The sequence below is a fragment of the Musa acuminata genome, chromosome BXJ3-2 (assembly GCF_036884655.1).
Source record: "Musa acuminata AAA Group cultivar baxijiao chromosome BXJ3-2, Cavendish_Baxijiao_AAA, whole genome shotgun sequence".
NCBI classification, from domain to species: domain Eukaryota; kingdom Viridiplantae; phylum Streptophyta; class Magnoliopsida; order Zingiberales; family Musaceae; genus Musa; species Musa acuminata.
The window spans coordinates 9303438-9447616 of record NC_088350.1 but is presented as its reverse complement, the minus strand read 5'-3'; the positions used below and the strand labels follow the sequence as shown (position 1 = coordinate 9447616).

Sequence of the window (144179 nt, the reverse complement as noted above, 5' to 3'; positions counted from 1 at the left end):
GATAAAATCTCATAGTCCTTAAGGAACTAGGTAAACTCTGTACTTAAGTACTCACCTCCTCGATCTAATCGAAGAGTCTTGACACTCTTTCCAATCTAGTTCTCCACTTTATTCTTATACTATCTGAATTTCTCAAAGGCCTCGAACTTGTACTTCATTAAGTACACATATCCATACCTTGAGAAATCATCAATAAAGGTAATGAAGTAGGAGTAACCACCAATGGCATGAGTTGACATGGGTCCACATACATCACTATGTATGAGTTTCAATAGCTCAGTCGCTCTCTCTCCAATTCCACTAAATGGAGAGTTTATTAGTTTTCCACGAAGGTAATGCTCGCAAGTTGCATATGACTCATAGTCGAATGGATCTAGATATCCATCGTTTAGCAACTTTTGAATCCTTCCCTCAAGGATGTGACCTAGCCTACAATGCCATAGATATGCATTGTTCACCTTATCTTGTTTCCTCTTAAACACACTTACATTCATGATATGTGGAGTAGTGTCTAGCATAAACAAATCATTATGCAATGTTCCTTTTGTGATGATCTCATCATATAATAATATCGAATAACTATTGTTCTCAAAAACTAATTTATATTCACTAACTATCAAATATGAAATAGAGATAATATTTTTGATAATAGAAGGAACAAAATAACATGTATCTAATGCAATAATCGCTCCACCAAGCAAATATAGGGCAATCTTGCCAATAGCTACTACAATAACTTTTGCTCCATTGCCTATCTTGAGGTTCATCTCACCTCTCTCCAATATCCTAGGCCTTGCTAGAACCTATAACGAATTGCATATATGATAAACACTACTAGTATCTAATACCCATATGTTATCATAAGAGTCTGACAAAAGGACACTGCTCATGAATATACCTGAAGCTTCTCCAAGCTTTTATTTCGCTCTCTCTGCAAGGTACTCTTTGTAGTTCCTCTTCTAGTGCCCATCTTTGTCCTTTGTCGAGTATTTCTTAGCAACCATTGCTTTACCTGGTCTGCCCTTACCCTTACCCTTCTTAAGGGACTTTTCTACTTTCCTTTTCTTTCTAGTCTCACTAGTGTAGAGAATTGGCTTCTCTTTCTTGATAGTGCTCTCTACCTCCCTCAATATATTGAGGAGCTCCGGGAGAGTCACCTCAAGCTTGTTCATATTAAAATTCATTATCAATTGTGAAAAGGAATCTGGTAGGGATTGAAGCACAATGTCCACACACAAGTTATCCTCTAGGATCATTCTTAGACCTGTGAGTTTCTCTATCCACTCAATCATCTTTAGGACATGGTTCTGAACTAGTGTCCACTCAATCATCCTAGCTCGAAAGAGACTCTTGAATATCTCATATCGCTGAGTCCTTTGTTCCTCAAACAGTTTGTGGATATGTAGGAGAATTGATCTGGCATCCATCTTTTCATATTGTCTCTGTAACTCAGGAGTCATAGAGCCCAACATGTAACACTGAACAAGAGTGAAGTAATCAATATACTTCACGTAGCGAGTGATCTCATCCTCGCTTGCCCCTTCCTTGGGTGTAGGCATCACTGTATCAAGGACATACGTAATTTTCTCTACCGTGAGAATAATTCTCAAGTTACGGAGCCAATCCGTATAATTTAGACCAGTGAGACAGTTGATATCAAGTATACCACATAAGGGATTTAAAAGCAACATTTTATGAAAATAAATATGCAGCGGGAATAAATAACATGCAAATTTTATAAAAAATAAATAATCAAGATATGGACTTCTATCTTAATATGCTCCCACTATTTTACTGGCGAGTCATGTGACACTCTCAGCATATGAAACGGAAGTCTCCGGTAGACTTCTAGTGGGGATCAGGATCAAATCAACGTCTTAGTGTAACCTTGAGGGACTCGACCAATCACACTGAGCCCAAAAGGTAGGCAACTCTTGCCAATCACAACTCCTTGTGATTCCTGTCCTGTTCGACCTCTGAATCGCCATGGTCTAGAGGGACTCGACCAACCATGATGCTCGGTTAAGTCAATACCATCGTTACAAGATGAGTCTGATTCGATGATATACCCTCGAGAGACTCGACCAAGCATGTCATGTCCTCAGGTCACCGGTGACATCTCTATATCGTAGGCAAGATAGCGAATCGTAATATAGGTGAGCCTCGAGGGACTCGACCAACTCAATCTACACTAGGAATCGGTCCCTACCTATAACGATGGAAGGCCACATGGGTCAATTTAATTATCTCATGTTTACCGACTTAATATTATCGAGAGAGGGGTTTCTATGATTTAGTCTCATAATATGACATGTTACACATATACATATTTAATATATATCTACATCACATTCAAATATATATATACATATCTAGTATGTATATAAGCAATCACACATCACATGAGCAATCACACTAGATGATCATGGACCACAGCCTAATGTGATTAGGCCTGAGCCAGTGTGCCTAATCACTCACATCAAGATCTATGTGTGCAGCGGTGTATCTCTATACCATATGATTGTCCATCTCGTCCTCGTCGGTTTCATTGGCATCTCCATGCATCACGATCGTTCATCTTATGGGACCCGCTATCGCTTCTATGCTCCCGTCATACTTCCTCATGTGATTACAACTTAATCGTAGGCACGCAGGCCCAACAATAAATAAGAAATATAATGGAGGCTCGTAGGCCCCAATAATAATAATCACAAGTACACACATCACACGGTCCATGATCATCCGTCCACACATCATACATCACATGTATAAATTATCATCATATTGGACTACTAGATAATAATAAAAATAAAAATCAATTAAACCTTTTAATTAATTAATATTTTTGAAATAAGGGATATATATGAAATTTTATGAATTCTAGGGGGTATTTTCATAATTTGGACAAAAGAATAAAACTGGAATTTCTCAAATTCTGAGGGGCAAAACTATCTTTTTCCTAGAAAACCCTAAGCCCATTTCTCCCTTTTCCTACGGCCGCCACCCTGCCGGTGGAGGGCGGGGGCGTTGCCCTCGCTTACGGGCGGCACGCCCACTAGCGGCGCTGCCCCTACAGGTGGGTGCCCCTACGGGCGCCGTCGCCTCCGCGGGTGGTTCTACCCATGGGGCAACGCCCATCAATCATGCTGCCCTACCAGGCGGCCGCCCCTACCGGGGGGTTTTGCCCGCGGGAGCAGCAGACGCAGGCGCCGTTGTCCTGCGGCACCTCACCCTACGAGACAAGCGGCCGCAGGCGCCGTTGCCCTACGGCGCAGCGGCCGTAGGCGCCTCTGCCCGTGGGCTGCCAACCCCACCGGCCGAAAGCTTGCTGCAAGTTGGCCGTCGGCCGGCTGTTGCAGGCACAGTGCTTGCGCATGCGCCAGCGCTGTGCTGCCTGGTTGCAGCTACCACTATAGGTGGCTACAGATAGGTAAATCGAGGGCAACAACTATTGCTGCCCTTCTTGGTTTTGCGTCAACGATTTTGACGTCAAAAGTTTCTCCAAAACATAACACACGTAGTTCAAAACCAATCTATCGCATGAACAACCTGACTCTAATACCATTATTGGAAAATCTTGGGGACGATATCACATGCGCAATGGAAGAACAAAAAATAAAATCCCCAATTTTCTAAAAAGATATTCGTCATCGAAGATTGGTACATAAAAATCCACGAAACAAATTGCGTATAGAATATATTGTATTACCAATGGAGATCGTATATTCTTGAATCCTTGTAGATCTCTAGGAGAGGATGAAGGAGGTCAAGCGCCCTCCTGTCTAGGGGTGATCCATACGGTAGGGCTGTGACAATGCACCTCAAAACTCCAGGCTGCTCTGAGGTGGAGAGGGGGAGGAGAATAGGAGAGGCAAGCAAAGGCTCTAACTTATGAACCATTGAATCTCTCCTATTTATAGAGGTCCCCTATCAAACCCTAATGGATCCTCCCCTATTGGGTATTGGATCTGCATCCAACTACCCAAACCTCTTATATTAGTGGATCTCTATCCAATAATCTCTCATGGGCTCTTATTGGATCTCATCCATAGGATCCAATAATTCAGGGGTTTATTGGATATCCAATAAGACAAGGGCTCCGGCGGATATCTCATATCCGTACCTCTGCTCATCGCAGTGCTCACCATATGTGTGTGACCCTCTAGGTGCAATATCGAGCTGGCCGTGAGTCATACCTGTCAGAACTCATTCTAGCTTAGTGAATTATTATCTCCATAATAATTCACTCGACTCATCGATTGTAGACGTACTTGGCCACTACGTCGCAGTCTCCAGACAATATAGGAGAATCTAATCCATTGGACTTGTCTTTCCTTAGTTACTATGTACCTATAGTCCCTCAACTATCTAATATCCCAGAGACCGTATACCGAGTATGGTGCTGTCAAACCCATACGGTTTTTACTCGAGTATTGCTCCTCTAATCGGATTCTCTCGGAGAACTTTTTCTCTCTCAATCCGAATGACCCTGGCCAGGGATTTGTTTGAGCAAGAACACATGGGATATTACTCTCATGACACCAAAAGTGGATGATCCTCTATCGACACTCAATAGCCCTCGTAAGGTTGACTACCACTCCCAATGATCGGTTGTATAAGATCTAGGACATCCAAACCTATAAGTCCGATATCAAAGAATAGATCACTCATACATGACATCTTTGGTGTTTCAAGTCTAAGGATCAGATATACCACTAAGACTACGGAATCGCTGTCTAACAATAAAGAATAATCAACCATCCAGCATTTCGTAAGTAGATCAATCAGTGAACTTTATCCGATATCAAAGAATAGATCACTCAAAATAAGCACTTGTACTTTATCCCTAGTGTCCCCACACGAGCAACTATGAGACCAGCTGCATCCATCATATGGACGGGTATACAACACACCAGTCTGTCCAGTTATCTCGATATCCTTCTCAAGTAACCTATGACCAGAATTATTTAGGATATGTGTTTAAAGGTGAATCGGTTTTATTATCATGATCTCATCACGATCCGATTTCTATTGCACGGATTCAAGCACATCACAATATATACATACATATATGCAATAGTCAATATAAAGTGATAAATGATAAAATATAATAAGAAAAAAGATTCAATGTCAAGTCACCCTCGGAAACCACGGAAACCCAAGGGAATTCAAAATTTAGAGCCCAAATTTGAATCCTCTTGGGGCCTATAAATACCTCTCAATTCTCAGCAGAGAATACAACTTTAGTGAAAGCAATAGATTGAGATAAAAGTCTTAGAAAAGTCTTTAGCAAGTCTTGTTTTCAATTGCTTGAGTGTTCACCTCCTTCTTTCTCTTCAAAAATTTGTAAGAGTATGAACCACTTGTAAAAGGTTGTAAGAGGGGTATTTGTTCTTCCCCTTCAAAGAGATTTGCTAGTGGAAGTTAGGAGCCTCATTGAAGAAGGCTTCACAAGTGGATGTAGGTCATTTGACCGAACCACTTTAAATTGGCATGTTCATTGAATGTGTGAGTACTTACCTTTCTGTAATCGTTATCTACACAGCAGCAAGTTTTTATTTCTCACTTTACTCAAGCTACTATCAAAACGAAATCTCCTTGCATTTTACGGAATCATTTTCGAACTTACAAGTTTTAATCCGCTGCACTAATTCACTCTCCCCCTCTTAATGTCGCTCCGATCCCAACAATTGGTATCAAAGCGATGCTCACTTTCATATTTGGTTTAATACCCAAGAGAGATGACTTGCTCTAGCATGCATGAGGATCATTCTATTACATGTCCACCTATGTTTAATGGGTCAGATTACACGTATTGGAAAACTCGTATGAGGATCTTCCTCATTTCCATGGATTTTGGGCTTTGGTATATTGTCGAAAATAGATTTCAAAAATTTTCTCTTCCGATAAGCGAATGGGATGAATCAGAGATGAAGGTTTTTACTTTAAACGCAAAGGCTATGAATGCTCTATTTTGTGCATTAGACAAAAATGAATTCAATTGCGTTTCAATTTGTGATTCGGCTTTTGATATTTGGAGGACTCTTGAGGTCACTCATAAAGGCACTAGCCGAGTGAAAGAATCCAAAATCAATATTCTTATATACTCTTACGAACTTTTCCGAATGAAACCAAGTGAGTCCATCGGAGATATATACACTCGTTTCACGGATGTCATCAATGGACTCAAAGCTCATGGTAAAGATTTTTCTAACTTTGAACTTATAACTAAAATCTTAAGATCCCTTCCTAAAGTTGGGATCTAAAAGTTACGGTCATTCAAGAGGCCAAGAACCTTAAAACATTTCCTCTTGAAGAACTTATTGGGTCTCTAATGACCTACGAAATGACATGTCATGCTCATGAAGAGCTCGAGAATTCCCTTCCAAAGAACAGGCAGGATATGACACTCACATCACAAGAAGACCACTTGAAAGGAACATCAAGTGATGAGGACAGTGATAATGACATTGCACTTTAAACTCAAAATTTTAAAAATTTTATAAGAAAAAACAAATTTAAAAATAACACCAAAAACAGACTTGAACCTAAAAAGGACGAAGTGATATACTACGAATGTAAGAAGTCGGGGCACTTCAAAAATGAATGCCCCCAAGCCAAGAAGAAGCAACCGAAGAAGAAGAAGAAATCTTTAAATGCGACTTGGGATAATTCAAGTGCTTCCGAAAGTGAAGAAGCTAGCAACAAAGAGGAGGCAAACTTTGTGCTAATGGCTTTAGGAGAAGAGGTATGTGATTTAATTAATGAAGATTTATCTTTTGATAAACTTTCTATCGCTTTTCATGAATTATTTGATGAGTGTAGAACTATTAGTAAGAAGTTTAATCTTTTAAAGAAAGAACATGTCTTACTACAAAATAAGCTTGATAGTCTTCAAACTCCTCCATGCTCTAAGTGCGAACACTTAGAAGCAATCAAAAGTGAAAATTTGCTACTTAAAGAGACCTTAAACAAGTTTAAGGTCGGTAGCAAGGGACTGGACATGATCCTTGCAAATAAGGGTCACGTCGCAAATAGAAGTGGAATTGGTTTTGTGAGAGGATCTTATCAAAATCCTACCACTTTCATTAAAGGACCCACATTACACGTTTCACCTTGTTTGAAATGCAACTTTTGTTGTAAATCCGGACATGTTTCTTACAAATGTCCATTTAGGAAGATTACTCCACATAAGTTGATATAGGTTCATAAAAGTACTATAAATACTTCAATAATGAATAACAAAATTGGTAGATCAATTTTTGAGGCACCCAAAATCAAATGGGTACCTAAAAGCCATCCTCTTTTGTAGACAAACCCACAAGCTAGAGCAAAAGATGGTATCTTGATAGTAGATTCTCAAGACACATGACTGAAGATCTATCTCATTTCTCTATGCTCACTAGCAAAGAAGAAGGGTACGTCACCTTCAAAGACAACAACAAAGGCAAAATCATTGGCAAGGGAACCATAAGTAACAAATCATGTTTTTCAATTGATCATGTATTACTAGTTGATGGATTAAAATATAATCTCTTAAGCATTAGTCAATTATGCGATAAAGGTTACATCGTTAGATTTGAATCTAATGCGTGCATCATTGAAAAACCAAACAATAATTTGTCAATGATTGCTTTAAAACAAAATAATGTCTACACCATCAACCTTAATGAACTAAGTAATGAAATGTGCTTCTCCGATTTGAATGATGATGCTTGGCTTTGGCATAGGAGATTAGGCCATGCAAGTATGAAACTAATATCTAAGATCTCATTTAAAGAATTAGTACGAGGGATTCCCAATATGAAGTTTGTTAAGGACAAAGTATATGATGTATGTCAACTAGGTAAACAAATAAAAACTAGTTTCAAACTAAAAAATCAAATTAGCACCACTAGACCATTACAATTGATCCATTTGGACTTATTTGGACCAATTGACACGACAAATCTAGGAGGAAGCAAAGATGCATTTGTAATTGTAGATGACTATACTAGATATACTTAGACCTATTTCTTGGCTCACAAAAGTGATTGTTTCAAATGTTTCTCTAAATTTTGTAAACTCACTCAAAATGAAAAAGGCTTCATGATTTCATCAATTCGGAGTGATCACGGTGGCGAATTTCAAAACCATGACTTCCAAAGTTTTTGTGAAGTTAATGGATATAACCACAACTTCTCCACTCCAAGAAATCCTCAACAAAATGGAGTAGTTAAAAAAAAAAATAGAAACCTACAAGAAATGGAAAGAATTATGTTGAATGAACATAGCTTACCCAAGTATTTTTGGGCCAAAGCCGTGAATACGACTTGCTACATCATGAATAAGGTTCTAATAAGACCGTCTCTATCAAAAACTCCCTATGAATTATGGAATAACAAAAAACCAAATGTTTCTTATTTTAAAGTTTTCAGTTACAAATGCTTTATTTTGAATGAAAAGGATGCCTTGGGAAAATTTGATGCTAAATCCGATGAAGGCATCTTTCTTAGTTACTCTTCCGTTTCTAAGGCTTTTCGTGTTTTTAACAAAAGAACCTTAGTTATAGAAGAGTCTATTCATGTAGTTTTCAATGAAATTTCTGAGTTAAAGAAAAATGATTTCGATGATGATCTTGGTTTTGATAATCTGAATTTAAATGAACCCCCTCCTCAAAATAGCAACTTAAATGCATCTTCTTCCGAAATTTCATTACCTAAGGAATTGAAGTATGTAGATGCTCATCCAAAGGAGCTAATTAAAGGAGATACATCAAAAGGGGTTCAAACTCGTTCTTCCTTTAAGAATTTTTTTGCTAACACCGCCTTCCTTTCTCAAATCGAACCTAAATGCATTGATGAAGCCTTGAAAGATGATTCTTGGGTCATTGCAATGCAAGAGGAATTGAACCAATTTGAGAGGAATGAGGTATGGAAGCTTGTTCCTAGACCTAGTGACCATTTAGTCATTGGTACTAAATGGGTCTTCAGAAATAAGCAAAACAAATGTGGTATCGTGGTTAGAAATAAGGCTAGATTAGTGGCCAAAGGTTTCAACCAAGAAGAAGGTATCGACTACGAAGAAACCTTCGCTCCTGTGGCAAGATTAGAAGCCATTAGGATGCTCCTTGCCTATGCTAGTAGTAATAATTTTAAACTATTTCAAATGGATATCAAAAGTGCCTTCTTGAATGGTTTTATTTCCGAAGAAGTATATGTCGAACAACCTCCTGGATTTCAAAATTCTCTTATTCCTAATCATGTATTCAAATTGACTAAGGCTCTCTATGGCTTGAAACAAGCTCCTAGTGCTTGGTATGAAAGGCTTAGTTCCTTTCTTATTTTAAATAATTTTACCAAAGGCAAGGTTGATATTATATTGTTTATCAAACACTTTGAAAATAATTTTCTTATTGTGCAAATTTATATTGACGATATTATTTTTAGTTCTTCGGATGAATCACTATGTGAATCATTTGCCAAGTGTATGAGTCATGAATTTGAAATGAGTCTAATGGCTGAATTAACCTTCTTTTTAGGATTGCAAATTAAACAACTCAGTGATGATATATTTCTTAATCAATCTAAATATATATTAGAATTGTTAAAATGATTTAACATGGATGGTTCAAAAGCGATAAACACTCCTATGAGTACTTTGACGAAGTTAGATAAGGATGAAAATGATGAGAATTTCAATCAAAAAACGTATAGGGTGTTGGGAAATCTTGGGGGCAACATCAGATGCGCAGCAGAAGAATAAGAAAACAAAATCCCCGATTCCCAAAGAGATGTTCGTCGTCATGCGAAGATTGGTGTGCAAAATCCGCGAAACTGAAAAACTACGTATAGAGTAGATTGTGTTACCTAGGGAGATTGTATATCCCCGTTTCCTTGCAGATCTTTAGGAGAGGGTGAAGGAGGTCAAGTATCCTCCTCTTTAGTGGTGATCCACACAACAGGGCTGCGACGATGCTCCTTAAAATTTCAAGCCTGCTCTGAGGTGGAGAAGGGAAGGAGAATAGGAGAGGCAAGGAAAGGCTCTAGCCTATGAGGCTTTGAATCCCTCCTATTTATAGGGGTCCCCTGTCAAACCCTAATGGATCCTCGCCTAGTGGGTATTGGATCTACATCCAATAACCCAAGCCTTTTAGATTAGTGGATCTCTATCCAATAATCTCTCATGGACTCTTATTGGATCTCGTCCATGGGATCCAATAATTCAGGGGCATATTGGATATCCAATAAGACAAGAGCTCCGTCGAATATCTCATATCCGAACCTCCACTCATCGCAATGCCTACCATATGTGTGTGACCCTCTAGGCCCAATATCGAGCTAGCCATGAGTCATACCTGTCAGAACTCCTTCTAAGTTAGTGAATTATTATCTCTGTAATAATTCACTTGACTCATTGACTATGGACGTACTAGGCCACTACGCCATAGTCCCCAAACGATATAGGGGAATCTAATCCATTGGACATGTCTATCCTCGTAGAAAACGATATCCCATGTCTTACCGGTATAAGACCTCTCTTGGAATTTTCCATGCCAAACCTTTTGACAATGGTAACTATGTACCTGGACTGGGACAAGCCAAGTATTCTCTTGGATCTATCTCTATAGATTCTAATCCCTAAGATATAGGATGCTACCCCTAAGTCCTTCATTGAGAAGTGTCTAGATAACCAAGCCTTTACTGTGGATAGCATTCCTATGTCATTCCCAATGATCAGGATGTCATCCACATATAACACCAAAAAAGTGATAGCGCTCCCACTTACCTTCTTGTACACACAAGGCACATCTTCGTTCTTAACAAAGTCATAAGATCTGATTGCCTCATCAAATCTTATGTTTCAACTTCGGGGAGCTTGCTTCAGTCCATAAATAGATCTAAGCAACCTACACACCTTATCTGGGTAATTCTTAGACACGAATCCCTTAGGTTGCTTCGTATAGACCTCCTCCTCGAGGTTCCCATTGAGGAATGTGGTTTTCACATCCATCTGTCAGATCTCATAATCATAGTGTGCTGCAATAGCCAATAAAATTCTGATGAATTTTTGCATTGCTACGGATAAGAAGGTTTCGTCGTAGTCAACACCTTGCCTTTGACGATACCCCTTAGCCACTAGCCTTGCTTTATAGGTCTCTACCTTTCCATCTACTCCGATCTTTTTCTTAAAGATCCATTTGCAACCGATGGGTATAATACCTTTGGGCGCATCAACTAGGTTCCAAATCTTGTTGGAGTACATAGAATCCATCTCAGAATTCATGTCTTCTTGCCACTTCCCAGAGTCTATACTCATAATAGCCTCCTCGTAGGTCTGAGGATCAATATCCTCAACATCCTCTCCTCTAATATGTCCCACATATCTCTCAGGAGGATGGGATACTCTATCAGACCTACCTAAAGTTGAAACTTGTGTATTAGGTAGATGAACAGACTCGGGTTGTAGAGTAGTGCTTGAACTTAGTTCTCCAACCTCGCTCAACTCTATCATTCTCCCACTATCTCTGCCAAGAATGTGTTCCTTCTCAAGGAACACTGCTCTCTTAGCTACAAAGACCTTTTGGTCCTTAGGATGATAGAAATAGTACCCACAAGTTTCCTTGGGGTATCCCATAAATTTACATCGCTCTGTCCTTAATTCTAACTTATCGGGGTTGTGTCTTTTAACGTGGGCATGGCAGCCCCAAATCTTAACAACCTTAAGATTAGGCTTCTTTCCTTTCCATATCTCATATGGTGTAGACACTACCGACTTAGTTGGAACTTTGTTCAAAAGGTAAGTTACGATTTCTAGAGCATATCTCCAGAATGAGATGGGTAGGTTAGCGAAACTCATCATGGACCGTACAATGTCTAATAGCGTACGATTTCTCCTTTCAGAGACACCATTGAGCTGAGGTGTATAAGGAGGTGTCCATTGGGATAATATCTCATGGTTCTTGAGGAACTGAGTAAACTATGTACTTAAGTACTCACCTCCTCGATCTGATCGAAGAGTTTTGATACTCTTTCCAGTCTGGGTCTCTACCTCATTCTTATACTCTCTGAATTTCTCAAAGGCCTCGGACTTGTACTTCATTAAGTACACATATCCATACCTTGAGAAATCATAAATAAAAGTAATTAAGTAGGAGTAACCACCAATGGCATGAGTTGACATGGGTCTACATACATCACTATGTACGAGTTTCAACAGCTCAGTGGCTCTCTCTCTAGTTCCACTAAATGGAGAGTTGGCCAGTTTTCCACGAAGGCAAGGCTCGCAAGTTGCATATGACACATAGTCGAATGGATCTAGATATCCATTATTTAATAACTTTTGAATCATTCTTTCATGGATGTGACCCAGCCTACAATGCCATAGGTATGCATTGTTCATCTCATCTTGTTTACTCTGGGACACACATACATTCATGATATGTGGAGTAGTGTCTAACATAAATAAACCATTATGCAATGTTCCTTTCGTGATAATCTTATCATCTAATAATATCAAACAACCATTATTATCAAAAACTAATTTATATTCACTAACTATCAAACATGAAATTGAGATAATATTTTTTTATAATAGAAGGAACAAAATAACATGCATCTAATGCAAGAAAAGCTCCACCAGGCAGATGTAGGGCGACCTCGCCAACAGCTACTATAGTAACTTTTGCTCCATTACCCATCTTTAGGTCCATCTCGCCTCTCTCTAGTCTCTTAGGCCTTGCCAGAACCTACAATAAATTGCATATATGATAAGCACTACCGGTATTCAATACCCATGTGTTATCATAAGAGTCTGACAAATGGAGACTGATCATGAATGTACCTAAAGCTTCATCAAGCTTTTGTTTCACCCTTTCTGCAAGGTACTCTTTATAGTTCCTCTTCTAGTGCCCATCTTTACCACAGTGGAAGCACTGGCCATTGTCCTTTGTTAGGTCTTTCTTAGCAATCTTTGCTTTACCAGGTCTGCCCTTACCCTTTCCCTTCTTAAGGGACCTTTCTACTTTCCTTTTCTTTCTGGTCTCACCAATGTAAAGAACTAGCTTCTCTTTCTTAATAGTACTCTCTACCTCCCTCAACATATTGAGGAGCTTTGGGAGAGTCACCTCAAGCTTGTTCATATTAAAATTCATTATGAACTGTGAAAAGGAATCTGGTAGGGACTGAAGCACAATGTCCACACACAAGTTATCCTCTAGGACCATTCCTAGACCTCTGAGTTTCTCTATCCACTCAATCATCTTTAGGACATGGTTCTGAACCGGTGTCCCCTCAGTCATTCTAGCGTGGAAGAGGCTCTTGGATATCTCATATCGCTGAGTCCTTCCCTATTCCTCAAACAATTTGCGGACATATAGGAGAATGGATCTGGCATCCATCTTTTCATGTTGTCTCTATAACTCAAGAGTCCTAGAGCCCAACATATAGCACTGAGCAAGAGTGGAGTCATCAATGTACTTCACGTAGCGAGCGATCTCATCCTCGCTTGCCCCTTCTTCAAGCGTAGGCAATCACTGTATCAAAGACGTACATGATTTTCTCTACTGTGAGAACAATTCTCGAGTTACGGAGATAATCCATATAATTTGGACCAGTGAGGCGGTTGATATCAAGTATGCCACGTAAGGGATTTGAAAGTGACATTTTCTGAAAATAAAGATGTAGCAGAAATGAATAATATGCAGATTTTACAAGAAATAAACTATTAAGATATAGACTTCTATCTTAATATGCTCCCACTATTTTACTAACAAGTCACGCAACACCCTCAGCACGTGAAACGGAAGTCTTCGGCAGACTTCTAGTGGGGATCAGGATCCAATTAGCGTCTTAGTGTAACCTCGAGGGACTCGACCAATCGCACTAAGCCTAAAAGGTAGGCAACTCTTGCCGATTACAACTCCTTGTGATTCCCGTCCTGTTCGACCTCCGAATCACTATGGTCACAAGGGACTCGACCAACCATGATGCTCGGTTAAGTCAATACCTTCGTTACAAGATGAGTCTGATTTGATGATATACCCTTGAGGGACTTGACCAAGCATACCATGTCCTCAAGTCACCGGTGACATCTCTATGTCGTAAGCAAGATAGCTAATCGCGATATAGGTGAGTCTCGAGGGACTCGACCAACTCAACTTACACCGGGAATCGGTTCCTACTTATAACGATGGAAGGCCACGTGGGTCAATCTAATTGCCTCACGTTTACCGACTTAATATTATCGAGAGAGATGTTTCTATGATTTGGTCTCCTAATATGACATGTCACACATATACATATTTACTATATATCTACATCGCATACAAGTATATATACATATCTAGTATGTGTATAAGCAATCACACCAGATGATCATGGACCACAACCTAATGTGATTAGGCCCTAGCTAGTAGGCCTAATCACTCACATCAAGATCTATGTGTGCAATGGTGCATCTCCATGCCCTGTGATCGTCCATCTCGTCCTCGTCGGTTCCGTCGACATCTCGATGCATCTTCATGCATCGCAATCGTATATCTCGTGGGTCCCACTATCGCATCCACGCTCACGCTACGCCTCCTCATGTGATTACAACTTAATCATAGGCACGCAGGCCCGACAATAAATGAGAAATATAATAAAGGCTCGCAGACCCCAATAATAATAATCACAAGTACACACATCACACGGTCCATGATCATCCGTCCACACATCATACATCACATATATAAATAATCATCATCATATAGGACTACTAGATAATGATAAAAAATAATAATCAACTAAACTTTTTAATTAATTAGTATTTTATGAAATCAAGGACATATAGGGAATTTTTGAATTCATAAGGGTATTTTCATAATTTGGACAAAAGACAGAAATTGAAATTTCTCAAATTCACAAGGGCAAAACTATCTTTTTGCCTAAAACCCTAAGCCCTTCTCCCTCTACGCTACTGCTGCTACCACTGCCACCCTGCCGACGGCGGCAAGTGCAACGGGGCCGGGGCGCCGCCCCTGCAGGTGGGCACCCCCGTGGGTAGCGCTGCCCCCTCGGGCGGGTGCCCCTGTGGGCGCCGCCCCTTCCGCGGGCGGTTCTGCCTGCAAGTGAGCACCCGTAGGTGGTGCTACCTCGCCAGGGTTTTGCCTATAGGAGCAGCGGCCACAAGCGCCGCTACCCTGCGGCGCGTCACCCCGCGTGAGCAGCGGTCGCAAGCGCCGCTGCCCTACGGTACATCTGCCCGCTGGCTGCCAGCCCCGCCGACCGCAAGTCTGCTGCAGGCACAGCACTTGCGCATGCGCTGGCGCTGTGCTGCCTGGCTGCGGTTGCCGCTACAGGTGGCTGGAGGCACATAGATAGAGGGCAGCAACTATTGCTGTCCTTCCTTGTTTTTGCGTCAACGATTTTTGACGTCAAAATTCTTAGTTGCTACCATTCCTTGTTTATGCGTCAATGATTTTTGACGTCAAAATTCTTAGTTGCTACCATTCCTTGTTTATGCGTCAACGATTTTTGACGTCAAAATTCTTCCTAAACACAACACACGCAGTTCAAAACCAATGATTCGCACGAATAACCTGGCTCTTATACCATTGTTGGGAAATCTTGGGGGCGACATCAGATGCGCAGTGGAAGAACAATAAAACAAAATCCCCGATTCCCAAAGAGATGTTTGTCATCGTGCGAAGATTGGTGTGCAAAATTCGCGAAACTGAAAAACTACGTATAGAGTAAATTGTCTTACATAGGGAGATCGTATATCCCTGTTTCCTTGCAGATCTTTAGGAGAGGGTGAAGGAGGTCAAGCGTCCTCCTCTCTAGCAGTGATCCACACAATAGGGTTGCGACGACACTCCTCAAAACTCCAAGCCTGCTTTGAGGTGGAGAAGGGAAGGAGAATAGGATAGGCAAACAAAGGCTCTAGCCTATGAGGCTTTGAATCCCACCTATTTGTAGAGGTCCCCTGTCAAAACCTAATGGATCCTCCCCTAGTGGGTATTGGATCTGTATCCAATAATCCAAGCCTTTTAGATTAGTGGATCTCTATCCAATAATCTCTCATGGGCTCTTATTCGATCTCGTCTATGGGATCCAATAATTCAGGGGCTTATTGGATATACAATAAGACAAGGGCTCTATCGGATATCTCATATCCGAACCTCTACTCATCGCAATGCCTACCATATGTGTGTGACCCTCTAGGCCCAATATCGAGCTGGCCGTAAGTCAAACCTGTCAGAACTCCTTCTAACTCATTGAATTATTATCTCTGTAATAATTCACTCGACTCATCGACTACGGACGTACTAGGTGTTGGGAAATCATAAGGGGGGCGACATCATATGCGCAGCGGAAGAACAAGAAAACAAAATCCCCGATTCCCAAAAAGATATTCGTCGTCGTGCGAAGATTGGTGCGCAAAATCCGCAAAACACAAAACTGCGTATAGAGATTGTGTTACCTAGGGAGATCGTATATCCCTGTTTCCTTGCAGATCCTTAGGAGAGGGTGAAGGAGGTGGAGAGGGAGAGGAGAGGAGAATAGGAGAGGAGAATAGGAAGGGCAAGCAAAGACTCTAGCCTATGAGGCTGTGAATCCCTCCTATTTATAGAGATCCCGTGTCAAAACCCTAATGGGTCCTTTCCCTAGTGGGTATTGGATCTGCATCCAATAAGACAAGGGCTCCGTCGGATATCTCATATCCGAACCTCTACTCATCGCAATGCCTACCATATGTGTGTGACCCTCTAGGCCCAATATCGAGCTGGCCGTGAGTCATACCTGTCAGAACCCTTTCTAACTAAGTGAATTATTATCTCTGTAATAATTCACTCGACTCATCGACTACGAAAGTACTAGGCCACTACGCCGTAGTCCCCAGACGATACAGGGGAATCCAATCCATTGGACCTGTCTGTCCTCAGTTACCATGTACCTATAGTCCCTCATCCATCTAATATCCCAGAGACCGTATATCGAGCATGGTGCTGTCAGACCCATACGGTTTCTACTCGAGTCTCGCTCTAATCGGATTCTCCCGGAGAACTCTTTCTCTCTCAACCCGAATGACCCTGGCTAGGGATTTGTCTGAGCAAGAACACATGGGATATTCCTCTCATGATACCGAGAGTGGATGATCCTCTATCGACACTCAATAGCCCTCGTAAGGTCGACTACCACTCCCAATGACCAGCTGTACTAGATCTGGGAACAGCCAAACCTATAAGTCTGGTATCAAAGAGTGGAGCACTCATACAGGACATCCTTGGTGTCTCAAGTCTAAGAACCAGATACACCACTAGGACTACGGAATCGTTGTCTGACAATAAGGCATCATCAACCATCCAGCATTCCGTAAGCGGATCAATCAGTGAACTCATTCTCCAATGAGCACCTGTACTGTATCCCTAGTGTCCCTACACGAGCAGCTATGAGACCAGCTGCATCCATCATATGGACGGGTATACAGCACACCAGTCTATCCGGTTATCACGATGTCCCTCTCGAGTAACCTATGACCGGGATTATTTAGGATATGTGTTTAAAGGTGAATCGATCTCATTATCGTGATCTCATCACGATCCGATTCCCATTGCACAAATCCAAGGACATCACAATATATATGCATTTATGCAATAGTTATAAAGTGATATATGCCAAAATATAATAAGCAAAAAGATTCTGTATCAAGTCACACGTGCCATCACTCACGTGATTGGCTTGCTGGGCACTTATGACTAGCAATCTCCCACTTGACCTAAAGCCAATCACCTATGTGTCTGATCCCCATCAGACCCCTGTGACGCTCAAAGACAATCTGAGACAATGGCTTTGTTAGTGGATCTGCAATGTTATCTTCGGATGGAACTCTTTCCATTGCTACATCTCCTCGGGTCACGATCTCTCTGATAAGGTGGAACCTCCTCAGAACATGCTTAGATTTCTGATGAGACCTAGGTTCCTTCGCTTGAGCAATTGCCCCGTTGTTGTCGCAATATAGGGAAATCGGCTCCTCACTATCCGGCACGACTCCCAAATCTGTGATGAACTTCTTCAACCAGACTCCCTCCTTTGCTGCATCTGATGCAGCAATGTACTCCGCCTCTGTGGTCGAGTCAGCAGTGGTATCTTGCTTGGAACTCTTCCAGCACACTGCTCCTCCATTCAAGGTGTACACATACCCTGAATTCGACTTGCTATCATCGACATCAGACTGAAAACTTGAGTCAGTGTAGCCTTCAACCTTAAGGCTATTACCTCCATATACTAGTAAAAGATCCTTAGTCCTTCTCAAGTACTTAAGGATACACTTTACTGCTTTCCAGTGCTCCAAGCCTGGATCCGCCTGATACCTGCTCGTGACACTCAGAGCATGCGCTATATCAGGCCTAGTACATAGCATGGCATACATGATAGACCCTATTGCTGAGGCATAAGGTATCATATCCATGTTCGCCCTTTCTTCTGGAGTCTTTGGGGACATACTCGTAGAAAGCGATATCCCATGTCTCATCGGTATGAGACCTCTTTTGGAATTTTCCATGCCAAACCTTTTGACAATAGTTTCTATGTACCTGGACTGGGACAAGCCAAGCATCCTTTTGGATCTATCTCTATAGATTCTAATCCCCAAGATATAAGATGCTTCTCCTAAGTCCTTCATGGAGAAGTGTCTAGATAACCAAGCCTTTATTGTGGATAGCATTCCTATGTCATTCCTAATGATGAGGATGTCATCCACATATAACACCAAAAAGCTAATAGCGCTCCCACTTACCTTTCTGTATACACAAGGCTCATCTTCGTTCTTAACGAAGTCATAAGATCTGATTGCCTCATCAAATCTTATGTTCCAACTTCGGGAAGCTTGCTTTAGTCCATAAATGGATCTAAGCAACCTACACACCTTATCTGGGCAGTTCTTGGACACGAATCCCTCAGGTTGCATCATATACACCTCCTCCTCCAGGTTCCCGTTGAGGAATGCGGTTTTCACATCCATCTGCCAGATCTCATAATCATAGTGTGCTGCAATAGCCAATAGAATTCTGATGGATTTTAGCATTGCTACGGGTGAGAAAGTTTCGTCGTAGTCAACACCTTGCCTTTGACGATACCCCTTAGCCACTAGCCTTGCTTTATAGGTCTCTATCTTTCCATCTACTCCGATCTTTTTCTTAAAGATCCACTTGCAACCGATGGGTACAATACCTTCGGGTGCATCAACTAGGTTCCAAACCTTATTGGAGTACATAGAATCCATCTCAGAATTCATGGCTTCTTTCCACTTCCCGGAGTCTATACTCATAATAGCCTCCTCGTAGGTCTGAGGATCAATATCCTCTACATCCTCTGCTCTAATATGTCCCACATATCTCTTAGGAGGATGGGATACTCTATCAGACCTGCGTAAAGTTGAAACTTGTGTATTAGATACCTGAACAGACTCGGGCTGTAGAGTGGTGCTTGAGCTTGGTTCTCCAACCTCGCTCAATTCTATCATTCTCCCACTGTCTCCGTCAAGAATGTGTTCCTTCTCAAGGAACACTGCTCTCTTAGCTACAAAGACCTTTTGGTCCTCGAGATGATAGAAGTAATACCCACAAGTTTCCTTGGGGTATCCCACAAATTTACATCGCCCTGTCCTTGATTCTAACTTATCGGGGTTGTGTCTTTTAACATGGGCAGAGCAGCCCCAAATCTTAACTACTTTAAGATCAGGCTTCTTCCCTTTCCATATCTCATATGGTGTAGACACCACCGACTTAGTTGGAACTCTGTTCAGAAGGTAAGCTGCGGTTTCTAGGGCATATCCCCAGAATGAGATGGGTAGGTCAGCGAAACTCATCATGGACCGTACCATATCTAATAATGTACGATTTCTCCTTTCAGAGACACCATTGAGCTGAGGTGTATAAGGAGGTGTCCATTGGGATAATATCCCATGGTCCTTGAGGAAGTGAGTAAACTCTGTACTTAAGTACTCACCTCCTCGATCTGATCGAAGAGTTTTGATACTCTTTCCAGTCTGGTTCTCCACCTCATTCTTATACTCTCTGAATTTCTCAAAGGCCTCAGACTTGTACTTCATTAAGTACACATATCCATACCTTGAGAAATCATCAGTAAATGTAATGAAGTAGGAGTAACCTCCAATGGCATGAGTTGACATGGGTCCACATACATCACTATGTATGAGTTCCAACAACTCATTGGCTCTCTCTCCAGTTCTACTAAATGGAGATTTGGTCAGTTTTCCACGAATGCAATGCTCACAAGTTGCATATGACACATAGTCGAATGGATCTAGATATCCATCATTTAGCAACTTTTGAATCCTTCTTTCATGGATGTGACCTAGCCTACAATGCCACAGGTATGCACTGTTCAACTCATCTCGTTTCCTTTTGGACACATTTATATTCATGATATGTGGAGTGGTGTCTAACATAAATAAACCATTATGCAATGTTCCTTTCGTGATGATCTTATCATCTAATAATATCGAACAACCATTGTTCTCAAAAACAAATTTATATCCACTAACTGTTAAACATGAAATGGAGATAATGTTTTTGATAATAGAAGGAACAAAATAACATGCATCTAATGCAATAAAAGCTCCACTAGGCAGATGTAGGGCGACCTCGCCAACAGCTAATACAGCAACTTTTGCTCCATTACCCATCTTGAGGTCCATCTCGCCTCTCTCTAGTCTCCTAGGCCTTGCCAGAACCTGCAACGAATTACATATATGATAAGCACTACCGGTATCTAACACCCATGTGTTATCATAAGAGTCTGACAAATGGAGACTGATCATGAATGTACCTGAAGCTTCATCAAGCTTTTGTTTCGCCCTTTCTGCAAGGTACTCTTTGCAGTTTCTCTTCCAGTGCCCATCTTTACCACAGTGGAAGCACTGGCCTTTGTCCTTTGTTGGGTCTTTCTTAGCAACCTTTGCTTTACCTTGTTTGCCCTTGCCCTTTCCCTTCTTAAGGGACCTTTCTGCTTTCCTTTTCTTTCTGGTCTCACCAGTGTAGAGAACTGGCTTCTCTTTCTTAATAGTACTCTCTGCCTCCCTCAACATATTGAGGAGCTCTGGGAGAGTCACCTCAAGCTTGTTCATATTAAAGTTCATTATGAACTGTGAAAAGGAATCTGGTAGGGACTGAAGCACAATGTCCACACACAAGTTATCCTCTAGGACCATTCCTAGACCTGTGAGTTTCTCTATCCACTCAATCATCTTTAGGACATGGTTCTGAACCGGTGTCCCCTCAGTCATCCTAGCGCGGAAAAGGCTCTTGGATATCTCATATCGTTGAGTCCTTCCCTGTTCCTCAAACAATTTACGGACATGTAGGAGAATGGATCTGGCATCCATCTTTTCATGTTGTCTCTGTAACTCTGGAGTCATAGAGCCCAACATATAGCACTGAGCAAGAGTGGAGTCATCAATGTACTTCACGTAGCGAGCGATCTCATCCTCGCTTGCCCCTTCTTCGGGCGTAGGCATCACTGTATCAAGGACGTACACGATTTTCTCCGCTGTGAGAACAATTCTCAAGTTACGGAGCCAATCCGTATAATTTGGACCAGTGAGGCGGTTGACATCAAGTATGCCACGTAAGGGATTTGAAAGCGACATTTTCTGAAAATAAAGATGTAGCAAAAATGAATAACATGCAGATTTTGCAAGAAATAAACTATCAAGATATGGACTTCTATCTTAATATGCTCCCACTATTTTACTAACGAGTCACGCGACACCCTCAGCACGTGAAACGGAAGTCTCCGGCAGACTTCTAGTGGGGATCAGGATCCAATCAGCGTCTTAGTGTAACCTCGAGGGACTCGACCAATCACACTAAGCCTAAAAGGTAGACAACTCTTGCCGATCACAACTCCTTGTGATTCCCGTCCTGTTCGGCCTCCGAATCATCATGGCCTCGAGGGACTCGACCAACCATGGTGCTCGGTTAAGTCAACACCTTCGTTACAAGATGAGTCTGATTTGATGATATACCCTCGAGGGACTCGACCAAGCATATCATGCCCTCAGGTCACCGGTGACATCTCTATGTCGTAAGCAAGATAGCGAATCGCGATATAGGTGAGTCTCGAGGGACTCGACCAACTCAACCTACACCGGGATTCGGTTCCTACTCATAACGATGGAAGGCCACGTGGGTCAATCTAATTTCCTCACGTTTACCGACTTAATATTATCGAGAGATGTTTCTATGATTTGGTCTCCTAATATGACATGTCACACATATACATATTTAATATATATCTACATCGCATGCAAATATATATACATATCTAGTATGTGTATAAGCAATCACACCAGATGATCATGGACCACAACCTAATATGATTAGGCCTGAGCCAGTAGGCCTAATCACTCACATCAAGATCTATGTGTGCAATGGTGCATCTCCATGCCTTGTGATCGTCCATCTCGTCCTCGTCGGTTCCGTTGATATCTTTGATGCATCTCCATGCATCACGATCGTCCGTCTCGTGGGTCCCGCTATGGCTTCCACGCTCCCGCTGCGCCTCCTCATGTGATTACAACTTAATCATAGGCACGCAGGCCCGACAATAAACGAGAAATATAATGGAGGTTCGCAGACCTCAATAATAATAATCACAAGTACACACATCACACGGTCCATGATCATCCGTCCACTCATCATACATCACATGTATAAATAATCATCATAATGTAGGACTACTAGATAATAATAAAAATAATAATCAACTAAACCTTTTAATTAATTAATATTTTCTGAAATCAGGGACATGTAGGGAATTTCTCAATTCCTAAGGGTATTTTCGTAATTTGGACAAAAGACAGAAACAGGAATTTATCAAATTCATAGGGGCAAAACTGTCTTTTTGCCCAAAACCCTAATTCCCCCTCTGCTGCTGCCGCCGCCGCCACCCTGCCGGCGGCGCCTGTGCGGCGGGGCGAGGGCACTGCCCTCGCCTGCAGGCGGCACGCCCGCTGGCGGCGACGCCGCTGCGGGTGGGCGCCCCCTTCGGGCGCCGCTGCCTCCGCAGGCGGTGCTGTCCCGCCAGGCGGCCGCCCCTGTGAGGGGGGTTTCGCCCGCGGGAGTAGCGGCGGCAGGCGTCGCGCGTCGCTGCCCTGCGGCGGCAGGCGCCGCTTCCATTCGGTGGCAGGCGCCGCTGCCCTGCGGCGCCTCTGCCCGTGGGTTGCCAGCCCCGCCGGCAGCAAACCTGCTGCAAGCAGACCGCTGGCCGGCTGCTGCAGGCTCTGCGCCGGCGCTGTGCTGCCTGGCTGCAGCTGTAGGTGGCTGCAGGCATGCAGATCGAGGGCAGCAACTGTTGCTGCCCTTCCTCGCTTTTGCGTCAACGATTTTGACGTCAATATTCTTCCTAAACACAACACACGCAGTTCAAAACCAATCATTCGCACGAACAACCTGGCTCTGATACCACTGTTGGGAAATCATAAGGGGGGCGACATCATATGCGCAGCGGAAGAACAAGAAAACAAAATCCCCGATTCCCAAAAAGATGTTCGTCGTCGTGCGAAGATTGGTGCGCAAAATCCGCAAAACACAAAACTGCGTATAGAGATTGTGTTACCTAGGGAGATCGTATATCCCTGTTTCCTTGCAGATCCTTAGGAGAGGGTGAAGGAGGTCAAGCGTCCTCCTCTCTAGCGGTGATCCACACAGCAGGGTTGCGACGACGCTCCTCAAAACTCCAGGCCTACTCTAAGGTGGAGAGGGAGAGGAGAATAGGAAGGGCAAGCAAAGACTCTAGCCTATGAGGCTGTGAATCCCTCCTATTTATAGAGATCCCGTGTCAAAACCCTAATGGGTCCTTTCCCTAGTGGGTATTGGATCTGCATCCAATAAGACAAGGGCTCCGTCGGATATCTCATATCCGAACCTCTACTCATCGCAATGCCTACCATATGTGTGTGACCCTCTAGGCCCAATATCGAGCTGGCCGTGAGTCATACCTGTCAGAACCCTTTCTAACTAAGTGAATTATTATCTCTGTAATAATTCACTCGACTCATCGACTACGAAAGTACTAGGCCACTACGCCGTAGTCCCCAAACGATACAGGGGAATCCAATCCATTGGACCTGTCTGTCCTCAGTTACCATGTACCTATAGTCCCTCATCCATCTAATATCCCAGAGACCATATATCGAGCATGGTGCTGTCAGACCCATACGGTTTCTACTCGAGTCTCGCTCTAATCGGATTCTCCCGGAGAACTCTTTCTCTCTCAACCCGAATGACCCTGGCCAGGGATTTGTCTGAGCAAGAACACATGGGATATTCCTCTCATGATACCGAGAGTGGATGATCCTCTATCGACACTCAATAGCCCTCGTAAGGTCGACTACCACTCCCAATGACCAGCTGTACTAGATCTGGGAACAGCCAAACCTATAAGTCTGGTATCAAAGAGTGGAGCACTCATACAGGACATCCTTGGTGTCTCAAGTCTAAGAACCAGATACACCACTAGGACTACGGAATCGTTGTCTGACAATAAGGCATCATCAACCATCCAGCATTCCGTAAGCGGATCAATCAGTGAACTCATTCTCCAATGAGCACCTGTACTGTATCCCTAGTGTCCCTACACGAGCAGCTATGAGACCAGCTGCATCCATCATATGGACGGGTATACAGCACACCAGTCTATCCGGTTATCACGATGTCCCTCTCGAGTAACCTATGACCGGGATTATTTAGGATATGTGTTTAAAGGTGAATCGATCTCATTATCGTGATCTCATCACGATCCGATTCCCATTGCACAAATCCAAGGACATCACAATATATATGCATTTATGCAATAGTTATAAAGTGATATATGCCAAAATATAATAAGCAAAAAGATTCTGTATCAAGTCACACGTGCCATCACTCACGTGATTGGCTTGCTGGGCACTTATGACTAGCACTAGGCCACTACGCCGTAGTCTCTAGACGATACAGGGGAATCCAATCCATTGGACCTGTCTGTCCTCAGTTACCGTGTACCTATAGTCTCTCATCCATCTAATATCCAAGAGACCATATATCGAGCATGGTGATGTCAAACCCATACGGTTTCTACTCGAGTCTCACTATAATCGGATTCTCTCGGAGAACTCTTTCTCTCTCAACCCGAATGACCCTGGCCAGGGATTTGTCTGAGCAACAACACATGAAATATTCCTCTCATGACGCCGAGAGTAGATGATCCTCTATCGACACTCAATAGCCCTCGTAAGGTCGACTACCACTCCCAATGACCAGCTGTACTAGATCTAGGACAACCAAACCTATAAGTCTGGTATCAAAGAGTGGAGCACTCGTACAGGACATCCATAGTGTCTCAAGTCAAAAGACCAGATATACCACTATGACTCACGTGCCATCACTCACGTGATTGGCTTGCTGGGCACCTATGACTAGCATAGGGGAATGATAGGTAGTCTACTTTATCTCACTATGACTAGACCGGATATCATGTTTAGTGTAGAACTTTGTGCTAGGTTTTAATCTAATCCTAAATTATCTTATCTTAAGAGTGTTAAAAGAATATTTAGATATCTTAAAGGAACTCCCAATTTAGGATTTTGGTATCCGAAATCCGATAAATTCGATTTAATAGCTTATGCAGATGTTGATTTTGGCGGATGTAGGATAGATAGAAAAAGTACATCCGGAACATGCCAATTTTTAGGACATGCACTTGTTTCTTGGACTTCCAAGAAACAAAACTCAGTTGCACTATCTACGACGGAAGCCGAATACATTACTGCAAGTGCATGTTGTGCCCAAGTTGTTTGGATGAAAAATACATTAGAAGACTATGGAATTCACTTGAAAAACATTCCCATAAAATGTGATAATACAAGTGCCATATGTCTTACCAAAAATCCAATTCAACACTCTAGAACTAAGCATATCGACATTAGGCATCATTTTATACGCGATCATGTTCTTAACAATAATGTCGTTCTAGAGTTTATTGACACAAAGCATCAATTAGCAGACATCTTTACAAAAGCATTAAATGAAGACCAATTTGAATTCATTAGAAGGGAACTAGGCATGTTAAATTATCCCTGAGAATAAGCTTTTTTGAATGTATATTCCAAAATTTTTTTTTTATGCTCTTTCCGTTCTTTCGTGGATTTGATTTCCTCATTCTCTTTCGATTCCAAATGACATATTAAAGTACAACCAAGATCCTATCTTATCTTAAGTCAAACACCATTAAAAAACAAAAAGGGGAGGAAAGAAATTTTTTTTTCTCTTCCGCGGCATGCTAGTGGTGGCACCGCTAGAACCGACGGTAGCACCACCTGAGCCCTTGGGCGCCAGGCGATGGCACCACTCGGATTGGCGATGGCACCGCCCGAGATCCCCTTTATAAAAAGAGGGGTTAGGACCGACGGTGGAACTGTTAGGATCGAGAGCACTAAGAGGGGGGGGGTGAATTAGTGCAGCGGAAATCTTACAGCGATTAAAAACCAAAAGCTGCGTTCGTTCAATAAAAACTATTATGATGCAAAAGCTAATTCTCAGTTTGTATCTAAGTGCAGTTTGCGTCTAAGCGCAGATTGCGTCTAAGCGCAGTTTGTGTCTAAACACAGTTTGCGTCTAAGCGCAGTTTGCGTCTAAACACAGTTTGCGTCTAAGCGCAGTTTTGCGTCTAAGCGCAGTTTACGTCTAAACTCAGATTTATGTCTAAATGCAGTTTTACGTCTAAACGCAGATTTACGTCTAAACGCAGTTTTACGTCTAAACGCAGATTTACGTCTAAACTCAGATTTACGTCTAAACGCTGTTTTACGTCTAGACGCAGATTTACGTCTAAACTTTGAAACTCGTTTGTATACTCGCAGAAGGCAGTATGCAGTTGAAATCAAGACGTAAACGTGAACTGAGAACTGATGATTGTGAGAGGAAAGCCGATTTACGTCTAAATGTTGAAACTCGTTCGTAAAATTGTAGAGGACAGTTTGCAGTTATCAATAGGATCAAAATGTAAGTGTAAACTGCAAAGAAACTCTTTCGTAAAAGCACGGAAGACAGTTCTGCAGAATCAAACGTAAACGTAAACTGTAATGTATGAAAATACGAATTTACGTCTGAATGCAGATTCGGAAGAACAGCACTTAGAACTTGTTCGTGAAAGCACAGAGAGCAGTAGTAATGGAGGAGGTTTGCAGTAATGATAAAGTGCTCAAAAATAAACGCAAACCAGAGATTTAGAGTGGTTCGGTCAGCCTTGACCTACTCCACTTTTGGCTTCCTCCACCGACGAGGTTGCCGACGTCAACTAGGGGCCTTCCTTCAATGGGCGAAGGCCAAACTGCCCTTTTACAGTTTCTCTCCTTTTGACAGGCTCAGGAGACAACCTTTACAGACCTTTCTCTCCTCACTTTACAACTGAAAACTTGAAGAACAGAAGGAGAAGACTTAAAGGCTTTACAACACTTTTGAGCTCTTAGAATCACAGAAAAGATCAAGATTTCGGTGTAGGTCTGTATCTTTTCAGTGCTGAATGGGTGGGGTATTTATAGGCCCCAACCCAATTCAAATTTCGAGCTCAAAACGATCAAATCCCGGAATTCCGGGATCAGGCGGTTGCACCTCTCAACTGGAGAGGTGGCACCGCCTGGCAGAGCTCGAAGTCTGAGCTCAGGCGGTTGCACCTCTCGACTGGAGAGGTGGCACCGCCTGGCAGAGCTCGAAGACTGAGCTCGGACGGTTCCACCTTCTCTGTCAGGGGTGGTTGCACCTTCCTGCCAGAGCTCGAAGACCGAGCTCAGGCGGTGCATCTCCTGACCAGAGAAGTTTCTCTTCTCTGTCAGAGGTGATCACCCCTTTCTACCAGAGGTGGTTGCACCTCTCTGCCAGAGGTGGTTGCACCTCTCTGCCAGAGCTCGAAGACTGAGCTTAGGCTGTGCATCTCCTGGCCAGAGAGGTCGTACTTCTCTTCCAGAGCTCGAAGACTGAGCTCGGTGATTGCATCACCAGGCAGAGCTCGAAACTTGAGCTCAGGCGGTGCTACCGCTTGACAGAGGAGGTTGCACCGCCCAGTCTTGCTTGGAGACTGAGCCCTGGGCGGTTGCACCGCCTAGCTGGAGCGGTTGCACCTCCCAGTCTCGCTGGGAGACTTAGCCTGGGCGGTTGCACCGCCTGGCTGGAGCGGTTGCACCGCCCAGTCTCGCTGGGAGACTTAGCCTGGGCGGTGGCACCTCCCTGCCTGGGCGGTTGCACCTCCCACAGCTTCTTGGGTTCGAATGGGTTGAACCATTCGACCCAACTTGAGTTCTTCAGGGGCCCAATTGCCCCAGGATTAAGCTAATGGGATCACCTCCCATTTCTAACTTAATCACCGTGCTAACTACGATTAAATCTAAGACAATTTCTGCAGCTTTGCTTCGGTACGTCAATCGCTTCTTCCGGCGAGTTTCCGGCGAACTTCCGTCGATCATCCGATGAACCCTCGGTGATGCTTCTGCGGACTTCCGGCAAACTCCTGGACTTTGCGACGATCCACTTGGCGAGTTCCGACGAGCTTCGCTTGGCAAGCTTCTGGACTTCTCGGATCTGTTCTCGCAGAACCTCCGACGACCGTCCGTACTTCCGTCGAACTCTCGAACTCCCAACGTGATCATGAACTTGACTCCGGCGCAACTCCTGCTGCTTGTCTATCTTTCATCGTAGTTAATCCTGCACACTTATCTCAACACATAGATTAGACAACAAATGACAATTGACTTCATCATCAAAATCCGAGATTCAACAATCTCCCCCTTTTTGATGATGACAATCAATTGATAATGGAGTTATCCTTAACTCCCCCTGTCTATATGCCATAGTTGAGATAAGTCAACCTTGAATTCAAGACCTAAGAATTCAAGTGACGTATTGATAAGTTAGATCAGTTAAACTTATCAATACTCCCATCATGATACCTATCATGATGTATCTCTTCAAGGATGATGTCAAAGCTTGACATTCATCATCAAGTTTGTATGATAGTGTTTGTGACTATTCATCATGTAATTGAACATTATCATTTAAAGCTCAAAGGACTATTACATGATGCACACATATTATCATTCTAGCAAGTTTGCATTTACTTCACAAAATAGGATATCAACTCAAGACATAATGCAAACTATAGCACATGTTTCATATATCTCTTGGTGATGCAAGGATGGCATTGTGCAAACATTATTTATAGCATCACTCAAGGTATTTCTAATCACAGTGTTTATCAATTCATATATTTCTCCCCCTTTGTCATCAACAAAAAGCATTGTTATACAAGGAAGACCAATTTAGACGAAAGCTTATAGAGGGATTTTACATAGATTGCTTTGAAAACTTCTTCCCCCTTTTGTTATAATTCATTTTACCCGTAAAGATATTACAGAATGACATACTCATTTTTCGAACAACTAAGATGCATTTGGACAAGATTTTGTTACAGATATAATCATAGAAAATGGCATTCATGTGATCTGATCATTCAATATAGTCCGAAAAATAATTCTAACAAGTTTATTTATTCGGACACATGAGCATTCCTAACTCTCTTCTAATGAAATCAAATTGTTCTTCACTTAGAGGTTTTGTAAAAATGTCAGCTAGTTGATGTTTAGTATCAATGAATTCTATGGTTACGTCATGATTGGTGACATGATCTCGTATAAAGTGATGTCTAATATCAATATGTTTTGTTCTTGAGTGTTGTATAGGATTTTTCGTTAAGCATATTGCACTTGTGTTATCACATTTAATTGGAATATTTTTGAGATGAACTTTATAATCTTCTAAGGTATTTTTCATCCATACAACTTGTGCACAGCATGCACTTGCTGCAATATATTCAGCTTCGGTTGTTGATAGTGCAACTGAGTTTTGTTTCTTTGATGACCAGGAAACAAGGGCATGTCCTAAAAATTGACATGATCCTGATGTGCTTTTTCTATCTAATCTACACCCAGCAAAGTCAGCATCAGCATAAGCAATTAACTCAAAATTTTCTGATTTTGGGTACCATAATCCTAGATTTGTGGTACCATTAAGATATCTAAATATTCTTTTAACTGCTTTGAGATGAGACATCTTAGGGTCTGATTGAAATCTAGCACAAAGTCCTACACTGAACATGATGTCTGGTCTGGTTGCAGTGAGGTAAAGTAAACTTCCTATCATACCCCTATAAGTTTTTTGATCAAAGCTTTCTCCACTTTCATCAATTTCTAATTTAGTGGAGGTGCTCATAGGAGTGTTACTGGCCTTTGAGTTGTTCATGTTAAACCTTTTTAATAAATTCATGGCATATTTAGTTTGACTAATAAAGATGCCATTGCTTAGTTGTTTGATTTGTAAACTTAAGAAGAATGTTAATTCTCCCATTAAGCTCATTTCGAATTCAAGACTCATTGTTTTACCAAACGATTCACAAAGAGATTCATTTGTAGAGCCAAAGATGATATCATCAACATAAATCTGAACAATGAGAAAATTATTTTCAAAATTCTTGATAAACAATGTAGTATCAACCTTGCCTTTTATGAAATTATTTTCAATGAAAAAAGAACTAAGTCTCTCATACCAAGCCCTTGGGGCTTGTTTTAAACCATAGAGAGCTTTAGTTAGTCTAAACACATGATTAGGGTAGCTATTATTTTCAAATCCAGGGGGTTGTTCAACATAAACTTCTTCGGAAATGAAACCATTTAGAAAAGCGCTTTTAACATCCATTTGAAATAACTTAAAATTATTGCAACTGGCGTAGGCAAGGAGCATCCTTATGGCTTCCAATCGAGCCACAGGTGCGAAGGTTTCTTCGTAATCGATACCTTCTTCTTGGTTGAAACCTTTGGCCACTAATCTAGCCTTGTTTCTAACCACGATACCATTTTCATCTTGCTTGTTTCTAAAGACCCATTTAGTACCAATAACTAAATGGTCATTTGGCCTAGGAACAAGCGTCCACACCTCATTTCTCTCAAATTGATTTAATTCATCTTGCATTGCGATAATCCATGAATCATCTTTCATGGCTTCATCAACACATTTGGGTTCAATTTGGGAGAGAAAGGCGGCGTTGGCACAAAAGTTTTTAAAAGAAGATCGTGTTTGAACCCCCTTTGATGTGTCTCCTAGGATTAGCTCCTTAGGATGAGCATCTATATACTTCCAATCCTTGAGTAAGGATGTTTCGGAAGTGGATGCATCCAAGTTGCTAGTTGGAGACGGGGTTTCGTTTAAATTCAAGGAATCAAAATCATCATCAAGATCATTTTTCTTAATTTCTGAAATCTCATTGAAAACAACATGGATGGATTCTTCAATAATTAAGGTTCTTTTATTGAAGATGCGAAAAGCTTTAGAAACCGAAGAATAACCAAGAAAGATTCCTTCATCAGATTTAGCATCGAATTTTCCTAAGTTATCCTTTTCATTCAAGATAAAACACTTACACCCAAAGACTTTGAAATATGAGACATTGGGTTTTTTGTTATTCCATAACTCATAAGGAGTTTTGGTGAGTAAGGGTCTTACTAGGACTCTATTTAAAATATAGCATGCAGTGTTTACAGCTTCGGCCCAAAAATATTTGGGTAGGCTATGTTCATTCAACATTGTTCTTGCCATTTCTTGTAAATTTCGATTTTTTCTTTCTACTACCCCATTTTGTTGAGGATTTCTTGGAGTAGAGAAATTATGGTTATATCCGTTGAGTTCACAGAATTCTTGGAAGTCATGGTTTTGAAATTCTCCACCATGATCACTTCTAATTGACGAAATCATAGATCCCTTTTCATTTTGAACAAGTTTACAAAACTTGGTAAAATATCTAAAGCATTCATTTTTCTGTTTTAAGAAGTAGGTCCATGTATATCTGCTATAGTCATCAATAATGACAAAGGCGTATTTGCTACCTCCTAGACTCGATGTAGAGATTGGTCCAAACAAGTCCATATGGATCAATTGTAAGGGCCTAGAGGTGCTTATTTGATTCTTAGCTTTGAAGCTACCCTTAATTTGCTTACCTAATTGGCAAGCATCACATACATTATCTTTGATGAACTTGATATGAGGAATTCCTCTTACAAGTTCTCTAGATGATACTTGAGTGATTAGTTTCATGCTAGCATGACCTAATCTTCTATGCCATAGCCAAGCATCCTCATTCATAACGGCAAGGCACATTTCATCACATAAGTCATTGATGTCAATAGTGTATACGTTGTTTTGTTTTAATGCAATCATAGATATATTTTTGTGTGGTTTTTCAATGATGCAAGCATTAGATTCAAATCTTATAATATATCCTTTATCACATAATTGACTAATGCTCAAGAGGTTATGTTTTAAACCATCAACTAGTAAAACATCTTCAATAGAGAGGTTGGATTTGTTACCTATGGTTCCTTTGCCAATGATTTTACCCTTGTTGTTGTCTCCGAAGGTGACATATCCTTCGTCTATGCTAGTGAGCTTAGAGAATTGAGATGGATCTCCGGTCATATGCCTTGAGCATCCACTATCAAGGTACCATTTCTTGCTCCTAGCTTGCGATTGTTTAGTTTTCTACAAGAAAGGATGATGTTTAGGTACCCATTTGCTTTTGGGTGCCTCATAAATAGATCTACATTTTCTATCATGTTGCATAGAGTTTATCATGGTTCCTTTAGGAACCCAAATTAATTTGTTTGGACTTATTTTCTTGAATGGACAACAATGTGTCTTGTGTCCAGATTTGCAACAAAAGTTGCACTTGGTTTGGTGTTGAACATGTAAGATGGAGCCTTTTAAGAAGGTGGTTGGATTTTGGTGAGGATTTCTCACAAATCCAATCCCGCTCCTTTTTGGAATGTGACCCTTGTTTGCAAGGATCATGTTTAATGACTTGCTACCAACCTCGAATTTCTTCAAGGTGTCCTTGAGTAGCAGGTTTTCTTTTTGCATAGTTTCTAAATCATGACATTTGATACATGAATTTAAACTATCATGATGTTCGACTTTTAACTTATCAAACTCACAAGTAAGACTATCATGCATCTTTTTCAGCAATTTATATTTTCTACTTATACTCTTGCATTCGTCAAATAAGTCATTGAAAGCATTTAATAATTCATCGAAAGATAAATCAGCATCTATTGAATTTGTTACCTCGTCTTCGATGGCCATTAAGGCGTAATGAGCAACTTGCTCGGTGTTGGACTCCTCTTCCTCAGATGCGCTCGAATCATCCCATGTTGCTTGGAGCGCCTTCTTCTTTGTTGTTCTTTTCTTGACTTGGGGACAATCACTTTTGTAGTGTCCCGGCTTTTTGCATTCATAGCAGATCACTTGGTCCTTTTTGGGTTCAAGTTTATTTTTTGCATCATTCTTAAACTTGTTTCTTTTAAAGAACTTTTTAAACTTTCTTGTTAGAAGTGCCAAGTCATCATCACAGTCCTCATCACTTGAGTTTTCTCTCAAGTGGCATTCTGACGTTTTGAGTGCCATATCCTTCCTGTTCTTTGGAAGGATGTCTTCTTGCTCTTCATGAGCTTTACAAGTCATTTCATAGGTCATTAGTGACCCGATTAGTTCTTCAAGAGGGAAATTTCGCAGATCTTTTGCCTCTTGAATAGCGGTGACTTTAGGATCCCAACTCTTAGGAAGGGATCTTAGTATCTTATTAACAAGCTCAAAATCCGAAAAGCTCTTTCCGAGTCCTTTTAGACCGTTGACGACATCCGTGAAACGGGTAAACATGTCGCCAATGGTTTCACTCGGTTTCATCCGAAAGAGTTCGAAAGAGTGTAACAGCAAATTGATTTTTGACTCTTTTACTCTACTTGTGCCCTCATGGGTCACTTCGAGTGTGTGCCAAATATCAAATGCAGTTTCACAAGTTGAAATACGGTTAAACTCGTTTTTATCGAGTGCACAAAATAAGGCATTCATAGCCTTTGCATTTAGAGCGAAAGCCTTCTTCTCCAAATCATTCCAATCGATCATTGGAAGAGAAGACTTTGAAAAACCATTCTCGACAAGATTCCATAATTCAAAATCCATAGAAATAAGAAAGATCCTCATTCGGGTTTTCCAGTAGGTGTAGTCCGTCCCATTAAACATGGGTGGACGTGTAATAGAATGGCCCTCTTGGTTTCCGGCGTAAGCCATCTCTCTTGGGTTTTAATCCTTTTGAGAGTTAACCGGGCTCTGATACCAATTGTTAGGATCGAGAGCACTAAGAGGGGGGGGGTGAATTAGTGCAGCGGAAATCTTACGGCGATTAAAAACCAAAAGCTGCGTTCGTTCAATAAAAACTATTATGATGCAAAAGCTAATTCTCAGTTTGTATCTAAGTGCAGTTTGCGTCTAAGCGCAGATTGCGTCTAAGCGCAGTTTGCGTCTAAACACAGTTTGCGTCTAAGCGCAGTTTGCGTCTAAACACAGTTTGCGTCTAAGCGCAGTTTTGCGTCTAAGCGCAGTTTACGTCTAAACTCAGATTTACGTCTAAATGCAGTTTTACGTCTAAACGCAGATTTACGTCTAAACGCAGTTTTACGTCTAAACGCAGATTTACGTCTAAACTCAGATTTACGTCTAAACGCTGTTTTATGTCTAGACGTAGATTTACGTCTAAACTTTGAAACTCGTTTGTATACTCGCAGAAGGCAGTATGCAGTTGAAATCAAGACGTAAACGTGAACTGAGAACTGATGATTGTGAGAGGAAAGCCGATTTACGTCTAAATGTTGAAACTCGTTCGTAAAATTGTAGAGGACAGTTTGCAGTTATCAATAGGATCAAAATGTAAGTGTAAACTGCAAAGAAACTCTTTCGTAAAAGCACGGAAGACAGTTCTGCAGAATCAAACGTAAACGTAAATTGTAATGTATGAAAATACGAATTTACGTCTGAATGCAGATTCGGAAGAACAGCACTTAGAACTTGTTCGTGAAAGCGCAGAGAGCAGTAGTAATGGAGGAGGTTTGCAGTAATGATAAAGTGCTCAAAAATAAACGCAAACCAGAGATTTAGAGTGGTTCGGTCAGCCTTGACCTACTCCACTTTTGGCTTCCTCCACCGACGAGGTTGCCGACGTCAACTAGGGGCCTTCCTTCAATGGGCGAAGGCCAAACTGCCCTTTTACAGTTTCTCTCCTTTTGACAGGCTCAGGAGACAACCTTTACAGACCTTTCTCTCCTCACTTTACAACTGAAAACTTGAAGAACAGAAGGAGGAGACTTAAAGGCTTTACAACACTTTTGAGCTCTTAGAATCACAGAAAAGATCAAGATTTCGGTGTAGGTCTGTATCTTTTCAGTGCTGAATGGGTGGGGTATTTATAGGCCCCAACCCAATTCAAATTTCGAGCTCAAAACGATCAAATCCCGGAATTCCGGGATCAGGCGGTTGCACCTCTCAACTGGAGAGGTGGCACCGCCTGGCAGAGCTCGAAGTCTGAGCTCAAGCGGTTGCACCTCTCGACTGGAGAGGTGGCACCGCCTGGCAGAGCTCGAAGACTGAGCTCGGACGGTTCCACCTTCTCTGTCAGGGGTGGTTGCACCTTCCTGCCAGAGCTCGAAGACCGAGCTCAGGCGGTGCATCTCCTGACCAGAGAAGTTTCTCTTCTCTGTCAGAGGTGATCACCCCTTTCTGCCAGAGGTGGTTGCACCTCTCTGCCAGAGGTGGTTGCACCTCTCTGCCAGAGCTTGAAGACTGAGCTTAGGCTGTGCATCTCTTGGCCAGAGAGGTCGTACTTCTCTTCCAGAGCTCGAAGACTGAGCTCGGTGATTGCATCACCAGGCAGAGCTCGAAACTTGAGCTCAGGCAGTGCTACCGCTTGACAGAGGAGGTTGCACCGCCCAGTCTTGCTTGGAGACTGAGCCCTGGGCGGTTGCACCGCCTAGCTGGAGCGGTTGCACCTCCCAGTCTCGCTGGGAGACTTAGCCTGGGCGGTTGCACCGCCTGGCTGGAGCGGTTGCACCGCCCAGTCTCGCTGGGAGACTTAGCCTAGGCGGTGGCACCTCCCTGCCTGGGCGGTTGCACCTCCCACAGCTTCTTGGGTTCGAATGGGTTGAACCATTCGACCCAACTTGAGTTCTTCAGGGGCCCAATTGCCCCAGGATTAAGCTAATGGGATCACCTCCCATTTCTAACTTAATCACCGTGCTAACTACGATTAAATCTAAGACAATTTCTGCAGCTTTGCTTCGGTACGTCAATCGCTTCTTCCGGCGAGTTTCCGGCGAACTTCCGTCGATCATTCGATGAACCCTCGGTGATGCTTCTGCGGACTTCCGGCAAACTCCTGGACTTTGCGACGATCCACTTGGCGAGTTCCGACGAGCTTCGCTTGGCAAGCTTCTGGACTTCTCGGATCTGTTCTCGCAGAACCTCCGACGACCGTCCGTACTTCCGTCGAACTCTCGAACTCCCAACGTGATCATGAACTTGACTCCGGCGCAACTCCTGCTGCTTGTCTATCTTTCATCGTAGTTAATCCTGCACACTTATCTCAACACATAGATTAGACAACAAATGACAATTGACTTCATCATCAAAATCCGAGATTCAACAGGAACCACGCCCAACCCGTGAGAAACTAGATCAAGCTCTCCCACATCTCCTCCAAAACTTCTCTAACCCTCATTCTAACCTTTAGAAGCCTAGGAGAAGGATTCTTGTTGGCTCAAGCTCTCCATCTTTCAAGAAATTCTCCATAAGGTAAAATCTGAAATCTTTCCTTCCTCTTCTCATTATTTTATCCACTCTTCATAGTTTCATATACTTGATTCATCATCTTGTCTAGATAATAGCTCCCAAGAGATCAACAAGAACAAAAGGGAAAAGGGTTGAAGGAGATTCATATGACCAAAATTTTTTAGATCCAAAGAAGTAGCACTTAGGTTTCCAAATTTCGAAACAAGATCTATACATAAGGGTAAACACATTGATCTAAATGAACTAGGAAACCTATAACCCATTAGGTGGTTTGCACATTTAGATACCTTACCTCTCCTACAATTTAATGAACCAATTTATTGTAGGTTAGTGAGGTTATTTTATGCAAACTTATGTGTGGACAACGATAGTTTAAGTACCTACCTTTTATGAACACCAATTAAAATCTTTGATAGCACTATTTGTGAACTAATAGGAATTATCGAAAAAGATAGGGGCTGTTATTTTAGAGGAAAATGGGATGTCAATGTAATCGGAGCAACTTACTCTGAAGCCTTAGAAACTATTTTTACAAATCCAAACCTAAGCATGATACCTAAAAGTTGCGAGCACTTACTGCCCTTTAATTCTAAAATTCTTCATCACAACATAATAAGCATTCTACTCCCTAAGCAATTTCATCTTGATGAAATGAGTCAAATAAAGATGAGCACCATGTATTGGATTATGATCGGTCAACATAACTATTTTGGATATACAATCTGACAACACATGCAGGATATTATAGCTAAAGATGCTATGTTACCATATGGGGGGTTAATCATTCGATTATACTTACCTATGACATTTGTGTCTCACCCGATGAAGAAATAATTCAAAGTGATCGATATTACACCATCAATAGAAACCTACTGAAAAGACTTAGATACATATTTAGCAATGGTATATGGGTTAAACAACCTAAAAGGTCTGATCTAATTCCCCCACCAGTAGAACACCCTGAAACACCAATCTTTATGGGAAATGAATCCCCTCCTCCAAGTCCCTTTAGAGCAGCACCTTCAGCTCCTACTTCATCTTCTGAAGAATTTATTATAGCATAATTGCATCAGATCAAATCACAGCAAGACAAATGAATCAAAAAATAGATGTCATGTATAAGAACTATGGATTTCCTCCTAAGGATTAGTCGATATACCTTCTTATTATGTTACTTTGACATGTGATCCTTGTTTAATTACTCTTAATGCCAAGTTAGAATTTTGTCATCTTCTTTCCTTTGAATGAAAGCTGAACCTTTTTTTGTGATGTATTTTGAATAAAAGATGAATTTTAAATTATGTATGAATGCTGATTTTTTTATGAATTTCGGATGAATGCTGAATTTTGTATGATCAATCTTAATGTTGAATTCCTTTGGGTTTATGATCACAAATTATACGCTTAAAGTCTTTCTCCTTTTTGTTGATGATAAAGGGGGAGAAGAATGAGCAAAACATGACTTGTGATGACTTGTACCACATCGATAGCATAACTTATATGAATTGCAAAAGCTTGTGTAATGCAAATGTCTTATATGCCTTGCAAAAATCTTTGAGAATATTACAAGATCTTCGATAGCATGACTTAATATGCATCGATAGCATGACTTATATGAATTGCAAAAGTTTGTGTAATGCAAATGTCTTATATGCCTTGCAAAAATCTTTGAGAATATCGCAAGATCTTAGATTGGTTGATCATATGAAATCATGCCTCACATTTAATTCATGTTGAAAATTTTTATCTCTAATCGAAGGGATAATTATCTTTTATCATTCGACTTGAAAATGATTTTCATAACTTGAATTGATGAGAAATACGAAGTTTCGTATTTACTCATGCTTAAAGAGAATAACGATAAGATCAACGGATAGAACTTATCGGTTTAGGTTTGAATTCAAGAGACTGAATTCAAGTATTTTTATCTTCTCATAATATGGCATATAGATAGGGGGAGTTATGTTTAAACTCTGTCATCGATTGATTGTCATCATCAAAAGAGGGAGATTGTTGAATCTCGAATTTTGATGATGAAATCAATTGATGGGTTAATTGATCTAATCCATATTATTGAGTTAAGTGTGTAGGATTAACTATGATAGCCTGAAAACATAAAGCAAGGAAACCAAAGTCAAGTTCGATGGGTGTTTGAGAGTCCAAAGATTCATCGGAGATGTTGCTGGAGCCAACTAAGAAGAAATCGGGGACGTGTCAGAGTTTTCGGAAGTCCGCCAAAGAGATCGTCAAAGGTTCACGGAGATCACCGAGAAGGCTTCGCTACTCACTGAACTCGCCACAAGATCGGGAGCCTACTAGGAGTCTGCCGGAAGAAATCCGAAGGTACATCGGAAGTCCACCAGAAGATCACCGGAATGCTCGTCGGAACGAGACTCGATGTTTGTCGTTTTCAGTTGCGTAGTTTGCATATAATTAGGGTTAGGATTAAGGGATAATCCTATATCCTGGTTAGGGGCCAACTGGGCCCGAATGTGACTTGGTTTAGGCCATACTTGAAGCCAACTAGTGACCCGTAAGGTTGGGCGGTGGAACCGCCGGACTGGGCGGTGGCACCGCCCAGAACCCGAAGGGTCGAGCGGTGGTACCGCCAGATTGGGCGGTGGCACCGCTAAAACTCTGTCAATGTTGAAATTGAAGGGCGGTATCACCGCCACCGACAATCGGTGGCACCGCCAGTCACCGGTCAATATGAAAGTGACAAGCGGTGGCACCGCCAACCTCGAAAACCCAAGGGAATTCAAAATTTGGAGCCCAAATTTGAATCCTCTTTGGGCCTATAAATACCCCTCAATTCTCAGCATAGAATAAAACTTTAGTGAATGCAATAGATTGAGATAAAAGTCTTAGAAAAGCCTTTAGCAAGTCTTATTTTCAATTGCTTGAGTGTTCACCTCCTTCTTTCTCTTCAAAAATTTATAAGAGTGTGAACCACTTGTAAAAGGTTGTAAGAGGGGTATTTGTTCTTCCCCTTCAAAGAGATTTGCTAGTAGAAGTTGGGACCCTCGTTGAAGAAGGCTTTGCAAGTGGATGTATGTCATTTGACCGAACTACTTTAAATTGGCGTGTTCATTGAATGTGTGAGTACTTACCTTTCTGCAATCGTTATCTACACAGCAGCAAGTTTTTGTTTTTCACTTTACTCAAGCTACTATCAAAATGAAATCTCATTGCATTTTACGGAATCATTTTCGAACTTACAAGTTTTAATCCGTTACACTAATTCACCCCCCCCCCCCCCCCCCCCTTAGTGCCGCTTCGATCCTAACAATTGTAATTAAGAATGATACTTTCTCTTTGTCATGATTTAGAAATTGATGTAAAGGGAAAAGAATTACAAAATTGTATTCTTCCCTTCTTTTTTACAATGATAAAGGGGGAGAAAAGTTGATAGTTTGTTCATCATAAAGAGAAGCAAAAAGCTTGCTAATCACAAAAGATGTAAAACTTTATCAATTTTCATATGTGTAAAATTGCTAGCTTCCATGTTGTAAAACAATGTAAAATTTTGTTAGCTTGCATTTTGCAAAGGAAGCAAAATATTGCACTTCTCAAAAGAGAAGAAGATGCTATCTTAAACATCACCAAAAATTACTAGCTTGCCTATCTTAAGAAGCAAAAATGTAAACTTACAAAATTTACAATCTTGCACATCTTTAAAATTAATGATGATTTGGTGATTATACATGTTGTAAAGTATTGTAAAAAAAAAAAAAAAAATTTTCTAGCTTGTATATCGTAAAACTTGCATATCATAAAAATTGCTAGCTTGTAATCTAAAGAGAAGCAAGAAGTTGCTATCCCAAGAAAAGCAAACATGCTAAACTCGCACATCTCTAAAAATTCCAAGCTTGCATGATGATAAAACTTGAAATTATGTTTATTATGTAATGATTTGAACTTATTTGTCTAGACACTTGATAGTTAAACTTCTCTTTTTTGTTGATGACAAAGGAGGAGAAGTATGATGTTATGCATGATTTTATTATGACATGTTGCTTGGATTTTTTAATCTAAAAGTTCTATCAATATGTCATATTGATACGGGATGTTAAGGTTAACTCCGTCATCAATTGGTTGTCATCATCAAAAAGGGAGAGATTGTTGAATCTTGGATTTTGATGATGAAACCAATTGAGAGTATTTATGATTTAATCTATGTTTTGAGTGGCGTAGGAAGCTTCGATCAAGGAGAGATAATTAAAACAGGAAGAATCATGTTGAGCCGGAGAGAAACATGTCAAAAGATTGGACGTCGAGCCGGAGGATCGGTCGACGTATCGATAGAAGGCTTCGGGCCATGAGTTCAGGCATCGGGTCAAGAAGAGCAGAAATTACACCAAGGAAATCAAAGTTGCAGAGGTCAACTAGCCGATTGGGCAATAGGCTGTAAGAGAGGACGATGCACCAGAGAATCGGATGAAGTGTCGATGAACCAATGACATGCCGGACAACATGATTCAAGCTTTGTAATAATTGTCTAGATCAAAGTAGGTTTTATTTGTGCAGGGTTAACTATGATAGTGATCAAGGCATAAAACAAAATGAAGTCCCGGAGTCTTGAACGAGACTTCGTTGGGAATTCGAGAGTTCATCGGAAGTCTGGACATTCGTCGGAAGTTATGTCGGAATTGATCGAAAAGTCCAGGAGCTTGTCGAAGAAGCTCGTCAGAACTCGCCATGAGGATTGTCGTGAAGTCTAAGAGCTTACCGAGAGTCCGCTAGAACATTTTCGAGAGATTATTGAAAGTTCGTCAGAAGATCGTCGGAAGCTTATCGGAAGAAACCTAGGCTAACCGGACCGGATTTGCTTAGTGTATGCCTTAAAATTCATAGTTAGTACATAATTAAGAATGGAATTGGGTCAATCTAATTAGGGGCCAGTTGGGCCATTGTATGGACTATGTTGGGCCAAGTGAAAGGCCCAAATAGTGACCCAACAGGTGGCACCGCCATGGCACAATCTCCGAGATTGTGTTAGGTGATGGTACCGTCAAACTGGGTGGTGGTACCGCCCTGTCAGTGTCAGACGGTGGTACTACCAGTCTGGGTGATGGTACCACCTAAACACAGTCTCCTAGGCAGTGGTACTGCCCAGTGTCAGTGCTACAAGCGATGGTATCGCCTAGTGTCAGTGCTACAGGCGGTGGTACTGCTAGGACCTGAGAAACCCAAGATGAGACACTTTTAGGTTCTAAGTTTGAATCCACTTGAAGTCTATAAATACCCCTCTCATCCCTGATTAACATCATAAGATTTGAGAGCTAAAAAAGTTGAAAAACATTATTGTAATCTTATAAGGACTCCTCTCAAAACTCTAAGTGTTAGTGTAGTTTGAGAGAGGAGTGAGGGGGGTTGTAAATATTCTCTCCTGAACTTGTCAAAAGGAGAATCGAGTTGTAAGGGTGGTTGATCTACACCTAGATAGCGAATCATGTCATAGGCAAGATAGCAAATCATGATGTCGTAGGCAAGATAGTGAATCATGATGTAGGTGAGCCTCGGAGGACTCGACCAACTCAACCTACATCGAGAGTCGGTCCCTACTTATAATGTTGGAAGGCTACGTGGGTCAATCTAATTGCCTCATGTTTACATACTTAATATTATCAAGAGGGAGGATTTTGATTTGGTCTCCTAATATGATATGTCATGCACATACATATTTAATATCTATCTACATCGCATGCAAATATATATACATATCTAGTAAGTGTATAAGCAATCACACATCACATGAGCAATCACACCAGATGATCATGGACCACAACCTAATGTGATCAAGCCCAAGCCATTAGGCCTAATCACTCACATTATGATCTATGTGTGTAGCAGTGCATCTCCATGCCTTGTGATTGTTCATCTCATCCTCGTTGGTTCCGTCGGCATCTCAACGCATCTCCATGCATCGCGATCGTCCATCTTGGCATCGTGTGTCTCGCTATCGCTTCCACGCTCCTGCTACGCCTCCTCATGTGATTACAACTTAATCATAGGTACACAGGCCTGACAATAAACGAGAAATAAAATGGAGGTTCATAAGCTCCAATTATAATGATCACAAGTACACACATCATCACACGGTCCATGATCATCTATCCACACATCATACATCACATGTAAATATTATTATGTAGGACTTCTAGATAATAATAATCAATTAAACTTTTTAATTAATTAATATTTTTTGAAATCAAGGACATGTAGGGAATTTTATAAATTATGAGGGGGTATTTTCATAATTTGGACAAAGGATAGAAATTAAAATTTCTAAAATTTCGAGGGGCAAAACTTTCGATGCCCCCGAGGACGCTATGCCTACCGGTGCAGTGCCCACAGGCGCCATGCTTATAGACAATGCCCCCTCTTACGGGCGTTGTGCCGCCCTTGCGGGCATGCAACCCACACGTAGCTCGCCCCTATGGGCTAACCGCCCACAGGCATCGCGGCCCTTACGGGCGCTATGCCCGCAAGCTACGCCTGTAGCCGTAGGTGTCACCCTTGCGCACGGGCGCAGTGCCCATGCGTAGGCGGCCACCGTGCCTGCGGCCTTGCTTGCGAGCGCCACTACAGGCAGCCATACCTGTGCGCACATTGCTCGCGTATAGGTGGCTACTACTGTAGCAGCCCACCGGCCGCTGGCGAGGAGCTTGCACGCAGATGGCAGCACTGCCATCTACAAGGGTAGCAAGAGCGGCAACAGTTGCTGCCCTTTCTTGCTTTTGCGTTAATGATTTTGACGTCAAAAGCTTCTCCAAAACACAACACACATAGTTCAAAATCAATCTTTAGCACAAGCAACCTAGCTCTGATACCGTTATCAGAAAATCTTGAGGGCAACATCACATGTGCAGTGGAAGAATATAAAAACAAAATCCCCAATTTCCCAAAGATGTGTTCGTCGTCGTGCGAAGATTGGTGTGCAAAATCCACGAAACTTAAAACTCACGTGTGAGATTGATTGTGTTACCTAGGGAGATCGTATATCTCTGAATCCTTGCAGATCTCTAGGAGAGGGTGAAGAAGGTCAAGCACCCTCCTCTCTAACGGTGATCCACACAGCAAGGTTGCTATGATGCTCCTTGAATCTCTAGGTCTGTCATCTGAGGAGGAGAAGGGGAGAGGAGAATAGGAGATGGCAACCCAAAAAGGCTCTAGCCTATGAACCATTGGTTCCCTCGTATTTATAGAGGTCCCTTGTCAACTTAACCCTAATGAATCCTATCCTATTGGGTATTGGATCTCCATCCAACTATCCAAGCCTCTTAGATCAGTGGATCTCTATCCAATAATCTCTTATTGGCTCTTATTAGATCTCATCCATAGAATCCAATAATTCAGGGGTTTATTAGATATCCAATAAGATAGGGGCTCTAGCGGATATCTTATATCCGAACCTCTACTCATTGCAATGCCTACCATATGTCTGTGACCCTCTAGGCCCAATATCAAGTTGGTCGTGAGTCATACCTGTCAGAACTCCTTCTAGCTCATTGAATTATTATCTTCATAATAATTCACTCGATTCATCGACTGTAGACGTACTAGGCCACTACGTCGCAATCCCCAGACAATATAGGGGAATCCAATCCATTGGACTTATTTGTCCTCATTTACCATGTACATATAGTTGTTAGGATCAAGAGCGGTACTAAGATGGGGGGGGAGGTGAATTAGTGCAACGAAAAAATCGTTGATTTCAAAAAATATTCGTTTCGATTAAATCCGTTTCGAAAAGATATTAAATTTGAAGGCGTTCGTAAGAGTGTAAAGAGAAAGTTAAAGAAGATTATAGTAATGTAAATAGCTCAAATAGAAATGCAAACCAGAATTTAGAGTGGTTCGATCGTTGTGACCTACATCCACTTCTGATTCCTCCTCCGTCGAGGTCATCGGCTTCCACTAATGGTCTTCCTTTAATAGGCGAAGACCAATCACCTTTTATAGTTCTTTCTCCTTTTACCAAGTTTAGGAGATAACCCTTACAAGCCTCACTCCTCTTTCTTGGATGGTTACAAAGCTAAGAGATGGAAGGGAGAACTCTTCTCACTTTTACAACACTTTAACACCTCAAGAATTCAATATTATGTTAATACTTTCATGCCCTTTTATACAAAAAATGATGGGGTATTTATAGGCCCCAATGGCTTCAGAATTGGAGCCAAAAAATATCACATCCTCGGATTTCGAGGTACTGGCGGTAACACCGCCATTACTAGGCGATACTACCGCATGCAGTCTAACACTAGGCGATACCACCGCCTAGTCTGGGCGGTACCACCGCTTAACAAAGCTTGGAGACCGAGCTCTAGTGGTACCACCACCTAATAGGGGCGGTACCACCATTGTCAACATTAATTGTCGGTGGTACCACCACCTAGTTTGGGTGATACCACCACCTAAACCACCTAGGAGACTGGGTCAGCAAGCGGTGCCACCGCCAGCCGTGATTTCAGGTGCTGAATGGGCTATTCAATCCGGCCCAATTCAGCCCTGTTAAGGGCCCAGTTGGCCCCTAACTGAGTTAGGGATCACCTCCCAATCTTAACTCAACTTAAGGTCTACAATAATTAAGACATTTAATAAAGCATTCTTATTCCAGTACGTCAATTTGTTCTTCCGGCGAGCTTTCGGTGATCTCTCGACAATGTTCCGATGAGCTTCTTTAGCAAGCTCCCGGACTTCTCGGTTAATTCTAATGGAACTTTCGACGAACGTCCGGACTTCCGACGAACTTTTGAACTCCTAACGAAGACTCGATCTTGACTCCAGCTCATCATCTGCTTAATGTCTTACTGCTATCATAGTTAATCCTGCACATTTTTCTCAACATATAGATTAGATCACACAATTTACCAATTGATTTCATCATCAAAATTCGAGATTCAACAATAGTCCCTCATCCATCTAATATCCCAAAGATTGTATACTGGGCATGGTGCTATTAGACCCATACGGTTTCTACTCGAGTCTCGCTCTAATCGAATTCTCTCAGAGAACTCTTTCTCTCTCAATTCGAATAACCTTGGCTAGGGATTTGTTTGAGCAAGAACACATGGGATAGTCCTCTTATAACACTGAGAGTGAATGATCCTCTATCGACACTCAATAGTCCTCGTAAGGTTAGCTACCACTCCTAATGATCGGCTGTGCTAGATTTGGAGCCGCTAGACCTATAAGTCTGGTATCAAAGAATGGAGTACTCATATAGGATATCCTTGGTGTCTCAAGTCTAAGGACCATATACACCACTAGGACTACAGAATCACTATTTGATATTAAGGTATCATCAACCATCCAGCATTCTGTAAGTGGATCAATTAGTGAACTCATTCTCCAATGAGAACTTGTACTGTATCCTTAGTGTCCCCACACAAGCAATTATAAGACTAACTGCATCCATCATATGGATAGGTATACAGCACACCAGTCTGTCTGGTTATTTCGATGTCCCTCTCGAGTAACCTATGACCAGGATTATTTAGGTTCTATGTTTAAAGGTGAATCGGTCTCATTATCATGATATCATCATGATCCGATTCCCATTGCACAGATCTAAGAACATCACAATATATACATGTGTATATGCAACAATCAATATAAAGTGATAAAATATCAAAATATAATAAGCAAAAAGACTATATGTCAAGTCACATGTGTCATTGCCATCACTCACGTGATTGGCTTCCAGTGCACCTTTGACTAGTACTTATAACAATTGGATGTTAACAATGCTTTCTTATAGGAGACTCTAACTGAAGATGTCTTTATGCAGCAACCTCCTGACTTCATTCATCCTTAATATCCAAGACATATTTGTAAACCATAAAAAGCTATTTATGGACTTCGTTAAGCTCTAAGAGCCTAGTACACCGAACTTGGTTAATTTTTAACATCAACTGGCTTCATCAACTCTCAGTCTGATACTTCGTTATTTCTATGATAACAAAATAGAAGTACAATATATCTATTGGTGTATGTGGATGATATTATTATCATAGGCAATAATACTATGGAGATCATGGAATTCCTCAAGCAATTGGTAGATCGATTCTCCAACAAAGATCTAGGAACCTTAAGATACTTTTTAGGAGTGGAAGCAACATGCATATCTTCATAACTCTTTTTATCTCAAAGAAAGTATATTCAAGATCTATTATTAAAGATAAACATATAGAATGCAAAGATGTTGTCATTCCACTCTCTACTACTAAATCACTTAAATTATATGATGGTAGCCCTACTACGGATTCTATACAATACCGATAAGTACTTAGCTCCTTATAAGTACTTGGCTCCTTATAGTACTTATCTCTCACATATCTAGACATCTCATTTGTAGTTAATAAATTATCACAATTCATACATTACATCCGCTATGTAATGATGTGCAGTAAAATGAGTTTTGCGATATCTGAAAGGAACCCTCAATCATGGACTTTTTCTCCATAAATACTCATTACTTCATCTTCATTCCTTTGTCTATATTGATTGGGTAGGGAACATTGATGATAAAACATCTACGTTATGGTATATTATCTTCCTTGGAGCAAATCTAATCAATTCGAGTTCAAAGAAACAAAAGATAAAATACCAAGTCATCGCCACTATTGGTGCAGAATTGAATTGGGTCACGAATTTGCTGAAGAAACTTTAAATCAACTCCACCCTCACTCCTACAATATATCGTGATAATGTCGGAGCCACCTATTTATGCACTAATTCAATGTTCCACTTTATTCGATATCAAATTCTCAAACATCAAGTATATGTTTCTCACGTACATATGGTTGATCAACTAGAAGACTCTCTCACAAAGCCTCTCACAAATCTCTTTTAACTAACTGATAAAGAAATCTCTTTTCACAACTAACAGGGGTATAATAGAAAAAATCTTTTTCTCTCTGTATAAATATAATTCACGTCAGTAAAAATTAATCAGTCTCTCTCATCACGGGTTAATCTATCAGGTGCCAAGTGTTGCAACCATACATCAAAAATTGTAGTCAAATGAATTACACCTTAGAGCAAAATGGTCATAAAAAGCTATTCGTTTATGTCAGAGTTAGAAATTGGTTGAAAACAAAAAACAAAAAGCCAGAGCGGGATTGATTGTGCTCGTTTGTTTGTTTGTTTGCTTTTTCTTATGACATTTTTATTATTCCTTCTTTACTTGACCTATTCTCGAATTTGTTGTAATTTGTTGTTCCTAGCAATTTATTGTGGTAAGGCCTTTTATTTTGTTAATACGTGTACCATTTCCATAAAAAGACACTGCTTGAAGACTATTTTATATTTTCAATTTGGGCATTAGTGATGTTTACTTTGGCAAAACGTTCAAACTATAAGATTTAAAATAGCTGCTTAAACCAAAGAAATGCAAGAGATCCAATTATAACCTTTTACACAAGTTTAATGTGCAATAACTATTAATCTGCTAATCTGATTTCTTTGGTCTATCACTACTAAATTCTAATATTAATATTGCTTTTAATCCTTATTAAACTTTCAGTACATGCTGAAGCAGCAAAAAGCCAACAAGGAACAAAATGATAGCAGATAAGATATATTTCCCTCCTAATCGGAAATCCTCCCTCCTAATCTGTATAAATAGTAGAAGGACATGTTAATGCATTTAAGCTAAAGTTTTTTCAATAAAGTTTCTTCAATAAAACGTACTTCCAAACATCTCGAAGTAGTCGTTACCTCGTGGACCGCTACTCCATCTCAAAGTAGTGGAGCGTTTTCCATGGACGTCCTCTAGGATCGTTGCGTTGGCCTCCTTCGAAGCTGAACAAGGGCCACCACGTCGCGCCCTCTTCTCCTCCCTGTGCTGGCGACATTCTTTATTGTCGCCCTTCCTCTGCCTCTTCCTGCAGAAGCAAAGCCGACGTAGCCTCGCAACTACTCTCCGGCCAGCGATCTCTCCTCCTCGTTCCCGCATCTCGCTCGAGCGAGAAGTGTCGTTGTTGTCGTCCTTGCCACAGTAGCCCTCTCTACCACAGCAGCGATCTGCTCTTGCCCTACTCATGAAGCCTCTGGCTCGTAAACTGTTTGCTTTCTATCGATCCAAGATTGGTACCCTTGACAGGAGCACCATCTTGCGGGGGCATGATAGCAGATAAGATTTTTTCAACTACATAAGGAAATCTATTTATTCTGTTGAGGGAAATTCTCTCTCCTAATCTGTATAAATAGGAGAGGGACATGTTAATGCATCAAGCTAAAGTTTCTTCAATAAAGCTTTATTCAATAATTCTTCTTATCTTCTATTCTCTTATCTTCTATTCTTTCTATCACAAAAGACACATTGAAAATTTTGCTTTCTGCAAGTAGATGGTCGATTTATCAACCGAGTTCATTATAATGCTAACATCTTTCCCACAATCATTGGTATAATTTAGAACAGTTGACCGTAAACATGTATGTCTCATGATATGGGTCAATTGTTCAACTTGATACATCAGTTAAATACATATGCAAACTTTATTTCGTACATATATAGTTATATATGATCTCCTTTCCTCGTCCACCTTATGTCATTGGCAGCTTGTTTGATGATTCTGAAACAATGAAATGGATATTATAGCCCATTGTTCAAACTGATCATTGCTAAATATACATCGTGCTATATCTTTCATGTATAAGACAAACATGGATAGATGACTAGATGAGCGTAGTAAGAGAGAGGATTAATTACTCACTTGAGCACATGCTTCCATAGGGGCCGGATATCTTGCAGCAAGATGCAACATAGCAGAACTTAGACGTGTTAATTAAGGTTTTGACGTATTTGGAGTGTAGAAACGAGGAAACACATAACCCGTTTGCATTTTTCATCGCTAAGCAGCAGCCCTTTGATGGTCTACACCGAGGTCCTTCTTTGACCACGTATTTGGAGCACTCCAAAGCAATACCTACAAAGTGCTTACAGCATGTAGAAGCTTGGGTTGGCATGCCAAGGAGCAGTAGAGCGCCGAAGATCAATAGCAAGAAGCTCAACACCATGCGTCGAGAACTCAGAACAGCCATCTTTTTCTTACCTTGGCACTCAATTTAGAGAGCATATCCTCTATATGAGATTTATAAACAATAAGACTGGCAGGCATCGAATTATGTTCGCCTACTATGTTCATGAGTTTTGTGTGATTGGTTCGCATGTTCCACAAGAGATGTGTGACGACTCTTCTTTCGTCACTTGTTGTCTATTCTTTCAAAGGAGAGGTTTAAAGACGAGCCAAAAATGATGGCAAGAATTACCGTAAGGTGGAACAAGAATCAGTTATTGTATAGTTTCATGATATCATGAAGAATTAAGAGAGAGAGAGAGAGAGGGGGGTGGCACCGACTATGATATTTTTCCTTCTGTCCCATAATCAACTATTCTGTTATTAAAGGCTATTCCCAACCATCTTCTCTTGAAACTCTTCTTCTATATCAGAAAAACTCTTAAACAGAATCAAATCCACATCTAAGGACCGTCTTGAACTCTAGATACTATTTAAATTACTAATAACAGTAACAAATATTACATCAGTATTGCCAAGAATGTTTATTTTGGAGGCACGGATTAGTGTGTTTTTTTTTTTTTTTTTGCTTCCGTCAAACGATTCATTTAAAGTCACTTCAATGAAGATTAATGTTTTTGGACAATTGTTGTTGATCAAGCAACCTTACTCCAACTCCTGAGCCAACTAGGAATAGGCATAGTAGATCAGCAAATTCATGTCCATCCTTGATCGAGAACTTGAACACAAGTCAAAAAGGGCATTCATTCATACGAGAGCTTCTTCATTTTTGGAATTTGATTAGGCCCTTGGTGTAGATTGCACCTTTTCTCTTAAGTTCCATCATGCGTTGTGCATATTCCATTTGTTGATTTTGCATAGAGTTAGTTGGGTGGTGAATGTTGACATCAGAACATCCTTGCCAACTATTGTTTTTAAATTTAACAGTGATGGAGTACAAGACTGGTGGTGCGCACTCCTTTACCCGTATAAATTTTACTAACAATATCAACTTGGTATCTTGAGGCCAATACTCGGGCCCAGAAGAGAGGTCAAAATAGTTAGTTCCCAACATATTCCACAAGTATAAATAATGATGCACACTCTCTCACCTCCGGAGGCATTAGTTCTAAACTTGAAATCACCCATGAAGGTGTTTCTGCTCCATTTGACTATTTTATACTTCTCCTTTTGAGCAATAAACAGTGTTTACTTGAAATAAAAACAGTAATTGAGTAACCCATATATATATATATATATATATATATATATATATATATATATATAACTTCAACAATGCATTAAACAAACATATTGACCTATAGCACAATCATAACGAATGGACAACTTCGGAGATGAGTCATCATCGTTCATTACAACACCGGGTTATTGCTATGGATGCTTTTCTATATCTTAAACCTCCTATAGCAATTAGAATGGTCAGAAAAAGGTTGTTGCTGCACCATGCAGCACCGGGTCACTAATATAAAGCCACTGTACACTCATAGTTTGGATTACACTAATGCTTTACAAGAATAGCCCTTTCTTTCTTGTGTTTGCTTCGTGTTCTCTACCTTCTAATCTTCTTATTTTGAACAACTTCGCTGGCATCATGTTCATAAAAAACTTTCACAGGAGGATGAAATGTTAGTTACTAATCAAGTTTCAGGTTATCACAGAGATGACCAAGTTCAGGCCTCGCCTCCATCCAAGCTGAAAAGCTTGTTTCAGTTGGAGAAGAGCAATAAAGATAAGACCTGAAGGTGACAAGGAAGAAGTATCGCCTGCAAACGTTCAAAAATTTAGTCACGCAGAGGAATGCCCAAGAATATTGAAGTCATGCGCATGCCAAATTATGGCATCCATAGTTTGTACCATTTAGGCACTAACTTAAACAGGTTTAGTGCATCACATACCTCAATTATCCATGCACCTAATGCAATCTTAATATTTCAAAGTTTGGATTATTTAATGTTTAACAGCAAAAGTGAAAAGATTCTAGATTCCAGCCAGTGGTTACAGGGAACAAACCTTCAGATGGTATATTAGTTGCTTTAGATTCTGGTTTCAAACAGATACGAGATTATGCAATCTTAATATTTCAAAGTTTGGATTATTTAATGTTTAATAGCAAAGTGAAGATTCTAGATTCCAGTGGTTACAGGGAACAAACCTTCAGATGGTATATTACTTGCTTTAGAGTCTGGTTTAAAACAGATACGAGATTCCTATCATCAGCTATACTGTCATTATTATGATATATGCTAAAATTTGAGTTCTTGAAGTTTGCATACAGTGGGCTCATGGCATACGAAGATACATAAAATGCCCCAAACGAAAGAAACAAAAACAAGAAAACATATACTATATAGGACAGGTATTTTTCATTATACTTGAAGCTTTCTTATGTATTCCTATATCATACTTCCTAGAAAGCACACCTTCCCATCCCATCCATTTTTTTTATTGCCCAAATTTACTGCTGCCTAACCCTATTTCCCATCTAAATTCTTTCTGTTTATTAAATAGTGAAGATCCTTTATTGCTGAGACAATTAGAAAGCAAATTAAACACAATCCACCTATTCTAGCTTCACTTTTAACTAGTCAACACTGTGGATGGAATAGTGTGTTACTTTGAGCCTTATTTTAGACACTATACACAAAGTTATATTACTCAAAATATAACCTAATCCATGGCTACAAAAGCAGTGGTAATAGTACTGTTACAATGGTAACTAAAATATTAGGATGCCAGGGTAGCATGCAAAGTTGCTTGTTCCTAGACAATAATGTGCCACTGCCAACACAGCATGTTCCACCTGACAGAATCAACAAGGAATCTGCATAGGTTGAATGTAAATAATATTTAAAATTAATTTACTTAAAAATTAAATTAATATACATTTTTTAATTAGCTTCTTGAAGTTGTAAATTGATTTTTTATTATTTTGTGCTCATTATATTTTTCTTGAGGTTTTCTAGAGATTTTTTATTCGTTAATTTTAAGAAACTTATTCGCAAATCCATATTGCACATTATGGCCAATCCACATTATGGTCAATCCCAGATTTGATCTTTGAGAGCTTGTTCTCAATGAGATTTTGGAACTTTAAGAAACAAGTGGCTGAAAAGCTATCATCCAAAGGCATATAACAAATCTAAATACTTAAGGATAATCGATATGAATTTCAACCAACCATTAAGCTAAGCCACAATCCTAATGGCTTGCAAATCTACAAGTAGAGGACCACATAATTCAGCTGAAGTTACAGGTTACAGTCCTATGGCTGTTTATTACATACACTTGTAGAAAGTGCTATTGATATCTGTATGTTAACTTAAGAATATACAACTGCTGATAGATGACTTAGTTTTCCGTAATGTAGATATTCCCTTCTTTCAGAGATTGGATAAACTTTGAAATGAAAGAAAGCACTTTGATGTAAGACAGATTTAATAAGGTCCTGGTAAGTCTAGTTTGAACTCAAGTTATTACAGTTTTCTTTTTTATTGTGCATTATCAAGGTTATTTCTAATGGTATTCTCAGATAAGTGTTTCAAATGTTTTAAACATCATCTTGTTAAATAAATAGTTTGTTAGTAGATACAATTTCATACGAGTTTAAATTAGAGACATCACATAGAATGCTGAGTCCTAACTCTACCATAAATAGTGCCATACCAAGTCAATAAAAAGCTGGTGTAACCGTCAACGTCCCCTCTCTGGAGACATTTTCTCCTCTACAATAGAAAAGAGTCTTTTTCTTTCTTTCTTTTTTCATTTAACAAATACCAATTACCTGATGTTTGTCCTTCAAGTAGAAGACCATAACAATTTCAATTAGAACTGTTGACTGTTCAGATAGCAGTCTGTCATAACTAATCTGTGCACCATCCATTTCACTTGTTCTATGGTTTCATGAAATATATACTTGATTTCATCTTGATTGATATATGCAACTCTATTCAACAATGCAAAAATATTGACACCAGAAAATGAATAAAGATCAAAATATATACTAACCTTAAAGCTTTAATGCCCATATCCATGAGGTATGACCTACTCTCATCATCATCACTAGGACACTTGTCAAATTCTTTCTTATAGTGCAAAATGTCATCTCGTAAATGCCCAGCACCAGCACACCTTTCAAAAAGCCAGATAAGAATGAGCCAAGCAAAAACACCACCATAAATACAATGAAAGATGCGTGATAGAACACAATACAAGAAACAAAGAAAAAATTGAATGGACTCAAAACTGAAAATCATGAACTAATAACTAGCCAATAGGACAAGATTACTAGCAGATTTCAGGATTAGAGAAGATATAGTACTAGGCTATTGAAGCAAACGTATATGTATAATAATTAAATATATAAATAGACGTGAAGAAAAAAGATGCAGACCTTCAGTTAGCAAATATAAACAATGATGCATAATGTGTAGGCTATGTTTCAATTATGAATAACCGACTGCATGTTCTCTTGATGTACTCTTGTTTAACTCCCAGAAAGTTCAGCTGAAACTGCAGCAGCATTCTTTCACTATGGAAAAACTTTGTTGCAACATGAAAGTATATAAAGGATAAAACATGCAGATAAGTTAAACATGTCATGTTCACTAAGCAGTATAATATATTTAAAATAATAATTATTTGCACAATCTGTAATTTACTAAATCTTGAGCTTGACAAGAACTTGCTGTCAAATAATATTGAATATCAAACATCAGGAAATGACCTGAAGTAAAGCAATGCGAAGACCCAAGTATGCCATGATAGCACGCGTGGTGACATGCCTAAAGCAAATTTAAATTAGGCTGGAAGTCTAGTGCAGAGCACATGTTACAAGCAAGGAACACCACATAAGACTAAAGAACTTGAAGAGTTCTCGAGATGTTTTAACCTTGATTCTTTGTTGCAAAATAGGAAAATAACAAAAATTTGCAAATTTGGACAACAGTAAACAAGTTGAATTTTGGAGAACAGTAAACTTGAGTAATTATTTGTTCATGACATGCATATGTGAAACTAAAAACACATGGAAACAGATTCTGTCAGTCGATAACAGCATACCTTTCAATTATCATGTCAACCTCATCTTTGCTCTTTGGACCATAAACCAGCACTCTAGTGAGGCTTAGAATGTCACGGTAGTCACCCTGTTTTAAAGCATCTTCTCCAGATGACTGAAAAGGCAAGGTTTGAAAGGGTGAAGTTGACACAAAGTGTGTCTCGACTGTCTGCTCCGATGCGAATTTCATGTCAGCACTGAGGCCAAGGCATGTAATAGCCATTGCATACGCAACCCCACCAAAGCCAGTGTGTGAAATGAAAAGGGAATACCTAGCAAATCTGCAGAGATGAACTCCCGTTAGTCTGCACTGAATCAAAAGCAGTAAAGCAACTATACCTATTCACTTAATACACACTCATCCTTGCAATATTGTATTGCATCAACGTCCACAGCTAATGCTTCCCTTTCTCTTGTAAGAGGTATCCTTTTATATTCAATTCTATAGCCATCAGCTTTCAATGCTGCAAATACTTCGGCAGGAGTCTTCACATTATCTAATGAAATCTCTTCCCAGTAACCAATCACACTTATCTGATTTGAAACTGGATTATACTCTTCACGATGCAGAAGCATTTGGCCACCAGATTGAGTTACCTCAGCAAATATATCCTCCTTCAACCTTGCTTCCATATGTTCAACCTGGACAAATAGCAAAATGGAGTTTGAAAACATTGATGTCAGTTGAAGTATAAAGAGTTTTAACATTGAACTTACCAGTGGACCAGAAATCCCAACATGTTTGAGTGTATCAACAGGCCTATCTAATTCTCTAAGAACAAAGGGTGAACCATTAATGTAAACAACAGCTTCCTCTCTCAGATCTGTAATGATAACTTTTTGACCATGATTCATGCTAGCTGGATCATCAGCACCTAGATAGGATAAAACTTCTCTTGCACCATCAATTGTTGGAGTTGCCATACTATACACTGGATAAGCATCCACCTAAACACCACGGTTATGCAGCAATAGAAAAGTCAATATCCAATTCAAAACACCCTATTGCAACAAATTGTGTTTGATAATGTACATGCTAGCTCTCTGAGTACTCAGACGTCCATGAGGAAATACAAGTTAAAAAATGACTGATCAAAATACAATTAAATATTCATAGAATGAAATTTTCGAGAAACACTATCAGAATCATGATAGCCAATGACAGTCTGGATTTCTATACCTAGAGATGCATTTTTCAGGCTAGTTACCGTTCCTGCATAGGTTTAAACATCTGCTGAATTGTCACAGACAAATCTATACACAAGGTGTTCGATGTAATGTTTGCGTATGTTCATGTCTTTCGACCTTGTTCATTCTTTGCATAGCATATAGAGGGCTTATAGTAGACTTGGTAGTCCCATTTTGGATGGATTTTATGGCTATTTTAGTCTTGAAAACACAAGTTGTGTATAATCATCACGCAAAGGCAAAACTGCCCAAAATCAGGTCATCCAAACAGCCATTTTGGGGATTTTCTAGCTCCGTAGACTGGTGCGGAGTGTCAATCAATATAGTAACCTGGAGCTACTCGAGTGCCACATGGCTGGATAGGCCTTTGGGATATTGTTTAGAGCTAGTTCACTACCTTATTCCACAATAGTGTCATATAGGCACTTGTGGGGACTTTTAGTTGCAACAGACCATCTTGGACCCTTTGTCATATGATTGTTTAAAGCTTGCAAAGTCAACGTTTGAAATTTGCATTGTCGATCAAGTGTTTGCTGAAATGTCTGCTTGTGTGGGATCTCGATTTAAACACTTCATCTAATCCATCTTCTCTTTTGTAGGTCCCTAAGGGACTATAAGAGGTTTCGGGAAGACTGACCCTTTGCGAACAGACACGCAAGGGTACTACACGACTTAGGCAAACCCAACTAAGTCCGTGACATATGGTATCAGAGCGAGATAAACACACTTTGAAACACGTAGTATGCAAATATGAGGGAACTAACAAGGCTGTGTTGAGGGCAGTCAGCACGTGTGATTGTTTGAGGGAAACAGGTGTAGAGATGTAGGGAAAAAAGTCGCTTAGATTGACACGGGAGTGTCTAATTTGCTACAATCTGCTTATATGAACCTTATTGATGTTATGGTATATTTTTCAGCCCACAATATTGCTTCATAGTTTTCAACTCAGTACACTCAATTATGATAGCTCATGAGCATATTCCCTACACAAAGTTACAACTATTTCAAAGTGCTTTTCTTCATGACCAAAGAATGTATTAAAGAAGTTGGTTACCAGTTGTAAAACACTTAATTTCGAAATTCCCTATGCATGTAGGGTCGTTTCATGCACTAGTACTTATTTTGGAGTTTAGGAGTTAGAAAAAACTTTAGAAAACTGATGATATTGGCATAAGCTCTCTTGGAGTGCTCTCTTCAACTCTGTCTCTCTTGGATGCATCCTTGAGTGGTGAGCCTTTTGCTTTCAGTTCTATATCCATATTTATTATCCTTAGGATGGTGATCTTTCTGTATCCCTTTGTGATTTTAAAATTGGTGGTGAGCTATTTTTTATTTTTATCAAAGTTTCTTCGTGAGTTCGCTCCTTTTCTGTCTGGAAAACTCATTCCAGCAAATACAATTGTACTGTCGACTTTTCTTCGTGAGTTCATTCGTTTTCTTTCCAAAAAAACATTATACCAGCAAGTACAACTGTGCTACCGACTTTTCTTTCAAAATTAATTCTACATCACCCCTGGTATCAGTTTGGTATCAGAGCTAAAGGCTAGAGATCATGGTAAGACGGAATGGAAAAGATATAGTTGGTGAAGGTAGCGACCATGAAGATGATTCTGAGTCGTTGAGGTTGCAGCTACAAAGATTGCTGCGTAGTCTACAAAAAAAAAATGAAATAATTGAAGAACTTTGAAGTAGAAACAACCAGCATGAAAAAGATGTCCAAGAATTTACTTCTAATGATGATACACCTCATCCAAGGGAGTCGAGAAGATTTCGGGCAAGACATGTAGTTCAAGACGAGTGGCAGAACAAATACAACCCAAGATTGGATATTCCAGAGTTTGAAAGTAAAATTAATGTTGATGACTTTATTGATTGGCTTAATATGTGGAAAGAATTTTCGATTTTCATGAACCACCAAAACAAAAGAAGGTAAAACTTGTAGCACTTAAACTTAGACGAAATGCATCTTTTTTGTGGGAAAATCTAAAGAAACAAAGAGAACGTGAGGGGAAGAGTAAGATCGTGACATGAAAAAATGAAAAGGGAGCTGAAGAGAAAATATTTACCTCACATTTATAGGCAAGAGAACTTTCTCAAAATCTATGATTTCAAGCAAAAAGATCTTAGTGTGGAAAAGTACATAACGGAATTCAATAATTTAATGTTAAAAGGAGAGCTTGTGGAACCAGAATAGCAAACCATTGCAAGATTTTTAAGAGGTCTGAAGTATGAGATTACTAAAGTTGTTCAACTGCAGCCATATTGGTTTTTAAATGATGTGAGCAAGTTGGCTTTAAAAGTTGAAAAGCAACAGAAGTTTGAAAAGAGTTCTCGGTATGGGTCAAAAGAAGACTATATGAAAGGAGGAAATTCCAAGTCTACTGTCCAGAGCAAGGTACCAAAAGTGCAAGACAAGGGTGAAGGATCTGCTAACAGCAAACAAACACCTAATTCTTCTACCCCAAGTGGTTGAAAATGTTTCAAATGTCATGGTTTTGGGCATATTGCTTCAGATTGTCCAAATAGAAGAATTGTTACGTTGGTTGCAGATCATAGTGATGAAAGAGAAGATGAAGCCGACGACGAACCAAAATACGATGATGATGAGGAAGAGGTTACTTATGCTGATCATGGTTTGTCTATTGTATTGCAATGTAGCTTACAAGTGTCCTATGTGGCCAAGGATAAAAGTTGGGTGAGAAAGAACGTGTTTCTCACTAAATGCACTTCTCATGGCAAGGTGTTCTTAGTGATTGTCGATAGTGGCAGCTTTGAGAATGTGGTATCTTTGGAGATAGTGCAGAAGCTAAAGTTGGACACAATCCCTCATCCACATCCTTACCAGTTATGTTGGCTCCAAAAAGGAAATGACATCAAGGTAACTAAAAGATGTTTAATTTCGTTTTCTATTGGTAAGTATTATAAAGATGAAGTATGGTGTGACGTTGCTCCTATGGATGCTTGTCATTTGTTGTTGGGAAGACCTTGGCATTATGATAGAAGGGTGTTGTCTGATGGCTACAAACATACTTATTCTTTTAAGGTGAATGAAAAGAAGATTATTTTAGCTCCATTACAACATTCTAAAATCAGTGCACCAAAGAAGGAAATTAGCGCTTTTATATCCTATGGTAAATGCAAGGGTGAATTAGATAGCGGTGGTCATGTTTTGGCTCTAGTAGTAGTAGAGGAGGATGAACAACACAAGGAGACACCAGTAATCATGAAACCGATCCCCGAGGAGTTTCAAGATGTTGTACCTTAAGAGATTCCACATGGTCTTCCACCTTTGAGAGACATCTAGCATCATGTTGATCTTATTCCGGGGGTTGTTCTACCTAATAAGGCAGCATACAGAATGAGTCCCAAGGAGCATGAAGAACTTCAAAGGCAAACGGATGAATTGGTAAAAATGAGGTTAATTCGGGAGAGTATGAGTCCTTGTGCGGTTCCAACTTTGTTGGTGCCTAAGAAGAATGGTTCTTGGAGAATGTGCGTGGACAGCCGCACCATCAACAAAATCATAATGGACTATCGTTTTCCTATTACAAGGTTAGATGATTTACTTGATCAATTATGTGGTGCTTTTATTTTCTCTAAAATTAATTTGAGAAGTGGCTATATATCACCAAATAAGAATGATGCTTGGAGATGAGTGGAAAATAGCCTTTAAAACTATAGAAGGCTTATATGAATGGTTGATTATGTCATTTGGACTATCTAATGCTCCTAGCACTTTCATGAGATTTATGAATCATATACTTAAACCATGCATTGGAACTTTTGTTGTGGTTTACTTTGATGACATATTGGTATACATCAAGAGTGAAGAGGAGCATATAAATCATCTTAAAGAGATTTTTTTTATTTTGAGGCTGCAAAAGCTTTATGCTAATTTAAAGAAGTGTGATTTCTTTACTCCTAGTCTTGTGTTTTTGGGGTATGTTGTTTCAAAAGATGGAATAATGATGGATCAAAGTAAAGTAGAGGCTATTCTTAATTGGCCAGCACCTGCTTCATTTCTTGAGGTAAGGAGTTTCCATGGCTTAACTTCCTTTTATAGAAGATTTATCAAGGGGTTCAACTCTATTGTTGCTCCAATAACCGAATGCCTAAAATGTGATAAATTCAAACGAACTAGTGAAGCTAATGATGCTTTTGAACTATTAAAAAGAAATGTGACCGAAGCTCCTATCTTAGTACCACATAATTTTGACAAGATATTTGAAGTTGAATGTGATGCATCTAATGTAGGAATTGGTGCTGTTTTAAGTCAAGACGGAAAGCCTATTGCCTTTTTTAATGAGAACTTAAATGATACGAGAAGGAAATATTTTACCTATGACAAGGAGTTTTATGCCATTTATCGAGCTTTATCTCATTGGAGTCAGTATTTTCTTGTAAAGTCATTTATCCTATATTCTAATCATGAAGCTTTAAAATTCATTAATCAGCAGCACAAGCTAAACAAAAGGTATGCAGCTTGGGTGGAGTTCTTACAATCTTATAACTTTATAATCAAGCACAAATCAGGTATTCAAAATGTAGTTGCTGACGCACTAAGTAGAAAGCATTCTTTATTATCAGCAATGGAAGTCAAAGTGGTTAGATTTGAAACGTTCAAAGATCTATATGAGAATGATGTAGATTTCGGCTCAATATGACAGAATTGTAAATCAGGTTCCTTTCAATAATTTTCGATCTTTAATGGTTTTCTTTTTCAAGATAATGCCTTGTGTGTTCCATCTTGTTCTTTGAGACAAGTAATTCTAGCTGAAGCTCATTGTGGTGTTTTGGGAGGACATTTCGGTAGGGACAAGACTCTAGCTCTTTGTTCAATCAAATTTCTATTAGCCTAAGATATTTAGAGATGTGGAGAGGCATGTGAAGCAATGTCGAGTGTGTCATTTGGCAAAAACAAGAAGTCAAAATTCTAGTTTGTACACTCCATTGCCAGTGCCAAATGCTCCATGGGAGGAAGTGAGTCTTGATTTCGTTTTGGGACTGCCAAGAACTCTAAGGAATAAGGATTCTATCATGGTTGTTGTTGATAGATTTTCAAAAATGTCTCACTTTGTTCCCTACAATAAATCGAATGATGCATCTCATATTGCTGATTTATATTTTAAGGAGATTCTTAAATTGCATGGTATTCTAATAACTATGATGTCTGATCGAGATTTAAAATTTATTAGTCATTTTTGGAGAACCCTTTGGACGAAGTTGGGTACTTCTTTGAATTTTTGTAGCTCTCATCATCCACAAACCGATGGGCAAACTGAGGTAACGAACAGAAGCTTGGGAAACTTACTTAAAAACTATGTTGGCAAGAACATTAACCAATGGGATCTCATTCTTCCACAAATTGAGTTTGCCTACAATCGTTCCATGCATTATAGCATTGGTAAGAGTCATTTTGAGATTGGTTATGGTGCTAATCCTACTGGTCCTTTGGACTTAATCCATCATTCTACAACAAAGCAATTTAGTAGAGATGTTGATGAAAGAGCTAAGCAGATAAAGAAGCTGCATGAGGGTGTTAAAGCAACCATTAAGAAGCAAAATGGGAGGTACATGCAAGCTGCCAACAAGCACAGAAAACACGTGGAGTTTAATACAGGTGATTTGGTCTGGATTCACCTATGGAAAGAGAGGTTTTCACCGAGCAAATTTAAAAAATTAAAAACGAAGGCTGATGGTCCATTTAAGGTGCTTAAGAAAATTGACAAAAATGCTTATGAGATAGAGCTACCTGAAGATTACGAAGTGTCCCCAACATTTAATGTGGCTAATTTAAGTCCTTTTCATAATCATGTTGACGAAACAAACAAGGACTTGAGGACAAATCTTTTTCAACCTGGGGAGATTGACACAGGAATGTCTAATTTGCTATAATCTGCTCATATGGACTTTACTGATGCTATGGTATATTTTTTAGCCCACAATGTTGCCTCATAGTTTTCAACTCAGCACACTCAATTATGACAACACATGAGCATATTATAGCAAATTTACAGTCGTTTCAAGGTGCTTTTCTTTATGACTAAGGAATGCATTAAAGAAGTTGGTTACCAGTTGTAAAACACTTAATTTCGAAATTCCCAATGCATGAAGGGTTGTTTCATGTACTAGTACTTATTTTGGTGTTTAGGGGTTAGAAACAACTTTAGAAAACTGATGATATTGGCAAAAGCTCTCTTGGGGTGCTCTCTTCAACTCTATATCTCTTGGATACGTCCTTGAGTAGTGAGTTTTTTGCTTTCAGTTCTGTATCCTTGTTTATTATCCTTAGGGTGGTGATCTTTATGTATCCCTTTGTGATTTTAAACTTGGTGGTAAGCTATTTTTTCGTTTTTATCAAAGTTGTTTCGTGAGTTCGCTCCTTTTCTGTCTGGAAAACTCATTCTAACAAATACGAGTGTACTGTTGACTTTTCTTCGTGAGTTCATTCGTTTTCTTTCAAAAGAAACAAATGAACTCACGAAGAAAAGTACAATTGTGCTACCGACTTTTCTTTCAAAATTCATTCTATATCACCCCTAGTACCAGGAGTAGGCATCTAAGATTGGCATTCAAAGGAATGGCTAATGCTACCGCGAGAGGCACCACGAGAACAAGCGAGTTGGAAAGAACACATTACACATAAAAGTTCGAATGGCTGAGTTCGAGCTATGGCTCGATGTTGGCAACAAAACTTCACGATGCTCAAGGCAAGCAGGGGCACTTGGCAAAGGATGAGACCGTGGAAGGAGAGATGGGTTGCTCGTGACTGAAAGAGTTATGCAAAGCTCATAGAGGTGAGAAGAATTCCTAACTCGAAGAATTCGGTACTTATGCAAAAGCTTATATGCGAACGATAGACTGTCCATGGCCATCCCAAGGTGATCAAAACTTAACGTCATAGAGTATGAAACTTTTTCTTCGGCATGGAAAGGATACATCTGTAGGAGATTGAAGTGTGTAGTAGGTTCAATATGTTGCTGGGCCTTGAGAGGCACAATAGGGGCTATATTGGTGAGGAATCACAATCTAGCCAGTGTAGTAGCAGTGGCGGAACAGTGCACAATTTGTTTCAACAAGGTGAAGTAATCCAAGGGGATGGTGGTCTCCGAAACTTCTACGGGGAAGAATGCAAAGAGAAAAGTTGTTCCAACGAGACAGAAATTCAAGAGGGATAAGTCATAATTATCTAGAGATAGACTCATGTGCAATGGACCGCACATGTGAAGGGCATACCTCAAGATGATGGCTCCATAAAGCTTAATGGACCGAGCGAACGGTGAGGAGTCAACACATAATGTCGCACGAGATAATGTGTTGGTAGACGCATTGTGAGATTAAGTGGAGCAGCAACCCAAGGCAACACCAAATTAAGGCACAATTAGAGTCGATGTGGAGATCGAACTTAACGAAGGGCTGACCCATGGAATAGTGGGCGCGAGGACCACTATCAACTAAATACAAACCGAGGGATGAAACAACTTATGTGGAACTTGGTGAAGTGCCCAAGCTACATGAAGGGCGTCGACATAGAAAGCAAAACATAAAGCGAAGGTACGAAGCTTTCCTTGGATAGAGGCCAAGAACATGAACTCTTGTAGAGGCAAAAGTGAGATCATGTCATTCTATAGGTCCTTCGTTCTGATGGAGTGAACTTATCTTGAATGATGCCAAAGTCGAAAGGAGCTTCGAGCCACATGCACCTTACCTCGACGAAGCAATTGATGAAGGGACTAAAGCGACTCAACATGCGAAGGCAAAGTTAGGGTGAAAAGGCATTGGCACGGGACAAGAGGACACAGAGGTGGGTACTCCTGAAGAATATGTCGTAGTATTGCCATTCGTGTTACCACAAAGGAAGCTATGTATAGCAGAGATTGTGCTGGGGACAAGGGCCCAGGATCTAAACAATGACACCTAAATTTCAACAAAGTTGGACTTCGAGAGTTGCTAGGTGATGGACTGTCCTAGAGCTGCGTTTCATCCGTGTATGACCCGAGAATGGGTAGATGAAGGTTGATACCAAAGGAGTGAACATAATCGAAGGTAGCGGGGACCCTGCAAGAAGCCTTGCGTGGGACTTGATCATATAAAGGTATGATCAAGAGCTACTGCGAGTTCCACTTCGGTGAGCAACACGTCAGCAAAAAGGGCTATAGATTCAAGGGGTGAATGTCATGGTACCACAGAAGTAGGTCTTCCATAGGTGCACCGAATTTTGCATCGGATAAAAGCCTTGGTCATCAATATATAAGAGCTATGTATCATTGAAGGAGATTCCAAGTGCAAGTACCAATCAATCCCATGGGAGGACTTGATCATACAAAGGTATAAACGGAGTGATTGGAGAGTTGGATTGCTTTAGAGCTCATATTCGATCGAGGGAGCTCAACAAGTCGAAGGACAAGGCTAAGCAAGCGAATGTTACTACCAAGGATACAAAGGAGAACAAAATCGACGTGGGCCCTGCAACATAATAACGGAGGCCATGCATGAGAGTTACGGTTTGTCTTTTCATCGACCAAGGGGAACTATTTGGAGAACATAAAGATGTTAATGCAAGTGGTCGAAAGGGATGAGGAAGCAACAATAAGTCCAGAGAGACTTAGCTACCCAAAACATGCATCGGTTAGGATAGAGGTAGACTTAGAGGAGTGCACAGTATCGTAGAGGCGAATCTACCGATTGCAAAGAAAGGGAGTAGACGCAAGGTGACGAATAATAGGGTCGTGAGCATGGCAACGCCATAATACTAGAGAGGCAAGACTTCCGTAGAGTCATCGATCCCTTGCTCTCATGGAGGGAGAGCATATGATCGTAGAAGGGGCCGAGGAGGTAGAGAATACAAAGGTAAACTCCAAGTACCAAGACAATGCAAAAGTGTAGAAGACAAGGAACTTCGTAAGACTAGTGTTGATAGGCTTCCCGCCAAGATAGACAAAAATAAGGGACTTCGAGTTGATACAAGGGTGCTCGACCAAGAAACAAAGTAGGAAATACGTGGTATTGTACCATTTCTTCTTAAAGGAGTAAGCGACACAAATGATGAAGAAGCCGATACAATCCTAGAAGCAATCAAAACTAATAGAGACTTGCTTTAGTCGAGGCAAAATTTTGCTCTTTTCAAGCACTTCTTGCATTCTTGAAGTTTGATGGCAATGAGAGGGCAAATTACAGTAGCTAACTCAGCGCAAGAAGTGCATATACTTCGGGTGCTTTAGAAGTGTGAGGAAAGAGCAAGTGAAGGCTAGTAACAAGCTTGATGCATAACGTACAACCCTCGAGGAGACAAGTAAAGTCAAGTAATATTTGCCTTCTCAACTTATAAGAGAATGGACGAAACTGAGTATCTCAATTCTCTTATTTATCTGGCAAAGGAACTCTGCACATTTTCAAATACCATTCAAAGAGACTTAGCGATAGACAATAGTTGTCAAATCATCACCAATGGTGATCGATTCTACCAAGAGTAGATTGTTCGTTTCATTTCCCAACAGAATATCAATTGAAAGTAGAAGTAATGCGAACCTACTTAAAGGCAACAACTAAGTAGAAGAGGAATCGATGGACAAATTTTGATGAAGGAAATGCCTAGAAACTTTAAAGTCTATGAGGCAATAGTCATTAAAGTTCCAATAAGCATCCATGCAATTTAGTCGGCATAGATGCTAGAGGGACTGGTGTAGGATAGGGAAGATCTTTTCCTTCATCTAGGGGATCCATAGGAAACCACGAAGATCAACACAACTTAATCGACCCTACACTAGAGTCAAGAGTCATTGACAAGTTAAAACAATAATACAGGAGTGCCTAATTTGCTACAATTAACTCGTGTGGATCTTACTGAACCTATAGTATTCTCTATAGCCCACAATGTTGTCTCATAGCCTTTAACCCAGCCCACTCAAATATGACAGCTCATGAGCATATTCCTTAGACGAAGTTAAAGCTATTTCAAGGTGTTTTTCTTCTTGACCAAAGAATACATTAAAAGGGTTAGTTACCAGTTATAAAACACTTAATTTCGTAATTCCCTATGCATGAAGGGTTATTTCATGCACTAGTATTTATTTTGGTATTTTAGGGTTAGAAAGGAGTTTACAAACTAATGATATTGGCAAAAACTCTCTTGGAGTTCTCTCTTAAACTTTGTATCTCTTGGATGCTTCCTTAAGTGATGAGTCTTTTATTTTCAGTTCTGTATCCTTGTTTATTTTCCTTGGGGTGGTGAACTTTCTGTATCCCTTTGTGATTTTAAACTCGGTGGTGAGCTATTTTTCAATTTTATTAAAGTATTATCGTGAGTTCATTTATTTTCAATTCGAAGAACTTATTCCAGCAATTATAACTGTACTATCGGCTTTCTTTCAAAATCCATTCCGTAATACCCCGGTATCAGTTTGGTATCAGTGCTAAACGTTAGAGATCATAGCAAGACAGAATAGAAAAGATGTAATTGGTGAAGGTAGCGGCCGTGAAGATGATGTTGAGTCCTTGAGGCTACAGCTACGAAGATTGCTACATAGTCTACAAGAAAAAAATGAAATCATTGAAGAACTTCGAAGTAGAAACAACCAGCATGACAATGATGCCCAAAAGTATGTTTCTGATGATGATACACCTCCTCACTCAAGGGAGTTGGAAAGATTTCGGGCAAGGCATGGAGTCCATGACGAGTGGCAAAACAAATACAACCCAAGATTGGATATTCCGGAGTTTAAAGGTAAAATCAATGTTGATGACTTTATTGATTGGCTTAATACAATGGAAAGAATATTTGATTTTCATGAACCACTAGAACAAAAGGTAAAGTTTGTGGCACTTAAACTCAGACGGAATGTATCTTTTTGGTGGGAAAATCTAAAGAAGCAAAGAGAACATGAGGGGAAGAGTAAGTTCGTGACATGGGAGAAAATGAAAAGGGAGTTGAAGAGAAAATACTTACCTAACAACTATAGGTAAGAGATCTTTCTCAAAATCCATGATTTCAAGCAAAAAGATCATGGTGCGGAAGAGTACACAGCAAAGTTTGATAATCTCATGTTAAAAGGAAAGCTTGTGGAAACAGAAGACCAAATCATTGCAAGATACTTATGAAGTCTGAAATATAATATTGCTAAAGTGGTTCAACTCCAGCCATATTGGTCTTTAAATGATGTGAGCAAGTTGGTTTTAAAAGTTGAAAAGCAACAGAAGTTTGAAAAGAGTTCTCGGTACGGGTCAAAAAAAGGCTATACAAAAGGAGAAAATTCTAAACATACTCTCCAGAGCAAGGTGGTATCAAAGGTATGCCTCATCTCTCTTAGATTTATGCCTCATCTCTCTTTTAAATTTATTTTTATTATGGAATAAATGCATTTTAGATTCATGCCTAATATAAAACATGTAAAGGTATGCCGCATCTCTCTTGAAGCTCAGTTGGTTAATGCCTCTACCTTTTATAAACATTGATCATAGATACCAGCATAATGATTGAAAACCAAAATTTGAGAATATGCCACCATTCATGTCATGGTTCTCTAAATCGACCGATTCTAATTCGGACAGACTCCTTTTGATCCAAGAATTTAACCAAATCATTGATGAAATTGCCTGGGATTGATTGGATTTGTCAGAACTTATCAGGATGGCCAATATTGGAAAAAGTCAACCTATTCCAGAAATACAAAGTGATTGTAAATGATTCTCACTTGGAATCTTATCATCCAACAATTAGGGTTATAGTAGCATCAAATTTTTGACGATGAAAACAAAGACGGAAAAGGAGATGAAGAAGAGAAGAGAAAGAGAGGATCTAGAGGTGAGAGGGGAGATTGGAGGACAAAAGGACACAACAAGGTGAGAGTAGAAAACTATGGGGCTTTTCGGCCCTTGGCCAATACTAGAGAGACCTTGGAAGAGCTTGCCAAAGCTGAGGGTTTTGTTTGAACTTGGTGGTCACTAATTGGTTTTCAAACTACTCAAGAAAGGCTGCAAGGTTCATAACAAAGAACATGGTGAAGTATTGGGAAGTTCCCCCAAAAAATTGCAAGTCATTGAAAATTGTGATTCTTGGAGCAGTTTTTATAGAACTATTTAAGATTTTAGACGATGTTGTACTTTTCCATGAGACTCCACCAGTTACAGCCAAATTGAATAAATATATGCTTATTGGAGCATATTAATCATGTTTCCACTTGTCGATCCCGATCCCAATTCCATCCTTGTGAAAATTGCTAATTATGCTGACGATAATCATGCTAACCTGCACAACAGGATTTATTTATTTCAACTAAAATCGATTAAAATGTCAAAGCCAGCATATAATTTTTTAAGTACAGGGCAAGAAAGTAGGGTGGTCTCAAAAATATAAGAGGAAAAAAAGGGAGACAAGTAAATGAGTTTGATAAACCAACTACCAGCTCGGTGAGAATCTAAGTCTACATCAGACTACTACTTATATGATGTTCCACTGAAAGTTCATGACCTTTATAAAGCAAATAGGAGGCTTTAATGCAATTGTCTGAAACAAAGCAGCCTATAACTTATCTTGAGTTTCTGAATGATTTATTTATAATAAAGGTGAGCCATAGTGATATAAACCAACCCAACAGGTGAAGATATAGATAAATAAGACAAACCAGCAAACCGTGAATATGAGCAACCTAACAAATACTATAATATAGCTCTGAGTAACATGGAGTAAAATTTGGCAAGCTTGAAAATTGATATTTTGGACAACACACCTCCAGTTATCCACACTGAAATTCCTTGGCAACATTTAACTTATATTTCTAAACTATCAACAACTAATTTCAACAGCAAAATAGGAGTAGCTTATGCACTTGCTAAAACAACTGCTTAGTGAACTAACTACATCAATTTAGACCAGTAAAATATACCTTATATATATGTGGTGTACCCTTAAACTGCATGCAGCTTGAAGTTCTTTGTCCAGGAAAGAAGTACATTTTAAGTATGGAACCTTTTCCCAAGACAGACCCATTGCGAGACTTGACTACTGCATCCATCACCACATCACCATCCTGAGCTTCATAAAATGCTTTTGAATCATCCTAGACACAACAGATATCATAACTTTTTAATCAGACAATGGATAACCAGAAGAAAAGAAATTTAACATGCGCAGACAAACATGCATTTTCCAACATCATCAAGTTAGATAAAGAAATTTACAGGAACAGTGAAAAACCGCCCAGGTCGTAATCTGATGCTCCATTTCATTGTCTGGATCTCTGGCCTCCTGTGCAGCCAAGTTTTGAACAAGATCTTAGTTTCACCTTGCCCACAGAAACCATCAAATGCTTCACTTCCAAGATATGCTGAGAAAGCAATCAACTTGAAGTAACGTTCCAAATACTCAGCACCACGATTTAGCGCAACCCTCTTTACTCTTGGCTCCACATGCTGTTGATTGATAACCTTCCTGTACTGTAGCACTGCTTGACGTATATTCTGCAAAGCTGAACATCTGTCAATAATAGCATCCAAAACCTCCCTGCACTCAATTCCATTGTCAAATAATCTTGTTATCTTCCTTAATAGAAGGATGTCATCAATTCCAAAAGTACAACGTGGTTCTTTTCCATCCACAGATTTCAGAAGATCTGAAATAGGTGGTCCGTTATCACCTATGGATTCTTCACCACTTGAGGAGCCAATGTCCAAGTGCTCGTGGTACGTGTCATCTTGCTGCATTTTAATAGGTTTTCCATGATCAATGCGAAGCTTCACGAGGCATGCAATTACAGTTCCCGTCGTTGTCCTGCCGCGGCCCATCTGTAACGTGACAAAATTATTGAAATATCTCCATGAATTTATAAATTTATTTATGTAACAGAATCTAGTACAAACTCTAAAAAGAAAGGAGATCCAAGCAATTACAAGAAATATGTACCTGGCAATTAAACACAAAAGCTGTATCCTTGGGTGCTGAAGCAATGTTTGATGCTATTTCGTCAAAATCTGAACTTTTAGGAGCTTTACCGTCAGTAATCGGCACACGTGCATATTTAATGGGAAGACCTTCGGCTTCTAAATGTTTGTAGACATCCAATGGAGTTTGAATAGATTCAGCATCTATATGTTCCCATGCATCAAATATTTGCCCATCATCTGTCTCATGAATCACCATAATTGTACCACCATAAAACTCTGCCTCCCGAAGAATATCCTCCTTTAACCGAGCTTCCATTCTCTCAACCCTCTCACGATCAATTCCCTGACAAACCAAAACTTGATATCAACAGTCAAGAAAAAATATATTTTGTTTTTTACACATTAAAGAGAATCAAAAGACTAGACACCACACATGGAATAAAGCATTAAGTAATTTTATTACACAAAGTGAACCCAAAAAAAGTTAGTGTTGGTGAGAGTGAGATGGATATGTGGGGATGCAACAGAAGATACATAAGAAAAATTGAGTTTGTGAATAATCAGGTTAATCCCAACTGAGGATAAATTGACAGAAAAACTAAAGGTAGTTTGACAGGTCCAAAGAAGATCTACAAATAAACCTATTAAGAGAAATGAGTTAATTAAGATTGGTGGTCCAAAGAGAGGAAGATTCAAGAAGACTTCTAAAACAATAAAATGCGATTTGACAGCTCAATGTGACTCAGTAATCCAGAATGGCTTGCTCAAAATCAATAGATTTCTCATCCCAACAACTGGAATCAATATAACTTGATCAAAATTAATATAAAATTGATTAATCCAGGTTGATACAAATTGAACTGGTCAAAATCAACATAAAATTTACTAATCCAGGTTTATACCAATTGAACTGGAAACTCAAGTAGGAAAATTAAGATTAGCTGCACGAGAAGATATGAGAATAGGAAAGTGAAGACAAAGAGGTTAGAAAACCTCTAACCTTTCATCAGTCATTCCCAGGGGAAGGCAGAGTTATGGAACACCTTTGACTTTTGAAGTTACAAGATTAGTATGATTTCCTTTAAAGGATCTATTTTATTGATTTATGTTTTAGCATTATGACATTCGAAAACACTATTTGGCAGGAGTGAATGACTCCTCAATGATTTTCATAGGTGATTCTCTCACATAAACATAAATATGATGCACAGTGCACATATTTGTGGATCCCAGACACCAATGTCGTGAGAGAATGAACCAACCCTAGAAAATTTCAGGAGTGATTTACCCCTACTAAATAGTAGTGCCCTATCATACATTTAAAATCAGATATGCAAATACAATTTTTTAACTATCTTAAATTTACTAGTAAATTTTCATATTTTATGATTATTATGTTTTTGAAAAAGAAATTTGTTTATGGTTTTACTCCTTGCTAATTCAATTCTGCAAGCCCTCAGGCAATCGAACATGAGAAATGTCCTAGTATAGAGCTGAACAATGGAAAGGATCCTTGCAACTGGCACTTTGGATCTAGCCTGTAGATATTGTTGTAATCAAAGAAGGGTGAAGGTTACACAAATCTATCAAACTTTCTAATTGTAAAGTCAGCAATCACTACTCAAGAATTTTATTGCCGAACATATGGATTGGAAGTGTGTAGAATTGCAGATGTCTATCAAAGAAAAGAAATTACTGTGTACTCCAGCATGTTTTTGTATGGCCTTTCCACCTCACGCAACACAAAAGGCCTCCCATTTATATAGATAACTGGCTCTTCTCGCATATTATGCCATAAAACTGACCATCCGCCCTTACTTCTGATTCGCTGAACAACGACTCGAATACCATCGACTGTGGGATTCGCAACACCATAAACTGGAAACCCAGTAGCTTCCCGAAAATTAGGTGCACCATCCACTCTTTCCGGCAAACTAAGATTCTGGCAACCAGGACAGTGATCGCTTTTTAAAACTGTCTGACTTCCGAGAACTTCACCATTCCTCATAGCAGCAACCACACCCACGTCATATGGACTGTGATCAGTAGATTCAGAAATCTTTGTTAAAGAAGGCTTCAAGCTTGAATAGCCAAGAGCACCCATTGGGTCTCTCCGTAGCAACCTGTAAAAGTACCAATTGTATCATAATAAATGAAAAAAAATATGTAAAAACATGATTATTGCAGTAATTTATTCATCCAAATTAAAATGATTCTTTCAAGGTTAAATATGGACCAATCAACAAGTTCACATGTTACCAATCACCAAACTGATAAAGTAGACATTTCTCTCAAATTCAAACTTTACTGAAGAACAATTATTGCAAGTAGGAAATGAAATTTCCTTGTTTCTCACAGTGGCACAAACAGGTATAATATGCAGTAAATAATTAACGAAGACAACATAACATCCCTTCCATTTTGGAAAACAATCAACTTAGCATTACCTTCATTAGTGATCAAATGAATGGAAGCTTATTTAGAAATAAAGTGGGCTCGTCTTTCAAGGTTAAGAAGCGGCGAAGAAAATGCCCAGAGCAAATGTAAGGGCCAAACTCAGATGAAAAATAAAAGAAAAATCTGTTAACAATGTTTGTTATTAGATATTAACAATCATGAGTAGAATGAACAATTATTTACAGGCACAAGAATAATAGATGAACTTGTTCAGTTAGTCAAATAAAACCGAACTAGAAATACTATAAAATAAAATACTAAACTTATCACTAAAAATTACCGGCGAAGTATACTATAAAGTTCAGGCCTTGCCCTCATCCACTCAGAAAAACTTATTTGATCAGATGAAACCGAATGAAGAGCAGCTCTCTCTGTGTGGACGTAGACAGCAAAGCAGATGAGGAAGTAGTAGCGTTCCAAATATTCAACAAAAAATGAAAGCAATGCCTCCCTCTTCATCTCATCTGGTTGGCGAAGAATGCTATTGCGATATGTAGCAATAGCTTCTCTTAGGTTCTGTTGAACAAAAAATTGAGTAAATTCTGAATACTATGCCAATTACACTATCGTTAAGAAAAACTATGATCACAGATGATAGAAACATGTTAGCTCCAAGTTTAAATCCAGATACTAGTTCAAAAGTATATATATGTGTGTGTGTGTGTGTGTGTGTGTGTGTGTGTGTGTGTGTGCGTGTGTGTGTGTGTTGAAGACAAATAGAAATTTTGCATATCTCAAGCTAAAATACACCTGCATAGAATCACATTTGTCGATGACTTTATCCACTTGCTTTTTGGCTTCTGCACCACCCTGCAAGAAAGCCACAAGCCACTTTAATATAATGTTTTCGATGATCAAGCTATCTAATTAATAAACTAATGGAATAGGCATAAAAGATTTTACCTCTAGGACACGAATTAAACTTCTTATTACAGTATATTCACCTCTCCTTATTGATTCTTCAGAGTTTGGTTGATAGTCAGTAACATCACCATCAGAAGCAAAGACTTTTCCAATTGAAGTAGTCCGTGGAATACCTATTTGTTAAAAATAAGTTATACACAACTTCTATTCAGAAACTAAGATGAACTGTCAAAACAAGAAATAGTTAAAGATCATGATTAACAAGGAAAGGAAGTAATCTGCCCTAGGCAATAAGTTGGTAGTAGTTAACAAAGATTTGCAAAAACAACTTGACAAATTCTTCAAGAAAACTTCTAGATATCAGGCTGTCCATATAATCAAAACATACTGTATGATGGTTTGACATGTTATGAATAGCCTGAAAGGTTCTTAAGAAATTTCAGAAACAAATAGAAACTTACCTGATGCCCCTATTCGGTTGAGATATACCAGAGTAGCTATCACCATACCAGTCGTTGTTCGTCCTCGCCCCATCTGACAGTTAAAAACTATTTCTGTGTCTAAATTGACTTGAGAGATTGTATGCACCTGTCATAAGTAATTGGCAATTTTCACAACTATAAGGCTGCTACATATTTCCAAAGCCATCAAATTTGTTGCTTATTATCAACAATATTTCAGTTATCATGGTTTACCAACCACACTATACTGGTCCAACCATGTGCTCGTATAATAGTATGCAATTTACAACTATCTATATTGAACATATTAAGCAAAATTTTAGCAGTTTTTATAGGTGAACCATGACATACCATACTTATCGACCTATACATACTGGTCCAGTAATATTCTGTTGAGTACTAATACTAATATTTAGAAACTAGACTATCAGTTCAGTTTATAGAAACTCAAAATGAGTGCATAAAATGACCACAACCATTTATATATTATCTCCAGTTAATGCAGGCGAGCAGTGACCTAAGTTTACTGCATTTTTTTACTTCTGCTGCATCAATGCCATGTTATCTTCTCCACCAACTTTTACAAATCAAGATATGTCCATTAACATCACATTTGGCAATAAGGAAACAATTCCTGATCTTAGCCAATTAAAAGAAAATTGCCCCAGAGGATTAGGCAGCTGATCCATAAGCATCCATTCAATGATGCTAAAACTATTGCATCATTTTTCTCAAAGCTTCCAGTTACAACTATTGCATAAACTCCAAGGTCTCCTCATAATGCACTACTTGAACCTGTAGAATTTGGCTATGATAGGAAAGACAGGTACCTTTCTGAAAGAAAGGTAAAATAGTAGGGCTACAAGTTATCAGACAGCATCCTGTTTATCAGGGCACAGTCCCCAATGTGCTGGGGTTGAGAACCATGCACTTCATCTAGCCCAAACTAATTTGTACACTGCTGAATCCATAATTCAGCAAAAGCATACTTTCTGATAAGATGACAGGAATCAGTCATTCATGGTACTTGACAACATGATTATAGGAAAAATTGCCTAGGTTTGTTACCCGATAGAATCACATGGAGCAAAATGACAGCAGTATTTGAAATCTTGGTTAATAAATTCAGAAGAATCAAATGGATCACAAATGTAGGGCCACAACAAGTTCAATTATTTTGTCAAATACACTTCATTAGAAAGTGATCTTCATAACATTGTGGCGTGTAAAGAGTGTCAGAAGTTCTAAACAACCAAAAAATGGGAAGAAACTTTAGAAAACACACCAAGAAGAAGATTCAAAGAACTTTGAGACGAGGTTACGCAGATTGGAATCAGCTTAAGGCTACTGATCTGGAGGTGTGTTGGAAACTAAGGTCTACCCTTCTATAAATCCATTAATAAGTAGAAAGAAAAAAAACTTGGAATTATGCATTATTGACTAGGAACCTCATCAAATTATTAGCAGTCTGATAATCAGTCATCAGAACACAAATCATTACAAGATCAACAAGTTTTGTATTGTAGATAAAGCAAGACTACTAGCCAGGTTCATCATTTCATGTACTGGAAGCATACTGGTCAGGGCTTGGACCGAAGCTCTACTGGTCCATACCAGTCTCCCAAGTGGCCTATATGCTGGTACTTCTCATGTTTCGAAAAAACCTGAAGAAAAGACAGAAAATATAAAAAATAAAATAAACTGCCTGGTACAGGCCTTATATTGGGCATCCAACCCAGTTACCCTACTCTGTGAATCAGTAGGTTGTTGAACCAATGAATACCACTCATACCAAGCCACATCAGACAGTAGTACAAACCTTGCTTACTATTTATCGCAACAACAATAGAAGATGCTACTAAAAGAAAATAGATTAAAGAAAATAATTGAATGTTGATAACTTTGGCTCAGTTACACTAGTCTGTGTACCGGTAGGTTGTTCAACCAATGAACAACACGCATACCAAGCCACATCAGACAGTAGTACAAACCTTGCTTACTATTTATAGCAACAACAGTAGAAGATGCTAATAAAAGAAAATAGATTAAAGAAAATAATTGAATGTTGATAACTTTGGCTTAGTGTTTTCAAAAACGCTAGTGCCAAAAGGCACTAAGGTGACAAAACGCCCGAGGCACCAGGTGCTTGCCCATACACTTGCTTGAGCGAAGTGAAGCGCTCATGAATATTAAAATATAAAAAAATATACCTATTATTTATTTATAATTTAAAAATATATATACCGAGTGAGCAAAGCAAGGTGTTCTTATTATCTACCTAACAGTGTATTGTTATGTTCTAACTCCTAATAGTGCACCCACCTAAAAGTGTTTATAAGTTCCTAATAATTTAACAAAGTCCATGAAATAGGAGATCATTAAACAAAGTGCCCAAGCTAGTACAAGAAATAGGAGATCATTTAACAAAACTGTTGTTTTTTGGCAAAGGTAAGTGGTAAAAGTGAGATTTAAGCCCACGATCTTATAATAAACTACTAAAGTCTTTACCAACTAAGCTAGATGGTACCTTCCGACAAAATTGTTGTTGTTACCTATAGACTGAGAAAAAGGAGATGGTTAAATGGAGAAGTAACCAGTTGATGGTAGGCTATGGGGTATGGCACCAAGGAAGTATGGCACCAAGGAAGACAACAAGGCACGATGGAGGAAGGTTGGGTTCTCCTACTCAAGTAGGGTTCATGTGGCTATGGTGGTGTTTAGGGCAAAGGAAGGTGGCAATTGACAGCGAAATGAAGCTAGTTGACAGCATAAGCTGCATATTGGGGAGAAATGAAACTTCATATAGCGATGTAGGGCAGAGGAGGCTCGCGATCGGCAACATAAGCTGAAGGAAGACGTTGTGCACAACAGCAGAGGATGAAAGAGGCTTCATTGCACACAACGAGGTAGGGTAGAGGAGGCTCGCAGTCAACAGTGTAAGCTGAAGGAATTCGCTGCAGACGACAACGTAGAGTGGATGAGGCTCATGGTTGGGTTTCTTTCACTAGAGTCTTCACTTGGTCGAGCGCGGAGGAAGGGGTGCGATTGGGGGAGGGGGTGAGCAAGTTGTTGATTAGTTGGTTTGGTTGAGCTAACTAATTCCAATTTATTGAACCCCAATCAGAGCCCAATCAAACGCATGCTTTATTTGGCTCGAGCGCACGCCTGAGTCGCCCAACGCCTGGGCTAAGGCACATATGCCTGGTTGGCACCTCATTGAATCACCTCACTTGAACTTGTTACGAGGTGCTTGGGCCTTGCCACACCTCACCCGAGCACCTATGCAAGCGCTCGAGCACCTATTGAAAACAAAGTTTTGCTGCAATACACTATGGTATGTCACGAAATTAGAATCGAGATTTGGATCTACCAACATGATACCAATTGTATAGGCACGATAAGGTCAATAAGAGTGAAATAAAACAAAATTTAAAAAATTTAAAAATTATTAAAAAAGAAAGAACTTAAAAAATAAAAAACTTTTAAAATTTTAAAACATACATAAAGAACATATATTATACCTCAAATATCAGGTTATTAAATAAAAAGGAAAACTCTTAATTCTTCAAGCTGCACCTAAACCATTTTGTTTGGGGGCTGCATATATAGGGGCTGAAGGACCACCTTTAGGCAAGCTATGAAAGCAACAAGAATGGTGAAAATGGACGATTATGAAAGAAATGAAGCATAGTGACGATAGAGCATGGAAGCCCTCCTATGCTTCTCTCCTCTGTTCCACTAAGGTCCAGCCTTCTCACTCATTTCCTTCTCAGAGCTGGCATCCACTCAACTCTCCTCTCTTTCTATTTTCTTTGTAGCTTGCGGCTCTACTCTTTTTCCTTCTTTTTTCAAGATCTGCTTCCTAGAAATCAACCAGGGTCATGTGATTTTTCCAAAATAAACCATTCTGGTTAATTTCTTTGATCCCAATAAATTTTGCAATATTGTGGGATGGATCAGATCGCCATCGTTCAATCCCAACTAGGTCAATTCATATCAGAGTCTACCGAGTTTGAAACCTACAATAGTCACTATATTTATATGCATGACAGTTGATAACACAACTGATAATCCGATATATATATATATATATATATGTTGACACTTAATATATTGCATATAAATAACATACTAGTTATACATAAGTTGTAAGTAAATAATATAAGACAGTTATAATTTAACATATGCTAATAATATTAGTTGTAAGTTACAAGTTAATAGTTAATAGTATAAGTTTATGCCAGTGCACAAGGCACCCATCAGTTTAATAACCCTTACTAGCAGAGAGGTATACATTACTCGAACCCTAGCCATCTTGGTCTCAAAGAAGAGACCATGCTGTACTGCTAAGGCTGGCTATATAAGCTTATTTTATAATGTTATATATGTTAATTACGTATATTAGAAAGTTATATATTATATAAGAGCAAAAGAAAAATATGAGAATTATCTCTTACTTCTTTGCCCCAATACATAGGCAGCAAGTGAAACCTAAGAATTGAAGCAAAAGTCCATGGCAAAACTACCGACCATGGGGCTGGCATCGAACAGAGTTGGCAACCAGCAACCACTCATGAAAGAAAGAGGTAAGTCCACTTCCTTTTCCAAACTTCTCTTTGCTCATCCATCCCCCTCATTGACTACTACTCACAGTCTCTCTCTCTCTCTCTCTCTCTCTCTCTCTCTCTCTCCCCCTCTGTCACTCTCACTCTCTGTCCTCTTCTCTCTTTCCTCTTTCTTTTTTTCTTTCCTTCTCTTTCTTTTTCGGTCAGAATCTGAAACTGCAGCTATCTTCTTAGACAGATGCACTAGATTGGAGCTTCTGTGTTTTCTAATGGTAGAAATAATGTCTCTTTGGACAATATTACAACCTACATATTTGCTCTTTCCTTTTCTGGTTCTAGTTTCTCCATTTTAAATATTGAATACTTCTAAAGTCAAAATCAGGAAAAAAAAAAAAGGAGGAAAACTTCATAATTTGACAGAGATAAGAAATCTGACCAAATCATCAAAATCTCCTTCTTTTGGGGATTTTTCATCTGTAATAGGAATACGCTCATAATTAACAAGATATCCTTCTTCCTGTAGCTCTTCATACACCTAGACAGAACATTAAAAATGTGAAAAAATAAAGAGCTTCAAAGAAAACAATTATGATCATTTAACAAACTATACAACTATCATCGACTTAAGTACCTCTAAAGGTGCTTTGACAGAGTTATGCATCACTGGTTCCCATTGGTCCACCATCTGGCCATCTGGCAGTTCATCAGTTACAAGGATTTTATTCCCATAACTGATATGTCAAATTTTCAGTAAGAAAACCTCACAGAACCTTCCTTTAAAATGATGAATAATGTTTATATGCATACCGTGCAGCTTCTCGCAAGATGTCTTCTTTCAGCCGAAATTCCATTTGCTCCAATCTAGCCCTGTTAATTCCCTAGAATGACATGAAAAACAAATTTGAAGATAATGCAAATTTGAATAACTCAAAGACAAGCAAGTGCAAGCAGGAAATCTGTTGAATCTCGTATTTTGATGATGAAACTACTTGATATATGTTTATGATTTAATCTGCGTTTTGAGTGACGCAGGATGCTTTGATCAGGATGAGACAATTAAAGCAGGAAAATCATGTTGTGCCGGAGGAACATGTCAGAAGATTGGACGTCGGGCCGGTGGATCGGTCGACGTATCGACAGAAGGCTTCGGGCCGTGGACTCGGGCATCGGGCCAAGTAGAGCGGGTATTGTGCCAAGGATATCGGAGTTGCGGAGTCAACTGGCCGATTGGGCAATAGGCCGCAGGAGAGGACGATGCGCCGAAGAATCAGACGAAGCGTCGAGGGACCAATGACATGCCGGACAACTTGGTTAATTGCTTAGGATTAATTGTCTCGATCGAAGTTTTGTTTTAAGTGTGCAGGATTAACTACGATGAAAGATAGACAAGCAGCAGGAGTTGCGCCGGAGTCAAGTTCATGATCACGTTGGGAGTTCGAGAGTTCGACGGAAGTACGGACGGTCGTCGGAGGTTCTGCGGGAACAGATCCGAGAAGTCCAGAAGCTTGCCAAGCGAAGCTCGTCGGAACTCGCCAAGTGGATCGTCGCAAAGTCCAGGAGTTTGCCGGAAGTCCGCAGAAGCATCACCGAGGGTTCATCGGATGATCGACGGAAGTTCGCCGGAAACTCGCCGGAAAAAGCAATTGACGTACCGAAGCAAAGCTGCAGAAATTGTCTTAGATTTAATCGTAGTTAGCACGGTGATTAAGTTAGAAATGGGAGGTGATCCCATTAGCTTAATCCTGGGGCAATTGGGCCCCTGAAGAACTCAAGTTGGGTCGAATGGTTCAACCCATTCGAACCCAAGAAGCTGTGGGAGGTGCAACCGCCCAGGCAGGGAGGTGCCACCGCCCAGGCTAAGTCTCCCAGCGAGACTGGGAGGTGCAACCGCTCCAGCCAGGCGGTGCAACCGCCCAGGGCTCAGTCTCCAAGCGAGACTGGGCGGTGCAACCTCCTCTGTCAAGCGGTAGCACCGCCTGAGCTCAAGTTTCGAGCTCTGCCTGGTGATGCAATCACCGAGCTCAGTCTTCGAGCTCTGGAAGAGAAGTACGACCTCTCTGGCCAGGAGATGCACAGCCTAAGCTCAGTCTTCGAGCTCTGGCAGAGAGGTGCAACCACCTCTGGCAGAAGAGGTGCAACCACCTCTGGCAGAAAGGGGCGATCACCTCTGGCAGAGAAGAGAAACTTCTCTGGTCAGGAGATGCACCGCCTGAGCTCGGTCTTCGAGCTCTGGCAGGAAGGTGCAACCACCCCTGACAGAGAAGGTGGAACCGTCCGAGCTCAGTCTTCGAGCTCTGCCAGGCGGTGCCACCTCTCCAGTCGAGAGGTGCAACCGCCTGAGCTCAGACTTCGAGCTCTGCCAGGCGGTGCCACCTCTCCAGTCAAGAGGTGCAACCGCCTGATCCCGGAATTCCGGGATTTGATCGTTTTGAGCTCGAAATTTGAATTGGGTTGGGGCCTATAAATACCCCACCCATTCAGCACTGAAAAGATACAGACCTACACCGAAATCTTGATCTTTTCTGTGATTCTAAGAGCTCAAAAGTGTTGTAAAGCCTTTAAGTCTCCTCCTTCTGTTCTTCAAGTTTTCAGTTGTAAAGTGAGGAGAGAAAGGTCTGTAAAGGTTGTCTCCTGAGCCTGTCAAAAGGAGAGAAACTGTAAAAGGGAAGTTTGGCCTTCGCCTATTGAAGGAAGGCCCCTAGTTGACGTCGGCAACCTCGTCGGAGGAGGAAGCCAAAAGTGGAGTAGGTCAAGGCTGACCGAACCACTCTAAATCTCTGGTTTGCGTTTATTTTTGAGCACTTTATCATTACTGCAAACCTCCTCCATTACTACTGCTCTCTGCGCTTTCACGAACAAGTTCTAAGTGCTGTTCTTCCGAATCTGCATTCAGACGTAAATTCGTATTTTCGTACATTACAGTTTACGTTTACGTTTGATTCTGCAGAACTGTCTTCGGTGCTTTTACGAAAGAGTTTCTTTGCAGTTTACACTTACATTTTGATCCTATTGATAACTGCAAACTGTCCTCTACAATTTTACGAACGAGTTTCAACATTTAGACGTAAAACTGCATTTAGACGTAAATCGGCTTTCCTCTCACAATCATCAGTTCTCAGTTCACGTTTACGTCTTGATTTCAACTGCATACTGCTTTCTGCGAGTATACAAACGAGTTTCAAAGTTTAGACGTAAATCTGCATCTAGACGTAAAACAGCATTTAGACGTAAATCTGAGTTTAGACGTAAAACTGCGTTTAGACGTAAATCTGAGTTTAGACGTAAACTGCGCTTAGACGTAAAACTGCGCTTAGACGCAAACTGTGTTTAGACGCAAACTGCGCTTAGACGCAAACTGTGTTTAGACGCAAACTGCGCTTAGACGCAATCTGCGCTTAGACGCAATCTGCGCTTAGACGCAAACTGCACTTAGATACAAACTGAGAATTAGCTTTTGCATCATAATAATTTTTTTTTTATTATTGAACGAACGCAGCTTTTGGTTTTTAATCGCTGTAAAATTTCCGCTGCACTAATTCACCCCCCCCTCTTAGTGCTCTCGATCCTAACAATTGGTATCAGAGCGGGGTATTTCTCATTTCGGATTTACACCCGAGAGAAATGGCTCTTCAAGAGGGCTTATTGGTTGTTCGTCCACCGTTCTTTAACGGATTGGACTACACTTATTGGAAAACTCGAATGAGAGTTTTCTTGATTTCTCTGAATCTGGATTTATGGAATATTGTTGAAAACGGTTTTCAACTTCCCTCCAAACCGATGAACGAATGGTCGGATTTGGAGAAGAAGTATTTTTCTTTAAACGCAAAGGCTATGAATGCCTTATTTTGCGCTTTGGACAAAAATGAGTTCAATCGGGTTTCTTTGTGCGAAACGGCTTTCGATATTTGGCGCACTCTTGAAATCACGCACGAGGGAACTAGTAGAGTCAAAGACTCGAAAGTTAATATTTTACTGCATGATTTCGAGCTTTTTCATATGAAACCAAGCGAAACCGTTGTTGACATGTACACCCGTTTTACGGATGTCGTCAATGGTTTAAAATCACTTGGTAAAAGCTTTTCGGATTTTGAACTCGTTAACAAAGTTTTGCGCTCACTTTCTAAAACTTGGGATTCAAAAGTAACTGCTATTCAAGAAGCTAAAAACCTAAACAACTTACCACTTGAAGAACTAATTGGTTCATTGATGACATATGAAATGGTGCACAATGCACATGATGAACATGTTGAACATAATCACCTTCCAAAGAACAGGAAGGATTTGGAACTCTGGACAAATGAATGCCACTTGAGCGATGACTCAAGTGATGAGGACAATGATGAACAAAACAACCTTCCAAAGAACAGGAAGGATTTGGGACATAGAACATTTGAAGACCACTCGAGCATAAGCTCAAGTGATGGTGAACTTAAACTACAAATGAAACGAAAATTAAAAAGCAAAAAGAATCAAACTACTTGCTTTAAACGCAAGAAGAAGAACAAAAATTGGGATGAATCGAGCTCCTCCGAAGAAGAGAAAGTCAACAAAAGCAAGGCGGCAAACTACGCCTTAACAGCCTACAATGATGAGGTAATCGAAATCCCCCTAATTTATTTTGAAATTACTTGATGCTTTCATGATGTATTTTTCTCTTTTAGTTTAGAATTAATTTTCTTAAAAATTACATGTTTAAAAAAAGGGGAAAAATTATTATGATCATACTAAGTAATTTCGAAAATGATAATATTGCATATTTTATGATAAACAAATAAAATGATCGTGATTGAAAATATGAAATCATGGTTAAGAAGTAATAATGTGTATTACGTTGATTTCCATTGTTATTTCTCGATTTTGATTAAAGATCATGTTTGATTTGAAGAAATGCATAATGATGAAATTAAATATTTTGATTAACAATTTTATGCATGAGATTTTAAGCCAATGATAAGCATGTGTTATTCTCATGAGTATATTTGAAAAACTATGGCAAAAATGTGTCCGAATACTTAAACTAGTTAAAATTATTTTTCGGACTATATTGAATGATCAAATCACTTGATTGCCATGTTTCTATGATTATATGTGAAAATCTATAGCAAAATCTTATCCGAATGCATGAAAGTACTAATTTCATTTTCGGATTCACTTAACAATTGGTATCCTAACAATCGGATTTTCTCATACACTTATGAAAAATATTTTTCTAAAATGGATTTGATGAAATGATTCCTGCTTATAAATTCCATCTTGAAATATGAATGATAGTGTCTTTGCTTGCAAAGATTTGTTTCACATACATATCTCCTATGATTCATGTGCAGAAAAAGAATTTATAAATCATCATACAATGAGATTTCTTATGCAAAAATAAAGTGCTTTTGTGATTCTTTGCTAAATAGAATAATTATTAAAATCATGATCTTGATAATTATAACATGAAGCTCTTTATAAATCAAGATCGTTCATTATGCTCCCTACATTTATCAAAAAGAAGTTCTTCAAATGAAATGCAACTTGTCTTTTGATTTCATGATATTTTGTGAATTTCGAAATTAATTTTAATGACTTCGATTATGAGTTTCAAGTTGACGATTTGATTTGAATAAGTTATGTCTAAATCATAATCATGATCTTGCAAAATTGAAATCACAAATAATATCTTTTGGTATTCATGAATTGATACTCACAATATGAAAGTATTGGTATTCATGACTTGATTGAAACATTACATGCTTAAATTAATCATTCCTCTATGTTTCAAAAATTCTTTAAATGCCTTATGTGATGACTGAAAATTAATTTGCTTTATGATGAATCACAAATCATGACTTGATCTATGATATTGAAATATTTTAATAATGATTCTTGGTTATATAATTCCTTTGCCCTATTAAAAGGATTTGTTGAATGGATCATGTCCTTCTTGAACTTTCTTGATATCATGACAAGATTTTGTAATATGGCCTGTATAATAATTAAAATTTTTGGCCATTGATTTCTCCTTTCTTTTCGACAAAAACAAAGAGGAGAAAGCTTTTGCTAGTTAGAACATGCAAAGAAAAGCAAGTGCAATCTTGCACACGAAGCAAGTGTTGAATTGCCATGATTGAACCTAAGAATCTTGCTATGCTTTTGTGCTTATATGTTGTGATGAAAATATAGCTTCATGTTATAAAAACTTGCATATATTTTAAAATAGCTAGAGCTACTTCTCCTTTTGTTGATGATAAAGGGGGAGAAATATATGAATTGATATGTTTGCTATCACTGATGATGATATGGCTGCTATTACTGATGTTGATATGTTTGCTATCACTGATGTTGATATGGTTGCTATCACTGATGCTATGATTAGGCCATACTTGCATCACCAAGAAATATATGATTGCTATCATTGCTATGATTAGGCCATACTTGCATCACCAAGTCATATATGATTGCTATCATTGCTATATGCCCTATATCAAGATATCAAACAAAAATTTGCATCGTACGAGCTGATATCTTACCATGTGATGCAATGCTACACTTGCTAAAATATTCGAAATGTGTACATCATGAAATGATATCAAAATCTTGCTTCACAGCTTTACATGTCGATATCATGCCATATAATGAAATGCTACAATTGATAAACACTTGAAATAGTTGCGTTATGATATCAAAAGCCAACACTGCAAAGGAAGCAAAAATTTGCGAGCTTGCAACTTGCATATTTCAAGAAGCAAGAGTTGCCTTCTTGGATATCTCTAAACCGCTAGCTTGCAAGTTCTAAAATGTTGTAACATTGCTAGCTTGCATGATGTAGAACTTGCTATATTTTCTAGCAAAATTGCATGATGATAAAACTTGATATTATGTTTTTCATGCAATGAGTTGAACCAATATCACAAACACTTGATTGTGATACTTCTCCTTTTTGTTGATGACAAAGGGGGAGAAGTATGTTGATGAAAGTATGTTGATGACATGACATGTGATGCATAAGTTTATGCATATGTTCATGTTGATGTGTTGCAAGTATTCATGATGAATATTGCAATGACTTGAATTCAGTTTGAATTCAAGATTCTATCAATATGGCATATTGATAGGGGGAGTTTGTTTAAACTCCGGGAGTTAAGTTTAACTCCGTCATCAAGTGGTTGTCATCATCAAAAAGGGGGAGATTGTTGAATCTCGTATTTTGATGATGAAACTACTTGATATATGTTTATGATTTAATCTGCGTTTTGAGTGACGCAGGATGCTTTGATCAGGATGAGACAATTAAAGCAGGAAAATCATGTTGTGCCGGAGGAACATGTCAGAAGATTGGACGTCGGGCCGGTGGATCGGTCGACGTATCGACAGAAGGCTTCGGGCCGTGGACTCGGGCATCGGGCCAAGTAGAGCGGGTATTGTGCCAAGGATATCGGAGTTGCGGAGTCAACTGGCCGATTGGGCAATAGGCCGCAGGAGAGGACGATGCGCCGAAGAATCAGACGAAGCGTCGAGGGACCAATGACATGCCGGACAACTTGGTTAATTGCTTAGGATTAATTGTCTCGATCGAAGTTTTGTTTTAAGTGTGCAGGATTAACTACGATGAAAGATAGACAAGCAGCAGGAGTTGCGCCGGAGTCAAGTTCATGATCACGTTGGGAGTTCGAGAGTTCGACGGAAGTACGGACGGTCGTCGGAGGTTCTGCGGGAACAGATCCGAGAAGTCCAGAAGCTTGCCAAGCGAAGCTCGTCGGAACTCGCCAAGTGGATCGTCGCAAAGTCCAGGAGTTTGCCGGAAGTCCGCAGAAGCATCACCGAGGGTTCATCGGATGATCGACGGAAGTTCGCCGGAAACTCGCCGGAAAAAGCAATTGACGTACCGAAGCAAAGCTGCAGAAATTGTCTTAGATTTAATCGTAGTTAGCACGGTGATTAAGTTAGAAATGGGAGGTGATCCCATTAGCTTAATCCTGGGGCAATTGGGCCCCTGAAGAACTCAAGTTGGGTCGAATGGTTCAACCCATTCGAACCCAAGAAGCTGTGGGAGGTGCAACCACCCAGGCAGGGAGGTGCCACCGCCCAGGCTAAGTCTCCCAGCGAGACTGGGAGGTGCAACCGCTCCAGCCAGGCGGTGCAACCGCCCAGGGCTCAGTCTCCAAGCGAGACTGGGCGGTGCAACCTCCTCTGTCAAGCGGTAGCACCGCCTGAGCTCAAGTTTCGAGCTCTGCCTGGTGATGCAATCACCGAGCTCAGTCTTCGAGCTCTGGAAGAGAAGTACGACCTCTCTGGCCAGGAGATGCACAGCCTAAGCTCAGTCTTCGAGCTCTGGCAGAGAGGTGCAACCACCTCTGGCAGAAGAGGTGCAACCACCTCTGGCAGAAAGGGGCGATCACCTCTGGCAGAGAAGAGAAACTTCTCTGGTCAGGAGATGCACCGCCTGAGCTCGGTCTTCGAGCTCTGGCAGGAAGGTGCAACCACCCCTGACAGAGAAGGTGGAACCGTCCGAGCTCAGTCTTCGAGCTCTGCCAGGCGGTGCCACCTCTCCAGTCGAGAGGTGCAACCGCCTGAGCTCAGACTTCGAGCTCTGCCAGGCGGTGCCACCTCTCCAGTCAAGAGGTGCAACCGCCTGATCCCGGAATTCCGGGATTTGATCGTTTTGAGCTCGAAATTTGAATTGGGTTGGGGCCTATAAATACCCCACCCATTCAGCACTGAAAAGATACAGACCTACACCGAAATCTTGATCTTTTCTGTGATTCTAAGAGCTCAAAAGTGTTGTAAAGCCTTTAAGTCTCCTCCTTCTGTTCTTCAAGTTTTCAGTTGTAAAGTGAGGAGAGAAAGGTCTGTAAAGGTTGTCTCCTGAGCCTGTCAAAAGGAGAGAAACTGTAAAAGGGAAGTTTGGCCTTCGCCTATTGAAGGAAGGCCCCTAGTTGACGTCGGCAACCTCGTCGGTGGAGGAAGCCAAAAGTGGAGTAGGTCAAGGCTGACCGAACCACTCTAAATCTCTGGTTTGCGTTTATTTTTGAGCACTTTATCATTACTGCAAACCTCCTCCATTACTACTGCTCTCTGCGCTTTCACGAACAAGTTCTAAGTGCTGTTCTTCCGAATCTGCATTCAGACGTAAATTCGTATTTTCGTACATTACAGTTTACGTTTACGTTTGATTCTGCAGAACTGTCTTCGGTGCTTTTACGAAAGAGTTTCTTTGCAGTTTACACTTACATTTTGATCCTATTGATAACTGCAAACTGTCCTCTACAATTTTACGAACGAGTTTCAACATTTAGACGTAAAACTGCATTTAGACGTAAATCGGCTTTCCTCTCACAATCATCAGTTCTCAGTTCACGTTTACGTCTTGATTTCAACTGCATACTGCTTTCTGCGAGTATACAAACGAGTTTCAAAGTTTAGACGTAAATCTGCGTCTAGACGTAAAACAGCATTTAGACGTAAATCTGAGTTTAGACGTAAAACTGCGTTTAGACGTAAATCTGAGTTTAGACGTAAACTGCGCTTAGACGTAAAACTGCGCTTAGACGCAAACTGTGTTTAGACGCAAACTGCGCTTAGACGCAAACTGTGTTTAGACGCAAACTGCGCTTAGACGCAATCTGCGCTTAGACGCAAACTGCACTTAGATACAAACTGAGAATTAGCTTTTGCATCATAATAATTTTTTTTTTATTATTGAACGAATGCAGCTTTTGGTTTTTAATCGCTGTAAAATTTCCGCTGCACTAATTCACCCCCCCCTCTTAGTGCTCTCGATCCTAACAAAATCAAGTCATTTTGAATTGTTTAGATTCTTTAAGAAAACTGGAGGCTCTAAACCCCTCGTAAAGGATATATTTGGAATAATCTAGTTGTTGATGCTTCTCAAAATAAGAATAGAATTGCTATTCCTGTTTTGGTTTCATCTGTCAGTCACAGTTTTATCCAACAGAATGATTAGAGAAGTCGAAGGCATACGGGAGCAGACAATCAGATAAAAATGGTTCTGGCAGGTTATATTAGATGGATGCAGGACTGAAATAGAATATTATTATCAGTGCACATCATGCATGTCAGAAGATCAGAGAAAGGGATACAACAAATCAGTTTTGATGTTAGTTGATTGTGAGTCCTTCTTGAATGATCACAAGCTGAAAAAGAAAAGAAAGATGTTTCTAAATTCTCCAGAGAGGCTTTCAGCTTCCAAAGTCTCATAAATAATTAAGTACTTAAGAAAAAAAGTAGAAATAAAGTTGCCAAACAAGTTTGTACCTTGGCATCTGAATTTTAATATTTTAAACAAGAAAAATTAAAATGGAAGAAACATCAAAGGACCAAAACAATTAAATATTCAGTTGGACTAAATTAACGGATCAATATAAATCAAAGTTAGAGGTCATGACGAACAAACCTACATCAAGAAGTCATATCAAAGAAAAGGAAACTGCAATTCAAACATCAAGTGGACATTTAGAATTTACTATCACTGGAACTTCCAAAACCTTCCTTGTCCATTCCTCTTTGCCTCTGCATCCTCTTTGCAGCTTATTAAAAGAAAAATTCAGGTTTGCTCCTATGCTGTAGAGCCTCTGCTAGTTCCTTTCGACTAACCAAATGTAAATTGCCAGGCTCCTATGCATCATCTACCATGTTCATTTCACATTATTACTTTCCTAGGTTTTCATGCATAATTCTCAATGTTCTGTAAATGTTGTGAATATGCCTTAACTGACAAACGTAGTGTCAGCTAAGGACCAGGCTCAATTGCAACCATCTCTGATCACAGAAGCCAAAGAAAATGAAATAATATGCATGGTCATTTAACAAGTTTAAAATGCAACTCATTATACAATGGGTTCAGTTTTACATGACAGACTTCAGCCAATAATATAATCCAGTGACAGCTATGTAGCTTATATCTAACATGTTGTATATTCTATAATCTATAGTGTCAAAGAGCAGCAGATGATCATACTCCACAATAAATAAGGCCTTCCATTTATCAACTTTTTGTCTTCTTTAAACTTCGTTTTGTGAATATGCTTGAAGTGTGAGTTCGATAATGAAAAATTACAAGTTTGTTTAGACTAAAAAGTTGACCGATGTCATAATAAAAGTAATCTACCAACCTAATAATAATGAATGGAGTGGAAGCTTAGCACACAACACAAAATTTAGTACATGTGGGGCTATTTGGATATCACCAACACTCTAGCAAATCCTGAGATCCTTGTCAAGTTGTCACACATGACATACAATGGTCTTTTGGTGTTCCCTGTGGAACTCAGCCCAAATGACCAGATGGAAAAGCCCACAGATTTGCTATGATACTACTTGTACATGACCTAAATAACCTACTAACTTAATAACTTGTGAATGGTGCAGGATTCACCATATAAATTATAAGTTAACCATTGAAAGTCAAATATAGCAAGTAAGCCAATATGGATTTCCCCATGTGGGAATATTAGTGTGTCATAGGTAACATGCAGACTGTTTCATTGCAAGTTACCATTTTATCTTGGAATAGATATGTTTTAAGGAAAAGACAAATTAGAATTAATGCACTTTGAAAGAAATAGGAAACTAAATCTAACTGTAGGGATGAAAAAGAAAACCCTAACAGTAATAGTTGTTATTTCTCCATGTAGGCAAAGATCGCATTTTTAAATTAATGGAGCTCTTTTTGCCAAATTTTTTTATACTTCGGAGTTTTAAAACCTTCCTTTTGGTTTTCTGAATAATTAATTCATCAGTTAAAGTTGAACAAATCAACATGATTCATTAGAGGCCTGCCCGACCTTCTGGTAACATCACATCATGGCCAATGAATTTGGGACCTCATGGTTTAGCAATGGAAGGATCTTATGCCACTAGTCAAGAAGTTGGATGCAGTCAAACAACCACAATGACATTTGTGTATTTATGGCTTCAACTTTCTTTTTTGCTCTCTTTTTTTCTTGATTTCTTCTTCCCCTGATAGCATGGTAACACTGGCACAACAGGTTGCCATGCTGATGGCATGATATCAAGTCCAGTCACAACCCACCATATGCATTCCTTTGGTAAGGCAATTGTTGCACTTTACACTTTAGCTTTTAAGTGTAACTAGCTTCATTGTCCCAAATGAGAAACTTTCGGATCAAATGCAACACGGATTTTTTTATTGTTTTGCTGCTAGCCATTAAAGTGAAATAAGAAAAAGCAGAATTTATACAAGCTAAAAGTTTTAAAGAATATATCTTTTTCTAGAGCAAATATTTAGAAAACAAAAAAACTACATAGACTAAAGTCCATTTCGACAATAGAATATTATCTACAAACCGTGTACTCAAGATTGGAGAAAGGCCTTTCAACATCTCGTAGGACAAAGGGGCGGCCATTGATGTAGACAACCTGTTTAAACAAATAAAGATCATGTACAAAAATGAAAAAAAAATATTCATTGATAATTTTGTGAGAGTAGTTAGATAATCTTACAGGCTCTTCTCGAAGATTATGCCACAGGACACCTTTTTTCTTTAAGTCTTGTTTTGCTCCAATATGATTAAGTACATTCTGGATCCCATCTATTGTAGGTATAGCAACCCCATGAACATGCAATGAACCAGCCTACAAAATATATCAATCAGCTTAACAGTTACTCAAGTATCATCAATGGCAAAAGTGTGCATGTACAAGAAATTTGGAGGACATGTTCATCAGTACAGAAGTAGGCAGAATAATGTAGAATGCGTGCAATTTCAAATGTTAGCAACACCTAAGCAATGTTTATGCATAAGCTTAAATGTAAATACCCTATCAACAAGAGACAATGCATTTATTTTATAAAAATTTTGTATCATTATATATGCTTTAATACATACCAAAACTAAATAGTCAACTATTCAATAATTAAACTGTCTTCTTATGTGATCAACAATCGGACATCAACATCCTCACATACTGTCGAACCTTGTTATTTGTGCACAATCTTTTTACATGTGGGCATCATAGAAATAAAAAAAAAAAAAACCAGTCAATCTTGTTGCTAAGGTTCAAAAAGAGAAACAAATAATCTCCAGTTGCCTTCTCTAATTTGTATTTTACATATATTACAACATTTTAAATTGAACTAGCGTAATTGTCTAGCCATGATACTTCAAAACCATTATATATGCAATTTCAAGAAATTAAGTGTTTAAAAGCCTTACATTTACTATAAAAATGCATTACTCATACATGACTATTTTCTTCTTTCAAAAATGGATGATACAAATCCCAACTATCATAAATATAAAATTAGTACAAAATTCATCCCAAGTAGACCTGGGGAAAAAAGAGACTAAAAGGCAATTGTATTTCCCTAACAGGGTCAAAATTGCAACATAAGAACTCAGTTCTGATGCACAATCATCTTGGTTTGAAACCAACCAGAAAATCTTATTAGTTATTACAATCAAAAGGCTCATCTATATTTAATGTTCCTTGACTTAAAAATGTAATAAAATCAATAACACGTGAACAATTAGCACGAGAAACCAGACACAAGCTCAATCTGCTGGTATCTTGCTGAGAGACATAAAGTTCATTTAACCATACTTAGTTAAGAAAATTTTTCTGGTACATGAAATGTATGACTTATGACATTCAGAGATAATTGAACAAATATGATGAGAAACATGTTGATTTAACCAACCAGAAAATCTTATTAGTTATTACATTTTAAAAAGGCTCATCTATATTTAATGTTCCTTGACTTTAAAATGTAATAAAATCAATAACACCTGAACAATTCGCTCAAAAAACCAGACACAAGCCTAATCTGCTGGTATCCTGCTGAGAGATATAAAGTTCATTTAACCATAGTTAAGAAAATTTTTCTGGTGCATGAAATGTATGGCATATGACATTTAGAGATAATTGAACAAATATGATGAAAAACATGTTGATTTGAAGAGGACTAAGCATGTTGACATCCAGACTCAAATGCAACTGCTGCCAACTTTATAATGACCCATGCTTAGAAGAGTCATATGCTCTCAAGTGTAGCCTATACTTGTTATATAATTAGCCAAATATGTTATTCAGAATTAAGTACCAGGCTATCGTATGAAATCCATAGGAATGTCCCTATTTAGATTTTGCATTTTCAACAGAAATTAAATCACTATGGAGATAATCTAGATTTGTGATGTGCAAAAGATATTTGTCAGAAATTATTAATAGGCTGACAGGCTAAACACTCATTATTCCATATCTTGCAAACTGCCATGTTGAGTTCTAGGCTTTCCAAAAGTTAAAGATCTCTCTATCTTTTCAAAATGGTAATCTTAATAACATCTGCAAGTACTATGATTTGCTTTGAGGAAGGGGAAGTCAAAACACCGAAGGCATGTAAGTGCTAATTATGTTTGAAGATAATTATCATTTGAAGATCCTTATTTTCCAGTAGCAAGAATCCAAAGGAGAGTAAATATCTCAATGGTGGCGATATGTCATTCCGCTAACACTTTTTTTTTAATAGCTTAATAAGTTCAGAGTAAATAAAATATTGGAAAAGCCTTAGAAGTTATATATTTTACAGTCCCTGAGTAATTAACTAGGTTAAAGCACTTGATCAGTAGATATTAATGCATTTATAGGCAAAAGAACTTTAAAATCTTTATGGAATCTAGTCTTGCTCAAATAGCTTACAAGAACCAGAAAATTGCTGTTGACTAATCAATCTCAAATGCTCATGAAAAAATAACATATAGAATATTTTAAAATATCAGTTATCGCCAAGGCAAGCCTTGGTTCCAAGTAAGATTGTTCTTTTCGAAACAAAGGATTGTGTAACAGAAAAAACCCATTTACTCACAAGCAAAAGGTTGCATATATTGACCCTCCAGGCCTGCTTTAGCACAAGCATCTGCGGCTGTGCTGCCCAATTTTGTTAACTTTTCTAGCAGTAAAGAAATCGGAAGCTCAAGAAACAAGCATAGATGAAAAAGACTGAAAACACAATCTCAAATATTGCTAGCAATGAAGGCATCAGAATCACAAGAAAAATGCATATACTGAAAAGAACCAAAAAGACAATCTAAACTCAAATGCTTAACTCCAGCATTTATTTTGGTATGCATCACTAGTCATAAATTCAACATGCAGATATAAACAATAGAATCATCATATCTAACAAAACCAAAAGAAATAAGAGAAGAATATATCATGTCTCACCAGTGCATGTCATGGATTAATGAACGTATCCACACTGGTTAAGAAAATACACACGTGTAAATAATGTCAGATGTCAATACCCAGCATGACTCATATAAGTCCTCCAGAGAGTCGATTGCCCGATTTGGCAATGATGATATGGTGGAATCAGAATCTCAAGAAACAAACATAGATGGAAAATATTGGGAAAGAAAATCTCAGAGGAAATGCTCAAGTATTCTGCCTTATTTCTTATGAAATCACAAGTACTATCACTTGGCTAGAATTCAACCTTGCAGATACAAACTCATGTTTTATTAAAACAAAAAGAGAAAAGGAAATCAGGTCTCGTACATGTGTACAAAACGTTCACGCCAGTTTAGTAATTACACACAAGTGTGAAGTTTGTCGGATGTCAATGTTAAAGATGACCAATATAAATCTGCCAGATAGTTAATTGCCCATTACGAACACTTGGGATTCTACCTGCAAATCCAACCCTACACGGTCTGTTTATTTCGCTGATTTAGGTGTCATCAATTTTAAGGCAAATGAATAGTTTTCTGAACGAAAATTGGAGGAGGGTATCGAAACAGTCAATAACAACCAATCGATTCGAACAGCACTGAAGACCACACAATAAGAGAATGAAGAATGAACATGAAGCGGACTGGAAAGAAAGACGACACACAGAGGAACACAAGAGCGGACACCGACAGACCTGGCGATAATTGGGGGCGCCATCGATTTGGGGGGTCAACCGCTTGTTTTGACAGCCGGGAAAGTGATCGCTCTTGAGGATGGTCTTCTTGCCGAGGACCGAGCCTCCTCTGTAGTTCATCACATGCTCCGACTCGTAGCGCCCCGAAGAGGGCGACTTCTTCTTGGAGGAGGTCATCGTCATCAGCGAGCAGCCCCTCTCCAAGAACCTCGGCGTCTTGATGGCGACAAGGATGAAATCGGTAACTTCTCTGCCGCCGCTGCTTCAGCCCCTCTCCACGAACCACGGCGTCTTGATGGCGACAAGGATGGAATCGGTAACTTCTCTACCGCCGCTGCTTCCAATCTGTGTCTGAAATCCCAACAGCAGAGCACGCGCATCCCAAAGGAGGAGGAGGAGGAGAGGACAAATCAGTCAAAAGCGGTGGAGAGAAAAGGGGAAAGGTTAGGCAAAAGAAGGAACAGAGGTAGGGGGCGAGAAAAGATGCGGGGCGTGGCGGAGAGCCAATAGGCGCGGCGAGAGAACCAGAGAGGGAGGAGGGGAGGCGATAAGGACAAAGGGGACAGCGGACAGCACTCTCGCGCTCGCCTTGATGTGCTCGTGTGTGCGCGTGCGCGCGCGTCTCCTCTCGCCTCGCTTTTTTTTTTTTTTTTTTTTTTTTTTTATTCTCCAGCGGTAAACGATTGATGCAGGTTGTATGACGAGGGCAGGCGAGGAGGAAAAAGGGCCAGTGAGATAATACAGATATGCTCGCTGTTAACAACAGTGGCAGCGGAATCTCCCCTCCTCGTCGAATCGGATGAGATATGCTTCCTCCACCACAGCGGTAAACCAACCGTCTTCCTACGGAAGTCAGGCGAGGTTGCCACCAGACGACGAAAGGAAAGGGAATATTCTGTGCTAGCCTTTGATCCCCTTCAAATTGTTTTACCACTAGGCTAACTAATGTAATCAGTATACCACTAGGCGTACGTGACTGAATTAAAATGAGGGCGTCAACTCAAACACATTGATTCGATTTTCAGTTTGAAATAGTATTAATTAATTTTGGATTGGATTTGTTAAGGCCACACAATATTGTTTTTTAATCTTATTGGAATTGAAAAAATTTATTTTAGAATGAACTCTCAGCTAAGAAAGATTCTGTTCGAGGAGCTTTAACCTAATCTCGTGATTCTATCATTTTTAGAAAGGGTTTGATGTGATGAATTTTCTTTTGGAGAGTTTTAACAAAACTTGCACTAAGATATATCCGACGAGACCCTTTTAACATTCAAATCGATTCATCCAGTAAAAGAGATCGACAAGTGTTCGAGAGTTCTATGAGCTCGGAATCATAGAGATGATACTTGTCGAGAGAGACTCCTCATACGCATAGCATTCATTTTGTAGCTGTTGTTGTCAATTAAGATTAAATACATCAATGAAAACTATTTTTTTTATATCTCATGTTGATTTGACACATCTATTTACCGCATCAACTTTTGTTGACTAATTAGACTCCACATGTCTGTCAGTTTTAAAATACTATCAACTTGATAGATAACTAATGATCATATGAATTCTTTAATTAAAAGATTGTTAGGTCCTTAGTTTCTTAAACCGTAGTTAGTTTTGTATCCCAATTAAAAAGTGACCTACGAATTGTACTCACCTGAGTAACTTTTGTCAAATCACTTTTTATGCGTGGACAACATCCATAACAAGTGTACATATTTTTAATAAATTTATTTGATTTTATTTTAAATAATTCATAAATAATGTATGAATTTATTAATGTTATATTCGTGAGTGATTTCAACAGTATATCAAACGTGAATTCTAATACAAATTCATTTCAATCTACTGTAGCACTCGGGCGCCAAGCGGTGGCACCGCCCGAGAGCCCTTTATAAGACGAAGGGTTAGGGCCAGTGGTGACACTGCCCCCAACCCATGAGAAACTGGCTCAAGCTCTCCTACAACCTCTTTGAACCCTCATTCCAACCTTTAGAAGCCTAAGAGAGGGATTCTTGTTGGTCCAAGCTCTCCATCTTCCAAGAAATTCTCCATAAGGTAAAATCTAAAATCTTTCCTTCCTCTTCTCATTATTTTGCCTACTCTTCATATTTTCATGTTTTTGATCTATCATCTTGTCTAGATAATGGCTCCTAAGAGATCAAAGGGGAAAAGGGTTGAAGGAGATTCATATGACCAAGATCTTTTTAGATCCAAAGAAGTAGCTCTTAGGTTTCTAAATTTCGAAACAAGATCTATCCATAAGGCGGTGCTACCACCGGTTCTGGCGGTGCCACCGCTAGCATGCCGCGGAAGAAAAAAAAAAAATTCTTTCTTCCCCCCTTTTGTTTTTCAGAGGTGTTTGACTCAAGATAGGATAAGATATTGGGTTGTACTTTAATATGTCATTTGAAATCGAAAGAGAATGATGAAATCAGATCCACAAAAGAACGAAAAAAGGATGAGACATTTTTCGGAAAATACATTCAAACAAGCTTATTTTCAGGGACAATTTAACATACTTAGTTCCCTTCTAATGAATTCAAATTGGTCTTCATTTAAGGCTTTTGTAAAAATATCTGCTAATTGATGCTTTATGTCAATAAATTCTAGAACGACAATATTGTTAAGGACATGATCGCATATGAAATGATGCCTAACGTCGATATGCTTAGTTCTAGAGTGCTGAATTAGATTTTTGGTAAGACATATGGTACTTATATTATCACATTTTATGGGAATATTTTTCAAGTGAATTCCATAGTCTTTTAATGTATTATTCATCCAAACAACTTGTGCACAGAATGCACTTGCAGCAATGTATTTGGCTTCCGTCGTAGATAGTGCAACTGAATTTTGTTTCTTGGAAATCCAAGAAATAAGTGCATGTCCTAAGAATTGGCATGTTCCGGATGTACTTTTTCTATCTATCCTGTATCCGCCAAAATTGACATATACATAAGCTATTAGATCAAATTTATCAGTTTTTGGATACCACAATCCTAAATTTGGAGTTCCTTTAAGATATCTAAATATTCTTTTAACACTCTTAAGGTGAGATAATTTAGGATTAGATTGAAACCTAGCGCAAAGTCTTACACTAAACATTATATCCGGTCTAGTCACGGTGAGGTAGAGTAGATTACCTATCATTCCCCTATACGTTTTTTGATCAAAATTTTTACTATTTTCATCCATATCTAACTTAGTCAAAGTACTCATAGGGGTGTTTATCGCTTTTGAATTATCCATGTTAAATTATTTTATCAATTCTAATGTATATTTAGATTGGTTAAGAAATATACCATCACTAAGTTGTTTGATTTGTAATCCCAAAAAGAAAGTTAATTCACCCATTAAACTCATTTCAAATTCATGACTCATACATTTAGCAAATGATTCACATAGTGATTCATCCGAAGAACCAAAAATAATATCATCAACATAAATTTGCATAATAAAAAAATTATTTTCAAAGTGTTTGATAAACAATGTAGTATCAACCTTGCCTTTGGTAAAATTATTTAAAATAAGAAAGGAACTAAGCCTTTCATACCATGCTCTATGAGCTTATTTCAAGCCATAGAGAGCTTTAGTCAATTTAAATACATGATTGGGAAGAAGAGAATTTTCAAATCCGGGAGGTTATTCGATATATACTTCTTCGGAAATAAAACCATTCAAGAAGGCATTTTTGACATCCATTTGAAATAGTTTAAAATCATTACTACTAGCATAGGCAAGGAGCATCCTAATGGCTTCTAATCTTGCCACAGGAGCGAAGGTTTCTTCGTAATCGATACCTTCTTCTTGGTTGAAACCTTTGGCCACTAATGTAGCCTTGTTTCTAACCACGATACCGTATTCGTCTTGCTTGTTTCTAAAGACCCATTTAGTACCAATGACTAAATGGTCACTAGGTCTAGGAACAAGCTTCCATACCTCATTCCTCTCAAATTGGTTCAATTTCTCTTGCATTGCAATGACCCAATCGTCTTTCAAGGCCTTGTCAATGTATTTTGGTTCGATTTGAGAAAGGAAGGCGGCGTTAGCACAAAAATTCTTGAAAGAAGAACGAGTTTGAACCCCTTGTGATGTATCTCCTATAATTTGCTCTTTTGGATGAGCATCTACATACTTTCATTCCTTGGGTAAGGAAATTTCGGAAGAAGATGCATCCAAGTTACTATTTTGAGGAGGGGGTTCCTTTAAATTCAAATTATCAAAACCAAAATCATCATCAAAATCATTTTTCTTTAACTCAGAAATTTCATTAAAAACCACATGAATAGATTCTTCTATAACTAAGGTTCTTTTGTTAAAAACACGAAAAGCCTTAGAAATGGAAGAGTAACCAAGAAAGATGCCTTCATCGAATTTAGCATTAAATTTTCCTAAGGCATCCTTTTCATTCAAAATAAAGCATTTGTAACCGAAAACTTTAAAATAAGAAACATTTGGTTTTTTGTTATTCCATAATTTATAGGGAGTTTTTGATAGAGACGGTCTTATTAGAACCCTATTCATGATGTAGCAAGCCGTATTTACGGCTTCGACCCAAAAATACTTAGGTAGACTATATTCATTTAACATAGTTCTTATCATTTCTTGTAGGTTTCTATTCTTTCTTTCAACTACTCCATTTTGTTGATGATTTCTTGGAGTGGACAAGTTGTGATTATATCCATTAACTTCACAAAAACTTTGGAAATCATGGTTTTGAAATTCGCCACCGTGATCACTCCGAATTGATGAAATCATGAAGCCTTTTTCATTTTGAGTGAGTTTACAAAATTTAGAGAAACACTTGAAACAATCACTTTTGTGAACCAAGAAATAGGTCCAAGTGTATCTAGTATAGTCATCTACAATTACAAAAACATATTTGCTTTCTCCTAGACTTGTAGTGTCAATTGGTCCAAATAAATCCAAATGGATCAATTGTAATGGTCTAGTGGTGCTAATTTGATTTTTTTATTTGAAACTAGTTTTTATTTATTTACCTAGTTGACACACATCATATACTTTGTCCTTAACAAACTTCATATTTGGAATCCCTCGTACTAATTCTTTAGATGAGATCTTAGATATAAGTTTCATACTTACATGGCCTAATCTCCTATGCCAAAGCCAAGCATCATCATTTAAAGCGGAGAAGCACATTTCATTACTTAGTTCATCAAGGTTGATGGTGTAGATATTATTTTGCTTTAATATAATATTATTTAATATAAAAAATATTAAATAATCCTCATATTTCTAAACAAGCATTTACTAAATTTTTAAAATTCGAGGATGTTATAGTTTGGGGGTGGAGGCTTATGGAGAAGTATAACTTAGACTCCAACAATTTGAATAGCTCGGTCCAGAATCATTCTAGGAACCGAGCATCTCGATTACTGATGATATTATGCGAGACTCCTCAATACTTTACTACATTCTTCATCATCAACTTGGACGCCTCATTTGCTGAACAGTGTAGAGGTGCAATAATAAAAGTTGCATGCTTTGAAAATCGATCGACCACCACGAGTATCGATCTGAGTCTCCCTATTGCTGGTAAGCTTGATATGAAATCCAAAGAAATACTCTCCCACGGCCTTTTTGGTACGGGCAACTGCTCCAAAAGTCCCACCGACTTCCGCTGCTCCACCTTGTCTTGTTGGCAAGTGAGGCATGTTCGAACATATTCCTTCACATCAGTCCCTATCTTTGGCTAGGAGAAGGCCCTCTCCACGAGAGCCAAGGTTCTGTGAATTCTTGGATGTCTAGCCTAAAGGGAATCGTGACACTCTCTTAAGAGCTCACACCTCAAATTGTTCACTCGAGGGACATAAACCCTATTCCCTTTTTTGTAAACGAGTCTCTCTTGGACCCAAAATTATTGTACCTTACCTTCTTTGATAAGCTGCATCAGGGTTTTTGCTTAGGGATCACTATACAGTCCATCCTTGATCCTATAAAGGAAGTTGGAGCATAACTAACTTACTTGGCCTCTGCCCTCTAATTGTACAACATTCACACGCTCCACTTTCCAACTCAATACATCGGCCATGACATTTGCCTTTCCAGGCTTGTACTCCATTGCCATATCAAACTCAACTAGATTGTTTTGCCATTATGCTTGCTTTGGGGAGAGTTTCTTTTGAGTTTGGAAATAACTCAAAGCGATGTTGTTTGTCCTCAGCATAAATCGCGATCCAAGAAGGTAGTGTCGTTAAATTCATAGATAGTGGAGCACCGTTGTCATCTCCTTCTTATGTACTAGATACCGTCGCTCGATCTCATTGAGCTTGTGGCTCTCGTAGGCCACCGGATGACCCTCCTGTATGAGTACTCCCCTAAGAGCGAAGTATGAAGCATCTATATAGACTTCGAAGGGCTCCCCATAGTCCAGAAATTTGAGTATTGGTTCTTCCAACACAATAGCCTTCAGATCTTGACACGCAACTTCACATTTTTCAGACCACCTCCAAGGTTACTCCTTCTTTAGTAACTCTGTCAGTGGAGTTGAATGCTTTGAAAACCCTACTATGAAGCATCGATAGTAGTTGATGAAACTAAGGAAGGATCTCAATTCTAACACCTTCTTTGGAGTTCGTCATTCCACAACAGCTTGCACCTTCTATTTGTCCATCTGAATGGAGCCATCACCGATTCGATGCCCCAAGAATAAGATCTCTATTTGAGCAAAGTAGTACTTCTCCCTTTTTATGAACAAAGTGTTCTCCTTGAGAACCTTGAAAATTGTTTGAATGTGCTCGACATGCTCCTCGAGTGTTTGACAGTAGATGTGTTAGGATCAAGAGCACTAAGAGGGGGGGGGGGGTTGAATTAGTGCAGTAGAAAACTTTCGACGATTAAAATCGCATTCGTATGATAAAAGCGATTTCGGTAGAAAATCTGATTCGTAAATCACTTTAACTTGTAACCAAGCAAGATGCAGTTAAAGCAAAGATATAAAGGTAGTTTGCAGTTATGATGGAAATCAGAACGTAAGCGCAAACTGAAATATGATGTTCGTACGATAAAACTGATTTGCGTCTAAACGCCGATTCGGAAAGCACTGAACTTTGAAACACATTCGTAAAAACACAGAAGGTAGTAAGCTATTGAGGAGGTTTGCAGTAAAGATAAGATGCTCAAAGTAAATGCAAACCAAGATTTAGAGTGGTTCGGTCAATCTTGACCTACTCCACTTTTGGCTTCCTCCACCGACGAGGTCACCGACGTCAACTAGAGGCCTTCCTTCAATAGGCGAAGGCCAACCACCCTCTTACAGTTTCACTCCTTTTGACGAGCTTAGGAGACAACCCTTACAAAATTTTCTCTCCTCTCTTTACAGCTCAGAACTTGGAAGAAAAGAGGGAGAAGAACTTTTTGGCCTTTACAACAATTTTGAACTCTCAAAATCACAGAACAAGATTAGAATTTCGGTGTATGTCTGTGCTCTTTCAGTGCTGAATGGGTGGGGTATTTATATGCCCCAACCCAGTTCAAATTTGGAGCTCAAAATTGTCAATTCCCGGAATTCCGGGATCAGGCGGTTGCACCTCCTGACTGGAGTGGTTGCACCGCCTGGCAGAGCTCGAAGACTGAGCCTCTAGGCGGTGCTACCTCTTGTCAGGGGCGGTTGCACCTCCTGCCAGAGCTTGAAGACCGAGCTCAGGCGGTGCAACCTCCTGACTGAGGCGGTTGCACCGCTCAGCCAGTGCTCGGAGGCCGAGCCCAAGTGGTGCCACCTCTTGTCTGGGGAGGTTGCACTGCCCAGTCTCGCTCGGAGACTAAGCCCAGGCGGTGCCACCACCTAGCTGGAGCGGTTGCACCTCCCAGTCTCGCTCAGAGACTGAGCCCAAGCAGTGCAACCTCCTGCCTTGGGCGGTTCAACCGCTTGGTAGAAATCAGGGTCCGAATGGGTTGATCCATTCGGCCCAATTTGGGTTTTTCAGGGGCCCAATTGCCCCAAGATTAAGTTAATGGGATCACCTCCTATTTTCAACTTAATCATTATGCTAACTACGATATTCCCTAAGACATTTATTGCAACTTGCTCCGGTGCGTCAATCGCTTCTTCCGGCGAGCTTTCGGCGAACTTCCGTCGATCATCCGATGAATCCTCGGTGATGCTCCTGCAGACTTCCGGCAAACTCCTGGACTTGCGACGATCCACTTGGCAAGTTTCGATGAGCTTCTTTGGCAAGCTCATGGACTTCTCGGATTTGTTCCCGTAGAACCTCCGACGACTGTCCGAACTTCCGTCGAACTCTCGAACTCCCAACGTGATCATTATCTTGACTCCGGCGCAACTCCTGCTGCATGTCTTACTTTCATCGTAGTTAATCCTACACACTTATCTCAACATATAAATTAGATAACAAATGACAATTGACTTCATCATCAAAATCCGAGATTCAACAAGATGACGATATAGTCTGAGTAGACAACCACGAACTTATCTAAATACTCTTTGAATAATTGGTTCATAAAAGTATAGAATGTGGCTAGAGCGTTGGTTATGCCGAAAGGCATTACCAAGAACTCAAATGCTCCACAATTGGTTATGTGGGTAGTCTTTGCTTTGTCGCCTTCAACAATGTGCACCTGCTAGTGTCCTGACAGGAGGTCGAGTTTTGAGAAATACTTGGCTTTGCCCAATTGGTCGAACAAGTCCACGATGAGTGGGATGAGATGCTTATTCTTCACTGTCACTTTATTGAGGGCTCGATAATCAACGCATAGTTGGAGTCTCCCATCTTATTTCGTTTGGAAGAGAACTAGAGCTCCGAATGATGTTTTAGAATTATGGATAAGTCCACCACTTATTAGTTCACCTAATTGCTTTCTGAGCTCTGCCAACTCTGAAGGGGGCATGTAGTAGAGTGGTCTCATTAGAGGCTTCACTCCTAGCTCCAGCTCGATGTGATGATCCATGCGGTGGTAGAGTCTTCGGTAACTCAGGTGGCATAAAATCCGTGAACTCCTTCATGACATTCGCCACTATAGCAGGTTCATGAATGGTCTTCTCGTCGATTGGCTCTAGCTTCATAGCAGCCACGAATATTAATTTGCCTTTTTGTACCCCTTTCTTTAGTTGAAATGCTGATATCTGTTGGGGTTCCCTAGTTCCTCTCCGAGAGATGGGAACTATATAGGGGTCATCACCTCCCATCATATATAGGGAGTTTAGGAACGACATTGGCACCAACTTCACCGTGTGCATGAATTCCATTCCAAGAATCACTTGGAAGTCGTCCAGTGGCACCACCATCATGTTTGTGCTCTATGTTCCAATCTTGATGGGAACTCCTTTTGCCAACCCGGAGATTCGCTTGGCCTTTGAGTTCACCGCCTTCATTCAACTTGGGTTCTTCTCCAAGATCAGCCCAAGTCACTTTGCTTCTCGATCAATAATAAAGTTGTGGGTAGTACCCGTGTCCACCATTGCATGGGTCATTTGGCTATTGAGCTTAATGTCTACGTACATCAGCTCGCTACTTCCTACTTTTTGTGGCCTTGCCTTCATGTTCTCCCCTACTTGACCCCACATAGTATTCAACAAATGCATTGCTCCCATCCAGGGTCCTTGTGACTCCTTATCGGCATTGTTGGATTCTGAACTACTCGAACTAAGAGCGATAGCCTTGCCCTTGTTCGATTTAGGGGGATGAATAGAAGTTGTTAAGGCATTTAGTACTTGCTTCTATGGGCACTCTCTTACCATGTGTGGCCCTCCGCATAAGAAATATCCGCTAGGTTTTGGGGCCTTGCCTTTTGAGCTTGGCCCTTTGTGAGAACTCTTCTTCCTTTGTTCACCCCCGGGCTCCACGAGAATATTTTGGAGGGCGATTTCCTAAAGATTGTTTCCTTTTTCCCGGGTCCTCAAAGGAAATAAAGTCGGTGAGTCTTTCTACGACAGCAATTACCCCGATCACATCGGTGACATTCCTTCGATATAATTCTTGTTGCACCCATGACTTCAAACCATCGAGGAAGCTGAACAACTTATCCTTCTCAGACATGTCCTGTATATCCAGTATTAGTGTAGAAAATTGCTTCACGTAGTCTCAAATGGAAGTACTTTGGTAGAGTCGTCTTAGTTTCCTCTTTGCGATAAACTCTGTGTTCTCAAGTAGAAACTGAGTTCTCAACTCTTGCTTTAAGTCATCCCATATGTCTACCTGACACCGACCTTATTGGATCTCCTCCCAAAGGGTTCACCACCAAAGTTTTGCATCCCCATTCAAATACATGGTTGTTATCAAAACTTTGGTTTCTTCAGAATTAGGCTCGTAGCTCGAAAGTATTATTCCATATCGAACAGGAAATTCTTGAGCTCTTTAGCAGCTTTGGCACCTCCATAACAATGCGGCTCGGGTGCCCTTAAGTTTTATGGTGGCGCAACGCGGGTGTTGCTTGCTCCTGCATTCAGTGCTCTTGTAAACATGGTCACCCTGGAAGTGAGTTCTGCCATGACTTTCTATAGATTTTACATGGAGTCTTTGGTGTCGTCTGATAGTTGATCAACTAGGGCCTTGACCTTGTCGATTCAGGATTCAACTTCTTTTTGTGAGCTCTCTACCCTAAGAAGCCTTCGTTGGCCTTAGTAGAGTTCCTTCAAGCTCGCTTCAAGAACGTCTAAGCGGGTTTCCACCACAATAAGTCTCTCCTTATAACTCTTCTTCCCGGTTGGCACTCCAGATTACGCCTCCTCTGCTCATAGAAAGTAGTTAATTTCTCGCTTATCATGCTTGCTAGTCATATGTACCCTGCAAGCCAATCACATGAGTGATGACACGTGTGACTTGACACACAGTTTTTTTGCTTATTATATTTTGGCATTTATCACTTTATATTGATTATTGCATATATATATATATATATATATATATAGTGATATCCTTGGATCTATGTAATGAAAATCGGATCATGATAAGATCACGATAATGAGACCGATTCGCCTTTAAACATAGATCCTAAATAATCTCGGTCATAGGTTACTCGAGAGGGATTTCGAGATAACCGGACAGACTGGTGTACTGTATACTCATCTATATAATGGATGCAGGTGGTCTCATAATTGCTCGTGTGGGGACATTGATGATGACTTAGCACTTTTGACAAGAAAGTTTAAAAAATTCATAAAAAGAAGTAAAACTAAAAATGAAACTAAAAATAAAATTGAAGCCAAGAAAGAACAAGTTATATGCTATGAATGCAAGAAGAAGCGAATGTCCCTAAGTAAAGAAGAAGCAACTAAAGAAGAAGAAGATGCTCAAAGTAACATGGGATGACTTGAGCGATTTGGAAGATGAAGAACAAAGTAACAAGGAGATCGCCAACTATACACTAATGGCCATCGAAGATGAGGTAAGTAGTTCATTAGATACAAATTTATCTTTTAATGAACTTTTAAGTGTTTTTCATGAATTGTTTGATGAATGTAGAAGTTGAGTAAAAAGTATAATTCTTTGAAAAAGGAGTATACCCTTTTAAATATTAATTTTAAAAAATTTAAACATGATAATCCTTTTTTGCCTCCATGCACTAAGTGTGAATACTTAGAGGCACTTAAGAAGGAAAATTTGCTACTCCAAGAAACCTTAGAAAAGTTTAAGGATGGTAGCAAGACCTTGAGCATGATCCATGCCAATAAGGGTCACGTTCATCGAAGAGACATAATCAGATTTGTGAGTAGCTCTCACTAAAATCCAATCACCTATGTTAAATGTCCTCTCCTGCATGTATCACCTTGCACCAAATGCAACTTTTATTGTAAACTCAGACATGTTGCTTATAAATGTCCATTTAAGAGATATAGCCACATAAATTAATTTGGGTTCCTAAAGGAACCTCAAATGATTCAATGCAATACGATAAATTGAGTAGATCGATTTATAAGGCACCCAAGGTCAAGTGGTTGCCTAAAAATCGCTCTTTCTTGTAGAAGATCTACCATCACAAGCTAGGAGCAAAAATAATAGTGGATGCTTAGGACTGATAATTGAGATCCAAAATACCCCATGAAGCTCTCTAGCCAAAATAATAAAGGAACGATCATTAGAATTAAAACTATTGGTAATAAAATGATTGAGGATACTTTATATTTAATAAAATCATGTTTGATGACTTGATGATGCAATGATTATGTGATAAATGTTTGATTTTGATTTCTCAATATTTGAAACTTGAGTTCCTCTTTTATAATTTTTGGATTTCTCGACATTTGAAAATTGAGTCTTCTTTTTCAAAATCATTTACTATTATTTCTTCTCATTGCAAAAGGGGGAAATCTGATTCAAGGAACATTGGTATGTTTGATTTTTTATAAATTAATCATCTTTATAAGAGTTCTTCCTCTTATTTACAAAAGTCGAACTTAATTTTGACTTGATGCAATATTTATGTAAATAAATATTGGCATCACATAATGATTGTAATCTTGTTTATAAGAAAAGAAGACAAGAGTATTTGCTTGCTGCATACCAAAAGAAAAATGCTAGCCAAACCAACATCAAAATAGTGCACCGGTGATGGCACCGTTGGACTGGCGATAGCACCACCAGTAAACACTAGTTGTAGGCAGTGGCACTACCCATAACTCTGCCCTATAAAAAGGCTTTTAGGGTCGACGGTAGAATTGACCCCAAGCCCTCCTACACCTTTTCCACACACCTCTAAACCCTTCTCCACCCCTCATTCTTCTTGCTCTTCCTCTAGAAACCCAAGAAAACCCTTCTCTTCTTCAAATCAAAGGATCAATCTCAACTTTTTAAGAGATCACTACAAGGATAATTCTCAAACATTTTCTCTCAATTCATTGATATATCTTGCTTCTTATATGTAGTTCTCTCATTGATTATGTGTGTTGCTTCATGGCATTCAGAAGATCCTCAAGGGACAAAGGAAAGAGGAGAGTAGATGAAACCTATGATTCCACACTCTTTGATTCCTCTCAACATATTGTTAAATTCCCTACCTTTCAGTCTAGAAGTGTTCATAAGGGAAAATATGTTGATTTAGTAGAATTGGGTAATTTAGAACCAATTCAATGGTTTGCCGACTTAAATGTCCTTCCAATCCTCCAAATAAGTGAACTCATTTATTCTAGACTTGTTTGGTTGTTTTACAACAACTTGCAAGTAGATGAAAACGATAGCGTGTCCACTTATCTCTTAGGGCATCACATACCCATCACAGATAGTGTAATTTGTAACCTTATAGGAATTCTTGAGAAAAGAAGAGGTTGTTATTTTAGAGGCCTATGAGATGAAGAGTTATTTGGGGTTACGTATTTTGAGGCATTAGGAACTATCTTTGGTAACCCAAATCTTTCCATCATTCCAAAAAGTTGTGAACACTTGCTACCCTTTAGCACAAAATTGCTACATCGCATAATGATAAGTATTCTACTTCTAAAACAATACCATCATGATGAAGTTAGTCAAATGGAATTAGGAACAATGTATTAGATTATGATAGGACACGACAACTATTTTGGATATTTGATAAAACAAAATATAATTAAATTATCAACAAAAGATATGATGCTTCCTTATGGTAGTTTAATCACTAGACTAATACATGAACATAACATAGTTATTCCATTTGATGAAGAAACCTTAAAACTAGATCGATTCAATGTCATCAATGGAAACCTATTAAGGAGATTAAGATGTGTAGTAAAAAATAGAATTTAGATTAGATTACCTAGAAGGACTGAACCTCCCCCACTTGAACCAGAACCAAAAACACTTGTATATAAGGAAAGTCATTCTCCTTCTACTAGTCCCCTTGAGGCAACACATCTAACAGAGCAAGCACCCTCCTCATCTGCCAATCCAATAGTGACTCGACTAGATCAAATTGAACTATGTCAAGAGAAAACTAAACTACGTCAAGATCAAATCTTAACTAAGACGAAGCAAATTCATCGGCAATTGAATACTTTGTTTAGGCATTTTGATTTACCATCACCTGAATAGGTTATGTATTTCCTTTTGCTGATAAAAGGGAGTAGAGAACTAAAAAGTACCATGATGAGTTGTACTCTTTGTATACTATACTTTTTACATTCTATGACGTACCCTTTGACGTCATTATGATGCACTTCTTGATGATGGTTTAATACTTGCATCGCTTTAAGAATTAGACTTGATAAATCTTTTGAATGCATAAATTTCTTGATATATTCTTCGAATTTCTCGATTTTCTTTTTAAATCAAGAACATTCTTTTTTCTTTTGTGATTTTTATAAAAGAAAAGATTCGGCTTTTGATATTTACAACTTGATGTATTATTTCTCATATGATGATTATTTGCAAAGTTAGGGATGTTAAATTATCCGAATGCATGAATTTGATGTATATCTTTTCTAGACTTTCTCGATTTTTTTTAATAAAGCTTTCATGAAATTATTTCATTTCATAAATAAGGCTATCATGAAATCCGGAATATCAATCTACTTGGTATCAAATTTATTTCATAACAACTTAATAATGTTTGATACACTTAGTCCCTTCACTAATAGAATTCATTGACAAATGCATCTCTCATGGATTTCACTCTTGTGAATTTTTAATGAGAAACAGATTTGATTTATGAAGTTTTATTCATGGATTTTTTTTATATGATGCTCCTTTCCCATGAATTCTTCCTTACACTTCTCATGAAAGAAAATCTTTTATGGATTTTTAGTATGCGATAATCACTTGCAAGAATGGGGATTTGATTTCATATGGATATCCTTTTCATGAACTCCTTCTCGTTGAACGAAAAGCTTAATTAAATGAAATTCATTTATTTGACTTAGTTCAAATCCTTTCATGAATTTGGTTCTTAATGGATTCTTTTCTTACCCTTCTTCCTTTTCTTCTTATTTTTATGACAAAGGAAGAAAGAAAGTAAGAAAGTTGCACATCTCAAGAAGAACCAAAAGCTTTTGCGCATCTAAAGTAAAAAATGTTAGCTTATCTAAAAAAATTATTATGCAAAGTTTTTGCTTACCTTCCTTTATAGCTTGGATAAATTGGTGTGAAACTTGCTTGAATTTTTTTACTACACCTGCATTGTTGAATTTTTCTCCTTTTTGTTGATGACAAAGGGGGAGAAATGTGGTAAATTGATGACAAATTGGCATTATGAATATTTTAGATAAATGGATAAAATGTATATTACCGTAAATTCTTGAATGTTTTGCGAATGCTAAATGCTTGAAGGTTTTGAGAATGCTTGAAATATAATTGGAATAATCAAATATATCGTATCACATTGCAAATACTTGAAACATATCAAAATGTACTTTTTATGCATCGTAGATACTTGAAATGTTTCATGAATGCTTGATAAATGTCTATCATTATGATAAGGTATCATGAACTTAACTTGCTATTTACAATTGATACCATGCCTCAAAATGATGAATTGTCATCTTTTATCGAGAATTATCATCTTGCTAAATTTTTTATTCGAAATTCATATCATATTTGAAAATGATGATCATTGGACCTAAAATTGGATGTCATGCCTTGAAATCATTTTTATTAATGAATATGTTGTATCATATTTTGAATTGGTAAATTATGATACGTATTATGATGTGCATGTTGATAAGTTTAAATGAATATAACTTATCGGTTTGATCCTTGAATTCAAAGGCCTTGAATTCAAGAGTGTCTTTTCTCAAGTATGGCATATAGATAGGGGGAGTTAAGGTTAACTCCATTATCAATTGATTGTCATCATCAAAAAGGGGGAGATTGTTGAATCTTGGATTTTGATGATGAAATCAATTGGTAAATTATTTGATCAATTCTATATATTGAGAAAAATGTGCAAGATTAACTACGATAGCAATCAAGGGATAAAGCAAAATGAAGTGCTGAAGTTAAGATGGAGATTTCATTGGGAGTTTGAGAGTACATCGAAGGTCCGAATGTTCGTTGGAAGTTCTGCTAGAATTAACCGAGAAGTCTAGGAGTTAGCTAAAGAAGCTCGTTAGAACTCACCAAGAAGATCGTTGTGAAGTCTAGGAGCTTGTTGGAAGTCCGCTAGAACATTGCCGAGAGATCGTCGGAAGTTTGTTGGAAGCTCGTCGGAAGAAACCTAGACTAACCAGACTTGACTTGTTTAGTGTATACCTTAAGAATCATAATTAGCATATAATTAGGGTTATATTTGGGAGGTAATCCCATTAACTCTGTTAGGGGCCAACTAGGCCTATAATTGGACTAGTTTGGGCCGGATTTAAGGTCCAACCAAGTTGTTGGACCCTGTCTAGTGGTGGCACTACTGGACTGGGGTGGTGGAACCGCCTAGGGAGTAGTATCGTAGGTGGTCTAGGCGATGGTACCCCCCAGACTGGGCGGTGGTACCACCGATAGTTATTACCTGCCAGGTGGTGTTACTGCCTATTAGGTAGAGGTACCGCCAGAGCTCAGTCTCCGAGAACTCTATCAAGCAGTGGTACCGCTATACTAGGCGGTGGTACCACCCAGTGTTAGAGTGTCAGGTGGTGGTACCGTCTAGTATTGGCGGTTATATCACCAATACTCCGAAAATCCAGGATGAGACACTTTTTGGCTCTAATTTTGAAGTCATTAGGGCCTATAAATACCCCACCCTTTTCTGCATGAAAAGGTAACAAAGTGCAATCAAAGTGTGAAAATACTCAAAGTGTTGGGGTGATAAAAGTATTATAAAAGTGAGAAGAGTCCTCCTTCATTTCTTTAGCTTTGTAATTATCCAAGAAGAGGTGTGAGGCTTGTAAGGGTTATCTCCTAAACCTGTGAAAAGGAGAAAGTACTGTAAATAGGTGGTTGGTCTTCACCCATTGAAGGAAGGCTATTAGTGGACGCCGGTGACCTCGACGGAGGAGGAATCATAAGTAGATATAGGTTACAACAACCGAACCACTATAATTTACGATATGTGCATTTTCATTCTGCCTTTCATTACTGTCATTATTTTCTAAGTTAATTGCTAGTTCATTTACTCAAAAGTTAAGAACTTTCCAAAATTAGTTTTAATCAAATGAAAGATTTTCTAACAGATGTAATTTTATTTGCTGCACTAATTCACCCCACCCCTCCCCCAAGTGTCGCTCTTGATCCTAACAAAATTGAAACCTAACTATGACAATTAAGGCTAGATGATTACAATGTAAGCAATCATGGTTGTTCGATATGTCAATTGGTTCAACCGAACTCTCGGGGAACTTCTGGCGAACTTCCGACAATCTTCCGGCGAACTTTTGACGAATTCCTGGCAAACCTCTGGCGAACTCATGGTGAACATCCAGCGAGCTTTTGACGAACTCCTGGTGATCTTTTGGCAAGCTTTCACTGCATCATCTGATCCTTTGGTGTATCCCTCAATTCATCCAACCCAATGCTCGATCATTGACTCCAACCCAACTTTGATTCTTCTTTAGTCGTTTTGCCTTTCTCACGATCGTAGTTAGTCCTGCATCACTTATCTCAACATATGGATTAGATCATTAATTCATCAATTGATTTTATCATCAAAATCTAAGATTCAACATCCATAAGGAAATAAGATGAGGTGAACAGTGCATACCTGTGGCATTATAGGCTAGGTCACATCCATGAGGGAAAGATCTAAAAGTTGTTGAATGATGCATAACTAGAACCTTTTGATGATTAGTTATATGCAACTTGCAAGCCTTGCATTCATGGAAAACTGACCAATTTACCATTTAGTGGAACTAGAGAGAGAGCCACTAAGTTACTAGAACTCATACATAGCGCTATATGTATTCCCATGTCAACCCAGGCCATAGGTGGTTACTCCTACTATTGAATCTCAGATTTTGATGATGAAACAAATTGATAGTGTTTACCTAATTTGTGTTTGAGTGATGCAGGACTAGCTTCGATCAGAAGAGGCAAATCGATTAAAGAATAAGGAATCAGACGTTGGGCTGGAGCAAACATGTCACAAGATTGAACGTCGAACCGGAGGATCGGTCGACGTGTCGACAGAAGGCTTCGGTCCATGAATTCGGGCATCAGGCCAAGAAGATTGGACGTTAAGCCAAGGAGATCAGATGTTGCGAGAAGACAACTTGCTGATTAGGCAATACATCGAAGGAGAAGACGATGAGCCGAAGGATCAAACAAAGCGCCGAAAGAACCAATGACACGTCGGACAACAAAGGATTCGCTTGTAATCGATTATGTCTAGATCGAGTTAGTTTAGAGTCTAATTGAGTCGGTTTAGAATATAATTAGACCAACTCAATTAGGGGCCAACTGGACCCAAGTTTGGGCTAAGTGAAAAGGCCCAAACAATGACCTAATAGGTGGCATGGCATAATCTCTTAGACTATGTCAGGCGATGGTATCGCCCAGACACAGTCTCCGAGAGTTTGTCAAGTGGTGGTACCACTAGTCTAGGTAGAGGTACCGCCTAGTGGCAGGGTGTGAGGTGGTGGTACTGCCAAACTAGGTAATGGTTCCACCAAACTAGGTGGTGGTACCACTTAGTGTCAGTGTTGTAAGCGATGGTACTGCCCAACACATGTAGTGGTACCACTAGGACTCGGGAAACTCGGGATGAGACTCTTTTGGGCTCCAAGTTTGAATTCACTTGAGGCCTATAAATATCCCTCTCATCCCTAGTTAAATTACACAAGAATTGAGAGCAAAAATATAGAAAAATGTTATTGTAATCTTGTGAGAACTCCTCTCAAGCTTAAAGTGTTAGTTTTGTTTGAGAGAGGAGTAAGTGGGGGTTTAAAGGTTCTCTCCTGAGCTTGCAAAAGGAGAATAGAGTTGTAAAGAGGTGGTTGGTCTTCGCCTATTAAAGGAAGACTATTAGTGGATGCTAGTGGCCTCGACGGAAGAGGAATCAGTAGAGTGGATGTAGGTCATGATGACAGAACCACTATAAAAATCTGGTTTGCATTTCTTTTGAGCAATTTACTTTAACTATAAACTGCCTTGTTTTCTTTCTCATTACACTCTTCCATACACTTTCAAAGTTTAGCATTTCCGATATCGGTTTTCATGGAACGCACAAAAATTTTAGAACCGACATAATTTTATTCACTGTACTAATTCACCCCCCCTTTTAGTGCCGACTCATTCCTAATAGTTGGTATCAGAGCCACGTTCTTTCTCATTTGGTTTAACACCCAAGAGAAATGACTCTTTTCGATTTTCAAGAGGGTTTTTCTATTGTTCGTCCTCCTATGTTCAATGGGATAGACTATACTTATTGAAAAACTCGAGGGTTTTTCTTGCTTTCTATGGATTTAAACTTATGGAATATCATTGATAACAGATTTTAAAAGTCTTCTACTCCAATGAATGAATGAAATTATTTGGAGAAGAAAACTTTTTAAATGCTAGAGCTATGAATGCTCTATTTTGTGCCTTAGAAAAAAATGAATTCAATCGGGTTTCTATTTACGAAACGACTTTCGATATTTGGCACACTCTTGAAATTACATACGAAAGCACAAGTATAGTAAAAGATTCTAAGATAAATCTTTTAATGCATGATTTTGAATTATTTCATACAAAACCAAGCGAAACCATTGGAGACATGTACACTTGTTTTATGGATGTCCTCAATAGTTTAAAAACACTTGATAAAAGCTTTTCTGATTTTGAACTTGTAAACAAAATTTTACATTCTCTTCATAAAAATTGGGATTCAAAAGTAACTATCATACAAGAGGCAAAAGACTTAAACAAATTTTTATTTGTAGAACCTATCGAGTCTTTAATGACCTATGATATGAGTTGTATGACATAAAGAGAACATGAGAACTACCTTCCAAAGAATAAAAAAGATTTGAAACATGATAGAGCATCCACTTATCTCTTAGGACAACACATACCCATTGCGGATAGCATAATTTACAACCTCATAGGAATTGCTAAAAAAAGGAGAGGTTGTTCCTTTAGAGGAAAATGGGACGAAGAATTAGTTAGGACCACTTATTCTGAAGCTTTAGGTACCATTTTTGGTAATCCAAACTTGTCTATCCTTCCAAAAAGTTATGAACATTTACTATCTTTCAACACCAAATTGCTTCATCATATCTTGATAAGTATTATACTTCGAAAATAATATCATTATGATGAAGTTAGCCAAATGAAATTAGGAACGATGTATTGGATTATGAAAGGACATGACAATTATTTTGGTTACCTAATACAACAAAACATGATTGAATTATCAAAATAAGATATGATGCTTCGATATGGTGGCTTGATCATTAGACTAATCCATGCATATGATATAATCATTCCACCTGATGAAGAAATCTTAAAACTAGATAGGTTTAATATCATAAATAGAGCACTGCTAAGAAGATTAAGATATATAGTCATAAATGGGACCTGAACTAAATTACCTAGAAGGACTGATCCCCCCCTACTTGATCCATAACCTAAAATACCAATATTTAGGAAAAATCAATCTTCTTCTACTGGTCCCTTTGAGGCAACACCTCTAACAGAGTAAGCACCTTCCTCATCTACCGACGCCATAGGGACTCGAATAGATCGATTTGAACTATATCAAGATCAAATCTTAACTGAGTTGTAACAAATTCATCGACAACTTAATACTCTATTTAGATATTTTAATTTACCACCACCTGAATAGCTAGTGTATGTCTTTTTGTTGATGACAAAGGGAGAGAAGTTGACGGATCCTCTTTCATGTTGAGAACTCTTGATGTTGTGATCTCTTTAATGTTGTGAACTTTTGATGTTATAACTTTTGATGTTGTGAACTTTTGATTTTGTGATCTCTTTGATATTGTGAACTTTTAAATGTTACCATGCAATAATGTAAGTATCATAAAGTTTATATCAAGATAATATATCATGTAAGTAGTGATGTAAGGCTATGCCCGAAGCATTTTATCATGCATGAAGTGATGAAGTTATGTATTTAATATTTTGATGACTTGAAACTATGATGATGCATAATGCATAAAATTTCTAATTAAAATCGATTAAAGCTATAATTTAAGGTTGTGAATTCAAGTTTATTTTTTCTCAAGTATGACATATAGATAGGGGGAGTTAAGATTAACTCCGTCATCAATTGGTTGTCATCATCAAAAAGAGGGAGATTGTTGAATCATAGATTTTGATGAAATAAATTGGTAAATTATTGATCTAATCCATATGTTGAGATAAGTGTTGCAGGATTAACTATGATAGCAGTAAGGCATAAAGTAGATGTTGGGTCAGAGTCAAAGATGGGATGATAAGTCAAAGATACAGACGATGTGCCGGAAGTTTACTAGAAGCTCATCGAAAGTTCATTGGAAGCTCGCAATGAGTTTGTTGGGAGTTCGCTGAGAGTTCGTAGGGAGTTCTTCGAAAGTTCATCGGAAGTTCATCGAGAAGTTCGTTAAAAGAAAAATTGACATACTGGACAGAGATTGCTTAGTTAAATGTCTTAATTATCATAGTTAGATTATAAGTTGAGTTAGGATTGGGAGGTAATCCCACTAACTCAATTAGGGGCCAATTGGGCCCTAAATATGGTTGAATTGGGATAATTGAACAACCCATTCAACACTTGAAGCCAGGGGCGGTGGTGGTACTGCCAACACTGGCACCGCTAGTGTCAGTGGTGGCACCGCCTAGGATTCAGTCTCTAAGGTGGTTTGGGCGATGGTACCGTTAGTAGTTAATGCTACCAGGTGGTAGTACTATCTTGTCAGGTGGTGGTACCGTTAGAGCTCGATCTTCAAGCTCTATCAAGCAGTCGTACCACCCAGACTGAGCGATGGTATCGCCTAGTGTCAGTCTGCAAGCGGTAGTACTGCCCAATAATGACGGTTGTATCGCCAGTATCTCGAAATCCAGGGATATGACACTTTTTGGCTCCAATTTTGAAGCCATTGGGGCCTATAAATACCCCATCCTTTTCTACATCAAAGGGTACGAAAGTATGAACAATATCTTAAAGTCTTAGGGTGTTAAAAGTGTTGTAAAAGTGCTAAGAGTCCTCCTCCTCCCTTTCTAAGTCTTGTGATCATTCAAGAGAGGTGTGAGGCTTGTACGAGTTGTCTCCTAAACCCATGAAAAGGAGAAAATGCTGTAAAGAGGGTGGTTGGCCTTTGCCTATTGAAAAAAGATTATTAGTGGACACCAGTGACCTCGATAGAGGAGGAATCAAAAGTAGATGTAGGTCACAATGACCGAACCACTATAAATTCTAGTGTGCTCATTTTCATTCTATTTTTTATTAGTGTTATTACTTTATAAGTTAATTGCTAGTTCATTTACTCCAAAGTCAAGCAGTTTCCGAGATTTATTTTCATCGAACGAATATCTTACAAAATCGATGATTTTTTTTCGCTACACTAATTCACACCCCCCTCTTAGTGTCGCTCTTGATTCTAACACCTAACTGAAGAAGAGGATGCTGGTAAAAAAGAAAAAAAAACACTTAAGGTAACTTGGGACGAATCGAGTGCATCTGGAGACAAGGAGCAAACCAATGAAGGCGAGGTGACGAATTATGCTATAATGGCCTGTTGGGCTGATAGCTCATATTCAGCCCATGTGGGCTAGGGCAGCCCACAGCCCACACCCCCTCTTAACCTAACCCTAATTAAGATTAGGGGGTGTGGTGGCTGCGTTTTAGAAGCAGAAAAAGGCTATAAAAAAGGCAGCAACGAGGCAGATCTTGAGAGCCATGGGATTCCAAAGAGAAGAAGGAGAACAAGGCAGAAAAGGAAGAGAAAGAAAGGGAAGAAGACAAGGACAACGCAGAGAGACTGTTCTCAATCATCTAGCAGTGTTATCATCTCAGGTTAGATCAAATCTACAGTAGACTCTTGCTGTGATTACTTGGGGAGGTTTTAGATATTGTGGGCAGTGATGTGATCCTTGTATCCCAGTTATTCTCTTGTGGTTGTTGCTAGGGTTTTGGGCAAGAGATTGAGATTTGTATATTCATTATTCTCATAGTGGATTATCTCTAGTTTGCCCCGTGGTTTTTACCCTTCACATTGAAGGGTTTTCCACATATATCTTGGTGTTCTATTTGATTGTGTTTCCATTTTATTCCGCTGCGTATTATGGTCTTTTAGTATTTGTTCATATACAAAGGTTATTCCTCTTTATATCCCCATCAACTAGTATTAGAGCGGGGTTTTGGTGATTTAATTTTTGTATTTGAACATGGAGGCCAGTAATATTTCTCGCATGATTAGTTTGAATGAAAATAATTGGATGATATGGAAACCAAGAATGGAAGATCTCTTGTATTGCAAAGATTTGTATGGACCTTTGCAAGGGGATAGTGCAAAACCTACAATTATGACAGATGATGAGTGGAAGAGGTTAGATCGAAAAATAATTGGGTTTATTAGACAATGGCTTGATGATAGTGTCTTTCACCATGTTTCTACTGAAATTTCTGCATATTCTCTTTGGAAAAAATTGGAAAGTCTCTATGAAAGAAAAACAGCTGGCAACAAAGCTTTTTTGATCAGAAAACTTGTGAACCTAAAATATAGAGAGGGTGCTTCTATTGCTGAGCATTTGAATGAAATGCAGAGTATTACTAACCAGTTATCCTCTATGAAAATGTCTCTTGATGATGAGTTGCAGGCATTGTTACTTCTCAGTTCATTACCAGAAAGTTGGGAGACACTAGTGGTTTCCCTTAGTAATTCTGCGCCAGATGGTATTATCACTATGAGTCAAGTAACAAGCAGTTTGTTGAATGAGGAGTTGAGAAGAAAGAGTTCGGCAACATCTCAGAATGATTCACAGGCACTTATCTCAGAGAACAGAGGAAGGTCAAAGTCTAGAAGCAGTTCACGTATGGGTAGGAGCAAGTCAAGATCAAGAAAAGATATTGTTTGCTATAACTATGGTGAGAAAGGACATTACAAGAACCAATGTAAGCAACCTAAGAAGAACAAGAAAAAGGGAAAAGAAGTGGAGTCTACAGAGTCAAAGGATAATACTACAGCTATAGTGCAGGGTGGTGATTATTTGATTTTGTCTCCTTCTGATGATATTTTTTCTTGTGTGTGTCAGAATCTTGAGTGGGTGATTGACACAGGTGCTTCTTATCATGCTACACCACGAAGGGAGTTTTTTGCTACATATAGGTCTAAAAACTTTGGTGTTGTCAAGATGGGCAACTATGGCACAGCAGACATAATTGGCATGGGTGATATCCATTTAAAGACCAACCATGGCTGCAAGTTGGTGCTTAAGGATGTGAGGCATGTGATTGACTTGAGGCTGAATTTAATTTCAATTGGAAGACTAGATGATGAAGACTAAGAAAGCAGATTTCACAAAGGGCAATGGAAGCTCAGTAAGGGTTCTCTTGTTATAGCTAGTGGAAAGAAATGTCATACTTTGTACAGGTTGCAGACTAAAGCTTATGGTGAGCAGTTAAATGCTACAGAGAAAGACTTCAGTATGGAGTTGTGGCATAGGCGATTGGGACACATGAGCGAGAAGGAGCTGCAAGCTCTTTCCAAGAGAGAGGTATTACCAGATCTCAGAGGTATACATCTGAACCCTTGTATTGATTGTTTGGCTGGTAAACAACATAGAGTTTCATTTGCTAGTGCTGCTTTGTCTAGAAAAATGCATGCCTTAGACCATGTTTATACAGATGTATGTGGTCCTTTGAGGACAAAAACTCCTGGTGGATCTGTTGATGTTCTTGGTATAAGTGGTACACTTTATTTTGTCACTTTTATAGATAATTTTTCCAGGAAAGTTTGGGCTTATGCTTTGAAGACCAAAGATCATGTTATTAATGTCTTCAAAGAGTTTCATGCCAGGGTTGAAAGGGAGACAGAAAGGAAATTGAAATGCATAAGATCAGATAAAGGTGGTGAGTATACGGGATTGTTTAATAACTATTGCAGGTTACATGGGATCCAACATGAGATGACAGTTCCTGGTACACCTCAGCATAATGCAATTGCAAAGAGGATGAACCGCACCATCATGGAAAAGATCAGATGTATGCTTTCACAGGCCAAGCTACCCAAAAGGTTTTGGGATGAGGCTTTGAGGACTGCAGTTGATGTGATCAACTTATCACCATGTACAGCCCTAGATGGTGATGTTGCAGAGCATGTATGGTCAGGGAAAGATGTTTCCTACAAGCATTTGAGAGTGTTTGGTTGTCGTGCATTTGCACATGTTCTAGATAATGAGAGGTCCAAGCTGGATGGTAAGTCTAAAGAATGTATTTTTCTTGGTTACTCACATGATCATTTTGGTTACAGGCTTTGGGATCCAGAAAAGCATAAGGTATTCAGAAGCAGAGATGTAGTCTTCTTTGAGGATCAAACCTTTGAAGATTTGAAGAAGAAGACATAGGCCAAGACTTCTGCAGAAGGATTAGCATATTGTGACCCAATTATTCCTCCAGTATATCAGGGTGATGGGGGAGATGTGCAAGAAAATAGTGTAGAGCCTGATGTTGATTTACCTGCAAGACATGTTGAGCAAGAAGAAGTAGGAGAGCAAGTTCCCGCAGAACCTCAGTTGAGAAGATCTTCTAGACAACGTCAACCTTCCAGAAGATACTCTACAGATGAGTATGTGATGCTTACTGATGCAGGTGAACCAGAGAGTTACCAGGAAGCAGTTGAGAGTGAGCAGAAAGAGAAGTGGTTAGTTGCTATGCAGGAAGAGATGGATGCTCTTCAGAAGAACCACACTTATGATTTGGTGCTGCTATCAAATGGAATGAAGGCCTTGAAGAACAAGTGGGTTTTTAGGTTGAAGACTCAAGAATATTGTTCTCAACCAAAGTACAAAGCTAGATTGGTTGTGAAAGCCTTTGGTCAAAAGAAAGGTATTGACTTTGAAGAGATTTTCTCTCCTGTTGTTAAAATGTCTTCTATTCGTGTTGCTCTTGGTATTGCTGCTAGCCAGGACTTGGAGGTTGAGCAGTTAGATGTGAAGACAGCTTTCCTTCATGGTGATTTGGAGGAGGAAATTTATATGGAGCAACTAGAAGGCTTCAAAGTCAAAGGTAAAGATAATTTTGTCTACAAGTTGAAGAAGAGCTTGTATGGGCTAAAGCAAGCTCTAAGACAGTGGTACAAAAAGTTTGATTCATTTATGACAGAAAATGGATACAAAAGAACGGCTTCAGATCATTGTGTGTACATCAAATGGTTTGGTGAGGATTTTATTATTCTCTTACTTTATGTTGATGACATGCTTATTCTTGGGAAAGATATGTCTAAAATTGACAGGTTGAAGAAGGAACTGAGTGAGTCTTTTGCAATGAAGGACATGGGGCTAGCAAAGCAAATACTAGGCATGCAGATTTCTCATGATAGGAAAAACAAGAAGATTTGGTTGTCACAGAAGAAATACATCGAGAAGGTATTGGAAAGATTCAATATGAGCAATGCAAAACCAGTTGGTTCTCCTCTTGCAGGTCACTTCAAGTTGTGCTCAGAACATAGTCCGTCAAGTGATGAGGAGAAGGAGAAAATGCAAAAGGTTCGTTATGCTTCAGAAGTTGGAAGTTTAATGTATGCAATGGTATGTACGAGGCCAGACATCGCATATGCAGTGGGTGTTACTAGCAGATTTCTTGCAAATCCAGGCAAAGAGCACTGGGAAGCAGTGAAGTAGATTTTTAGATATCTCAGAGGGAGCTCTAAGGTTTGTTTAAGCTTTGGAGGTGGACCACCTATGTTGACAGGTTACACAGATGCAGATATGGCAAGAGATATAGATACGAGGAAGTCCACTTCAGGTTATGTACTTACTTTTGCAGGGGGAGCTGTGTCATGGCAATCCAGGTTACAAAGGTGTATTGCTCTCTCCACCACAAAAGCATAATATATTGCTGCTACAGAGGTATGCAAAGAAATGTTATGGATGAAAGAATTCTTACAAGAATTGGGGCTGAAACAGGAAAATTATGTGGTGCATTGTGATTGCCAGAGTGCCATCCATTTGTGTAAGAACCCAATGTTTCATTCCAAGTCAAAGCATATAGATGTCAGATACCACTGGATTCGAAATGTATTTGAAGAGAAGAAGTTGCAACTTCAGAAAATTCATACAGATGACAACGGAGCAGACATGTTGACGAAGACCTTACCAAAAGAAAGACAGGAGATATGCCGATGATTGGTCGGCATGGCTTCACATTGAGGAGTCATGGGACAGCCTCCCTTATGGGCTGAAGTGGGAGGTTGTTGGGCTGATAGCCCATATTCAACCCATGTGGGCTAGGGCAGCCCACAGCCCACACCCCCTCTTAACCTAACCCTAATTAAGATTAGGGGGGTGTGGTGGCTGCGTTTTAGAAGCAGAAAAAGGCTATAAAAAAGGCAGCAACGAGGCAGATCTTGAGAGCCACGGGATTCCAAAGAGAAGAAGGAGAACAAGGCAGAAAAGGAAGAGAAAGAAAGGGAAGAAGACAAGGACAACGCAGAGAGACTGTTCTCAATCATCTAGCAGTGTTCTCATCTCAGGTTAGATCAAATCTATAGTAGACTCTTGCTATGATTACTTGGGGAGGTTTTAGATATTGTGGGCAGTGACGTGATCCTTGTATCCTAGTTATTCTCTTGTAGTTGTTGCTAGGGTTTTGGGCAAGAGATTGAGATTTGTATATTCATTATTCTCATAGTGGATTATCTCTAGTTTGCCCCGTGGTTTTTACTCTTCACATTGAAGGGTTTTCCACATATATCTTGGTGTTCTGTTTGATTGTGTTTCCATTTTATTCCACTGCGTATTATGGTCTTCTAGTATTTGTTCATATACAAAAGTTATTCCTCTTTATATCCCCATCATGGCCCTCGACGATGAGGTAAGTGATTTAACCGAAACCCCTTTACCTTATAAAGAATTACTTGATGCATTTCATGAGTTTTTTTGATGATTTTAAATTAGTTTGTAAGAAATATAAAATGCTAAATAAAGGATCATGCTTCTCTCTCTAATAAATTTAAAATTTTAAAAAAAGAGCATGACAATTGCATGTTAACTCTTTGCAGTAAATGTGAAAACTTAGATTTATACAAAAAATATATATTTTATTATTAAACAAACTTTAGAAATATTTAAAATTGATTATAAAATATTAAACATGATCCTTGCTAATAGAGGTCATATACATAGAAAAAAAGGAATCGGTTTTGTGAGTAGCAACACTCAATAAAAGCTGACTACTTTTGTTAAAGAATCAACTTTACATGTTCTCCCTAAAGTTAAGTGTAATTTTTGTAATAGACATGAACATTTTACTTATAAATATTCATTTAAAAGATATGGCTCACATAAATTAATTTGGGTTCCTAAAGGAACCATAAATGATTTTATATGCCAAAAAATAAAATAGGTAGATCTAACCATGAGGGACCCAAAGTCAAATGGGTACCTAAAACAAACCCATATTTCTTAAGAAATGACTACCATCAAAAGCTAGGAGCAAAATGATATCTTGATAACTGATGCTCAAGATATATAACTAGAGATCCAACACACTTTATAAAACTCACTAGCTAAAACAACAATAACATTGACATTGGAATTATTTGATTGAAGATGTTTTATTTTTTTATATGTTATACTATTAATCTTTATCATGACGAAACTTATTTTTTGATTTTAATCGATGATGCATAGATTTAGCATAAAAAACAAGGATATGCTTGTATGAAAACAATCACATGAATTGAAACTACTAGAAGATGAATGCATTTTTATTAAAAATTTCTCTATCTCTAAAGTCTATTGTGTTTTTTAATAAGAGATTAATAAATCTATTTATATTAATTTTTTTATGAATCTCTTGAAATATGAAAGTGATTTTGATGATTTGATGATTTAAATTGAATGAGTTTTATCTAAATCATGATCTTGATTTCTCGATATTGATACTTGAGATTTTTTTTGTAAATCAAGATCTCTTATTTGATCTCCTATGTTTCTTTTTACTATTTACTAAAGATAATATTTATCAAAATGAATTATGTCTTTTGGTATTCATGACTTGATCTTTCATGATCTTTGATATTAATATCTTTTATGATTTTCATTTGACTTCCTTGTATTCATGAATTGTTAGAACATTAATGTAAAAAATTTTGCACTTTTGTATCCTTCATTTCTTTTTAATAATGATAAAGGGGGAGAAAGGATTGCAAACTTGTACATTTTAAGAAGAAGCAAAACTTGCTAGCTTGCATATTTCAAGAAGTTACAAAAACTTGTAAACTTGTACTTCTCAAGAGAAGCAAAAATTGATAACTTCATCTCAAAAACTTGCTAGCTTGCATGCTTTAAAATGATGTAAAATTTGCTAATTACACTTTTTTCCTTTTTGTTGATGATAAAGGGGGAGAAGTTATGATGATGATCATTCATGTTATGATGTAATGATGATGATTTGAAATTATGCATGCAATGATAGTTTGAAAATATTAATATTTTGATATCATACATAATATGCCTAAAGTAATGATGATTTTATATGTTGAATTTATGTATAATGATTTGGAATTATGCATGCAATACTTCGATGATGTAAGCAATGATATACATATGATGTAAGTAAATATTACTTTGATATGATGTATTGCATATGATCACTATGATTCATGATTGTTTTAAGTTGAATTCAAAGATATTATGATTAGAAGGTTATCATTGTTTTGCATTCAAAGTTTATTTCAATATGGCATAGAGATATAAGGAGTTTAGTTTAAACTCCATCGTCAAGATTGTCATCATAAAAAAGGTGGAGATTATTGAATCTAGGATTTTGATGATGAAATCAATTAAAATTATGATCTATTTGAGTAATGTAGGACTAACTTCAATCATGGAAAGTCAAGTCAATTAAAAGTAGGGGAATCAGACGTGGGGCCAGAGTTGAATATGTTAGAAGATTGGACGTTGGGCTGGAGGACTGGTCGACGTGCCGGAAGGACTTCATGCCATGAGTTTGGGCATTAGACTGAAGGATCGGACATTATGCCAAGGAGATCGGATGTTGCGGAAGGTCAACATGCCGATTGGGCAATATGTCGAAGGAGACGACGATGTGTCGAAGGATCAGATGAAGCGCCGGATAAACCAATGACATATCGGACAATATTGAATTCATCCTTGTAATCGTGTATGTCTAGATCAAAGTATGTTAGGTTGTAATTGAGTTAGTTTTGAGTGTAATCATGCTAACTTAATTAGGGACCCATTGAGCATGAGTTGGGATTGTTTTGGGCTAAGTAGAAGGCTTATTTAGTGACCCAAAGTTGGGTAAGATGGTGGCACCACCAGATCAAGTGGTGGAACCACCTATGAGCTGGAACATACGGAGTGTACGCTTTCCGGAACACCCGACGGTGGTACTACCCAAACTGGTAGTAGTATTGCTGGTGCATAGTCTTCAAGGGTACCAAGCGGTAGTACCGCCTAGACTAGACAGTGGTACCACTAGTTGATAGTGCTGTAGGTGGTGGTACCTCCCAGTAATGGCAGTGATACAACTAGTACCCTTAAAATCGGGGATAAGACACCTTTTTACTCTATTTTTGAAGTCATTTGGGGCCTATAAATACTCCACTCTTTTCTGCTTGAGTAAGAAAAGAAAAGAGAATGAAAACTTATGTATTAGAGTGTGAAAACTCTGTTAAAAAGTTGAGTCATTCCTCCTTGAGCTTAGAGGATATTCTAAGGGAGATTGTGAATATTTCCTTATAAAAGAGGGTTGTAAAGGTTCTCTCCTAAGTTTGTCAAATGGAAAAAGGAGTTATAAGAGGATAGTTGATCTTTGTCCATTGAAAGAAGATCGTTAGTAAACGCCAGTGGCCTCGACAAAAGAGAAATCGGGAGTGGACGTATGTTAGGACGACCAAACTACTATAAAATCGATTTACATTTTTGTTTTGCTCTTCATTGCTATTACTTTTTGAGTTAATTGCTTAGTTCATTTCCTCTAAGTCAAGCATACTTACGTTATCGATTTTCATCGAACAAAAATTTTAAATCGACATAATTTTTATGAAAGTACTAATTCACCCCCCCGTGTTATTTCGATCCTAACACCATTTTGTCTACTATAATTAGCACTATAATAGTCATATAAGTTAATAATTAACTTTTTAATATCTCTAATTTTTTCACCAATATTAATATCTACTTATAAACTTTGGACAAAAAATGAATGCAACTAAATAAATCGATAGAATTTCATAAAAATAATTTATCTATTTTAATTTCATGGCCATTATTGTCATATTTAAATCATTATCATATTGATATTCTTCTAGTGCACCAACAATATTGATATGAACAACTAAAAAAAAAATGTGTAGACAAAATATATGTTGTATTATTTAAAATTTTTAAGATTTCTAAAATTCTTTCACACACATTCCAATGTTGTGGATACAAACAAACTTTTCTAACATTATTTGTAATAAAGGTGCATAATAATTTTTTATATTCAAAAGATTCTTTCTTTAAGCAATTTATATGTATAATTCTATCATGTAGGAACATCTCTAGGAAATCTTTTTGGGCCTTTTACTATTTAAATTATAAAATCTAGTCCATTCTTTCATTACTTGTGGTTGACTCCACAAGAATGAAATAGCTTACTTAATAAGATAAAGAAAAGTTTTAAGAGATTTAAGTCCTTCTTTTACATATAAATTCAAAACATAGTCAGCACATCTAATATGAAAAAAATACAATAAAGGGCTATCGCACCTTATTGTTGGTTGTGGAGGGGAAGACTCCAAACTAGGTTTGGACTCTCAATCAGAGTTCAACTCATATTGAACTGGTTTGATCATTTATGTAGGTCAAACATGAGCTTGGGTTTAAGCTGGCCAGATTTGAAATCAGTTGGAGTATGATTTAAGTTGAGCTTGAGTTGAGTTGGAGTAGGATTCAAGTTGCTTGAGCCTAGTTAGAGTAGGGTTCGAGCTAAGCTTGAGCTAAGCTAGAGTAAGACTTGAGAAAAGTTTGATCATACCTGATCATTCGCTAAGGGTCCAAAGAAGTGGATTCACCCAAATTTGTCGAAACACTTCAGAGTGCAAAGTGTTCTGGGGCTAAATTCTCTTTTAGTGGCACATGATTCCCGAGAGGGGTATTCATCTTTGGGTAGCTTTTTTCTGTCTATTTTCTTCTTTCTTGCAATCATATTTTTGTCCATAGTGTACTAGTATCTCTAGATTAGTGGTCAGATGGCTTTTTAGCATTCGATAATAAAAAGCAAGACAAGCAAAGACCATTAATGAAGGCCTAACTAAGGACAAATGGATATGGGTTAAAATTGTCCTTACTTCTTTAGTGAATCTCATTATGTAATCCGATATAGAACCATTTTCCTTTTATCGAACCACCAGAAGAGATGTTGTAGACTTCTTTGGTAGCTTGCAATTAATAAGGTTGAGTTTGAATTTCTTAGCAAATTAACTGAAGGAGTTGATTGAGCTTAGAGGTAAGCACATGCACCATTCTCGGGCACCATGCAAGGTAGTTTGGAAAGATCGTTAGGGTCTAAGCTTCCATCAAAAGTTATCATAGACAGAATTTTTGGGGAACTAGCACTTGTTGGATGCCTTATATAAATGAAGATCATTTATATGACTCAAATAGTGTAGGCTCCTTCCCCTATTTAATTTTCCACCTCGTATCTTTCATGTTGATCCATTTCAAAGAGTTAGTTGTTCTCTCATGGTAGGGGCTATCTCAATAGTACAGTGCACCTTGATTCTCACGTTATTATTTTGGGAAACAATGGAGGGAATGTGCCTCACGATAAGCTTCTAACAAGACCAATCGAGAATCAAGTACAATGCTAGGTACCACATTTGATAGAGGCACTGGTAGGGGCTACTAGGGAAGCTAATTCTTATTGCACGAGGTGTGCTAGCTGGGGCAAGGAAAAGTATAATAACAATCCCTTCTAAGGCTTGAACTAATTGAGTTGGATTGGCAAAGGCTTCAACAGGTAAAGTAACAGTAGTGAGAGAATTGATTGGTGTAGGGATGATCCCCAAGTCACTAAAAAGGCACATGAACACAAAGGGTTCAGTTATAGGAAAATTTTCGTTTCATGTTGAAACTGAAATTGGTACTAGGAGAGCAAGGTGCTCTTGGTGATCTCGTGAAGTTCATCATCTTACGACATGCTAAGCCCTTTTACTAGTGTCAATCTCTTACTTTAGATTTTGACTATTTGACATGTCAAGGGTTTGGATCTAATACAAATCTAGTGTCCAAGCTCATTGTAAGTCTAGTATTTAGAAAATGAGAGATTCAATAGATGATTCTACAAAAACAATGTTAGGGGTGTGTTCTACAAAGATCCTTCTTAAGTTAGTAGACTCAAAAAATTCTAAAAACAAAGATGTAAGTTAATAATCTTTGATGGTCTAAAAAACGCTCTTGAAAGGTATTTTTTATAGTGAGAATGGGTAACCGTTTAAAAGTAGGTATTTAACCTACAAGGTAGTTATGCAGAATCAGCTATTGTTATTTGACTATAAAGATGTATGTCAAATCATCAAAATACTATAGTTATTCTAATATGACTTGTACTGACGTCAAGAGCTTTCGGCTAATACGTTGGAATGAACGGGCATCTTATTGGCATTTAGTTGGCGTTGCCATGGAGGTGTGGCTAATGTGCCAGATCCATGAGATGATTAGTGGGACATGATGTATCATTCAATTCAATTCAATTCAATTCCCGTTATCAAATCTAAGCAACATAGAATATGAAGAGAGAGAATTGACTTCCTCATTCATATTCTATTTTTAAGCTATGATAAATATAGCATCTTTATCTTTTAAAAAAATAAAAAAAAAGTTAAAAAAACAAAGAAATGGTATTCACACTAAAATATGGGTAATCACATTTACTTGAAATTTTTTTTTTAAATAATAGAACATATCTTGGCATCTCTTCATGCAAAAAAGAAAAGAGGGATAAAAATTAATAATTTTATATTATATTGGCTCAATAACTTAAGATAAGACATATTAAAAATTTAATTAGATCCTGATTAAAGTTAATGACCAATAGAAAGGGAGTCATAATAATAGAAAATTATCTTGATAGAACGGACTCTCTCAAATTATTTTTGGATTCTTTGTTTTTGCCTTATATAAAGATAAAACCTCCTTGTGTTCTAATCATCAATCTCCAACACCATCAACGTCTCATGAAAAAGTAGAAACAGAGAAGAAAGGGCCTTGTCTCTCTGTAGATTTACAAAAGCTTTGCTACATTGGAGGTATATTATATTTCGATTAAATAATGACATCAAAAGGTACATAATAATATTCCCTCATCTATAATATTACTAGATTTAATCCTGATTAGTAATTTGTTAACAATAGATACTTGAATCAAGCAAGATTGTTACACCTCCAAAAGAGTGCTTACACTTTGGCCATTTGTAAAATGATGGGATTAAATTTTTTGTGAGTACTAAATAATAATGTTTGACAGCGACACAACCAGATATAAATGTTAAATTTTGGCTTCAATTCTATTATTACATGCTAGGTTTGGTGATTGAATCATGTGAAAAAGTTGGTGCGTGACTCGTTCTCCTTCTTGGACGGTCAACAATCAAACAGCAATTTTCTTAGGTCAATCACGATTAACAAAATGGCTCACAAACACATGCACCAAATGCTCAATTGACGACTTCAAGGCTAGCAATAACGAGACATAACATTCTGTTGGTCCAGCCCATACGTAAATTTGGACCGTGAGCCCAAATCAAAAAAATTAAGAGAAAAAGGGTAAAATTAGGTGACGACAGCATGTACAGTGAGATTATAGTAAAATTATGTTTCTGAGTTTTCTGCTTGACGATCGGTGGCCAAACATCGTCAGTTTCGGCCCAAATTTTATGTGGAGAATCCTTGTAGCAAACTCTACAATCCTAATGGTGTTGATCTGCAGTTCACCCTCTCTAAGGTACTTTCCTGTGATATCCACTTTGTGAGACCTAGAATTCTCTTTTGAGGAGATCTATCCTATACGATGAAGATATGCTATTCTTGAGCCAAGATCTATGATCTTGATGTTATTCTGATCCTCTAGTTATTCTAGAGAAGACCTATTGTAAACCTGTTATCATTATTATTGATAGTGGAAGTTTGAGGTGGACTACGGTCCCGTGGTTTTTCCCACGTTGGGTTTTCCACGTTAAAAGATTTGGTCTCACTGTGTGATTGATTTTTGCTCTATTGTTTATGCTATGCTGGTTGATATTTTCATTTTGATATCAAGTTGGTATTTTGATGAGGAACTTATTTTAATACACAAAGAGGGAAAGAATTATTTCGCGTTTCTTCCCAACAAGTGGTATCAGAGCAACAGGTTGTTTGGTGCTAGTTTTTCTTGTGTGATTGAAATGGAGTCTGATGGTATGATTAAATTGAACTAATCAAATTATTCAACTTGGAGGCGTATAATGGAAGATTTGCTTTATTGCAAAGATTTGTATAAGCCCATAAAGGTTAAAGATAAACCTTCTACTATGGACGATAACGAATTTCAACATAGAAAAGCTATTGCCTATATTAGAAGATGGATGGATATAAACTTGCATGAGCATATTTCAGATGAAACCAGAGCTGATGTTGTTTGGCAAAGGTTAGAAAACCTCTTTGCGAAAAAGACAGTGGGAAATATAATTTCTCTCCTCAGAAGGCTTGTAAATTTAAAGTATAAAGATGACGGTAACATTGTTGAGCACATAAGCCTATTTCAGAGTCGTGCAAACAAGTTGGTTGCTATGAAAATGAATATAGATGATGAGATACAGGGATTACTATTTCTTAGCTCTTTACCAGAAAGTTGGGAAACGTATGTGGTGACTATTTGTAACTCCACGCCAAAGGGGACTCTAACCATAGATATGGTTAAAGATAGTTTACTAAATAAAGATGCTAGAAGGAAAGAACAGGATGAATCTTCTTCTGGGGCATTTGTTACTAAAAAACAAGAAAGACGTGGAAGAAGTCATAGCAGAAACCCACATGGATATAGAGGAAGATCCAAGTCTAGAAGAGATATCAAATGTTTTCACTGTAACAGGCCAAGTCACATGAAAAAAGAGTGTAGGTTTTGGAAGCGAGAACAGAATGAAATGAAGAAAAATCAGAAAGAGACCAATACAGTTGCTATTGAAGGTAATATCACTATTGTCTGTGATGAAGGCTGTGTTAGCCTTGTAGCTCAAAATAGTAATTGGGTAATTGACTTTGGTGCTTCATTTCATGTCATTTCTCATGGTGATTTCTTTAGATCTTACACTGCTGGTGATTTTGGTAATGTCAGAATGGGAAACAGTGGTACATCTAAGATTATGGGTATTGGAGATATTTGCTTGGAGACCAGTATTGGGAGCAAATTGATACTCAAAAGATATAAGACATGTTCCAGATATTCGTCTTAACTTGATATCTACAAGTAGACTTGATGATGAGGGCTTTGCACATTATTTTGGTAAAAGTAAATGAAAACTCACTAAAGGTTCTTTGATTATGGCAAAAGGAAAGAAGATTAACTCTTTTTATGTCATGGAAGCTAAGCTACACAAAGGAGAGATTAATGCAATTCAAAAAGGTGAAAGTATAGATCTTTGGCATAAGAGGCTTGGACATATCAGCGAGAAGGGACTTCAAACTCTTGCTAGAAAGCAGTTCTTACCAGAGTTGTAAGGTACATCTCTTAAATCTTATGATCATTGCTTAGCTGGAAAAACACATAGAGTTGTATTTCAGGTATATCCATCATCTAGAAGATCAGATATTATTGATTTAGTTTATACTGATGTTTGTACTATACAAACTAGAACACTTGGAGGTGCTATTTATTTTGTTACTTTTATTGATGACCATTCTAGAAAAGTGTGGGCTTTTGCTTTGAAATCTAAAGACCAGGTACTCGATGATTTCAAGGAGTTTCATATTAGTGTTGAAAGAGAAACTGGTAGAAAACTAAAGTGTATTCGATCAGATAATGGTGGCGAATATAGGGGTCCTTTTGAGAATTATTGCAGGTTCCATGGTATCAGGCTTGAGAAAACAGTTCCTAAAACTCCTCAGCAGAACGGTGTGGCAGAAAGGATGAACAGAACTATTGAAGAAAGGATTAGGTGTATGCTTTCCCACGCCAAGTTACCAAAGTCATTTTGGGGGGAGGCTATGAGAACTACAATTGACTTGATAAATCTTTCTCCATTAGTTCCTCTGCAAGGTGATGTTCCAAAGAGAGTATGGAGAGGAAAAGATATATCTTATAATCACTTAAGAGTCTTTGGGTATAAAGCATTTGTTCATATTCCCAAAGATGAGAGGTCCAAGCTTGATAGTAAAGCAAAAGCATGTATCTTCTTGGGATTTGTTCATAAACCCATAATCTGATCATTGTGTATTTATGAAGAAATTTTCAAATGATGATTTTATTATTTTACTGCTATATGTTGATGATATGTTGATTGTTGGCCATGATATTGAAAAAATTGGAAAGCTTAAAAGAGAGCTAAGTAAGTCTTTTGCCATGAAAGACTTAGGATCGGTGAAACAAATACTTGGCATGAAGATTCTTTGTGATAGGAAGAAAAGAAAGATTTGGCTATCTCAGGAGACTTACATTGAAAAGGTTCTTGAAAGATTCAATATGAGTAAAGCCAAAGTAGTTTGTTCTCTTCTTGCAGGTCATTTCAAGCTTAATTCGAAATAATGTCCTATAAGTAAGAAAGAAAAAGAAGAAATATCCAGAGTGCCTTACTCTTCTGCAGTAGGTAGTTTGATGTATGCTATGGTTTGTACTAGGCCAGATATAGCTCATGCAGTTGGAGTTGTCAATCGATTTCTCTCTAATCCTGGAAAGGAACATTGGACAACAGTGAAATAGATATTAAGATATCTAAGAGGTACTTCTAGGTTGTGTTTATGTTTTGGCAGTAATGAACCTGTATTAGAAGGCTATACAGATGCAGACATGGCAGGTGATACTGATTCCAGGAAGTCCACTTCGGGATTCTTGATGACATTTGCAGGAGGAGCAGTCTCTTGGCAGTCTAAGTTACAGAAGTGTGTTGCTCTATCAACCATAGAAGCAGAATACATAGCAGTTACTAAAGCCTATAAGGGAACTTTATGGATGAAAAAGTTTCTACAGGAATTGGGCTTGAAACAAGAAGTATATACTATTTACTGTGATAGTCAGAGCGCCATTCACCTCTCCAAGAATTCAACATACCATTCTAGATCCAAGCATATTGATGTGAGATATCACTGGATTCGTGATGTGCTTGAGATGAAAGAATTACAGTTGGAAAAAGTGTATACTAATGAGAATGGATCAGATATGTTGACAAAGTCTTTGCCTAAGGAGAAGCTTGAAGCATGTAGGCGAAGAGCGGGCTTGGTACAACCCACCATATGAGTTGGAGGGGGAGAATTGTTAGATCCAGCCCATATGTGGGCTTGGATAAATTTGGGCCATGAGCCCAAATCAAAGAAATCAAGAGAGAAAGGGCAAAATTGGGTGACGACAGTGTGCGCAGTGAGATTGCAGCGTGCAGCGTGCGACGACGTGTAGAGAAAAGAGGAAAGAAAAATAGAGAGAGAAATATTAGGTTTTTGAGTTTTCTGCTTGACGATCAGTAGCCAAACATTGTCAGTTTTAGCCCAAATTTTATGTGGAGAATCCTTGCAGCAAACTTTATAATCCTAACGGTGTTGATCTGCAGTTTATCCTCTCTAAGGTACTTTCCTGTGATATTCACTTTGTGAGACATAGAATTCTCTTTTGAGGAGATCCATCCTATACGATGAAGATATGCTATTCTTGAGTCAAGATCTATGATCTTGATGTTATTCTAATTCTCTAGTTATTCTAGAGAAGACCTACTGTAAACCTGTTATCATTATTATTGATAGTGGAAGTTTGAGGTGGACTACGGTCCCGTTATTTTTTTCACGGGTTTTTTACGTTAAAAGATTTGATCTTACTGTGTGATTGATTTTTGCTCTATTGTTTATGCTGTACTGGTTGATATTTTTATTTGGATATCAAGTTGATATTTTGATAAGAAACCTATTTTAATACACAAAGAGGAAAAAAATTATTCCGCGTTTCTTCCCAACACATTCCCCGTTATTGTCTATATATTGCTCTCGGTATCAACAATTTTGCATTGCTATATATTTTGGGTATCAACATTTGTGTTGAAAATCCATCAAGTGTCCCACCAAATTTGAGGCATTGTCTCGTACCTGCAAGTTTGAAGTTGGCTGGGCATGCATCGCTCGACGATGCTCACTTGTTCCCCTTATATTCTTCTCGGATTTTTCCTAATATGTGTTGATTTGATGATTCATCTCTTGCAGCTGTTGTTGGACGGGCGATTGCCTGCCTATCTCCTTCTAATTACGATTCCATCACATCAAATTGCAAATCGCTCTACGTAAGTTGGGAAGTCTTATGACAAAGATTATTATCCATGTTGTGATTGCAGATTATTACCTGAAAGAAATCAGGTAACACTGTATCAATAGCAGATTTCAAAATATATTACAAGAATCAGCATAGATAGTAGTAACTCCAGTTTGTGGGCTGTTACATTTTGATTCCTCGTGATGTATCTAAAGCCATTCACATTGAGCTCTAAAGCTAATGATGAAATATCAACAAAAATAGCTGTCAAGAACCATGAAGCTTTAGTGTAGTTGTTAGCATATAGAATGCATTGTTGTGAGACGGAGGCAACACACAAGTTTTTGTATCCAGCAAGTTTGGCACGAGTCGAAGCTTCCAACGATGCAAGAGCTTCCAGCAGTCAAAAAGTTACCATTTCAATCAGCTAAGAAATAACCTACCCCTGCAAGACCATGATATGAGATGAGCCATCACGTTTCATAATGAGATCAGAATTAATGTTATTATTCATTGTGTTAGTTTGATCAGTAATCGTATTCCTCTCAGATCCACGAGGTGGTGACACTGGTTTGGCATTTATGATGTAAACCATGAGCTTTAAGAAAACTATTTTGTTACGTTAAAATCATCTCGGAATCTAAGCCCTTTCAGAATTAAATCCGAATAGTGCATCTTGGGTGGGAATCGAGTGCGCCATGGAAAGCAAACCCAACACAAGAAGGAAGAGACATGCATGCAATCTATAGTGCGACAATTAAACGTCCATAGTACTACTCTATTTGATTATGGTATTGAAAGGTACACATAATCTATCTTTGATCTATGATTTTATATTTCAATCATGACAATAAAGTTTTCTGCACTATAGTTTTATTCTTACACAATACTCCTTGTCAGGATCGATAGTATTCCTCATCGTATGACTATATAAGTAAATCTCAACTTAACTACAAATCTTTTTGTACATCTTCTCTCACAGAAGCTTTTGACATTTTCACTTACTTTTTATCTCTCTTTAGATTTTTTTTCAAATAAACCAAATTTACCATAAATCCTCATGTACATCCCCTCACATAAATCTCCAATAAATTCTTTTATTTTTTTTCTAGATCTATTATCAAATCCTAAAGATACATAAGTTATTTATTGAATAACCAAACTTATTCTTTTGTTCACATAAAATCTTTCCGTATTTAGATTTATTTGGTTACTACATTCTACGAGGCTTTTAGAAATCCAAACATATACACCCCAACCCTCTTCTTATGAATGTGTTGCTTCGAAGATTAGCAGCTCGCGACCTCGTGCTCCATCCTTTCTGTCTTTGATGGCGATACCGTTAGGGCCGAGCAAGCTGTCCCTCCACTCCACCAGCGACAACAGCGACGTCCATCGGAAGCTCATCATCGAGTTCACCTTCTGTGCCATAGAAGAATCCACGCTGGTCATCTCCCAGGGACGATCCATTAACTTCCACACGCATCTCGTGGAGCCCTTCAAGAGAGCTATCACAATTGAGCTGCTCGAGACTCTATCGGAGGAGGTCATCCCTGAGTTAGTGCCGCCCGAGAGTCATATGTTCCATGAACTGTTGGTGTTGCTGGGTAAGAAGATAACCAAATTCGCTCGCGTCGCTGTGAATGAGGCATTGGATCGTGGGTGCACCGTCACCAAGGTGATGGCAGATGGCGAATGGAAAACCACTTGCAAGTGTATGAGGACGATGGACGACCATGATCTTGTGGAGAAAAGGAGGCCGCCTGGGACGTCGGAGGAGCTTGTAGGATCGTGTGGGACATGTGCGGTGTGCCTTAATGAGATACCATGGAACTACACCTTCTACTTGCCATGCTCCCATGTTTTCCATGTTGATTGCATATTAACCTGGCTGTCGCAGGCAATTTCATGTCCCATATGTCGAACCACTATTTAATTTGTGTCTATCTAACACCATCAGGTGGTTCTCTCATATAAATGCTAATAATAATTAAAGTATAAAAAATATCGCACAAAGTAATTAAACTTTGGACTCTGTTTTTGCTAATGAGGCTGTTATAAATACTTTGGACGCTGTTATAAATCCATACTTTATAAGTCAAATTCAATTTATCTAATTATTAGATTGGGTGCTATACAATCTCTCTTTATTTCTTCATTGATATATAAGAAGATGTATCAGTAAAAGGGGTGAATCATTATGGATGATCGTACCGAGTTGAGTTGAACTCAAACTTGACTATTGAAGCAAGATGCAGCTCAACCAAATCAAGCCAAATCTTAATCGTTGAATCGAATTATAGCTTGTTTAAGTCGTGTCCAATCTCAATATTTGATGTAAGAAGTGACTTATGTAAGCTAGTCTCACATATGTTAAATTTTAGATTTTGATGATAAAATTAATTGATGTGTTTGTCATTTAATGTGCATTTAAGTGACGCAAGACTAGCTTCGATCAAGGAAAGATAAATTGATTAAAGTAGGAGAAATCAAACGTTGGGCCATGAACATGTTAGAAGATTGGATGTCAAGCAAAAGGATCGGTCAACGTGTCGGCAGAAGGCTTCATGCCGTGAATTCGGGCATCGGGCCAAGAAGAGCGGAAATTATACTAAGGAAATCGGAGTTGCGAAGGTCAATAAGTCAATTGGACAATACGCTAAAGGAGAGAACGATGCATCGAAGGATCGGATAAAGCACCGGAAGAACCAATGATATACCAGATAATAAATGATTCATGCTTTGTAATAATTTATCTAGATCAAGTTAGTTTAAGGTCTAATTGAGTTAGTATTAGGGTGAAACAATTCCACTCAATTATGGGCCAATTAGACCTTAATCAAGGTTGAGTTGGGTATATTATTTGGCTCATTCAGGGTCCTATAACAGGGTCTAGCGATGGTACAACCTAGACTTAATGATGGTACCACCTAAACACAATCTTCAAGATTGTGTTTAGTGATGGTCCCGCTTAAACACAATCTTTAAGATTGTGTTAGGTGATGGTACGGCCTATACACAGTCTTTAAGACTGTGTTAGGTGGTGGTATTGTCTGACTAGGCAGTGCTACCACTCAAACACAATCTCTCAGATTGTGTCAGGTGATTATACCATTAGACTGAGCAGTGGTACCGCTCAGTGTTAGTACTGCAAGTGGTGGTATTGCCTAGCACAGGCGGTGGTACCATCACGACTTGGGAAACTTAGGATGAGACCCTTTTTGGCTCTAATTTTGAAATCATTTTGGGTCTATAAATATCTCAACTATTCCTATATGAAGTAGCAAGAATTGAGCATGAAATTGAGTTGAAAAAGGGGGAAAGAATACTTTAAAAAAAATTAGAAAACTCTCTTAGGATTCAGAGTCCATTCTTCCTAGTATTTAGAAAATTCTTCTAAAGGGAGAAGTGAGGTCTAAGAAAAAGAGCTTGTAAGGGTTGTCTCCTAAACCTGTGACTGAAGTGGAATCGGGAGTGAATGTAGGTCATGATGACTGAACCACTATAAATTTAGTTTACATTTCTGTTTTGCTTTTCATTCTTACATTGTAAACTAATTTCTTATTTTCACTATGCTGTATACTTTTAAGTTAAACATATTTCTGAAATTGATTTTAATTGAAATGAAAGATTTTCAAACTGACGTTTTTATTGCTGCACTAACTCTCTCCCTTCTCTTAGTACTGACTCGATCCTAACAATATCAACCTAACACATGGTCAAATCCTAGTCCAACAAGAACTCAGACTCGTGGAAATCCTTGTGCAGAACTCTTTGCATAAGGGGCCATCCCATTGCCCAATCTCAAAGTAGACTTAATCACATTAGGACTGCTTCCATCATAACCTATATGGAAAGGAGATCACTATCTTCTCAAGATATGAAAGAATCCAACCACTATGAAAGCCAGGTAGTGAGAAACTTCCTCAAGTCGCAACTTCCACCTGCAACTCCCTCATCTTTTTGCCTTCTCTCCATTGCAGTAGTCCTACTCTTCTACCGAGAGAACGAGGGGAAGAGTAGCAGAAGACAAAAGGAAAAGAATGAGAAGAACCTATGAACGAAAGTTCCATAGTTGTAGGACAAAAGCAGCAGCCTTCTTCCTTCTATTTAGCCTTTCAGCTGACTTAGAATAACATGATGGCTAAGAGCAATAACAGAGGAAGAAGCCTTGGCAGCACTTTAACAACAACCAAGGTCAACAAAACAACTAAAATCATCATAGCTGTGGAAAGCTTATATTCAAACCAATGATAATGAATATGTGTCATGGACACAATTCAAAAGGCACATGTGAGCATATAAGATATGTTAAAGAAAGATGGAGGAAGTGACACAACTTATAGTAAGACAAAAAACTAATTCATGTAAGAATATAACATGAGTTTCGAGGATAAGTAGTGGCACTTAGAGTTTCTCTCGATGATCACTCAACGATGATAAAATACACCATCGACCTCCATGCACATATTCATATAGAGTTGAACCTCTTTACGGTGTATGATATTTTGATTGCTAGCAATATTACAATGATAATCGAGAGAAAGAATCATAGCCACATTGAGAAGCCCATGGAAATGGCCAAATGGCTTCTTCCTCGAAGCAAGATGATATTTTTTTATAAATATTAAGTACACATGTCTATACATTGAGAAATCATCAATAAAGGTAATGAAGTAGGAGTAACCACCAATGACATGAGTTGATATGGATCCATATACATCACCATGTATGAGTTCTAGTAGCTTAGTGGCTCTTTCTCCATTTCCACTAAATGGAGAGTTGGTCAGTTTTCCACGAAGGCAAGGCTTGCAAGTTGCATATGACTCATAGTTGAATGGATCTAGATATCTATCCTTTAGTAACTTTTGAATCATTCTCTCATGGATGTGACCTAGCCTACAATGCCATAGGTCTGTACTGTTCACCTCATCTCGTTTCCTCTTAGACACACTTACATTCATGATATGTGGAGTAGAGTCTAGCATAAATAAACAATTATACAATGTTCCTCTCATGATGATCTCATCATCTAATAATATTGAACAATCATTATTCTCAAAAACTAATTTATATCTACTAACTATCAAACATGAAATGGAAATAATATTTTTGATAATAGAAGGAACAAAATAACATGCATCTAATGTAGTAATAGCTTCACTAAGCAGATATAAGGTGACCTCACCAACAACTTCTACAGTAACTTTTACTCTATTGCCCATTTTGAGGTTCATCTCGCCTCTCGTCAATCTCCTAGGCCTTGCCAGAATTTACAATGAATTGCAAATATGATAAGCTCTCCTAGTATCCAATACCTATGTGTTATCATAAGAGTTTAACAAATGGAGATTGATCATGAATGTACCTGAAGCTTCTACAAGCTTCTGTTTCGCCAAGCAGATGTAAGGTGACCTCACCAACAACTTCTACAGTAACTTTTACTCTATTGCCCATCTTGAGGTTCATCTCGCCTCCCGTCAATCTCCTAGGCCTTGCCAGAATTTGCAATGAATTGCAAATATGATAAGCTCTCCTAGTATCCAATACCTATGTGTTATCATAATAGTTTAACAAATGGAGATTGATCATGAATGTACCTGAAGCTTCTACAAGCTTCTGTTTCGCCCTCTCTGCAAGGTACTCTTTGCAATTTCTCTTCTAGTGCCTATCTTTTCCGTAGTGGAAGCACTAACCTTTGTCCTTTGTTGGGTCTTTTTTAGCATCCTTTGCTTTACTTGGTCTACCCTTTCCCTTGTCCTTCTTAAGTGACTTTTATATTTTTCTTTTCTTTTTGGTCTTACCAATGTAGAGAACTAGCTTCTCTTTCTTAATAGTGCTCTCTTCCTCCCTCAACATATTGAGGAGCTCTGGGAGAGTCACCTCAAGCTTGCTCATATTAAAATTCATTATGAACTATGAAAAGAAATCTAGTAGAGACTGAAGCACAAGATCCACACATAGGTTATCCTCTATGACCATTCCTAGACTTGTGAGTTTCTCTATCCACTCAAACATCTTTAGGATATGGTTCTTAATCAGTGTCCCCTAAGTTACCCTAGCATGGAATAGGCTCTTGGATATCTTATATCATTGAGTTCTTCCCTATTCCTCAAACAGTTTGCGGACATATAGGAGAATGGATCTAGCATCCATCTTTTCATGCTGTCTCTGTAACTCAAGAGTCATGGAGCCCAACATATAATACTGAGCAAGAGTGGAGTCATCGATGTACTTCACGTAGCGAGCGATCTCATCCTCGCTTGCCCCTTCCTCGGGTGTAGGCATCATTGTATCAAGGACATACACAATTTTCTCCATCGTAAGAACAATTCTCAAGTTACAAAGCTAATTCGTATAATTTGGACCAGTGAGGTGGTTGACATCAAGTATGCTATGTAAGGGATTTGAAAGCCATTGAATCTCGTATTTTGATGATGAAACCACTTGATATATGTTTATGATTTAATTTGCGTTTTGAGTGACGCAGGATGCTTCAATCAGGATGAGATAATTAAAGCAGGAAAATCATGTTGTGCCGGAAGAACATGTTAGAAGATTGGACGTCGGGCCGGTGGATTCGGGCATCGGGCCAAGAAGAGCAGGTATTGTGCCAAGGATATCGGAGTTGCGGAGTCAACTGACCGATTGGGCAATAGGCTGCAGGAGAGGACGATGCGCCGAAGAATCGGACAAAGCGTCGAGGGACCAATGACATGCTGGACAACTTGGTTAATTGCTTATGATTAATTGTCTCGATCGAAGTTTTGTTTTAAGTGTGCAGGATTAACTACGATAGAAGAAAGACATGCAGCAGGAGTTGCGCCGGAGTCAAGACAATGATCACGTTGGGAGTTCGAGAGTTCGACGGAAGTTCGGACAGTCGTCGGAGGTTCAGCGGAAACAAATCCGAGAAGTCCATAAGCTTGCCAAAGAAGCTCGTCGGAACTCGCCAAGTTGATCGTCGCAAGTCCAGGAGTTTGCCGAAAGTCCGCAGTAGCATCACCGAGGGTTCATCAGATGATCGGCGGAAGTTCGCCAGAAGCTCGCCGGAAGAAGCGATTGACGCACTGGAGCAAGTTGCAGTAAATGTCTTAAGAAAAATCATAGTTAACACAATGATTAAGTTGGAAATGGGAGGTGATCCCATTAACTTAATCTTGGGTCAATTGGGCCGAATGGATCAACCCATTCGGACCCTGATTTCTGGCGGGTGGTGCAACCGCCCAAGCCAGGAGGTAGCACCGCCTAGGCTAAGTCTCCGAGCGAGACTGGGCGGTGCAACCTCTCCTGACAGGAGGTGGCACCGCCTGAGCTCAGTCTTCGAGCTCTGCCAAGTAGTGCAACCGCCTCAGTCAGGAGGTGCAACTGCCTGAGCTCGGTCTTCGAGCTCTGTCAGGAGGTGCAACCGCCCCTGACAGGAGGTAGCACCGCCCAGAGGCTCAGTCTTCGAGCTCTACCAGGAGGTGCAACCGCTCCAGTCAGGAGGTGCAACCGCCTGATCCCGAAATTTCGGGAATTGACAGTTTTGAGCTCCAAATTTGAACTGGGTTGGGGCCTATAAATACCCCACCCATTCAGCACTGAAAGGCAACGAATTAACACCAAAATCTTGATCCTTTTCTGTGATTCTTAGAGCTCAAAATTGTTGTAAAGGCCAAAAGTTCTTCTCCCTCTGTTCTTCCAAGTTCTGAGTTGTAAAGAGAGGAGAGAAAAATTCTGTAAGGGTTGTCTCCTAAGCCCGTCAAAAGGAGTGAAACTGTAAAAGGGTGATTGGCCTTCGCCTATTGAAGGAAGGCCTCTAGTTGACGTCGGTGACCTCGTCGGTGGAGGAAGCCAAAAGTGGAGTAGGTCAAGATTGACCGAACCACTATAAATCTTGGTTTGCATTTACTTTGAGCATATTATCTTTACTGCAAACCTCCTCTGAAGCTTACTGCTTTTTGCGCATATACGATCGGGTTTCAAGCTTTGCACTTTCCGAATCAGCGTTTAGACGTAAATCTGCTTTTTCGTACGATCATCATATTTCAGATTGCGTTTACGTTTTGATTTCTACCATAACTGCAAACTGCCTTTATACCCTTGCTTAAACTGCATCTTGCCTAATCAAGTGATTTACGAATCAACATTTAGACGTAAATCAGTTTCTTCGTACGAACGTCGTATTTCAGTTTGCGCTTATGTTCTGGTTTTCATCATAACTGCAAACTGCCTTCATAGATTGACTTTAACATCATCTTGCTTGATCTTAAGTTAAAGTAATCTTAGAATCGACTTTCACACAGAAATCGTTTTTATCGTTCGAACGCAGTTTCGTTTTAATCGCAGAAAGTTTTCCGCTGCACTAATTCACCCCCCCCCTCTTAGTGCTCTTGATCCTAACAATTAGTATTAGAGCCCGGTATTTCTCATTTCGGATTTACACCCGAGAGAAATGGCTCTTTATGGCCTTCAAGAGGGCTTATCGGTCTTTCGTCCACCGTTGTTTAATGGATTGGACTACACTTATTGGAAAACTCGAATGAGAGTTTTCTTGATTTCTACGAATTTGGATTTATGGAATATCGTTGAAAACAATTTTCAACTTCCCTCTAAACCGATGAACGAATGGTTGGATTTGGAGAAGAAGTATTTTTCCTTCAACGCAAAGGCTATGAATGCCTTATTTTGCGCTTTGGACAAAAATGAGTTCAATCGGATTTCTACGTGCGAAACGGCTTTTGACATTTGGCGAACACTTGAAATCACGCACGAGGGAACTAGTAGAGTCAAAGACTCGAAAGTTAACATTTTATTGCATGATTTTGAGCTTTTTCGAATGCAACCAAGCGAGACTATAGGCGACATGTACACCCGTTTCACGGATGTCGTCAATAGTTTAAGAGCTCTTGGAAAATATTTTTCGGATTTTGAACTCGTAAACAAGATTTTGCGTTCTCTTTCTAAGAAGTGGGATTCAAAAGTAACTGCAATACAAGAAGCTAAAAACCTAAACAACTTACCACTTGAAGAACTAATTGGTTCGTTGATAACATATGAAATGGTGCACAATGCACATGATGAACATGATGGACAAAATCATCTTCCAAAGAACAAGAAGGATTTGGAACTCCGGACAAATGAATACCACTTGAGCGATGACTCAAGTGATGAGGACAATGATGAACTTGAACTTCGAACACTAAATCTTAATAAGTTTATTAAATAAAAATCTAAAATAGACAATGAACTTGAACGAAGGAAGAGGCCAAAGAAGAAGAAAACAAAGTGGGATGAATTGAGCTCCTCCGAAGACGAGGAGAAAATCAAGAAAGGCAAGGTAGCAAACTATGCCTTAATCACTTTCAATGATGAGGTAATCGAAATCCCCCTAATTTATTTTGAAATTACTTGATGCTTTCATGATGTTTTTTCTCTTTTAGTTTAGAATTAATTTTCTTAAAAATTACATGTTTAAAAAAAAAAAATTATGATCATACTAAGTAATTTCGAAAATGATAATATTGCATATTTTATGATAAACAAATAAAATGATCTTGATTGAAAATATGAAATCATGGTTAAGAAGTAATAATGTGTATTACATTGATTTCCATTGTTATTTCTCGATTTTGATTAAAAATCATGTTTGATTTGAAGAAATGCATAATGATGAAATTATATATTTTGATTAACAATTTTATGCATGAGATTTTAAGCTGATGATAAGCATGTGTTATTTTCATGAGTATATTTGAAAAACTATAGCAAAAATGTGCTCGAATGCATGAACGTGTTAAGATTATTTTTCGGACTTTCTTGATTCAATATTCAAATCACTTAATTGCCATGATGATTTTACACTATTACATGCCTTAATAACATGTTGGAAATTATATGTTTTGGATACATAAATTTTTATGATCATGAACATGTTTTATCTTCATGATTGAACTTGAAAATCTATAGCAAAATCTTGTCCGAATGCATGAAAGTGTTAATTTCATTTTCGGATTCGCTTAACAATTGGTATCCTAACAATCGGATTTTCTCAGACACTTATTATATGAAAAATATTTTTCTGAAATGGATTTGATGAAATGATTCCTGCTTATAAATTCCATCTTGAAATATGAATGATAGTGTTTTTGCTTGCAAAGATTTGTTTCACATACATATCTCCTATGATTCATGTGCAGAAAAAGAATTTATAAATCATAATACAATGAGATTTTTTATGCAAAAATAAAGTGCTTTTGTGATTCTTTGCTAAAGAAAATAATTATTAAAATCATGATCTTGATAATTATAACATGAAGCTCTTTATAAATCAAGATCGTTCATTATGCTCCCTACATTTATCAAAAAGGAGTTCTTCAAATGAAATGTAACTTGTCTTTTGATTTCTCAGAATTCAATGAAGTGTCATATTGATATCTTGATACATGAAATATTTTAAAATGAGATCTTGATAAGAATGTTTCAAGTTGCTCTTTGTACTATATCTTTTCAAATGAATCACGAGCCTTGATATCATATATTTCATAATATAGAAATAACAAGATTTCTTTGCCTTGTATGTCTTGTGTGATGATTGTACATCAATTTGCTTTATT

The 144179-nt window shown here is 38.8% G+C and overlaps 1 protein-coding gene across 1 annotated transcript; it reads right to left on the bottom strand.

The window, feature by feature from the left end:
• Window positions 1-51062: 51062 nt before the first annotated feature.
• On the bottom strand, window positions 51063-94764 carry LOC135631225 (uncharacterized). The gene is made up of 19 exons (XM_065138711.1): window positions 94141-94764; window positions 90720-90851; window positions 90564-90635; window positions 79059-79129; window positions 78883-78982; window positions 78688-78786; window positions 73687-73813; window positions 73265-73398; window positions 73112-73171; window positions 72642-72877; window positions 71601-72027; window positions 69924-70247; window positions 69203-69805; window positions 68908-69081; window positions 55556-55786; window positions 55197-55480; window positions 54841-55119; window positions 53788-53910; window positions 51063-51545 (listed from the first exon to the last, which is right to left on the bottom strand). The coding sequence occupies exons 1-19, from the start codon at window positions 94321-94323 to the stop codon at window positions 51416-51418; spliced, it is 3789 nt and encodes a 1262-aa protein (XP_064994783.1). The 5' UTR covers window positions 94324-94764; the 3' UTR covers window positions 51063-51415.
• Window positions 94765-144179: the final 49415 nt, after the last annotated feature.

Excerpts from the sequence above, each read along its gene's own strand:
- LOC135631225 (XM_065138711.1), bottom strand. The coding sequence starts at position 94,323 with ATGACGATGACCTCCTCCAAGAAGAAGTCGCCCTCTTCGGGGCGCTAC. Across the intron at positions 70,248-71,600 it reads AAAACATGCTGGAGTACACA|GGAATTGATCGTGAGAGGGT; the intron begins GTAATTTCTTTT and ends TTGGTTTGTCAG. Across the intron at positions 69,806-69,923 it reads CTTTTGTGTTTAATTGCCAG|ATGGGCCGCGGCAGGACAAC; the intron begins GTACATATTTCT and ends GTCACGTTACAG.